Genomic DNA, 144,179 nt, shown 5'->3' with positions numbered 1-144,179 from the left:
TGTGAAAACAATATGGCAGCTCCTCAAAAAGTTAAACACAGAGTTAACATATGATCTGTCAATTCCACTTCAGGGTATTTACTCAAAATATTTGAAAGCAGGGACTGGAACAGATATTTGTACACTCATATTCATAGCAGCATCATTCACAATAACAAAAGGTGGAAGCAACCCAAGTGTCCATTGATGGATAAATGGGTAAATGGAATGTGGTATATTCATAAGGAAATATTATTCAAGGAAATATTATTTCCTTGAAAACTAAGGAAATTCTGACACATGCTACAACATGGATGAACCTTGAAGTTACTATGCTAATTGAAATAAGTTAGTTACAGAAGGACAAATTATTTGATTCCACTTATATAAGGTATCCAGAGGAGTCAAATTCAAAGACAGAAAGAATGTGGTTGCAGGAGCTGAGAAGAGATAGTGTTTAATGGATACAGTTTCACTTGGGGAAAATGAAAAAGTTTGGGAGATGAATGGTGAGGATATTTTTGTAACGATGTAGATGCAATGAATGTCACAGAACTGTATATGTAAAATGGTTTAAATGGTAAATGTTATGTTATGTGTTTTTAATCACAAAGGAAAAAATGAAGTACTGATACATGCTACAACATGGATGATCCTAAGTGAAAGAAGCCATACAGGAAAGGCCACAAGGTCACATACCCATCCTGTACTTTAAATCCATCAAGATTTTGAATATGAGGCAAAGTCTCAGTTAGGGTTCCAGAGGGGAAAAAAAAAGAAAGAAAACTGGATCACAATGAAAAAAAGACATTTTCATAGAGTTGGAGCAGATGGTGAAAGTTGAAGTGGACCTGTGGATTGGATTATTATAAGAAATTGTAATGATTCTCATTTGGTAATTAAGTGCTTGTTCCCTGAGAGTGTATCGTGTTTTGGTAAAACACACTGGAGTGTTTTGTGTGAAGTGCCAAATGTGAGTACTTTGTGCTGCTATTGAAATTTTTCTATACATTTGAAATTACTGGAAAATGAATTATATTTCAAAACAATCATGTCAATAAAAGGACAGAAACGTAGAGAAGACATGAAACTTTGTATAGAGGCCAAGCTTTACCCAGATCCTGCTCACCCAAAGTGATGATGCAATTCGCCCTTATAAGATTTCACATGTTTTTAAGGGGCACTGTGGGAAGATTATAATAGTAGCCACTATGTCTTGGGTGTTGTGGATGACCCGGATGTGGTAGAAATAGTAGGATTTCTAATTCCAGTTTTGTACATCAAATCACCAAGAAACTATTAGAACTAATAAATGAATTCAGTAAAGCTGCAGGATACAAAATCAATACACTAAAATCAGTTGTGTTTCTATACACAAATAATGAACCATCAGAGAGAGAAATTAAGAAAACAATCTCATTTACAATAACGTCAAAAGAACCAAATAACTGGGAATGAATTTAACCCAAGAGTGTGAAAGAGTTGCACACTGAAAACCCTAAGACATCGATGAAGAAACTGAAGACACAAATAAATGGAAAGATATCTTGTGCTTTTGGACGGAAAGAATTAGTAGTGCTAAAATGTCCATTCTACCCAAAACAGTATGCACTTCAATGACATTCCTACCGAAATTCCAAAGGCATTTTTCACAGAAACTGAACAATCCTGACATGTGTATGGAACCACAAAAGACCCTGAACAGCCAAGGGGATCCCGAGAAAGGAGAACAGCAGCTGGAGGAAACTCACTCACTGACTTGAAACCATATTACAGAGCTACAGGAACCAAACAGTGTAGAAATGGCACTAAAAGAGGCACATGGGCCAGAGGAATAGACCAGAGAGCCCAGGAATAAGCCCATACATATGTGGTCAGTTAATTTATGACAAAGCTGCCAAGAACATACACCAGGGAAAGGTTAGTCCCCTCCATAAATTGTGTGTGTTATAAAGAGAAGGGAGAGAATTACTGTGTTGGTGACTTGGGGACATTTGGAGGAGTTTCTGACAGGGGGGATGCAATCTGTCTGTCTTTTCCCTCCTTGGTAGAAATCTCCATATGACCTGAGCCTCTCTAAGAATCCTCTCTGAATTGGGGCCTGAAGACATCAGAGCTGAGATTCAAGTTGTCTTCACAGACAGTATCTCAAGGTTGAGTATAAGTATCATTTCAACAGGTAATGTAAAATGCTATTTTTGCCCTTTGTTCCAAACGGGTAACAGGGGAAGTGTTGGTAGGGGCCTAGTGTTTAGAGCTATCTGATTTGACTGGACCTGTTCATTCATCCCAACTGGCCTCACACGCATTTGTGTTACTGGCAATGACCAAGCCGAATCCAGAGACTCGCTAGCGGGAAGGACACTGATGGCAACTTTCCTATTACCTGTCCTGTTGGTTTCTCTGCACTTTCTGTTCACTAGGCTGTGTCACTTCCTATGGTACCTGGGTATCAGGTTTTTAATATGGTTTTCACCAATTATGAGACTAGAAAGAACAGAAATCAGGCCATTCCATGAAAACTCTCTGAAACTGGAGGACAGAGTCACTTTCTTTATTCTCCTGGTTTAACAGGTCAATTAGTTGCTGCTCATTACCACCTAGCCCTGTTTTACCATCACACCAGTCAGTCAACTGAGATTTACCCATATTTATATTTACACTGGTTTGACCTCAAAGAGCCTTCTTGATCAAACATGTGAACGACTTCACCTCAATCTGGAAATACTGGAAAGGTAGAATAAATCCAGTTTAATGTAATTTATGTAAATAATTTATTAAAGGGAATTCCCTTAGTGGTAAAGGTCAATATTTACCATCAAGTAAAAATAAATATAATACCGATACGTGTGTTCACATGTCCAATCACGTAAGTTAATTCATGTGTCTGGCGTACATTGTCACGTGCATGCAGCCTCTACAAGTGGCTGTGCTTTTGTGTATGTTACTGTACAGAATACAGTACAGTATCTTTATTTCAAGCCCAGGATGTCCAGAAGTGAGCATAAAAGCAGTGGTGACGTAGCTGGTACTAGTGTACTTTTCAAGGTACTCTACTGCAAGATTAAAAATGTTTTCTTTATTTTCTGTGCTTGTTAGGTATTATTTGTGTGAAAGTATTATAAACCTATTACAGTGCAGTACTATATAGCTGATTGTGTTAGTTGGGTACCTAGGCTAACTTTGCTGGACTTACAAACACACTCTTGGAACAGAACTCGTTCTTATGTAGGGGACTTACTCTATATGCACATACAAACACACACACAATGACGTGGGCACACACACACATGCACACGGGCAGACACACACCCTCTGCTAAAGTTACCAATAGCTTTTGACGTCAGTGAAACCCCACAATTTTACAAGTTTACTCTGTGGAATGATCTGGCTCTGGGTTTAAATCCTGCCTCTGGCTGTAGGACAGGGCACAGACCACTGCACCTCCTTGCACAGTTTTCCTCTTCTATTAAACAACACTCACTACAGAAGGGTTAATGTGAGGATCAGACAGAATAGTGCCTAATAAACCAGTGCTTCTCAAACTCCCAAGTGCACATGAACCATCTGGAAATCTTGTTACAATGCAGATGCTGATTCAGATTCTCAAGTGGGGCTTGACGTTCTAAGTTCCTAGGTGATGTTATGCTTCTGGTCCACGGACCAAACTTTGCGTAGAGAGGCACATACTCAAATTTTACAAAAGGGAAACCAAAATCACTATCCGGTGGTCCTGCCAGCCAAGTAAGAGAAGAAAGCTAAGAAAGGATTTTTTTTGGTGCCCAACGTGAGCTTGGCATGAACTCAGTTTCTCTAGGTGTGGAGAGGATAACACATTTGGGGCCAGGCTTTATTCTGTCCCCTCATGAGCCTCAGCATAACTTCATTTCCATTCTTCTGCCCTGGGCTAGCCAGGGGCCACAGGAACCCACAGAGATGGGGAGTCTCATACCTGTCAGAGTCTTGGCAAATCTCCACCACAGCCGCCAAGGCCTTCAAGTGCACGTTGGGTTGGCAGGAGTGGATGTAGTCAGGGAACAGCTGTTCCTGGAGTCCCCGTTCGAGGCCGTGGAATCTATAGCTACCTGGAAGAGAAGATAGGCGAATGGGTAAATTTAAAGTGAACACATTTCAGGACTTCCCTGGTGGTCCAGTGGTAATGGATCCACCTTCCAATGCAAGGGATGCGAGTTCAATCCCTCGTCAGGGAACGAAGATCCCACATGCCACAGGGCAACTAAGTCCGCACGCCACAACTACTGAGCTCGCGTCTCAAGGAGAGCCTGTGTGCCACAAACTATAGAGTCCACGCGCCCTGGAGCCCGTGTGCCACAACTAGAGAGAAGCCCAAACACCGCAATGAAGAGACCTCGCGCTGCAACGAAAGATCCCGCATGCCTCAACTAAGACCCGATGCGGTCAAGAAAATAAATAAAATAAATAAATATTTTTTTAAAAAAAAAGTGAACACATCTCGTAAGAATCGTGATCAGCCCTGAGAGAGACAAGGCCTGAGGGGGAGGAAAGCACTACGTTACACACCCTGCTGATAAGCAGAGTTAGAGAAAAAAATTCATTAGCTTTAAAAACTAGTTATTAACTTGGTCGAGGCCATTTCTGTAGTCTTCAGTCTCCCTCTCCCCCATGCCCTCTCTTCTCTGTGTCCAAAATGGAATTTGAGATTGATGTACAGGTCAGAAAGCCCAGCCGCTCTAATCCACAACGTCACCAGGCAGCAAGGTCAAGGGTGATTATCATAATTCACTAAGAAAAGTCTTCTGTGCTCTCCGGGCAGGAGGATTCCATGTCTGAGGCCTAGGTAAACTCCCTTAAAACTAAAGATGTCAAAGATGCGGTCTGTATATCAAAGCCATTGTTGTTGTTTTTTTTTTTAACATCCAACTATTACTTTGTTTATGTTACTATGCTTAATTTACATGGAAAAGACAACCAAGCAGTTCTGCCCCATATCAGGAAAAGTTTCCAATCAACACCAATTATGTGGTGACAAATAACTAGGAATGGTGGCATCTTTGGATCAAGACTGACAAGAAAGAATGGGCTCTGATGCTACAGTTCATCTCCAACAAGAATATGGCACAATGGCCAGCACAAACCATACTGACACTGAACCTTTAGCACTGGTCACAAATTTGGATCTCTTTTCTGAAGCTAGCAAATCAACTGAAATACCTGGGTTAAAAAAAAGTTTTAAAATGAAGCCCGAATTAATTTAAGAACCATGCTCTTGACACATTTTCCTTTCAGAATTTACATAAAACACTTTTTCACTCTAATAGCCCAGGGTTTTTTCCTCACATAGCCCACCATGTAGCTGCAGATAGACTGTTCTGCCTCAAGATGTAAACATAGGGGAGAAAAAAATTAACGGCATCTGCGTAATATTCTCTCTACACACTGCTGTTGGATGGGAAATAGATAATTAAAAAAAGAAAGAAAGGAAGGGAGGAAGGAAGGAAGGAAAAGAGAGAAAGAAAGAAAGGAAGGAAGGAAGGAAGGAAGAAAGAAAGAAAGAAAGAAAGAAAGGTTCCATTATAGATTCTCACAACCTCTTGTTCCACAGTTCATGAATCTTACACTGATGCTAAGGTGACAATGTATGTAAGTGGACTTTTGTTTTCAGTGAAGAAGACCTGGGAAAAAGATGGATTTATCTCTTTTTCTTCAAGAGTTATCAGATGGTGCATGCTCCCCAAAGCCCTCACTTTCTCGAACTAGAGCACTTTCTAGGAACACACGGCCTTCCTTATAACGCTGGGTGTCTTCAGTGGCAAACTCATAGATCCATCCCAGTTTGCTATTGTAGTTTTTGCAGCTCACATCTCGAACCATGTGGCAGCCAGTGAGCATGACCCGGTCTTGAACTTCACTGTACTGCAGGTTAACTACCTTGTTAAAAGGTAGTTAAAAAGAAATGCTCTGCCAGTGGCGCCTGTGAATTGAGTGGAGATGAGTTCTGAGTGGTTGGTCGGGATTGTATCGCAGTTTGCACAGGAAAACAGATGGGTACCACCGATATGATCAAGGAAAATCCTGCCCATTTTTATAGTTGAAGTTCTAAAAACCCCGAGCAGCTGAGATCCAAGGCCACCAGCGGCTCTTCGGTCTTCGGCTGAGATGAAGCCTCAAAGCCATTGTTACTTTCATGAGTGGCAAGTTGCAAAGAGATGCGTTGAATTGGTTATAATAAAATTTCTGCCAGAAGAAGCTCTGTGTAAGGCTCCATTCATGTAAAAACTCCTGCCCACGCCAGAGAAGATGCCTGAATGCTATGTCATTGTCAGCGGCAAGTGGAGAAGAGAAACCTCTGCAGGCAGAGGTCACCAAGTTGTCATTATCTTTGAAATTCCTAAATTTTTTCTGACCGCCAACATCATCATCATCTAAATAAAAGTTGACTCACCCAACACTTCTTTTTTTTAACATATATATATTCTTTTTCATATTCTTTTCCATTATGATTTGTCACGGAATATTGAATATAGTTCCCTGTGCTATAAGTAGGATCTTGTTGTTTATCCATTCTGCACACAATAGTTTGTCTCTGTTAATCCCAAACTCCCATTCTTTTCCTCCCCTCCCCCCTACCTTGGCAACCACAAGTCTGTTCTCTATGTCTGTGAGTCTGTTTTTTTCCATAGATACATTGATTTGCATTGTATTTTAGATTCCACATATACGTGCTATCATATGGTATTTGTCTTTCTCTCTCTGAATTACTTCACTTAGTATGAAAATCTCTAGGTCCATCCATGTTGCTGCAAATGGCATTATTTCATTCTTTTTTTATGGCTGAGTAGTATTCCATTGTACATATGTACCCCATCTTCTTTATCCATTCATCTGTCAATGGACATTTAGGTTGTTTCCATGTCTTGGCTATTGTGAATTGTGCTGCTGTGAACATAGAGGTACATGTATCTTTTCAAATTATAGTTTTGTCTGGGTAAATGCCTAAGAGTGGGATTGCTGGATCGTGTGGCAACTCTATTTTTAGTTTTTTGAGGAACCTCCATATTGTTTTCCATAGTTCACCCAACACTTCTTAGCAACAACAACGACAAAATGATTAAGCCTGGGGAGTGGGGCTAAACCGGGAAGGCTCATTTCTTCTGATTTCTAACATCATCACCATTTCAGTGAAAGTTAGCCCAGCAAACACCTCTCCAAAGAAATGCATAAGCTTGGGGGTGGAGAGTGGGGAGAGAGGGATTAAAATGAAAGGGGTTGTAGAGAAAGAAAGGAGTGTTCGTGGTGCATCCAGCCCAGCGGAGTCCATTCACTGGCTGACAGATGACAGAACAGCTCTATTTTCTCTTAAGATCTTTTGAATGCGAAACATTATTTTGTATAATTTTTGGCAAAATTCCATTATAACAAATAACTGGCATATCCCATTGGACTTAAGGTGGGATGTTAGCTCTGGAAGGACAGTGGAAAGGGGCTACGTGCTCTGTGTCTGCTTCTGAGGGACCCGATGCTAAGAGCAACGTTGATGGAAAAAAAATGCCACCATGTCTTATACTGTAAGCCTGCAATCAAACCAAAGTAACTAAAAGAGAAAAAACAATAGGCTAACAGTAATTCACTTACAACCTCTCTTTTTTTCTTTCGTAAAGTTTTTTTTTTTTCTCATCACTGAGTTTTCCCCCTTTTCATCCTTACCGCTCCACAGGACTATGTTGAAAATAAATTTAGGCAGGATTCACATTCTATTTTCAGAATCTCCAGATGTTTTCAACAAGGTAGTACAAAGTGATAAAATGCTAGTACTAAGTGTTTCAAAAGGAAAGGTCGTGTGAAGAAAAATTGTACAGTATTTCCCCAACCCTTAGACGCTCTTACTTTGGACAACAAAGGGAAGAAGGGAGGGGTAACCTCTGTTAAAATCCTACTGTGTGTCAGACACCTGTGCTGACTGCTTTATAAGCACTGTGTTATCTCATTTTCATGAAAACTCTGCAAGGTAGAGATTGTTATTCCTTTTCATTAATGAAGAGCCTGATACCCAAAGGTGATGAAAATCACAAGGTCACAGGGGATGGAGCTGGGTTTAAACCCAAGTCTACATGGTTTCAAAGACTTTACTTCTCCATGGTATCATTATACACCCAAGAGAATGAGGAAGTCTGTGACCAGCATATCCAGACATCTCATGGGTATGTTTTATTTCTATAAAGAATGAGGGGATTTGGCCTGGAGGCAGGGAGACTAACCAGGAGACAACGACAGTAATTTAAGAGAGAAGAAATGTCTTGAATAAACAGCTCTTTATAACAAGTGAGACACAGTATCTTCTGAGACAGATTTTTATCCTGAAAGTGAAAGCCAATCCACTGGAAAAAAGAGAGGAAGACAACAGGCGAAGGGCCTTTTTGTCATGAACTGTGTGAAAAGCTAGTGGTGGCGGGAGCCTACATGCATTTTGTGAACAAGAAGAAGGCGTAAAGCACTCCAGGACCCACCCACGGGGCCCCAGCCAGATAGAGGTCTGGATACATGCAGACAATCCCTGGAAAACTCCAAGAAGAACACTCAAGAGGTACCTGAGAGACAGTGTTTGGAGAAATCAAACATCTCAGGGCCTCCTGGATTTACTAAGCTCCAACACAAACCCACCATTCTCTGCCTTTTTGTCCTGAGGAGGCACACTTAAGAGATCATGTCACCTCACGTATGTGTACATAGTGTTTAAAAGGTAAAAATAGTGCTGGGAAGGCTAGAAGTAAAGCCACCTCTTTCTCTCCTACTAAGGAAAGCAGCTTAAAACTCCAGAGAATTCTAGAGAATGCAAGGATGTTATTATGAAGATAACCTTGACTCTGCTCTGATTTATTAATATCACTGCAAGTATTGCAAATCATTGGCAGGTGTTGATACTTTATTATTAATAACAAGTACCTGTGACTCCTGTCACTTCTGTTTATGATGCCCCTCATTGTTAGGCATCTCACTCTATTTATGTTTCTTTCTTCCTTTCTTTCTTCCTTCCTTCCTTCCTTCCTTCCTTCCTCCCTCCCTCCCTCCCTCCCTCCCTCTCTCTCTCTCTCTCTCTTTCTTTCTTTCTTTGCCATGACATATGGCATGTTAGTTCTCAGACCAGGGATTGAACCTGTGCCCCCTGCAGTGGAAATGAATATACACAATATTAACTACTCACCTCCAACATGTTTACTTCCAAATGGAAAAATCCTTTCTTTATGTGAATAAAGGTGACCATGGAGGCCCAGAGTGTTCTCTTTCAGGGAACTTGTGAAGAGAAGACAGAGAAATGCATGGTGCAAACCATACATTCAGTTTGATTCCAAAAGATTCAGATGCAGATGAGAATAAATATTCCACCATTAACCTATTTTTTTCTCTGCAATTATTCCTTATAGTCAGTGTAATCTGAAGGTTTTCACTCATTATGGTGGACTCCAATCATCTGATGATGGGAAGAATCAAAGCCTCTATTTCCTGGAATACTACATAAAACTTCTCTGGAAACATAATATCTCTGCTTCCTACTAACTGGAATGTGGTATTTTAAAGTCAGAAGTCCACATGCGTATCAAGAAACCCTATGATACAAGACACTTTTTAATCCAAACCTGTAAAAGCAGGATCTCCTTAAGACAAACCAAGGGTTCAAGCAAAATACCATGTTGCTACCAGAGACCTGGAGAGAAACAGGAAGTCTTTTAAGTACAATGAAAAAACAACTCACAAACCTCAGAGCAACTATTTTAAAGAAATATTTAGAAGCTCTAGGAAAGCGCTTGTCTCCTGCTGGGAAGCTCACTGGACCCCATCAGCTCCTGCTTCCAATAAATAATGCTGGGATTGTGTCTGGAAGAATAAACATGAGACTGAGCACGCACAGGAACGGTATAGGTTTGATGTCTGAGTGTTTTCACACAGTAACACGTGAGTGAGCAGACATTTGGTTCCATTCTAGGCAAGCTCTTCTCATCAGACCATTGAAAACTGCCCAGGATTCAACAGCCACTCCTACCATGGACAGATGCTTCCTTTTATGGAATGCTCAGAGGAAATCACCTGGTTTTGATGTGGTTTGAGTTTGATCCTGTGAAACCATCAGAACTTCCCACCAGAGATAAATGAGGAGATTCTGGCCTTTATCAGTATGTGTGATGAACACAGGTGTCCTGGCTGTACTTGCCAACCCTCCTTCTATTTTTATCCATCTCCCTACATGTGACTACCTTTGACCTACTCTGAGCTCAGACCCCTGATCTGTTAGAGTGACTCTGTCAGTCTTTCTTTAAAAATGGACAGGCAACAAAATGAATTTAACCTAGAAGCAGCAGATCAGCAAGGGAAATGAAAACATCAGAAGTTATCTAATCACAGCCACAGCCATTCAGGGCTCTGTCTTATCTGTTGGGTAATAAAAATGGGAATGTTCCTAAACTTGGAGGGCATCCAATCAAATAAGTAAAGTTGTTGCTTACCTCTGGCTCTTGGGGGGATTTCTGTGTAGTTTAACCCGTGTATACTAACTACAAAACATTGGCATGGGTTTGAAACACCTATGTTCTAGGAAAGGTTTTTTTGGCAGGGGGCAGGGGTGGGCAGGGGGAAGTTTGTCTTGACAGAAAGCAAAAAATAAAACACAAACGTCTTTGAGAACAAGGATTGTTAAGAAGGCAGTAGAAAAAAAGGAATGGGGAGAAAAGAATATCTCCTCTGAAGTCAAGGTAGCTTTTCCAGAAAAGTAGGGTTTAGTCTCAGCTTAAGAACACTTTTAAAAAGCTTGACAGCTCAGAAGTGCTGTTTAGGGAACTGAAAACCAAGTGAGCCAAGAACAACATTTCTTTAAAAAATCCTGGCAAAGGAGAAAGAGGATAAAGAGCTGGTTCTGCATAGTTTTGGAGACACGATAACGAAGCAGAGGCATCTTCTCCCCAAAGGCACTGAAATCCTAAGGCATCAATGGGTCAGTTGCAGGGAGACAGGGTAGGGGCAGGGGTGAGGGGTATTTCTCTCTCAAAGTCTCCCAGGGCACTCACCTCTCTCTGCTCCACCCCACTACACCATTCACCCTTCCTCCCTCCTGGAACCCCAGGGGGCAGCACTTCTTAAGAGCCCCCAGGGACCATCTCTGCAGCCCAGATTCTTCCCAGAGCCTGGCAAGTTCTGGGAGCAGACGCTGGGCTTGCAAGGCCATGGCAGGTGCGGTGGGACCTGGAAGGATTAGTAAGTATATATCTGGTTCTGCCGAAGGGAGAGTCATTCCTCCCCCTGGAAGCCTGAGCTTCCTGGTCCTGGACAAGGACCCTCCCCCATGTGGCAGAAACTGGTAGCTCTTCCCCAAACCAGTTTTCTAGTCATCCTGGGCACAACCAGATGACATTTTCCAGCGTAATTAGGCCATGTGACTACTTTCTGGAAAGTGGGCACGAGAAGGGCACCATACCCAGGTATGTCCCTGTAGTGGAATGCAGTGTCCCCCAGAATTCATGTCCACCCAGAACCTCAGAATGTAATTAAAAGAAAACTTTTTCTATGCCCACAGAATACTTTTGATACCAAATATGTGTGGGATGGTGGTTCCCAAACCAACAAATTCTCCAGTTCTCAGTGGACACCAACTGGGTGTCCTCTAAGTTAACTCAATTCTAATACTAACTACCTGGAATGAGCACAGACGCCACAGCTTAAGGGCTCAGTCCCCCAAGACTGTCCCCCACTTCAGATACCAATTGCAAGTCCCAGGTTGTCACCTGTACTTCTGACCAATCAGCTATAAATTGGGAGTTTCCGTGACCCCCCTCCTCAGGTTTGAGAATTTGTTAGAACTGCTCACAGAACTTACTTATATCTACTGGTTTACTGTAAAGGATATAATAAAGGATACAGGTGAACAGCCAGATGAAGTGGTACATAGGTTGAGGTCTGGACGGTCCCAAGTGCAGGAGCTTTTGCCCCCATGGAGTTGGAGTGCAACACCCTCCCAGCACATGGATCTGCTCACCAACCCAGAAGATCTTTTATGGAGACTACATCATGTAGGCATGATGCATTATCACCTCATCTCCAGTCCCTCTCCCCTGCCCAGAGGAATGGGGATGGGACTGAAAACTCCAAGCTTCTAATCATGACTTGGACTTTCTGGTGACCAGCCCCCATTCGGAATCATCCAGTTGCCCAACAAGAGTCACCTCATTAGAACAAACGATGCTCCTGTCACCCAGGAAATTCCTAGAGATTTAGGAGCTCTGTGTCAGGAACTGGGGGCAGAGACCAAATATATAGTTCTTATGTCACAGTGACCTTATTTGGAAGAAACATCTTTACAGATGTAATTAAGGCAAGGATCTTGAGATGAGATCCTCCTGGATTAGAGCGAGTCCTAAATCTAATGACAAGTACCCTTGTAAGACAGCACAGGAGAAGACAGACAGACACACAGGGGAGAAGGGCGTGTAAACACAGGCAGAGATTGAAGTGATGCCTCTGTAAGTCAAGGAATGCTAAGGATTGGTAGACACCCCCCAAAACTAGGAGAGGGGCATGGAAAAGATTTTTCTGCAGAGCTTCCGGAAGGAATCAACTCTGCTGACACCCTGATTTTGGATTTCAGGTCTCCAGAACTGTGAGAGAACACATTTTTCTTTTAAGCTGCCCAGGTTGTAGTAATTTGTTACAGCAGCTCTAGGATAAGCTCCTCCCACGTACAACTTTCCTGCTCTTTCCCTGTCAGGCTGGCTGGCGTGAAGACAATTGCTCGGGTCATCTTGCTGAGGCCAAAGGAGCCTCAAGATGGAATGAGCCTAGATTCCTGAATCACTGCTAAGAAGGGGCAGGAACACCTGTGGGGCAGAGGTCACGTTAACTGTGGTAAACCTCTGTTTTCTGGATTTAACTGTTACAGCGGCTGGCCAAAGTGATCTTCAATACCCTCCGTCCATTGCCACCATCACCACCACGCATAAAGCAATAAATTGACATGCTAGTTTGCACGGTGGTCCTGCAGAATTTATCATTCTAGTCACTCACTGAACACGCTGATGAGTTCTGTTGTCAGAACTGGGAAGCTGAGAATCAGACCCTTTCCCTCCAGATAAACAAAACAAAACAAAACAAAACTGGGGGCCAGGGGCCCAGCCTGCACTCTGCCAGCACCTTGCGGGTACCCCCATCAGCGCTGTCTCTCCTGGTTGCACCAGTAGAGGCCTGAAGCAGGAAGGATACGTAAACCCAGGGCGAGTTCCCCATTTCTGCCCCTCCTGGGTGGAAGCACACAACATGTGGCTGAGAGGCGTCCTCCACTCCAAGAGGAAATCCCTTGCCCGCTGTGGGGCTGGGCAGGGAAAGTGGCAGCAGCCTGGTCCGGAGGACAGGAGAGGAAGCATGAAGCCAGGGAGGATGGGCCCGGAGCTGGAGTATCCGAGAGGCAGGCTGGGCTCCACTGCCCAGGGCTCCAGCTGCCTCAGCTCTTGTCACCATGCACAGTATAAGTGGCCCTCTCCAGGGAGCCTGGCCAGGTAGACTTGATCTGTGGTGGTGTGACAAGGCCCCTGCCCATCCCAGCACTGAGCTCCTTGGAGGCAGGAATGCATTCTGTGGACACTCTGCCCCTGGCCTCTGTAGATCGTGGGAGCTGTGGTGATGGATGATTCTGGAACAGGAGGCTAAGGTCAGATTGTGAAATGCCCTGGATGCCGTGAGACGTTTGGGCCCCGCCCTGTGGACAGTGGGGTGACTCTCAGTAGTGGGTTTCAAGATCTGCGTTTTAGAATATTATCCCTGGGGACGGTGCCTGCACAGAGTAAGACCACAATAAACACTTGTGTGTAGCCAAAGGAAAGCAAAATTCAATATTAATGCTCATCACGTAACATGTTTCAGTCTCTCTCTCTTACACACACACGTGTCCCCGCCCCTGTCCGACCCTAAAAGCCAGGACATTATATGGATGTCTGGTTTCCAATGGGCTCCCTAGACAGCGGGCTGGATGCAGCGTTCTGCTGCCATAGAATTCGCCAGTGAAGACAGAGCTCACAGGTAAGGATTGAAGTGCCCCCTCTGCTGTCAGAAAAAGGTTACTGCAACCACAAGGCCACGTCATCCTCAGTTTGTGCTCCATGAATGTAGGCACCCACCTGCGGGCAGGGGTGCCAGCCAGGGGCACTGCCTACCAGCTAATGTGGAGGAGGTTTCAGCCCAGTGACGTTTCCCTGGAATCCAGGTGTGGGGCTCCCCCCACCCCAAGCCCACTGTCCATTTTACTTCCTTTCCTTCCTTCTTTTTTCTGGCTCTGAGAATGTTCTTGGGAGCCTGCGGTCCAGAGAAGTCTTGGAGGGTCATTTGTGCCAGCAATAAATCCCTCCGTTCCTGCAGGGAAGTCGAGGGAGAGTCCTGGGTAGTTCACTGGGTTGAGTCCATTCCTGTTGGCCCAGCCCAAAGATCTGCCCAGGGAGTGAGACAAAAATAGCAGCAGATACTGTCCCTGCCCAGAGAGGTGACAGTTCCCAGAGAAGGTGACAATGGGTTATGGGTCAACGTGACAACAGGTCAGGACAGGATTTAGCTAGGGCCTGAGAAACTTAGGACAGTGGACCATGAGGAAATAGAGAGACTGGCCGGGAGGGCAGAGAAGCCTGAGAAAATGTAACGGAAAGGATGGGGCTCCAGGTAAGCATCTTAAGAACGGGTGGTGGGGCTTCCCTGGTGGGGCAGTGGTTGAGAATCTGCCTGCTAATGCAGGGGACACCGGTTCGAGCCCTGGGCTGGGAGGATCCCACATGCCGCGGAGCAACTAGGCCCGTGAGCCACAACTACTGAGCCTGCGCGTCTGGAGCCTGTGCTCCGCAACAAGAGAGGCTGCGATAGTGAGAGGCCCGCGCACCGCGATGAAGAGCGGCCCCCGCTTGCCACAACTAGAGAAAGCCCTAGCACAGAAACGAAGACCCAACACAGCAAAAATAAATATATAAAGTAATAAACTCCTACCCCCAACATCTTAAAAAATAAAAAGAACGGGTGACATCCAAGCTGCCCATGGTCCAACTAGAGGAGGGGTCAGAATGAACCAAATGGGGACAAAAATCCACCCAACAGAAACCCAGAATTCCTCAAATTCCAACTCCTTCCCCTAGCTGAGACTCAGACTCTGGCCCCATCAACCCTTCCCGACCTTCTGCCGCCCTCTCTGCAGGCCTTACAGGCCTCATTCCTACCTCTGCTCTGCCTCGGTTGCTCCGCTGGCTCCCCTCCATCCTCTGACACCCTCTGGGAGGAACCCTCTCCCACCGCCTGGCTGGGCCTTCAGACAGTGTGTGCCAGCAGCGTCCACACCTCAACTTCTGCTCCTAAGGCAGTCCATCCCCAGGGGAGCAGGTCTTCAGGGCCTTTTCTCCATGCAGATCAAAAGCAGAAGGGGACTTTGATGAGCCCAGTTCCTGGAAATAAACAAGGAGGACAGGGGTTCAAACGGCCCCCAGGGACTACCCTGGGAGTGGACACGGGGCTGGAGTCAGGAGCATGGGACAGGAAACCCAGTAACGGATCTCACTGGTAACTGCCACAAACCACTCCAGGATACTAAGCATGCCAGGAGGTCTTTTTTTTTTTTTTTAAAGACTTTTTGATGTGCACCATTTTTAAAGTTTTTATTGAATTTGTTGCAATATTGCTTCTGTTTTATGTTCTGGTTTTTTGGCCACGAGGCATGTGGGATCTTAGCTCCCTGACCAGGGATCGAACTCACTCCCCCTGTACTGGAAGGCGAAGTCTTAACCACTGGACCACCAGGGAAGTCCCAGGAGGTCACGTTTTATCAATCAAATCCAATCTATCCAGCTTCTTACTGAGGTGGGGAAAAGCCTGAAGTCAATGCTTCTGGAGGCTCCCTTCACTCATTCTGTGCAAGAAACCTTGGCACGCACGTAGTTCAGACGAAAACAGATGAGCTGTCTATGTGATGCCTATGCTGAGTGCTGGTCAGCGAACTCGGCAGTTGCTCCTGGAGGGTCCCAGTTCCTCCAAGGGGACATCCCCCCAACACCCTAGAAACTTTGGCCCATTGGCCTCAAGCATCAAAACTCCAGTTTGGGGGCCTGTCTTTGCCAGCAATCCCACAACCTCGACCATCCCAAGACAAAATAGCACATCATCACTTAATGGGCTTAGAAGTTCCAAACTGGCAACCAGCCAACATAAAGGGTTTATGGTCCTGTGGATTAGATGCCAAAAGTTAAAAATCAGGACATTGGATACAGAAATCTAGATTTCCATGGAGAGTGATGATATTATATCACATTGTGAGTGTACTTAATGCCACTGAATTGTATACTTAAAATGGTTAAATGGTAAAATTTTATGTATATTTTACCACAATAAAAAAATGTATAAAAGGTCTAGATTTCCTGCTTCTTTGAAAAATTAGAATACTGGGCAAAGTACATGAGGAATCTCTTTGTATTATTTCCTATAATTGTATGTGAATCTATAATTATCTCAAGAAACATTTCAATTAAAAAATGTAAAAAAAAAAAACCCCAAAAACTATTCCACAAAATTGTCTTCCCACACAGCAACATTAGCACCTTGGCCATCTCTGCTCATTTCCTATACATGAGACTTGTTTCCTTTATAGGATCTGCCCAACTCTTCGTGTAGACATTTGGGTTTGAGACCCTGGACTCACTCTTCCAAAAGAATCTTAAGGTTAAAGAAAGTATGGTTTCCAGGGTGGCCGGCACACCCTCCCTATATGTTACCTCCTCCCCGGGGAAGAGAGCCTGGATGTCAGGAATGCAGGGATCCAGCAGCCTTCCTTGGATCCCTGACCTCTCCATGGGCTCAGGTCTTTCCTTATGTGGGCATCCATCTGCTGCTCACTAGTCAATTGCATGGAAAGCCTGTCCTTTGAGTCTGTCTCAGGAGACAGCAAAGACCAGGAGTCCCAGGCAGTGGTCAGACCAAAACAAGCAGGGAGAGAGGGGTGCAGGACGTGCAGGAGAGGAAAGAAGGTGGGGTCCCCAGCGCCCAGAGGCTGGCACTGGGAATCCTGGGGAGGAAACCCAGGTTTAGTAATTGGACCCTGTTCTGGGTTGAATTGTAACCCTCTCCCACACAAACCCAGTTCACATGTCCTAACCCCTAGGACTTGTGAACGTGACCTTATTGGAAATAGGGTTGTCGGGGAGGTAATAGTTAAGATAGGTCATTCCGGTAGGCCCTATTCCACTATGACTGATGTACTTATAAAAGGGGGAAATTTGGACACAGAGACACACACACAGGGAGAATGCCATGTGATGATGAAGGCAGAAATGGGGAGATGCTTCTATAACCCAAGGAACGGCAAAGATGGCCAGCAAACCACCAGAAGCGAGGGGAGAGGCCTGGAACGGATTCTCCTTCACAGCCTTCGTTAGGAACCAATCCTGCCAACACCTTGACCTCAGACATCTGGTCTCCAGAACTGTGAGACAATACATTTCTGTTGTTTCAGCCACCCAGTCTATGGTACTTTGTTACAGCAGCCCTGGCAAACAAATACAGACTAATCCCAAGTAGTTCTGGGATGGGCCCTCCCCCTTGCCTGCCCTGAAATGACCTTTAAAAGTGAACAAGATGGTCTATGTTCAGTGGAGAGGAAAGAGATATTTCTAGACAAGAGAAGTAATGAGAGCAGAAACAGGCATTGACAGGAGGCTATTGCGATGGGGAGGGAGGTGGGAGTTAAGATAATAATGCTAACTAACTTTTCTCCAGCACCTCCTGTGTCAAACATCCTTAAAACAAGTTGGTTTGAGGTAAGTATTAGTATCATGCTCATTTTACACGTGAGAAAATTGTGGCTCAGAGAAGTTAAACAGTATGCCCAAGATCTGGTAAGGGGGGAAAGCCATGATTTGAACCTAGAATCAGAATAGCTTGTTTGTAACTTTTCCAAGCAGAGGCAAAAGGAATTGATACCTTAAGGCTCACCCTGATCTTCTAGTTGGCCTGGGATCCCTCTGGTAGTTTAGCCGGGGTCGGGGGTGGGGCGCTGGGCTGAGCCTCCTAGGACCAGTCTGACCTGAAGCAGTTCCTGCCTGTTAAACCTATCCCACACATGGCCACTGGGCAGATTCCGTGTTAAACCAGCCAAACCGGAAGAGAGGATCCAGGGCCAGGGCCAAGTTCTTACACCATGTCTCTCCTGCAGTGACTGGTGGTTGCTGCAGAGGCCACCCAGAGTGCCTACAACACTGGCCAAGAAACGCAGGGTGGTTTGAGCATGGCCACACTGACACCCGTTGAAAAGGATTTACTTCACAGTTGCCAAAGAAAGCCTGAAAACAAACAAACAATCCAAAACATTCATGTTCAGAAAAAATGGTCAAAGACCTCTTTACCCAACCCACAGGCCTAGGGAGAAGAAGTCGGCTAGGTTTAGCTCATCGTATGCGATAGTCAGGGACTCAGCTGTCTTGTCAAACCTTGAAGTCTTTATGATCAAACAGCACAGGTGTCACTCCAAAAACTGCCTACGACATCCTTCATTAGAACCCCCTTTTTGGTCCCTTAAGGCAGAATTCCCAAATAGGTTAATCTTATACCCAGACAGGATCCTTGTGGCTGGGGCATTTGAAATGCAGATATCATCACTCTCATAAACACTTAAATGTCATGTTCACGATGTGCCAGGCATTCCTAGTGCTTCATATATGCCAGTTCATTTCATCCCCATACTTAATCCTAACTTTCTTTAAACCACATAGCCAGTAAATGGTGGAATTAGGATCTGAAAACTAACAGTCCAGAGCTTATGCTTTTAACCACCATACCACACTGCCTTCTGAAAATATTTAGGGAAGGAGATCAACATTTTACTCTTTGAGCATTTGTGATATCCTCACCATCAAAACCAGGCATAAGGCAGCTGTTGCCAGCCCCATGCTCTTTCTTTCCTAGTCCTTAGAGCCGTTAAGGACAAAATGCTGGGAGATACCTGCCCACCCTTCTCTGATTCCTTCAGCATCTCGCAGAGGATTCTAGCCTCAGCCTTCCTTCCTACACACATGATGCTTCAGGTGAAAGGAGTAGTTTACCCCCATTAAACACTTGTGAATCTCAAGATTAAGGAATTACTTCCAGAAGGTCTAGTGAGTTATCTAAAACAGCATCATCACAGTGGCTCATCACCTTTGCCTGTTTTCCACCAGTGCAACCAGGATGATGGTGGTATGTGAAGGGAGAGGGCTGAGGGGCTTGCTACTCTGTCCAGGTAGACAACGTAGACACCACCAAGCACCGTGCAGCAATGCCTCCTTGTTCAGGATCCAGGACCTGGGACTTGGCTGCTCTTAGTTCTGCAAATATAAGACACTCATTGTTATGGGGGAAGAAGTGTCTCAGGTCTTTTGGTCCTTTAAGGTCATCCCCCTTAACATGATATATAGAAGTGGCCCCTGGAGGGAGGTGAACCAATTCACTTGGAGCAAAGCAGTCTCAGGAAACAAAAGTGATAGTATCAGCCAGTATACCTTTATAAGTCAAGGTTATGCCGCAGCAACAAACAATCCCCCAATTCACAATGTCTTAAAACTACAGAGGTTTAGTTCTTACTCATGCTCCTTGTCATACTCTTTCCAGAGCTAAGGTTGACTAGCTGAAATATTGCTGGTCCCCACAGTAGAGGGAAAGAGAGCTCTAGAGGGCTGAACACTGTCAGTTAAATACTCTGGACCAGAAGTGACACATGTCATTTCCATTCCAAGCCATTGAGCAGGCTGGACCCCACCCTGCCACAAGGGAGAAGTCCAATGCTACCGTGTGTCTGAAAAGCAGAGAGCCTGAACTATTGGATGAACTACAGGGATGGGGACCAGGTTCCCTTTCTGTTTGAAAACCATTGTGATTTGAACCACACTGACAACGAATAGAATGGAGGTGATGAATAGCATAGGAGGCCTCATGGCTAGGTTATATCCACAACCAGCAAGGCTGACTACAGCCTTGACTAAATTTTCCTGGTTGAACTAAATTTAAATTGGAGATGAGAATATATAATCCCTTAGAAAAAATCAAATTGAACAAATCTAAACATGGATAACAAAAGACCATCATGATGACTATTCTGTTCACATTATTGTTGGGATCAGAGAGAGGATTCTGAATCTGATCTATGTCCATTGTCACAAATAATGCTTACAGGTATGTAATGAAGGAAAACTTTCTTTAGGATAAAGGGTATTCCATGACTAAGAAATACCTGAGTGCACAATTGAAAAATATGTCTCCTGAATGGCTAGGAATCACACACTGCACTGGGCATGATGTCACTGCACTGTGTGACATGCGGTAGGCCTTAAAAGTATTTAGCTCTCATAGGAAATTTACCAGATACTGGAAATAGAAACTTAAGACTAGTTTAGAAAATACTGCTATAAGTGTATTAAGATGGACCAATATAGACTGACATATGTTGACCAATATTATGGGCAAATACTATTTGTATATATATATAATACATAGGCAATATTATTGTGTCGCTTCAGAATTCATACATTGAAGTCCTAATTCCCAGTACCTCCTCAGAATGTGACTGTACTTGAAAACAGAAACTTTAAAGAGTTAATTAAGGTTAAATGAGGTCATTGGAGTGGGCCCTAATCTGACTGGTGTCTTTAAAAGGAGAGGAGATTAGGACACAGACAGACATAGAGGGAAGACCATGTGAAGACACAAGGAGAAGGGGGCCATCTACCAGCCAAGGAGCGGGACCTCAGAAGAAATCAACCCTGCCAACACGTTGATCTCGGACCTCTAGCCTCCAGAACTGTAAACAATTTTGTGAACGTTTGCAATTTGACCTTCGTCCCGAACAGGAAACACATTATGACCATTTCTAACTGACATCAGATTGCTAGCCCCACCTCTAGGGGCCTTTTCTGTTAATGACTGATCTGAGCGTGATAGTGCAATCCCCATCACTGGTATTGCAGTGGTCCACCTAGCATTTGTTTGCTTGTTTTTCTCAGTTTTCAGATCTAATTCTACCTTGGGAAGCAAGTCAGATAAGCATTATAATCCCCAATTTATAGATAATAAAACTGAACCATGAAATAGTCAAATTGTTTAGCTCATAATTAGTCAGTTCAGTGCACAAGCTCCTTGACCCCAGAAGTTTCCTTTCCCAAGGCCACACTGTTTTACTTTGTCCCTGGGTAATAAACACTCAATACTTTATTTTGTGTGTGTGTGGCCGCACTGCCAGGCATGCGGGATCTTAGTTGCCCGACCAGGGGTTGAACCCGGGCCCCCTGCAGTGGAAGCTCAGAATCCTAACCACTGAATCACCAGGGAATTCCCCAGTAAACAATACTGGGACTTTCCTGGTGGTCCAGTGGGTAAGACTCCACTCTCCCAATGCAGGGGGCCCGGGTTTGATCCCTGGTCGGGGAACTAGATCCCGCATGCACGCCACACCTAGGAGTCCACATGCAGCAACTAAGACCTGGCGCAGCATGCATGCATGCATAAATAAATAAATAAAATGTATATATATACATATACATATATATATATATATATATATATACTTAAAACAGAACAAAACAAAAAACACTCAATACTTATCTGTTCAAACTAAAAGGATGCCTTTTGGAAACTGATATTCAAGGTCCAGATAATCTAATCATAGAAATAGAAAACTGCTTCTACCCCAGCCTACCCTACACTTCATGTTATTTCTTAGCTTTTCATTTTCTTCCTTGAATCTCATTCAGATTTTTCCCAACCCAAGCAGTGCCTCCACTGACTAGTGGCTAAACTTAGAATTAAAAATTAAATTATTTCAAGGAAATCAAAGAAAGATAAGGTGTCACTTTCTTATATTTGGGGGTACTCCCCCCCTTTAGCATCCCACTGCCAAGCTGGTCAATCAAGTTCAAACTGGGATAGTTGGCATCCATTGAGTAGAGCATCATGAATTTCTAAATCTCTGTCAAGATTAGGATGCCAACTGGCAGGGGAAGCTTAAAACAACCTCATTTATCTGGCCCTATTTAGTTTTATTCCTTCCACTGGGGGGGAAAAAGTCAGTTGGACATCTCCAGAAGATACAGCAGCGAGCAAGATCCACAGGGTGCTTATCCTTGGGGAGTTTTACAGACATTAAGCAATTTCAGTAAAGGGTAATGATTATTATGATAGCAGAAATGTCAAGGTAAAAGGGCAGGGAAACATTTCCAGCAGACAAAACAGCATATGTGACAGCTCAGAGCTTGGACAGGATGTAGAGAATAAGGTGGGGGTGGGTTGGGAGATTGGGAGCAGCTGAATGGTGCAGGGTCTTCTAGGTCTGCTTGGGACACTTCAGCAGCCACTGGCCACACCTGAAATGTGGTGAGTCCCAATTGAGAGGTGCTATAAGCATAGGATATATACTGGATTTCAAAGATTAGTACAAAAAAAAGATGTGATATATCTCATTAACAGTTTTATATTGATTATATGCTGAAATGATAATATTATGGGTTAAATAAAAACATTTAAATTGCTTTTTTCTGTTTTTATTTTCTGACGTAGCTCCTAGAAAATTTCAAATTCCCCATGTGGCTCACATTCTATTTCTCTCCGACAGCCTTGAGAGCATTGGGAAGGGTCTGAAGCATTTTAAACAGGGAAGTGACATTGTCAGATGTGCATTTTCAAAAGACTCTGTGGTAAGGAGAGAGGATGGTGGGGAGACAAGACCTGAGGCAGAGAGACTAGTTTAGGGGCTGCTGCAGTTGTCCAAGCAGGAGAGGGTGGATTAGACAGGGTAGTAGCAATGCAGGTAGAGACAACGTTTTAAAAGTCTGCTTACTAATACCAAACAGCTCTCATTCCAGGGAGAAATGATAGGTTGAACTGTATGAAATTTCCATCTTTGTCAGTCAAAAATGGTTGAATATTGAAGGAGTTAATAAGGGCTAAAGTTGGAATAGTTGAGTCACGAAATAAGAATAGTATTGTATTATAACCCAAATAATGACATAAATGTCCATGAGTCCATACTGACATAAAAAACGGAACAAATAAATAAATGGGAGAGAAGTAACAACTCTTTCTTATAGAAAATTCCAATGAATAAATAATGGAGGAAATAGGAAATCACCATTAGTATATCACAGTAGTAACTGTCTCAGGCAAGATCCACTTAAGGATACTAAAATGAGTGGGAAAAAGTTGACATAGGTTATTTGTGTAGTCTTAAAGTACCTCCATCCAAATATTTAATAAAGCAAGAAAGAGTCAATTTACAGTGGAAAATTCCAGCAGATATCACCACCTTAGCCATGTGATGCAAGCTAACATCTCCCATAATACAGAATGACATCCCATATTCCTTGATATCATGCACTGAGGACATTACCACTCTGTGGTATCTTCCCAATTAATGCATAACCTCAATCTAATCATGAAAAAACATCAGACAAACCCAAACTGAGGGGCAGAAATAACTGACAAGTACTCTTCCAAAGAGATGAGAGAAGACTGCCGCATAACCACAGATTGGAGGAGACTGCGGAGATTGACAACTAAATGCAATTTGAGACCCTGGATTAGGTCCCGTAATAGCAAGAAGACATGAGTAGAAAAACCAGTGAAACCCAAATAAGGTCTGTACTTTAGCTAGTAATATTGTACTGAAGTTAATTTCTTCATTTTCTTAAATGTTCTATGGCTATGGAAGATGTTATCTAAAGGGGAAGCTAGATGAAGGGTACATGGTAACTATTTTTGCAACTTTCTCTAAGTCTACAATTATCTAAGAAGAATTAACTGTTAAGAGAGCTGAATATCAGCAATTTCATATAGTTCAACTTAATATATAAATCAGACAAGAAACAACCAAAACTGACATGCTAAAGCTACACTAAAACCACATTATCATAACATGCTACAAATGTACTTGTTTGGGGGACAACTTTTGCATCAAGATCAGAGTCTGCATCAACATTCAACTCTTATATAATACTCTATTCAAATGATTTACAATATTTCTAAGGAAAAGCGTCAGGCGTCAACTAGGACTGGGAAGAACACAGCAATGGGTGGCACAGTTCCACTGGCTTTGTCATTACAAGGGACTGGGCTTTGGAACAGGCAGAGATTACTTCAGCCACCTTCCTTCATTCCCACTTCTGAAGACCTGCCACCATGAGGAACTCTAGCGGTTAGGATGGTCCAGGTCCCAACACAGAAACTACAGAACGGCAAGGTCCCCTCCAGCAGCTGTGCGGTGCTTAGGTGGTGTAAGTTTCCAAGAAAAGGATCAGCAGGTACATGGATGGCTCAGGATGCCTGTCCTACAGCTGGTGCCAAGCGAGCACACTGTCCCTTACCATGGCACTCAACAGCTGGGCACCGTTGAAGATGTTCTCTCATGACAAGGTAATCTCAGAGCAAATTAAAATACTAATCTCCAAAATTATATGCCATACACTAAGTAGCATTTACAGCTCCTAGTTCCACTGGCAAGTGACTGGCAAGTATTTCTCTTCAGAGGTGGATTAGCTTTCAGGCGGCTGAAGTACTAGCATGTTTATTGCATTTAACGTATCACTGAATGGTCTGAGTTAATCTAACTTCTAGAAGTAATTTACTCTTTAATAGGTCAGGCTTCTTTTCATTTCACAGCAGTCATTACTGTAATTACTCATGTGGTGTTCCCTTTAACTCAGTGCTACTTAAGGTTTTGCTGAGAGACAATATATTTCAACCCCACATCATCAAAACATACAAAAATGTTTTAAAATGGTAGATATCTGGCCTTGCTTTGTGTGTGTATTTTAATTAGATTTTATTTTGTTATTATTTTTTTTGGCTGTGCCACATGGCTTGCAGGATATTAGTTCCTGGACCAGGGATCGAACCTGGGCCCCTGGCAATGAGAGTGCCAAGTCCTAACCACTGGACCATCAAGGAATTCCCTGGCCTTGCTTTGCATACTGTCTAAATTGATTACTCATGTTAAATATATACTCCTACAATTCTAAATTTGAATGAGGCCCTTAGAGAAATTCAGACCATAAGTCTTTGCAGAGCACCACAGTGATCAATGTCAAGGTCAGAGTGAAAATGGTTTTCAACAAATACAATCAACCAATTATATATATACCAAAGGAAATTCTTTATTGTAAACAAGATATAAAGTACAACAAAAGAAATATTGTGCAAATTGTAAATCACAAGGATTTTTTTTATTAAAAGAAAATTCTTTTTTTGTTTTCCAAGAGTCCAAAGTTTTGATGGCAGAAATCTACACCCAATATAGAGAAAAATGTTAAATGGAAAGACATAATGACATTTTTCACTATATATTTTAAACAATTGACTTTTGTTTTACCACTGTATATATCATCCACTATACAAAACAGAATATAACAGAAATACTGTTAACAAAAGTGAATGTCCTAATTATTTTTCTACCTATCTACTTCCACATTCCCCCCCCCAAAAAAACTTCTATAAATTAACAGGACATTTGTCCACTTGTGAATAATGTTCACTCACTTTCTAATTCAATAAAGCACATGTTATATCCTCATAACATAAGGATACTTTACTGATGTCCTAAGCCATCTTTTTGAAGGAGTTATCTAAAATTCTTAATATCCCTTCTTTACAATATGTGTTTTCATCTTCAATTTCTTTTCGAAACAAAGTGCAGTGTATTTTAGAGTCTACGGAAAACACATTGGTATACAATTTTCAAATCTACACAGGGAACTGCAGCCAACTAAGGTTCAAAGCATAATAAAATGCCTAGTTATAGTCATTTGTTAAACTTTTAAAACAAAAACGCAAAAAAAACCCTGAAGCAACACTTCAAAGCAATTAAATTAATGAGGATTCCAATTCTTTGGGACCTCTTCAGCAATATACAGTTGCTCAATTCCAAACGTCAGCAACTAGTGTAAAAATGCTAGTTCTAGATATATTTAACAACTATGTCCACGAAGTTGAATGGAAAGACTAAGAATAGTAAACAAGATAACTCTAGGAAAGGATAATATTCGCGATAATACAAATCAATTTTACATCTCCATTTCTGTACCGTAATGTTTACTTCCAGTCTCTACACTCTTGAAACCAGTGCTTTTGAAGAATCACATTGAAAAGTTGGTCTCAAGTATAAATGGTGAAAGTAAAGTAACAAATTGTGCACACAAATTCAAAATCTGTGCTACCTGTGGTTGGGCTGACCTCACCTGAAACCTTCAAAAAATATTGAAAGGAATAAACTTTCTCATCTCTCTTACGTGGTAAGAAATGAGTCCTGCCACTCTTTGAGCTGCCTGTGGCCGTAGCACTTCTTACCATCTAACCCAGGCTGGGCCTTCTCCCCAGGCCGTGGGGCTTCTGCTTGCAGCCCGCACTGGAGGGCCACAGACTTGCAGTGGAAGCATTTTTATATCACCACTGGCTTCTGGCTGTGACCAAAGTTAGTCTGATTCTTTACCATCCGTCTGTCACTGTGTGGGAGCAGGGGTTGGAGGTAGGGTAATGTCATTTAACTTGCTCACTTCCATCTGCCAGTTTGGTAGCTTCTTGGCTGACAGATGGCGCCGGGCATGTTTGGTCAAATGGTCGCTCCTCATGAACCGCCGGTCACACATGGGACAGGCGAATTTCTTCTCACCTGTGTGGGTTCGTCGGTGTCTGGACAGTTCATCTGAACGAGCAAACCTCCTTTCACAACCTTTCCAGCTACAGCTAAAAGGTTTTTCTCCTGAAACAAAATAAGTCATATTATTATTATTATGCATTTATTAAGCCGCTGTAAGTTACATATTAAATCATATTTAAGATACTTTATTAGACATTTAAAGAATCATCATTTGAGAAATTAAAACAAAAACACCTTGATGAAATCTTTTAGAAGACCTTGCACTGGTAAATACCATCCACTAGAGTGGCTAATAAGGCAAGTTCTTCCTTAACATGCCTGGTTTACATTTGCGATCATTGCCAAAAAACCTTCATCCAAATTTCTAAGACTTAAATATGAAATAAGAAATGGTTGGTACCTGTATGCGTTCTCATGTGGGCCTTCAGATGAGAACTTTTAAAGTACGTCTTGCCACATCCTGGATGGCTACAGATGTGACTTCTTATCCTTGATGAGTCAATCTGAGGAGTGACTTTTGCTGCTGAAGGAGAAAACCCTGGAGCAGGGGCAATGGGAGAGAGTCTGGTGCCATTTGGGCTCACCACTGGAGGCTTGGGGTTCTGAACAACGGGCTGGGGTACAACAAACATGACGGCGCCTTTGGGCACCTGAGTGCCCATAAATACAACAGGTGGGCAGACGGCTGGCGGCTGACTGGGTGGAGTGCTGGGGACGACTGTTGTCACAACTGGGTTGTTTGCAGGGAGGGGAACCATCTGGCAGATGACGGGCATAGGTGGCACTCCCCCTGTTGATACTGCAGGTGGAGAGACTAAGACCGACTTTTGTTGTGGGCACATGGGGACCGGCTGAGATCTACAGATTACTGTCTCTGAGGAAGGCACAGAAAAGTCATAAAGTGCAGCACTTGCTTTCTCTTCAACACCTGCCACTGTGTCTCTCTCACGTTTGGATCTGTTTGGTGACACAGCTGCACAAGGTATGTTTTTTCTTGCAGTCTCAGCATTTAGGTGGGTTCTTCTTCGAAAAGAATTGTCCTGATAGTTAAGGATGCTGGCTGCTTTCACTGGGCAAGATCGGTGGTTACACAGCTGGGCATCAGCTGTATGACGAATCACACTTGTTGCCTGAGCCTTGGGGAGTTTGGGGGCAGGTACTGGGCTCTTCTCCTCTTTGAAAGGTGCAGCAGCAATGTGAGGCTTGGCAGTATCTGACAATGATTTGAAGTGTCCAGTAGATGGCGCTGGTGCCATCAGATTTGACACTTGAGAGGGTTCAAAGTCAGAGGGACTGTAAGGTGGAGTCAAACACTAGAGCAGAGAAATACAGGCAACAGCGTGAAGAACAGTAGAGTTCATTATATAAATTATAAGAAATTCTCATTTACACTCATCTTTAAAGCAACAATACTTACAAATGCTGGGACTGTATGAAAATCAGGTGTACCAGGAAGCAGATTCTCTTCCTCTGACATATCAGACACTGGAGTAACGGGTCTGCTTTCAATGTATTTCTTAAAATCAGACTTCCAACTGCAGCTCATTGACATAAGTGCTTCTACGGCTTCAAAGTCACTTTTCTCTGCAGTTTTGTTCCAGGAATACACACTCTCTTTTGATCTTTCAGAAATCATTTCCATTCTTTCCTCCTATAAATACAAAAAATTAAATGCTATAAGCATATTGTCATCCACATGACACGCACAGCAATGTGCAATTTTTTTTTACTATCTGCACAACTTTTCAAAATAAAACTTGAAATAATTTTTCTCATCCCCACTCTGATAGTAATACTGATAAAAGTCTTCCTCATTCTTCCTCTCACACTTAGGCCTGAACACTGATACCCTTGCAAGGTAAAGAGGAACTTATTACCATTATGAGGACCAAGGCCAAAGGTACCAATGCACTTGTAATCCAAAAAAGAACTGCTTGGCTTAGGAAAAAAAAAACATTTTATATTCTTTCCAGAGTAGTCAACTGCAACAGGAGTCAGACAAAATAACTGAGGGAAGGCTCTACAAAAAAGTCATCTTTTTTCAATACTACAGGTATGGGGACCTGGTGGTCCAGTGGCTAAGACAACAGGCTCCCAGTGCAGGGGGCCCGGTTTGATCTCTGGTCAGGGAACTAGATCCCACATGCATGCCTCAAATAAAGATCCTGCGTGCGGCAACTAAGACCGGGGCAGCCAAATAAATATTTTTTTAAAATCATTAAAAGAAACACTACAGGTATGGTATGAGATCTTTTCAGGTATGACTTCCAACTAGAAAAAAATAAACGGCCAAAATTTTCTTTTAAAAAGGCAAAGTATAGTGGACAGAGCTGTGGTCTGTTGATTTGGGTGTGACCTTTGGAAAGAATAATTTCAACTTCTTCATGTTTGTGTTCTCATTCACTGGATCTTACACTTAACACAATGGTTTGCTATGTGTAACTATGACCAGCTAATGCAATAGCACAAAAGAGAGAGAATCGGAAAATTTAATATGCGACTTAAATTTGCAAGAACTCTGATTGTAAGAAATCTTCAATAGTCAAAATAGAATCTTACTTTAATTTTTTTAAAGAACTGCTCCTTGACAAAAATAACAGCACATGCCTTATATTTGAACAACTCCTTCTATTAGGTATTTAATGCTTCATATTAAAGTTCCTTAAACTGCACTAAAAGTTACTACCCTCCATCTCTCCAATTTTCCACCAATGTGATCCCATTCATTGGTCAAAGCAGAGATTGTGTAAAAACACAGAACAATTGTCTTTACGTGGCAAGGTATTAATCTCAACACTTGCTGGAAAAAACGCATAAACCCTTAGTACTGAAGCCTTAAGAAGCCATCGCTCTTGAAACATCGCTAACAATGCAATTGCATAATCGCGGGCCCTTTATGTAAGCTGCAACGGACAACGCATGTTGTGTAAAAGCCTCAAGACGCCAGTGCAAAGGAAAAAAGAGAAAAGGCAGGCAGCAGGGAAGAACAGTGTGAGCTGGGAAGGGCAGGGAGAAGTCGGGAGGGGAGGAAAGGGAGTGGGCCGCGAGAGAGGCAGGAAAGGGAAGCGCGGGCGGAGGCGCGGGAGGGGAAGGCAGACGAGGGGCGGGGGCGGACGGCGGGGGAGATCCTCGCTGACTGGGACAGACGGATGGGGCCGCCCTAGCCTCAATGAGGCTCGCGGGTGAGTCACTGGGAACATTCCTCGCCGCTCGCACGTCCCCGCGTCCCTGCCCCCGCCATTGGCCAGCAGGCCGGGCGGCCCGGGCTGGGATTGGCTGGGCCGCGAAGGGCGGGGGCGCGGAGGAGGAGAAGGAGGGGGCGAGGCATGTGAACAAAGCGTGATCAGCGGCTGCTCCGGGCGGCGCAGGAAACCTGAACTGGGAATTGCCGCGCCGTCACCTTTCACCTACTTCCTGAGCCCGCGGGCCCCCGCCCTCGCGACGGCCCGGGGGAGGGGCCGCGGGCGCCGCCGCCAACCGCCCGGCAGTGCGCGCCCGAGCCCGCGGGGAGGGGCGGAGCCGCGGGCGCCGGGCTCCAGGAGCGCCCGCCCCTTCCAGCTCCCCGCGAGCCGCCGTTCCCTTAGGAACCGACAGCGGGGCCGGGCCTCACTCCCGCCTCTGGCGGAGGCCGGGACTGGGTCACTCAGGGACGAGAAGCTCCCCGGGCGCATCCGCTCCTGGCCCACCCCCAGCCTCCGCCTCAGCTGCCGGAGGAGGAGCCGGGTCCCCGCGGAAACCCGGCCCCCGCCCTCCTCCGGCTGCAGCCCCCGGGGACCCGGCCGAGCCCTCGGCGCTTCCCGCCCACGCCTCCCGCGGGACCTCAGACCACCCTGACTGTCCCCGAAGATGCGCGTCCCCTCCCCGCGGTTTCCGGCAGCACCGGCCCCCGCCAGCCGCGTGTCTCCACGAGTTCCCAGACGTGCAGCCCCAACAGGCCCCGCTCCAGACGCTCGGCTCCACGGCCTGCGGCTCCCGCCCCGACACGCTGCCCCCGCGTCTCGCAGCCCGGTTCCCCCCGCCCACCTTCCCCGCCCCGCTGCTGGGTCCCGCTTCCCACCCTCCCATCTCCAGTCGCCGAGGCGGCTCCCTCCCCCCTCCAAGGCGTCCTCAGAAGGCGGCCACCTGCCCGCTCCCGAGATGGGGAGTCTCCTCCAGCCGTATTTGGGGGGCAACTCCCCGGTCCCCCTCGGCGGTCCCGGGCCCACGTGCCATCCCCCGCACCCACGCCGGGCGCCCCTCCCCCAGCCCCCGCTATCTGCTGAGCAGCCCCGTCCTGCAAGCCTCCTTTCAGAGCCCCGAGTTGGGGAGCCCCCTCTCCTCTCCAGCGGACACCCCGCCCCTCAAAAGCTTCTGGGCAGCCCCCTCCCACCCTGGGTCGCATTCCTTATCCAGACGGAGGCATCTCTCTCCGGCGCCAGGTGCAGGGTGGCCCCTTGTCCCCCTTCCCCTTCCACACCTCTTATTCTCACTGACAGGGCAGCAGCCCCCTCCTCACTCTTCCCGCCCCTCCAGTCATCCTCCCCCTCACCTGCTTCAAGTCTCCCAGCGGAGCAGCCCCTTCCCCTCATTACACCTTGAGCAAGACCCTCTCTCCTTTCGTCTCTAGCTACCCGCCTGCTTCTCCTGAGCCCCTCCGCGACGCACACGCCCTCACTAATGCCCAGTCTGCAGGCGGGAAGCCCCTTCCTCTCCCACGACTCCGCTGCAGCCTCAGTCCTCAGGCGAGGCTAATGTCAGGGGCTCGGGGTTCGCGCCCCCGGGGGCCCCTCAGACTCAGCGAGGCAGAGTAGGGCCGGGGCATCCCCAGGTCACTTACTGCAGGCTGCTGGAGAGAAGCGCCGAAGTTCAGCATGGTTGGCTGCCTGGCCGCCGACGGCGAGCTGACTGGCTGCTTGGCTGCCTGGCCACAGACGGACGCCCGGAGACACTCGACGCCGCTCCCGCCACCGCCGCGCTCCGCGCCGTCTGCCCCCTCCCCATTCAGGTAGCCGCTCCGCCTGCCCCGCGCCGCGGGCGGGGGTGGGGGCGGAGCCTTCCGCCGGCCAATCAGTGACAAAGGTGTGTGAGGCGCCGGCCAATGGGCTCGCGGGGCCACGCGTGATCAGCGGCTGCCCGGCAGCGTGAAGCTTGTGTCAGTGGAGCGTGTACACAATCTCCGGCAGCGTGTTCCCTCGGCCCAGCCCGAGGGAACTCCCGCCGCCACCTGACTCAGTGACACCGCCCCTACCCCTCACCCACCCCCGCCTGCGGTCCCCTTCCCTGGCCTGGGGGGGCGGCGCGGAGGACCTAGACCGGAGGCGCGGCAGCGGCGGCGCGCCCAGGCACTGCGGAGGGCCGGCCCCACGTGGGAGGTGGGGTGGGATGCCCGCTCCGCCCAGTCCCCTCGGCGCGAGGTCCCATCTCGGGCCGCTGCGGGATAGGCGGGACGCGGGGTAGCCAAGCGGGGGAGGCGGCGGCTGCAAGCCAAGGGTCCGGAGCCAAGAGATTTGCATTTGGAAGCGCCGATCTCTTGCGCGTCTGGCGAGAAAGCGGAGCCCGGTGACCGACTGAGCTGCATTTCTGGAGCATATGCTGGGTTTTGCCTCGCTGAGCCGTGGGTAGCACGAGGGAGGGGCGGAGAGGGAAGGGTATCCTGTCATTGAGCGGACACCTGCTCCGGCGCCCCCCGCCCACGCCCGGGCCGCGGGAGCTGGCTCGCCCTCCTCAGCTGCACCGCCGGCAGCACTGCCCGCCCCCGTCCGCCCCGCCCATCCTTCCTCCCAGGCTGTGGAGAGAATGGTGTGGGGACTGCAGGAAGCCCCGAGAACTAGACCAATGGGATGATGGGGGGCCGTAGACCAGAGTTTTTATCTTTACCGGGAGCCGAAGCTCGGCTGCAGAATCGAGTTTTGAGCTCGGTGTGAAGTTTAAAGTGCACTCTACAAGCTGTCTCAAAGGCAGACCCTACCCCTCCCCACGCCCCCACCCCGGGCCAGGGCCTCCGGAAACGCCCTGCCAGGAAACTGCTGGTGGGGATGGGGCGGGGCGGGGTCTCCCGGGGTCACCAGGCGCCAGCCGGGGCCCGCCTGCGAGTGGGTAGCAGTGGGAATGCCCACCACGCCCGACACGGAACGCCCCGCCCCCGGGCCAGCGAAAGCACCAGCCCCCCCCCCCCCCGCCCCCGCCGCGCTGCAACCCCGACCTCCGACCCCGCTCAGAAGCGGTCTGCGGCCTCCGGATTGCGAGCCTATGGGTCTGTTATGGCTCCCTATTGGCCCCCTTTTGGCCATTTGGTGCCCGTTCGCAGCTGCTGTTGTTGGAGAGGAGGGTGGTGATAACGCGGCTTAAAGCAAACTGGAGATTTTATCTCCTGTGGACAGGCTGAACACGGGGCAGAAACCACTGCCCCTCCCTCGAGCTTTCTCACTGCTCTGTGTAACTGAAAGGCTAATGGAAGTGTCCTTTCTTTCCCAATAATCACAAAATTGAGTATAGACAAGGAATTAGCTAGGGAATTCCCTGAAGGTCCAGTGGTTAGTACTGGGCGCTTTCACTGCCATGGCCAGGGTTCAACCCCTCCTTGGGGAACTAAGACCCCAAAAGCTGTGCGGCACAGCCAAAAAAAAAAAAAAAAAACAAGAAACAAAGGAAAGAAAGAAAGAGAAAGAAAGGGAAAAAAGGCAATTAACTATTTTAGAAATAGGCCCAGGCTGGCCAACAACAGTAGTAGTAATAATAATACAATCAACCAGGGCCAGAGATGCTCATCACAGAGGGAAAGAGGACTCAGTGGCCCCCTGTCACTGCCGCTCCTGAATCTGCTGGCGGGGCGCCAGCCAACAGCTCAGGCAGCTCTTCCTGTCTCCTCTCCATCCCCTGCCCCGGCTTCTGTCTGCATCGGTGTCCCTCCCTGCAGGCTTCCTTCCGCCTGGGCTGTCCCATCCTGTTGATGTGAGCCTGAGGGTACTGGAGCAGCTGGCCCTGGGCACCTGCTGCAGCAAAGCAAGCTCCTGTCTGTGCCCAGCCGGCAAGCCAGCCTTCCTTCCTGTCAGGGAGCTGCCATCCTCAGAGGCCACAGTCGGCCCTCCAGGTCTGAACTGAATGTGGGCCCTGCTGGCATGGTGCCCCAGCACGCCGAGAAGCAGGGAGCATTTATGGCTTGTGGGAGTGATTCAAAACAGGAAAGAAAAGAGAAAAGGGGTAGGAGGAACAGTGTGGTGGTGGCACAATTCCTAGAGATTCAGAGAAAGATGTTACCCAGGCATCTCAGACTCAAAGTAACCAAAACTAAAGTCCTTGTTTTTACTTCTTCCCGTATGGGCTTCTCGTCTCCCATCCAGCCTTCACCATCTCCCCCAAAGCCCTGGATCCAGTTGGTCCCCAGGTCTGAGCAGTTTTGCCTCAGAAATGTCTCTCTTCCCTCACTTTCCATTTGTACCCCTCAACTGTCACTCTAGGTCAGTCTGTCATCAATTCTTGCTTGGGTTAAACAATTTACACTCTCCCCACCCAACCCCCCACCCCAGCCCAGCTGGCACCCCAGTGGCAAACTCTCCACACTGAAACCAGAGTGGGTTTTTTGAAAGTCATGATCCAATCCCTACTTAAGAAATGATCCTTTGCTCCTGTTGCCTAGGAGATAAACCTCATCTCCCACCCAGATATACCCTTGCCTATGGCTACATCCTCATTCAATAAACATTGTGTTGCTCGTTTATCCACTCATTCAACAAACATTTGTTGAGCACCTACTATGTGTTGTAGGCACTGGGACAACAGCAATGAATAAGACAGGCCAGGTCCCTGCTCTCAAAAGGCTTGGACGGCAAGACAAAGACAAGTAGACTATATGTATAAATAAAAGCTCCTTCAAGATGGTAGCCATGTCATAATCATCTTTGTGGTCCAGTGCAGACATTTTAGGCAGTCAAAACTCTTTAATGGAGGAAATAAAATTGTAGGTTGTCTGTGAAGATTCACTGAGGTTATAGACAGAATGTGGACAAGTGCCTAGGCAGAAGTATGGATCCTTCTAAGCCTTTCCCTTAGCTTACATCATTACATGACCAGGCACGGAAAACTGTCATCTTAAACATGAGTAAAAGAAAGTCCTAGGCAATAGTAAGCATTACTTCAATTAAGTGCTGACCCCTTCCTGCTAATGGTGCTGGTTTCTCCTTCAATCAGAACAGTGAAGGAAGGGGAAGGGGGGGGCGGGGGTGACATGTAAAGATTCCTCAGTTCAGTTATATGGATATTAAAACACATTGTACCCACCAGCCATCTTCTCTTTGCTCCTTACAGCCAGTGGGTATTATCACCATTCATTCATTCATTCATTGCCCCACCATATGCCAGGCACTAGCTGAACACTGAGGAACAACCGTAAAAAAAGACACAGCTCTTGTGTTTCAGGAGCTTCCAGTACAGTGGAAGAAGTAAATAAGTGAGCCAGCCATTACTGTGGTGTGGTAAATGCTAAGAAAAGAGTATGCACAGTGTCCTAGGTAGGCGAGGAAGGAAGGGGTAAGGGAAGGTTCCTCTGGTTGACTTCTAAGCTGGAGGAGAGGAGAGGTGGAGGTGAAGAGTAGAGAGAGTGGTGGGGATTCAGGATGCTCTGAATTGTCTGGATCACAAATTTGAGAGTTAGGATGAGGCACTTAGGATATTAAGGGAAGCAGCCCCAAACATAAAGGGCCTTTGTGTGCCCTGCTAAGAAATATAGATGTGGGACTTTTATCTTGGGGACAGGGGGGACCTACTGACAGGTTTTAGCAATGATAGTATAGAAAATTCATTCTGGCCCAGTTTGATAATGGACCACAGAGGCTGGGGCCTAACACCAGTGAGAAGGTTTCGTAGCAATGTAAGCAACAAAGATGATGGTAGCTTAAACTATGGAAATGGTGGCAGGCATGGAAAAGCTGGAATAGAGACACCAAGAATCAGGAGGATTTGGTAATTGATTGGATGTGGCGTGAGGAAGAGGGAGGTGTGGAGGAGGATTGCTGAGTTTTTGGCTTGATTCACTGGATGAAACAGGACAAAAACAGGACACTATTGCCCAAGAAAGGGACTGTAGGGAGGTAGTAAGTTAGGGTGGAGAGGAAGAAAATGCCAAATTTGATTTAGGACATATAAACGTGAGGTTACCTGTGGGACATCCAAATAGAGATGTCCAGGAGGCAGCTGGAATTTCAGGTCTGGAGCCCAGAAGAGAAGGATCTGGGCTGGAGATTAAAATTTGTTGTCATCAGGGTGTTGGTGGCATTGGAAACCAGGGGGTGAATGAAATCCTCTAGGAAGAGTAAGGAATGAGAGGTAAGAGAACTGAGGGTGGTCTTCTGGTGAACTACAAGCACAGGACGGAGACTAAGAGGAAACAGCCACATGGTGAAATACTGGCGAAGAGTGACACAGTGAGGACTTCTTTCATACATGCAGCACTTAGGATTTCTTGGCCTAATGTGACACAAAGTGGAGATGAAAGGCAAACGGGATGATTCAGAAATTGAAAGGGTCAAACAAATTAGAAAAAATAATTATCCCCTCTGATTGGTGAATATCATTCGTTATTTTCATTATACTAGTTACCATAGTTATTAAGCTCTTTAAAATTTTTTTTTAAATATTGATATGTTGAGTAGATTGTTTCTAAAGATGGTCACAAAACCCCTCCCATTCTGCATAATCTTTTCCAATGTGACTTTGCCATTCCTGCATCAAGAGGTGAAGTTTAATTCCCCCAACCCTTGATTCTGGGCTGGCTTTGACCAGTAGGGACCTGGGTGGTACTATGGGACTTCATGCCTAGGTTTTAAGAAGGGTTTGAATTTCCTATTTTTACCCTCTTGGAAATCAGCCACTAGGCAGAGGAGCTTATTAGGCTAGGCTAACTTACTGAATAAAGAGAGAACATTTGAAGGGAGAATGGCCACGTGGAGACCAAGGCATCCCAACCACCAGCCAGGAACAAGACTCCAGATGCCTGACAGGGCGACTGGATGTCCTCCAGCCCCAGTCAAGCAGGCCTAGCTGACACAGCCTAGAGAAGAGATAAGCTCTACTTGAATTTCTGACCCACAGAATCATGAACAATAAATGGAAGAGTAACCCAGGCAGCATTTCCTGCCTCCTCTCCACCCAGTAGCCCCTTACCCCCACTTCTGTCTGCAGGGATGTCCCTAGGTTTTGGGGTGGTTTGATATGCCGCAAGGGATAACTGAAATAGTGGCTGTGTGTTTGTTTCAGCTCTGGAGAGACAGCCACCGTTTTCAAAATACTCATTTTATAAGAATACTTTTTTGTTTTTCAAAGAATCTAAAATGGCTGGAAGAAGGTTCCAGGAAGGAGAACTAAAAAAACTGATGAATTAGAAAAGGAAGAAAAATTGGAGCAAGAAATTTTTTTTTTTTTAACTTGGAGAAGGGGGAAGTATGTAGATCTGTAAGAACCCTACCCCCAGCAGCCCCACTCCCGCTCCCCCCATCCCAGCACTCTACTGAGGCTCAGAAATGGAAATAAACGTGTAATAGGAAGGAAGGGAGTTCACCTTGATCCAGCGCCTGCTATGCACCAGTTGCTGCCTGGTTCACTAGGAATATGGGGGACCTAATTTGACCCATTATATAAAGTCCATGGTTTATTATAACACTTTAGGATTTTTTTGGTAAAGAATTCAATTTTTCCACTCTCCATTCCACTCTTTTTTATCTACCCAGGGAGTGTGAAGCTAGTTAACTGGTTAAGTGGTACTGCAAGGTTACAAAATGAAAACAGCCTTATTGCCTTGGGGTTTTTTTTTTTTAAACAAAATAATATATGCTGATCATAAAAAAATACAAAAAGGAATAAAAAGATGAAAATCTCCTGTAATCCTGCTACCCAGAATTAACCACTATTAACATTTTGATATACATTTTTCACTCTTTTTCTCTGCCCTGCCTTCTCACTACCCCCCACCCCACCCTATAATAAGGTATGCTACTTTGTAACCTGCTTTTTGTTTATTAACTTAATCTATCACTCTGCACATCAATAATTATAGAGTTCTTACAGCCTATTTAAAAGTATGAGTTTCCATTTTCTCTGGAGAGTCTTAGTTACTACCTTTTTCCTATTGAGACTTCAGAATCCTGGAAATCTTCTCTAGTATCATGGGTATGAAAGGAGGGATGTTCCTTCACAGAGTCATCGCAGCGTCTAAGCTGAGGCACTGGCACAGTCATTTAGCACTAGAAACTCTCGTCTGAAGTGCCCGGTGCAGAACCTCCACATGTGGTACCCTACGACCAAGTGAAACTAGACTAAGTACAAAGGAAGAAAAAAGTCTGGTTTCTGGTTTGGATGCGCTCAGATGACCGCGGTCTCCTGGCTCACTGACAACCCACAGGAGCCATGTGGCTGACAGGGTCTTGGTGCTCCAGCTGGGTGTCAGGCCAGTGCCTCTGAGGTGGGAGAGCTGAGTTCAGGACATTGGTCCACCAGAGACCTCCCGGCTCCACGTGATATCAAATAGCGAAAGCTCTCCCATAGATCTCCATCTCAACGCTAAGACCCAGCTCCACGTAACGACCAGCAAGCTACAGTGCTGGACACCCTATGCCAAACAACTAGCAAGACAGGAACACAATGCCACCCATTAGCAGCAAGACTGCCTAAAATCATAATAAGGTCACAGACACCCCAAACCACACTACCGGACATGGTACTGCCCACCAGAAAGACAAGATCCAGCCTCATCCTCCAGAATACAGGCACCAGTCCCCCTCCACCAGGAAGCCTACACAACCCACTGAACCAAACTTAGCCACTGGGGGCAGACACCAAAAACAACAGGAACTATAAACCTGTAGCCTACAAAAAGGAGACCCCAAACACAGTAAGTTAAGGAAAATGAGAAGAAATAGAAACACACAGCAGATGAAGGAGCAAGGTAAAAACCTACCAGACCAAACAAATGAAGAGGAAATAGGCAGTCTACCTGAAAAAGAATTCACAGTAATGATAGTAAATATATGCCAAAATCTTGGAAATAGAATGGAGAAAATACAAGAAGTGTTTAACAAGGACTTAGAAGAAATAAAGAGCAAACAGTGATGTACAACACAATAAATGAAATTAAAAATTCTCTAGAAGTAATCAATAGCAGAATAACTGAGGCAGAAGAATGGATATGTGACCTGGAAGATAAAATAGTGGAAATAACTACTGCAGAGCAGAATAAAGAAAAAAGAATGAAAAGAATTGAGGGCAGTCTCAGAGACCTCTGGGACAACATTAAACAAACCAACTCTCGAATTATAGGGGTCCCAGAAGAAGAAGAGAAAAATAAAGGGACTGAGAAAATATTTGAAGAGATTATAGTTGAAAACTTCCCTAATATGGGAAAGGAAATAGTCAAGTCCAGGAAGCACAGAGAGTCCCATATCGGATAAATCCAAGGAGAAACACTCCAAGACACATATTAATCAAACTATCAAAAATTAAATACAAAGAAAACATATTAAAAGCAGCAAGGGAAAAACAAAAAATAACATACAAGGGAATCCCCATATGGTTAACAGCTGATTTTTCAGCAGAAACTCTGCAAGCCAGAAGGGAGTGGCGGGACATATTTAAAGTGATGAAAGGGAAAAACCTACAACCAAGATTACTCTACCCAGCTAGGATCTCATTCAGATTCGATGGAGAAATTAAAACCTTTACGGACAAGCAAAAGCTAAGAGAATTCAGCACCACCAAACCAGCTTTACAACAAATGCTAAAGGAACTTCTCTAGGCAGGAAACACAGAGAAGGAAAAGACCTACAACAACGAACCCAAAACAATTAAGAAAATGGTAATAGGAACATACATATTGATAACCACCTTAAATGGAAATAGATTAAGTGCTTCAACCAAAAGACATAGACTGGCTGAATGGATACAAAAACAAGACTCATATATATGCTGTCCACAATAGACCCACTTCAGACCTAGGGACACATACAGACTGAAAGTGAGGGGATGGAAAAAGATATTCCATGCAAATGGAAATCTGAAGAAAGCTGGAGTAGCAATCTTCATATCAGACAAAATAGACTTTAAAACAAAGACTATTACAAGAAACAAAGAAGGATACTACATAATGCTCAAGGGATCAATCCAAGAAGAAGATATAACAATTGTAAATATTTATGCACCCAACATAGGAGCACCTCAATACATAAGGCAAATACTAACAGCCATAAGAGGGGAAATCGACAGTAACACAACCATAGTATAGGGGACTTTAACACCCTACTTTCACCAACGGACAGATCATCCAAAATGAAAATAAATAGGGAAACACAAGCTTTAAATGATACATTAAACAAGATGGACTTAATTGATATTTATAGGACATTCCATCCAAAAACAACAGAATACACTTTCTTCTCAAGTGCTCATGGAACATTCTCCAGGATAGATCATATCTTGGGTCACAAATCAAGCCTTGGTAAATTTAAGAAAATTGAAATCGTATCAAGTATCTTTTCTGACCACAATGCTATGAGACTAGATACCAATTACAGGAAAAAATCTGTAAAAAATACAAACACATGGAGGCTAAACAATATACTACTTAATAACCAAGAGATGACTGAAGAAATCAAAGAGGAAATCAAAAAATACCTAGAAATAAATGACAGTGAAAACAGGACAACCCAAAACCTATGGGACACAGCAAAAGCAGTTCTAAGAGGGAAGTTTATAGCAATACAATCCTACCTCAAGAAACAAGAAACAACTCAAATAAACAACCTAACCTTACACCTAACTCAATTAGAGAAAGAAGAACAAAAAAACCCCAAAGTTAGCAGCAGGGAAGAAATCATAAAGATCAGAACAGAAATAAATGAAAAAGAAATGAAGGAAACAATAGCAAAGATCAATAAAACTAAAAGTTGGTTCTTTGAGAAGATAAACAAAATTGATAAACCATTACCCAGACTCATCAAGAAAAAAAGGGGGAAGACTTGAATCAATAGAATTAGAAATGAAAAAGGAGAAGTAACAACAGACACTGCAGAAATACAAAGGATATTGAGAGATTACTACAAGCAACCATATGCCAATAAAATGGACAACCTGGAAGAAATGGACAATTTTTAGAAAAGCACAGCTTTCTGAGAGTGAACCAGGAAGAAACAGAAAATATAAACAGACCAATCACAAGCACTGAAATTGAAACTGTGATTAAAAATCTTCCAACAAACAAAAGCCCAGGACCAGATGGCTTCACAGGTGAATTCTATCAAACATTTAGAGAAGAGCTAACACCTATCCTTCTCAAACTCTTCCAAAATATAGCAGAGGGAGGAACACTCCCAAACTCATTCTACAAGGCCACCATCACCCTGATACCAAAACCAGACAAAGATGTCACAAAGACAGAAAACTACAGGCCACTATCACTGATGAACATAGATGCAAAAATCCTCAACAAAATACTAGCAAACAGAATCCAACAGCACATTAAAAGGATCATACACCATGATCAAGTGGGGTTTATCCCAGGAATGAAAGCATTCTTCAATATATGCCAATCAATCAATGTGATACACCATATTAACAGATTGAAGGATAAAAGCCATATGGTCATCTCAATAGATGCAGAAAAAGCTTTCGACAAAATTCAACACCCATTTATGATAACCGCCCCCCACAGAAAGTAGGCAAAGAGGTAACTTACTTCAACATAATAAAGGCCATATATGACAAACCGACAGCCAACATCGTTCTCAATGGTGAAAAACTGAAACCATTACCACTAAGATCAGGAACAATACAAGGTTGCCCACTCTCACCACTATTATTCAACATACTTTTGGAACTTTTAGCCACAGCAATTAGAGAAGAAAAAGAAAATAAAAGGAATCCAAATTGGAAAAGAAGAAGTAAAGCTGTCACTGTTTGCAGATGACATGATACTATACATAGAGAAACCTAAAGACTTTACCAGAAAACTACTAGAGCTAATCAATGAATTTGGTAAAGTAGCAGGATACAAAATTAATGCACAGAAATCTCTTGCATTCCTATACACTAATGATGAAAAATCTGAAAGAGAAATTAAGGAAACACTCCCATTTACCACTGCAACAAAAAGAATAAAATACCTAGGAATAAACCTACCTAAGGAGACAAAAGACTTGTATGCAGAAAACTATAAGACACTGATGAAAAAAATTAAAGATGATACAAATAGATGGAGAGATATATCATGTTCTTGGATTGGAAGAATCAACATTGTGAAAATGACTCTACTACCCAAAGCAATCTGCAGATTCAGTGCAATGCCTATCAAACTACCACTGGCATTTTTCATAGAACTAGAACAAAAAATTTCACAATTTATATGCAAACATAAATGACCCCGAATAGCCAAAGCAATCTTGAGAAAGAAAAACGGAACTGGAGGAATCGGGCTCCCTGACTTCAGACTATACTACAAAGCTAGAGTAATCAAGACAGTATGGTACTGGCACAAAGACAGAAATATAGATCAATGGAACAGGATAGAAAGCCCAGAGATAAACCCACACACATATGGTCACCTTATCTTTGATAAAGGAGGCAAGAATATACAGTGGGGAAAAAACAGCCTCTTCAAGAAGTGATGCTGGGAAAACTGGACAGGTACATGTAAAAGTATGAGATCAGAACACTCCCTAACACCATACACAAAAATAAGCTCAAAATGGATTAAAGACCTAAATGTAAGGCCAGAAACTATCAAACTCTTAGAGCTAAATATAGGCAGAACACTCTATGACATAAATCACAGCAAGATCCTTTTTGACCCACCTCTTAGAGAAATGGAAATAAAAACAAAAATAAACAAATGGGACCTAATGAAACTTCAAAGCTTTTGCAAAGCAAAGGAAACCATAAACAAGACGAAAAGACAACCCTCAGAATGGGAGAAAATATTTGCAAATGAAGCAACTGACAAAGGATTAATCTCCAAACTTTACAAGCAGCTTATGCAGCTCAATATTAAACAAACAACCCAATCCAAAAATGGGCAGAAGACCTAAATAGACATTTCTCCAAAGAAGATATACAGATTGCCAAGAACACAGGAAAGAATGCTCAACATCATTAATCATTAGAGAAATGCAAATCAAAACTACAATGAGATATCATCTCACACCGGTCAGAATGGCCATCATCAAAAAATCTAGAAACAATAAATGCTGGAGAGGGTGTGGAGAAAAGGGAACAATTTGCACTGCTGGTGGGAATGTAAATTGATACAGCCACTATGGAGAACAGTATGGAGGTTCCTTAAAAAACTACAAATAGAACTACCATACAACCCAGCAATCCCACTACTGGGCATATACCCTAAGAAAACCATAATTCAAAAAGAGTCATGTACCAAAATGTTCATTGCAGCTCTATTTACAATAGCCAGGAGATGGAAGCAACCTAAGTGTCCATCATCGGATTAATGGATAAAGAAGATGTGGCACATATATACAATGAAATATTACTCAGCCATAAAAAGAAACGAAATTGAGTTATTTGTAGTGAGGTGGATGGACCTAGAGTCTGTCATACAGAGTGAAGTAAGTCAGAAAGAGAAAAACAAATACCGTATGCTAACAGATATATATGGAATCTAAGAAAGAAAAAAAAAAAGGTCATGAAGAACCTCGGGGTAAGACCGGAATAAAGACACAGATCTACTAGAAAATGGACTTGAGGATGTGGGGAGGGGGAAGGGTAAGCTGTGACAAAGTGAGAGAGTGGCATGGACATATATACACTACCAAATGTAAAATAGATAGCTAGTGGGAAGCAGCCGCATAGCACAGAGAAATCAGCTTGGTGCTTTGTGACCACCTAGAGGGGTGGGATAGGGAGGGTGGGAGGCAGGGAGACGCAAGAGGGAAGAGATATGGGAACATGTGTATATGTATAACTGATTCACTTTGTTATAAAGCAGAAACTAACACACCATTGTAAGCAATTATACTCCAATAAAGATGTTAAAAAAAAACCAAACAGTATGGTACTGGCACAAAAACAGAAATATAGATCAATGGAATAGGATAGAAAGCCCAGAGATAAACCCACGCACATATGGTCACCTTATTTTTGACAAAGGAGGCAAGAATATACAATGGAGAAAAGACAGCCTTTTCAATAAGTGGTGCTGGGAAAACTGAACAGCTACATGTAAAAGAATGAAATTAGAACACTCCCTAACACCATACACAAAAATAAACTCAAAATGGATTAGAGACCTAAATGTAAGACAGGACACTATAAAACTCTTAGAGGAAAACATAGCAGAACACTATGACATAAATCACAGCAAGATCCTTTGTGACCCACCTCCTAGAGAAATGGAAATAAAAACAAAAATAAACAAATGGGACCTAATGAATCTTAAAAGCTTTTGCAAAGCAAAGGAAACCATAAACAAGACAAAAAGACAACCCTCAGAATGGGAGAAAATATTTGCAAATGAAGCAACTGACAAAGGATTAATCTCCAAAATTTACAAGTAGCTCATGTAGCTCAATAGCAAAAAGCAAACAACCCAATCCAAAAACGGTCAGAAGACCTAAATAGACATTTCTCCAAAGAAGATATACAGATTCCCAACAAGCACATGAAAAAATGCTCAACATCATTAATCATTAGAGAAATGCAAATCAAAACTTCAGTGAGGTATCACCTCACACCAGTCAGAATGGCCATCATCAAAAAATCTACAAACAATAAATGCTGGAGGACTTCCCTGGTGGCGCACTGGTTAAGAATCCGCCTGCCAATGCAGGGCACACGGGTTCAAGCCCTAGTCCGGGAAGATCCCACATGCCGTGGAGCAACTAAGCCCGTGCACCACAACTATTGAGCCTGAGCTCTAGAGCCCATGAGCCACAACTACTGAGACCACGCTCCACAACCACTGAAGCCCACGTGCCCAGAACCTGTGCTCTGCAACGAGAAGCCACTGCAATGAGAAGCCCGCACACCGCAAAGAAGAGTAGCCCCTACTCCCCACAACTAGAGAAAGCCTGTGCACAGCAACGAAGGCTCAACACTGCCAAAAACAAACAAACAAATAAATATAAAAATTAAAAAGAATAATAAATAAATTCTGGAGAGGGTGTGGAGAAAAGGGAACCCTCTTGTACTGTTGGTGGGAATGTAAATTGATACTATGGAGAACAGTACGCAGGCTCCTTAAAAAACTAAAAATAGAACTACCGTATGACCCAACAATCCCACTACTGGGCATATAACCTGAGAAAACCATAATTCAAAAAGAGTCATATACCACAATGTTCACTGCAGCTCTATTTACAATAGCCAAGACATGGAAGCAACCTAAATGTCCATTGACAGATGAATGGATAAAGAAGATGTGGCACATATATACAATGGAATATTACTCAGCCATAAAAAGAAATGGAATAGAGTTATTTGTAGTGAGGTGGATGGACCTAGAGTCTGTCATACAGAGTGAAGTAATTCAGAAAGAGAAAAACAAGTACCGTATGCTAACACATATATATGGAATCTAAGGAAAAAAAAAAAGGTCATGAAGAACATAGGGGTAAGATGGGAATAAAGACACAGACCTACTAGAGAATGGACTTGAGGATATGGGGAGGGGGAAGGGTAAGCCGTGACAAAGTGAGAGAGTGGCATGGACATATATACACTACCAAACGTAAAACAGATAGCTAGTAGGAAGCAGGGAGATCAGCTTGGTGCTTTGTGACCACCTAGAGGGGTGGGATAGGGAGGGTGGGAGGCAGGGAGACGCAAGAGGGAAGAGATATGGGAACATGTGTATATGTATAACTGATTCACTTTGTTATAAAGCAGAAACTAACACACCGTTGTAAAGCAATTATACTCCAATAAAGATGTTTTAAAAAATTAAAAAATTTTAAAAATTAAAAAATAAATGGTTCTGAAGAACCTAGGGGCAGGACAGGAATAAAGACGCAGACATAGAGAATGGACTTGAGGACACGGGGAGGGGGAAGGGTAAACTGGGACGAAGTGAGAGAGTGGCATGGACATATACACACTACCAAATGTAAAATAGATAGCTAGTGGGAAGCAGCCACATAGCACAGGGAGATCAGCTCAGTGATTTGTGACCACCTAGAGGGGTGGGATAGGGAGGGTGTGAGGCAGACACAAGAGGGAGGGGATTTGGAGATATATGTATACGTATAGCTGATTCACTTTGTCATAAGCAGAAACTAACACACCATTGTAAAGCAATTATACTCCAATAAAGATGCAAAAAATAAAAAGAAGGGATGTTCCTTTTCAAAGGCCGAACATCTTCCAGCTTCTTTGTGGATTATAATCGAGATTATAACACACACCTGCAGCAGGGTAAATAATAGAAAAAGCTATGGTTAATGGTCTCTGTCCAGCATGTGGCACCAGCAATTTTTTCTTTCTCTCTTTTTTTTTTTTTTTTTTTTTTTTTTTTTGCGGTACGCGGGCCTCTCACCGCTGTGGCCTCTCCCGTTGCCGAGCACAGGCTCCGGACGCGCAGGCTCAGCGGCCATGGCTCACGGGCCCAGCCGCTCCGCGGCATGTGGGATCTTCCCGGACCGGGGCACGAACCCTTGTCCCCTGCATCGGCAGGCGGACCCTCAACCACTGCGCCACCAGGGAAGCCCCATGCACCAGCAATTTTAATTGAAATCTTCTGACTGTTGAGAAGATCTTCTAGAAGAAGGGCAAGGGTCATAAATGTTCTCCCTTGGGGTTCTTCAACCTCCAATCCCACCAAGCCTGACTGCAATGGTGTGCAGTCTTCTCAGAAAATCCTTCATTTCACCCCTGAAGACAAGCACATAAGCCCTTTTGGTTTTAAGTGCTATGTTGCTACCGGTAACAGATATAAAACAAATATAGGGATGACCTAACTGACCAAAAACAGACTGGAAGATGTGATAAAGCTTCCAGAATCTGACATGGTCTTTCTACAGTTTAATGAAGCCTATGAGCTCCTTCTCAGAATAATGTTTTGAAGCTCATAAAATGCAATTTGTCAGATTACAAAGGAAACCATTATACTGATATAGTTATCAAAATATTTAAAAAATTGTAATTTAGAAATATAGTGCACGTTCATGAACACATTCAAAAACAAGATCTAGTGTGGGTCTAATAACTGAAGTAATATTGAAGTTGTGATGAACATAAACATGATTTTGAAATGTGCAATAGTTGCAACTCGGTATAGAAATACCTGTGATTTCTATTAGTGACAAAGTCACAGGTCCTGCTGATGCTACTGTGGTTTGTTTTCTATATGTAGTTATGTTTAAGAAAATGCTAAGGTTGAAGACTCCTGAACTCTATTCACAAATGTCTTGGGGGCCTGAGGAACCCCAGATTAAGCACCCCTGCTTAACCTGCTTTTAAGAAGGAAAAATGGACCCTGGTACTCTTCAATCAAGGGAGGGACCCACTAGTATCTCCACCCACCTCACATTCAGTGAAGATCTGACTGCCCCTCTTAACTAAGTTGCACTGAAGCAGGACGATTGAGTCTGAGTAGCAGTGAATGCAATTTGCATCCCAGAGGACCACCAGACTGGGCAGCCTCACCACCAATCCATTTTTGTTTGGCTCTGAAATGAGCTCTTCCTGGGTGTCTTTCTTTTGGAATGAAGAAACGTGGGGCATGGGGAGAAGGGGATGTAAGTAAAGCACGACCTTGAGAGGCAGTTGCAGAGTCTGAAAATCTGGCTGCACTGGCTCTTCTGGGTATTCTTGGAATAGTCACTTTAACCTGCCCAGCCTTGGTTTTCTCACCTGTAACATGGGAGTTAAATAACTGATACCCAAGGATATCAGGGTGTTGGGAAGAGTGGAAATATGACAGTCTATGTAAAAAATGTTTGGCAAAGACTGAAGCAGTGCTTGTCAAACTCTAATGTGCATAGAATCCCTTGGCGACCTTGCTAAAGGCAGATTCTGATTCTGCAGGTCTGGGGTGGGCACCAAGATTCTGCATTTCTAACAAGCAGCATCCCAGGTGTTACCTAAGCTGTTGGTCTGAGGACCACACTTTGAGTAGCAAGTACTCCACGAATGTTCCTTGTTATCACTTAGTGTCACTTTAATATTCCATCTAATTCTCTCACACAAGGAGGATGACAGCTGAAGATAGGGAGGGAGGCACAGCCCATCAAGTGAGGCCGGGCTTCTGCTCAGCAAGATACTCTGGTCTTGCAGCCCCACCTCCCCTCCCTGCCTTCCACTACCAGCCATAGTGAACAATGGCCATAACCAAGTCAAATCATGTTTCAGGCCAGATCAGCACAAACTAACCAATCATGGGAGTGGGAACAAACACCGAATGGGATATTTGTGCAAAGAAGTATATGTAGAAAACGTTTTGCACTTGTAATGCTAAACATCTCCCAAACTTCCCAGAGAATACATGTTGCATCTTTTGGTTTTGCAAGTCAGATCATTCATCCCTGCACAATGCTTCTAAAGCATCCCCTTTCCCGTGGTACTCACAGGTGAAGAGCTTTAGATAGCTCCCTATGACCTGTTGTATCTACTCTAAGCTTCTGTCTTAGAATGCCTAAGAATGACCAATATCAGAAGGGTGATAACGGTGCAGCTGAGAATGTGGAAGATGGAACACTAGGGCACTGTTGGAGGGAGTGTCAACTGGTACCATCATTCAGAAGAGCAATCTGGCAGCTGTTGAGATTAAGCATGCACATGCCCTATGACCTGTGGAAAAAATCTGGAATATATACTCCAAGGAAATTCCCCCACGGGTCCATAAGGATGTTCATCATGGGATTTCTTGGGGTAGCTGGATGTTGGAGACAGCCTAGGTGCTTATCATTAGAGAAAGGGATTATTAGTAAATCTGGCAGATGTACACTTAAAAACTAAATAGCAGTTAAGAAATGTCAACCAGATGTACATAGCAACACTGATGGATCTTAGAAACCTAGTGTTGAGGGGAAAACATAGGAAACAGAACAGGATTTATAGCACATTATCATTTCTGTAAAGACACATTCACATAAAAGTAATATGCCTTTTGAAGAAGGTATGCATGCACATCTAAAGATACAGTAAACATGAAAGTAGGTACCATGGGGGCAAAGGGAATATAATTAGGGTTTGGAGGTAAAAAGTAAAAGTAAAGTAAGAGAACCTTACATGGATTAATGATGAAGTGCTTAAAAAACTGAGTTTTTAATTCAAATTTCTTCACCTGGGGTGAAAAAAAGATAAAAGCAAAACAAGCCCCCTAAAACTTTCCTCTATAACAGCCTTCACAATCCAGTCCCACGTGACCTATCCCACATGTAACTCCCCATTTCGGGTGCCATCTTCCTCGCTGTTGCCTCACCACAGATCATGGACTTTCTCTCTTTGACGTCTTTTTGGCTGCAGTCAGAGTTTTCTCATCTTGGTTTCTTGCTACACTCACTTTCAATAGGTCCCTAGCAGACAGAACCTGGGCTCTAAGGTAATGTGGACATCATTGTCCAAAGATGCATCAGAATATGTTAGATCAGGGGTTTGCTTCCCCAGCTTTGGTGACACTACTGATTTGATAGAGAATCTAAGGAAGTCACTTAATTGTGCATCTCTCTCCTGTAGGACATACAACCCAGGATGGTCATCTTTAATTCAAGTATTTCTGTTCTTCATTAGACTGTGAGGTCGTAGAGTGTGGGAACCTTATTTGCCTGTGTCCACTGCCCAGAATTAATCACATAAGAAGCCCTTCTCTAATAATGTTTTAGAAATGGATTCCCCAGCCCCCTAAGCCAAACGGTGGAGCAACCTGGCCTCTAACTATTTTATATCTAATTCAAAACTTTAACTGGTAGTAGTTTCAAAGTGCCTTGTGTTATGGTCCTAGAATATGCCACAAAATTAATACATGATAACAAGGAGAGAGGTGCTCCAGTTCTTGTGTCCAAAGGTATAAAGTACCATCTCTATTTTCCTTCCCTTCAAGAAACGGTGTAATGTATGTCCCAGAAATGACTGGATAAAACTAAAAAGAGAGTTTGGACATAGTTAAAGTGAACTCTTGGGTTCCCATGGTTTGAAAAGGAAAGCAGAATCGTATGAAACACTGGGGTGAAAGCCTTTACGAGAAAGGAGTGGGTATTCATCACTGCAGCCTCGTATCCTTCAGAAAGATGGAAGCTACCTTCTGTGCAGCCAGATCTGGCATGCACATGACCAGAAGGGTCAGGTATTTGCCGGGTTGGTTGTTTATGGGAAAGCCAGCACTTCCGTTTCCCACGTGGTGAGAACACAAAGCTCCCCTCTGAGGAAGCCTGCAGCATAACACAGCATCAGGGGAATCCTCCAGCCTAGCGGGGACTACAGCCGCCAGTCCTGATTGGTGCATTCTCCAGGAGGCGGGGGCAGAACTTCTTGCGAGATCTGAGGGCCTGAAGTTGGTGGCCCTGAAGGTGGGGCGGAGAACTTCTGTGTCATTTTGATCACTGTGGCCACAAGCCCAGCACAAGGGCACGGGCTTCTGGAACAGGTTTTTCTCCTTGTACTGATCACTTTTCTCAAAAGGAAAGAGTAATTTCTAAATTTAAATTTTCACCACTGCCCATCTAGGACAGCGTCCAACACTCATTGTTACACACCCAACTAAATGCAATGAAAAGACCCTCTCACAGCTGAGGGACAAGCAAGCAGGTGGTGAAATGGATTGGTCCAGGGCCTGGCTTCATGCTCCCATCACCAGAGCAGTTGGCAGTTTTCAGCTCCAAGAGACATTTGCTGTCTGCTAGGACTCGGGGTGGTTAGCTTCTGCTGCCTGCTGCTCCAGGAGAGAATTCAAAACCCGAACATATGGAGAATATTTAAACTTAAATTTGGGTGTATGGCATTGGTTCCCTCGTACATTCGGCTTTGAAATTCACCATCTGTTTAGTATAAGAAGGCCGGGCGGACTAGGTGCCCGCTGTTCTGTGGTTTCGTACACCTTCTGAATCACCCCCGCACTGTCCCCAGCCCTCCCACCCCCTTCCGCCCATTGGAGGTCACACAGCCTCACCTTTCCAGGCAGTGGGCTTTAATAATTGCTGGGATATGGCAACACTAGGATTAACTGTGAGGAAAAAGTGGAAGGATAGGAAGAAGGACTGTAGTGGAAAGTGATATAGGTTCCTTCATAAGAGCAAAAATTAGGAAAGATCAGTGAATCTCTTGCATGCTAGAATCACCTGGGGAGCTCTTCAAAATGCCCAGTTCAGCTGCACCCAGGACCAATTAAGTCAGCAACTCTGGAGGTGGGACCGAGACATCAGTAGGATCAGGGAGTATCAGTTTTTGTAGATCCTCAGGTGATTCCGGGAGACTTGGGTCATGGTTCCAATCAAGCCATTAATCTCCTGTTGTCTAGGGAAAATCACTTACCCACTTTCTCTTCAGTTTTCTTACCTATTAAATGAGAGGATTGCCTCCAAATGTATTTGACCAAAAGCAACACAAGTTTGACCCCCAGGGACCATTTTCTAGAATGGTTTTCTAGCTCTGAAATTCTAAGAATGCATTCAAATGGCAATCAAAAGTCATGGTGAGGGCTTCCCTGGTGGCGCAGTGGTTGAGAGTCCGCCTGCCGATGCAGGGGACACGGGTTCGTGTCCCGGTCCGGGAAGATCCCACATGCCGCGGAGCGGCTGGGCCCGTGAGCCATGGCCGCTGAGCCTGCGCGTCCGGAGCCTGTGCTCCGCAACGGGAGAGGCCACAATAGTGAGAGGCCCGTGTACCGAAAAAAAAAAAAAGTCACGGTGAGGTTTGAACTCTGAAGTGTCTTGAAGTATCTGATCTGAATGTTGCTGTCTACTTAAAACTAATCGCACAAACTCTTCCAGCAAAATTCTGGTAAAAGAACCCGGGTAACTTTTTAGGGCCTCCTCTAGTAAAGGAAATGTCATTCTGCTTCTATTTCACAAGACTTTGAAGAAAGGACAGTGGATCTGTTTGTCTCGCATTGCTACTTAGCTAGAGAATTAGGCAACAGTTGAGAAAGGTCGCTGGTGCTTGCTCACACTCCCTCTCTTTCTCTTCCCACATCTGAGGATAATTGCTACCAGGCAAGAGCATTTAATATGAATTCACTTAGAGAATCACAGTTTTGTAATCAGTGGGGGAAAAAGTTTGATTGGAACTTCATATTGAAAAATGAAACTAAATGATATTAAAATATGTTTTCTTAGGTTTAATAAGTCTAGGTTATCACTGCAAATGTGCACTAATTCTCTTGTTTTACAAGCATCATTCTTTTTTTTAATTAATTAATTAATTCGGTTGCGCCGGGTCTTAGTTGCGGCAGGCAGGCTCCTTAGTTGTGGCATGCATGTGGGATCTAGTTCCCTGACCAGGGATCGAACCCGGGCCCCCTGCATTGGGAGTGCGGATTAACCACTTAACCACTGCGCCACCAGGGAAGTCCCAAACATGCACTAATTCTTAGAGAATGAATTATATGTTATTTTTCTCAGCATACATTTTCTGACAAAATTATAAATCATAACATTTTTCACTTTACTTGGACTTTTAAAGCCCTATCACAGAAGAAGTAGGGGGTAGTAGTATTACCTGAGAAGTGATGTTTTAGTAGGGACCAATTTTATAACTTTATAAGAATATTTTCACTGCTTAACTTCCTAACTTCAAGGAATTAGAGTAATTATAAATATGCATGTAAATACTTATGTCATATGTCCCCATCTATATGCAAAAGAGGTAAATGTACACTGTAAACTGTATGCTAGGTAACGCAAGTTACTGTATTCTGTATTTGAATATGGCATTACAGATAGTTACTATCTCCTGTGATTGGAGAAGTGGGTATATTAACCAAGTTTTAGTTTCTAAACCCCAAAACCTATCTCCTCCTACTCTACCATGGGCAATATACCACAGTCAATTTTTATAGATTCCTAGTTATTTCAGTAGCCATCTAATGACTATGTCCTCAGAAAGAAATTGACCAGCTAACTTTTACGCATTGTAAATAATCTATTAATAATCTCGAACACTTACTGAGCTAAGGCTCTGTTCCAAGCACATCCCCATATTGTCTCAGTATTTACAGCAGCCCTGTGACCAACGTGAATAACACCATCTCCATTCTGTAAATAAGTTCACATGCATGCTCTATTTTGTTAACTACCCATTGAAATAATGTTTTCTGTAACAAGTCTTCCCATGTGGAAACCCTTTCTCCTTAGTCCTGTCTGAAAAGCATTTCCCTGGCCCTGGACAGGGAGTAACTCTGTGTATATAACTTTCTAGCCCCAACATTCATCACAGAATCCTAGACCTGAGTTGGATCTCCTTTGACATCAGCTCAAACCCTTCCCAGCATCCTGACAGGTGACCCCTCCACCCCCTGATTCAATGGTTCCAGTGCTCAGCTGCTCACCACCTCCTGGGGCACTTCATTTTTATTTTAAAATAATTATAATTGTTCAAAAGTTTTTTCCTCGTACCAAGTGGATACTTCTTCCTATAGCTTCCATCCCACTAATCCCAGTTCTGCCATTGTGGAGTTCCACCCCAACGAAATCTAATTCCTTTTCTGTGTGGATGCCATTCATGTATTTGAAGCCCCTTATCACCTGAACAGTGAAGAGAATCTTCCTGCTGTGTGTTGACACATCTTAATCACTTTTTCGGCAGGCTGTAAACCTTGAACCAGAGCTTTTCCCGGAATTGAGCATCAATTAGTAAAGTAAATCAGGACCAACTAAATAAAGGTTAAACACAGGCCAGTAAATCACTTATAAAATGTTTGCATAATCCTCCAAAACAAAGGGTATTTTTTCCCCCAGACAACTGTGTAAAGGAGGCCTAAACCCACTAACAAGAATGTGATAAAGAAAGGTCACAAGGGGGAATTCCCTGGCGGTCCAGCAGGTTCGAGGGCGCAGGTTCAATCCTTGGTCGGGGAACTAAGATCCCGCAAACCACAAGGCCGAGGGGGGAGAAAAAAAAGGTCACAAGGTTGTTAATCCACTTCCTGGGCCTGACCCAAGCATCCTTCCTACCACTGCTTACAGCTTGAGATCCTCCAGGGGCTATGCTTCTGAATTGGTTCATTTTGACAACTGACCTCTTTTTAAAGCAGAGGTTCTCTATGAGATGGCCCTTGCGTTTCAGTAGCCACCTTCTGGCCAACTCCTGCCTTTTAGGAGTATAAGAAGCTGGATGCAGTTGAAGAAGCAGCCTCATTTCATCTCCTTGGGCAAAGATGAGGGAGGCAGGTGGACAGTGTTAGAAGGGAGGAGGTAATCTTTCAGTTACCTTGTTTTTTTGTTGTTGTTTTTTTGGCCACACCACATGGCTTGCAGGATCCTAGTTCCCCGACCAGGATTGAATGCGCACACTCGGCAGTAAAACTGCGGAGTCCTAACCACTGGACCACCAGGGAATTCCCATCAATTCCCTTGTTTTTTAAGTTGAGGGATGCTTCTGAGTTTGGGAGTTCCAGGGTTTTCTTTGCCCAGCTGATTCCTCATCATTATCTGGGGGAAGGAATCGGCCTGAAAGAGCAACATGAAGCACGGCGCCCTCTTCTAGTGAAGGGAATCAAGGCCTGCTGAGGTTGCCCCCGTGGGCCCACACCTTCAGACCTTCCCACAGTCACATGTCCCATCCCCCTGTGGGACACATCTAAACTTCCCAGGTACGCCAGCTGTGGAAGTAGAGTGGGAATTTCAGTTCTGCAAGCTGAAAAGAGTTCTGGAGTCGGATGGTGATGATGGTTGTACAATGTTATGAATGTACTAATACCACTGACATGGTCAAGATGGTAAATTTTATGTCATGTGTATGTTACCACAGTACAGACTTGGGGGTATGCGGGAGGGCTGTGGCCACTCCTGGAGGCTGAGCCCACCAAGTGCACTCGAGAAGCTGGGGTCTGGTCTCCTGATTAGAGCGATGGTCCCCAGGCCGGGTGCTCATGAACTGCACTGGGGAGTTTCAGATACAGATTCCTGAGCCCCGCCATAAAGACCCTGATTTGGCGCCTCTAGGGTAGGGCCTGGGAGTCAGTATTTTCCAAACACGCCTCAGATGGTTTTGATAATCAGCCAAGTGTGGGATCTGCTGGGCTGGGTCGTCAGGGAGCCTTTGTTATTAACCTCAGCGAATTCCAGGCGCTTGCTTCTTTTGGACTTAGATTCAACTACAGAGGTGCACAGCACAGTGGGGCATGTCTCTGGACCTTTCAGGCTGTTGCTTGCCATTCAGTCATTTGACGAATGTATATTAAGTGCCCACCCTGTGCCGGGAACGGGGCTATGTCAGAAGAGGCAGGGTCTCAGCTCTCACAGAGCACGTCATCCAGCAGAGATGGATTAGACCCCCTCACCCCTGCCCCTGACCCTTCCCTTTCCAGCAGCCTTCACTCCCTTGCATTTTTTATTTCCCAGCCTGCTCACCTTACTAGATCAAGTTTTAAAAATTCTTTCAGAGCTCAATCTGTGTCCAATTCATTTCTAGGCTGTCATTTTCTCCTGGACCCACCCCTTCCCCCATTGCCCACACCTAGTGTTATGGTTTGCACCCAGTAAATGTTTGTTAAAGAGATTCATTCATTCACCCAACCAATATTTACAGAGTGCCTACTATGCGCTAGGCATAATTGTAGGTTTCAGGGCAATGAGGAGGGCGAGATATCTAGGATGCAGAATTTAAGCAGCAGCTCCCTCTAGCAGCAGCAAGAGCAGGGCTGTCACCTGAGAGTGAGCGCCTCCTTAAATTTTGTGCCCTAGGTGCCTCGCTTGTCTCACCCTAGTCCCAGCCCTGCTGGGGACACAGCCATGAACAAAACAGACAGAGATCAATGCACCTAAGTAAATTCTCCCTTCTCCCAGCGTCTTTGTGGGGCTCTGCATGTTGCCTGTCCTTAAGTCTCTTTCATTTGTGTGCCATCTGCCTTCCCACCTAGACTGTGAAGTCTTATTCTGGTCTGCCCCTTCCTCTTCCCACCCCACCTCCACAAGCATCCTGCCTAGACAATGTTTTCCAGAATCTTGTCCTTGACCATCTGCATGGGACTTCCTCGTGGCACCGTTTAAAATGCAGCGTCCTGGTCTCACCTTTTGAGTCAGGTCCTTTGAGGGTGAAACTCAGGATTCCTCATCAAGGTCCCTGGGTTGTCAAGGCAGGTTTAACGTGTGAGGGTCCCCAGCCCGCCGATTTGTTCAGTCAGTACTGCTGACTAATACTAGGAGAAGACAGGGGAAAGGGGCATCTTGAATGTGCTTCAGTTTCTTTGTGATTCTGGTCACAAAGTCAGAAGACACAGGTGTGGGAAAGGGATGGTCTGGAGAGCTACATGCTGGCCTTGACTCTGACCCTATGGGGCTCTGCAGGGAGATCTCTCAGCTCAGCCTTGCACCTTAGCTGGGCCACTCCAGGCCCTGCCCCATCACCCCTGGAGATTTATCGGGTTGCCTGCCTTACCTCCCCAGGCAGCTAGAGGCTGGCATTTCCCGTAGCTTTGGGTCAAAAGTTTCCATGGAGCCAGTGGAAGTGGTGTGTACGTAGGTGGCTGAGGGGAGAGTCTGAGAGCCCCAGGGCAAATAAGGAACGTGGGAGGGTCTGTGAATCTGGTCCTCCCTGACCTCTAAGGCAGGTACCCACCATTTTCACTTGCTTCACATAGTGCCCTGCACAGATGCCCACACACTTTGGACTGTCAGGTGCATACTGTTTAATGGTAATCATCTGAATGAAATAAATCCATTGTGTGAGTTCCCAGTAAACCCAGTTTGCAGGGTGGAGCATATGTCAGCTTTCCCAATCCATCGACACCTTGGCAGTATCAGGTGAGATTCCTCTGCCGATCCACCACACCGAGCTCCCTCAGAGAAGAGCTCAGGAGAGTAGGTCTCATCTGCTTTTGAAAGGGTGCAGGCATGCAGATGGAGGACCAATCAAAGTCCAGCTGAGGAGGGAATTTGGGGTAGTGTCAACATCTGGACACGGTCCCAGGGTCCCTAAATGGCAGGTTATTGAGGGCTTTCAACAGCAGGCCATGAGGGTTGAATTGATTAATAACCTATTTATTTGCTTGTAAGGTTGGTGACAGTGGTTTTCAAGGTTTATGTGCATCAGTATCACCTATAGAGCTTGTTAAAACAGGTGCCCAGATGCGACCTCGGAATCTTGAGAGTTGGAGCTTGGGAATTTGTCTTTCAACATCTCCCCAAGCAATTCTGCTACACACACATCTCAGAACCTCAGGTGCTTTGAACTAAGGACTCTGCAGTGTTTGTGTCTTTATTCTGCACACCCCTCCCCCGCTTTCCTTCAAGCATGGTGGTTTGTACCCTGAACTTGGCTAAAATGAAACTACCTCTCCCAGCTCCCCTTCCCCGTAACGCTGAGTTAGAGATGGACAAAGGAGGAACTCGTAAAAGATCTGGAAGATGAATGTGGGGTGGCGGCCATTACTCTCAGAAGGTGGTCAGGGTTAAGTTCGGTGACAGGCAGACACAGAGGCGCCAGGTCCCACTTGTCCTCACTCTCCTCCACTCCACATCCAGCTCCTCCTAACAGCAGCCCCAGACCCTCCCTCAGATGCTTGGTGGCAGAGCCCTGGAGGAGGGACCCACACAGGGCAGAGTCCCCCTGCAAAACCTCCCTGAAGGCTTTTTTGCGGTCCCTCCGCAGTGGTGGGACCTACTTAACTTATCCGACTGGATGTTTGGTGGCTCCTTCTCTGACCCTCCAGTCCCTTCCAGGTCTTCACCTCCCCAGCTCCTCCCACAGGGAAGTCAGGTCTCCCTCCTATAACAAATCCCTTACCTCAGAACTCACAGGGGCTTCTGCTTCCCCTAGGTGAACCCTGACTGACCAGTCAAGAAACACTTCCCGTGTCCAAAATAAAGCAAGACTTGGGAATTGGCCTTCCATTTAGATCCAAGAAATGTTCGTGGGCTATTAAGATGTGTTGACATCAGTTACAAGGTAACTCAGTTAGTCCTACCATCCATGATCACAGGGTAATTGAAAAAGATGATTCCCCAGATTCTCTGCTGGCAAATAACAGCACCTTGGGCAAATTAGAAAAAGGTGCCTCCTTTGGGAAGCATTAGTAAAAATCACCCCTTCCTTCCTCCCGCTTTCCCTTTTAATCTGGGTGCCCTTGTGCAGGCCACAACCTGCATAACCGGATATATATAGCTGCCCTGGGTACCTATTCTGTCCATTAATGCCAAGGGGCCCTGAGTCCAGCCTCTAATTGCTTTCCTAGTATCATCAAGCATAGACAGGTCACAAAACAGTCTCACCAAAATGTTTCAGGGGAGAATAGAACTTCCTTGGTCCTTGTACAATTTTTCTGTCCCCAGTGCCATGGGCAGCCATCCTTCCCTGATCCTTCATGTCAACAAGCTCTAGCAAGATTACCGCAGCCCGCACTACACTGTAGTGTTACTATTTGTTTGATATCTGTCTCACCCACTAGACAGTGAGCTCCCTGAGGACAGGGGCTCTGATGTGGTTGCCTTTGGATCCCCAGTGACCAGTATAGTACCTGGCACAGAAAAGCATGCAATAAATGTTTGTGGAATGAATGAATGGATCAAGCAGAACTACAGGAAAACCCCTGTTTTCCTCAACTCCTCAGACTTCTGATATCAGACAGGTAGGTTTTTCTATACCCGACAACTCTCCAATCATCAGTGCACACCAACTGGGTACCTTATAGTTTAACTCAATTCTAACACTAACTGCCTGGAGCTAGCACAGACCCCACAGGTGAAGGGCTCAGTCCCATAAGACTGTCCCCCACTTCAGATGCCAGCCCCAAGTCCCAAGTTGTCACCTGTACTGCTGACCAACCAGCTATGAATCAGGGGTTCCCACGACCCTCTCCTCAGCTTCAAGTATTCGTTAGAATGGCTCATAGGACTTCCTTATATTTATTGTTTTACTGTAAAGGATATAATAAAGGATACAGGTGAACAGCCAGATGAAGTGGTACGTAGGTTGAGGTCTGGACGGTCCCAAGTGCAGGAGCTTTTGCCCCCATGGAGTTGGAGTGCAACACCCTCCCAGCACATGGATGTGTTCACCAACCCGGAAGATCTTTTATGGAGACTACATCATGTAGGCATGATCCATTATTAACTCATCTCCAGTCCCTCTCCCCTCCCCAGAGGAATGGTGGGGATGGGACTGAAAACTCCAAGCTTCTAATCGTGACTTGGTCTTTCTAGTGACCAGCCCCCATCCTGAGCCATCCAGAAGCCCACCAAGAGTCACCTCATTAGAACAAACGATGCTCCTGTCACCCAAGAAATTCCTAGGGATTTAGGAGCTCTGTGTCAGGAACTGGGGGCAGAGACCAAATATATAGTTCTTTTTAGATCACTAGAGGTCACATCTGGTTCTGGAGCTGAGTCTTTCCTATCAGGCTATGTCCTTGATTGAAAGGGTCAGGAACCAGGGACCAGATCTTTGCCTCCCTTATAGAGTATGTGATTCACACACCAAGAGGCCAGATACTGGGCACCATGGACCCTTCTGGTCTGAGGTCTTCACTGGTGCTTGGTCAATCTTGGCTGATCACAAGCTATATCCAGGTTAGTAAATATGTGACATGAGGGTCCCCAATCCATTCTCCAGTGCCCATGATCACTACTCTATTTCGGCCCTCAAGTCTTCTCAAGACAACACCCTGGATAGTTACTACCAACTGCTCAGAGTTGCTACACTAGATGGAAGCCATGTCTTGCCTTGAGCAGCCTCTGAGAGCTGTCTTACTGCCATCTGGGCCATCAGAGGCATCCATATTTTTGTTTGCAGGAAGGCCTTTGCCAAAGAATACCAACAAGTAAAGTAGAAATTGAGTCCTAAATAAATGGCCCCAACTTTATCCAACATAAGTAACCATTAAACCAACCACAAATAACCTTTTTTGTTCAATCAAATGTAAAAGGCAAAAAGATGGCTTTGTTTGTCTGATATGGTGCAACTTTAAAATGGAGGTTAGAAACTAAAAATAAAGTTACTGTATGATCCAGCGATCCCACTCCTGGGCATATATCTGGAGAAAACTCTAATTTGAAAAGATACATGCATCACAATGTTCTTAGCAGCACTATTTACAATAGCTAAGACTTGGAAGCAACCTAAATGTCCATCAACAAAGGAATGGATACAGAAGATGTGGTATATATATACACAATGGAATGTTACTCAGCCATAAAAAAGAATGAAATAATGCCATTTGCAGCAACATGGATGGACCTAGAGATTATCATACTAAGTGAAGTAATTCAGAGAAAGGCAAATATCATATGATGTCACTTATGTGTGGAATCGTTAAAAGTGATACAAATGAACATATTTACCGAACAGAAATAGACTCACAGACATAGAAAACAAACTTATGGTTGGTTACGAAAGGGGAAAGGGTGGGGAGGGAAAAATTAGTAGTATGGGATTAAAATATACACACTACGGGACTTCCCTGGTGGTCCCGTGGTAAAGAGTCTGCCTTACAATGCAGGGGACGCGGGTTCGATCCCTGATCAGGGAACTAAGATCCCACATGCCATGGGGCAACTAAGCCCGCGCACCACAGCTAAAGAGAGAAGCCCGCGTGCCGCAACGAAAGATCCTGCGTGCCTCAACAAAGATCCCGCGTGCCGCAACTAAGACCCGATGCAGCCAAAAATAAATAAATTAAATAAATAGTAAAATAAATCTTATAAAAAATATATACACACTACTATATATAAGAAAGATAAACAAGGACCTACTGTATAGTACAGGACACTATACTCGATATTTTGTAATAACCTATAATGGAAAAGAACCACTTTGCTGTATACCTGAAATTCACAACATCGTAAACCAACTATATTCCAATTAAAATTTAAGAAAAATTAAAAAACAAAATGGGGGTTTGATATGGACCCAAATGCCTGGGGACAAGTCTGCCCCCACTGGGATCTGTCTCACTGCAGAGACTTCTCTCCCTGCCCCAACACACAGTCTGGTTCATCTTGAATCCAGCAGGGCCATTAGGGGTCTCTGAATCCTGCGCATCTCCTGGCTCTGCAGTTGCCTCGCTTAAGTTGCAGAGCTTGGCATTTGGTAGGAGTGAATCTGCTGTCAGGCGTGCAGGGGAGGGGAGGGGAGGGGAGGAGCAGGCTCTGTGGAGTAATGGAAGGAGGATGGGAAGGAGACAACCATTTGGCTTCCTGCTCCAGTTCTGCCACTTAGTAACCATGTGACCTGGGACAAGTCAACAGTCTGAGCCTCTATTTCCTCATGTGTGAAGGACGTGGCGGAAAGAGTAATTATTCATTGCTTATAGGTATCTCATTGGGATATTGAGAACATCAAATTAAATTGAATGGTTGATGTGAAAGTGCTTTAAGTAAGGGAGGAGAAGGTTTTGTTCTGTTCACTGCTCTATAGCACAGAGCCTGGCCCATAGCCTAGTGAGGTATTCAGTAAAATGTCTGTTGAATAAATAACTGTAAACACAAAAATCTTTCCCCTCTGTGGGGTAGAGAGGGGAATGATATCAGAAGCACACAGTGAGCTTCAGAGATGGTTGTGATAGTCTATGTCTATGGCTGCATGGAGGTTACATGCTGCATTGGTACTCTGTGTGCTTGCATGTTAAATATTCTTCTGTATGTGTTCAACATCTCATTAAAGCACTTAAAAAATATAATGCAAAAAAGAAAAAAGTAGAGAGGAAAACATGCGGTAAAGTACCTTTGCCAGAAGAAGACAGTATTGTAACTCCTGACGTTGCTTCCACACAAGCAGTGAAACTTCTGAGTGACCTCACTTAATTCATCAAGGTCCCATGTTTGGGCCAAGCATTCCTGAAAGCAGAGGAATTTATAGAAAGAAAGTTATATCAGAAACCAAGACTTGATGGGATCTACTTTTTAATGAGAGAGTACGTAGGCTGCTTTTTTTTGTTTGAAGTCACTGCCTTTCACTTACATGCGGGTCATACTTGAGCCTAGTCAAGGTAAAGTACGGGTAAGCTGTCGTGTCTTGGCTTGTACAGTGGCCTCTGCCTTGCTTCACCTTGCTGGTTCATACTTGTCATTCAAGACTTACCCCAGGTACTTCCTCTGAGCTGCTACACTGGCATCCTGCCACCTTAGCTCATCTGTGGCAGTGGTTCTCCATAGGGCTGATTTTGTTCCTCAGGGGACATTTGGCCCTGTTTAGAGATATGTTATTGTCAAGGCTGGATGGGGGCGGGGTGGAGGGTATACCACTGGCATATCGTGGGTAGAGGCTAAGGATGCTGCCGTGCATCCTACAACACACAGAACAGTCACCCTCACGACAAAGGGTTCCCTGATCCCAAATGTCCATAATGCCGCTGTTGAGAAACCCTGCTTGATGGAGTGAAATTTTCCTTCTGTCTCACTGAGACCTGAGCTCATCCTGGGCAGGGCCCTTGCTGATTCAGCCTTTTATCCCCAACACCAGCACACTGCTTAGAAACACACACACACACACACACACACACACACACATGAATACTTTCCTATTCATTTGTTCCCCTACTCTGTGTAAGGTGCAGTACTAGCTGGAGATGCTCTCAAGGAGTTTTGTAGCCAAGTGGAGGACAAGGTCATGTAAATACCTAATCATTCCCAAGACAGATCGAAAACAGGGTCATAATAGAGGAACACGTAAAGTGCTTTGGGAGAACTGATTATTAGGTTGAACCAAATGAAGTTGCTGACATTCTACCTTTTTGACTAGAAAACAGCAATGTTATACGGCTCACTCACAAGTGTGGTTTACCGTAAATACTTTTGACAGAGTTGGGGGCGATGAGCAGACTTCACAGGGAAGGAGAGACGCAGGAAGCACGTGTTTCACAGCCTGCCTCCTCTGCTGCATGAGAAAGGGACCGTATTTTTTTTTTTTTTTTTTTTTTTTTTTTGGCGGTACGCGGGCCTCTCCCAACAGCCATGGCTCACGGGCCCAGCCGCTCCGCAGTATGTGGGATCTTCCCGGACCGGGGCACGAACCCATGTCCCCTGCATCGGCAGGCGGACTCTCAACCACTGCGCCACCAGGGAAGCTCAGGACCGTATTTTTTACTTCGTATTTGTACCCACTTTTACTTCTTTGTATCACCCCCCCGCCCCCTGCCACGTCACACTTCCTGGAAGAATGCCTTACAATTAGAAGGCACTGGTAATTTTTTTGTTGACTAGAGTTCAGGAAAACTATTTGGACTTCAAGTTTGTTTTATCCTTGTCCTTGCACTTTAGTCCCAGGGAACTGAAGTAGAGTGTTTTAGAGGCACGAAATACGTAGTGCTTTCCTGGTGGCAACAGGTACAAGAAGACACAGTCCCCCGGTACCAACCGAAGTCACAGCCTGTCAGAAGAGCCATAAAGGAAACTGCCCGGAGCTAAAAGCCCAGAAGCATGGCTGGTGGCCATCTGTGCTATCATGTGACCCTGTGTGTCAGGCAGCCCCACACGCACCTGGCCCACGAGCCTAGGCCACTTACTCACCTCGTGTTCTGGAGCAGGTAGCGGAGGATAAACATTTCAAAGTTGGACTCAGAACTTGGCAGGGTGCAGCTGTCAACCACACGCAAGCCAGAGAACTCTGGAAAACTGAACTGTTTATAAGGTCAAACTTTGGTAAGTCTGATAAAGTCTGGCTGCAGGTATCCATCTAGTCTCTTGAAAGAATTGCCCGGAAGCTCATTGCTGAATGGTTGGATGTTACCAGTGGTGAGCAGTCTCTGCTTGTGGATGGAATCTGGCAACTCAGACAACATCCCACAGCTCCTGATGCGAGTCTGGGCAGGAGCTCGGAGGCTTGCAGCCAAGAAGATAAACCCAGGACAGCCCTGTAGGCTATCCAACCATCTGGCAGGTGGACTTACTCAGGGCCACTGGTGACCCCTACCACGACCAGACACCAGTAGCAAGACAGCCTGGGATTCTGTGCTTGTCCTTTCCTTTCCATGGGGCTCCTACAGAGAGAAGTGGCTCCTACCCTTCTAGATGCAACAGTGACCCTGAGTTCATTTGTCCATGTGGATCTCAGTCGATGCTTGAATTCTGTCCTAACTAGACCTTGTTGTCAGAGCCGTGGATTAAATACTGATTCAGGCCCAAATAAAGCAACCTCTAGGGACTTCCCTGGTGGCACAGTGGCTAAGAATCCGCCTGCCAAAGCAAGGGACATGGGTTCAAGCCCTGGTCCGGGAAGATCTCACATGCCACGGAGCAACTAAGCCCATGCACCACAACTACTGAGCCTACGCTCTAGAGCCTGTGAGCCACAACTGCTGAGCCCACGTGCCACAACTACTGAAGCCCGTGCGCCTAGAGCCTGTGCTCTGCAACAAGAGAAGCCACCGCAGTGAAAAACCTGCCTGCCGCCATGAAGAGTAGCCCCCGCTCACAACTAGAGAAAGCCTGTGCGCAGCAACGAAGACCCAACACAGCCAAAAATAAATAAATAAAATAAATAAAAACAAATAAATAAATAAAGCAACCTCTAGGTGTGGAGGATTGTTTTAAGTAAAAGAAGAATTCCGGGGCAGGGGAGGGATAAATTGGGAGATTGGTATTGACATATACACACTACTATATATAAAATAGACAACTAAAAAGGACCTACTGTATAGCACAGGGAACTCTACTCAATACTCTGTAATGACCTATATAGGAAAAGAATCTAAAAAGGAGTGAATATATGTATATGTGTAACTGATTCACTTTGCTGTACAGTAGAAACTAACACAACATTGTAAATCAACTATACTCCAATAAAAATTAGTGTTAAACAAAGAGAAGAATTCAGACCATGGATATAGCACTTCTTTTTCTTTTTTCTTTTTTTTGCAATACACCGGCCTCTCACTGTTGTGGCCTCTCCCGATGCGGAGCCCAGGCTCCGGACGCACAGGCTCAGCAGCCATGGCCCACGGGCCTAGCCGCTCCACGGCATGTGGGATCTTCCCTCTGTCCTACAGTTTCTCCATGTATAATATGGAGATAATAATAGTACCTACCTCTCTGGGTTCTTGTGAGAACCAAACATGATCATATAGTTGGTGCTTTGATCAGTTCTTGGCACAGAGTATGAACTAAGATACAGCTGTTGCTATAATTCTATTTGCATCAATTTAATAACATGGAATGTTTATTTATTTTAAAATAACAGCATTGATTTTGTTCCTCTCAATATTATGGTCTCCTTGGCACTTTTGCTCAATAGAGAAGATTGGATGGGATCTGGAGTTAGAAGACCTGCATTTGAACCCCAGATCTATTGGGTCTGATTAGTATTTGAATTAATCATTTAAACTCTCCAAGCCTGAATTTTCTAATTTTTAAAATAGGAAAAATAATATGTACCTCCTGGGGTTGCTATGAGGATCAAATACGACCCTGTATGTGGAAGCGGGTCATAACTATTAAACACTGCATAGGTGTCACTGTTGTTCCATATCGGGTGTGAGAATCATCCAGTTGGGAAGGGTTCAGAGGTCATTTGGTCCGTTAGCTGTATGGTCAAGATGGTAGGACGGTCCTCTCAGAGCACCTGCTCAGCTCACCCACAGAGGCAGGTTGCCAGCACTATTTGCACAGATGCCTCAACAATACCTATTGAATTGGTTCTTTTCTGTGTCCCTCCACTGCCACCTCCCCAGGCCAGACCAAGTGGACACTGCTTCTCACCAGGACCACTGCGATGGCCTCTCAAATGGTCTCCTGTCTCTAGATTCCGCCCCTTAATTAGACCATTCTACAGACAACTGTCAGGGCCATCCTTTAAAAAACAAATCAAAAGGTCTGATAGTGAGCGACTCCTCTGCTTGAGAACATTGAATGGACTTCCATTTTCATAATATGGTGGGAGAGGCTCTGGAATTACCCTCCGTGTACAAGACATACTCTAAAAATCTTAAAGACCCGGCAGGATACTAAATTGTCAGAAAAGCCCAAATCCAAGTAAAACTGGAAACCCAGAGAGATAAATGGAGCATGGGAGCCACTTTTTTCTGAGGAGGTGTTCCATAACTGGTAAAATCTGTAACACACATTATTATCTAGGAATGATATTCAAAACGACATCCACAAAATCAAGCCTAGGCCAGATCTGGCCTGCAGACTGCAGGGAGGTTGGGGGGAAGATGTGATGTGGTTGGCGTTCCCTAAAGGCCCTAAGTTTGTGTGTTGATAGTGACTCTCAGAGACAGGCCCAAACCCCTGGCCCTATGCCTACTTCTTAAGGAGGCTTCTGCTGAACAGGTGAGAGAATTACAGAGTTATTTGCCTTCTAAGTGTTTTTGAACTCTCAGGCTTCCTTTTCCCTTCCACAGTTTCTGAGTCACTTCTCTGTTTTTAGGTCAGGTGCCCAATACCTAACACTCATAATTCCTCTTCACTTTTCAGAAAGTGCAAATCTAGTAGAGCACATTTTTCGGCACCCTGGGCTCACCTGGGGCTGGATGGTAGCAGAGACTCAGGATATCCAGGTAGGCAGCACTCATGTTGACTGAAAGGCTCTGGGCTCTTAAAGTGGAAGTATCAGTGTTTCAGTCTCTCTGTATCTCAGCTTAATAGAGGTGTTCCTGGATGAAATGGAAGGACAAAAATCCAAGAAGGAAACAGGGAAGGTCTCGGAGGCACATGGTACATTTTAGACATTAAGAGCATGGACTTCAGGATAAGAACGGTCTGAGACTGAATCCTGGCTCTGCCACTTTATAACTGTGTGACCTTTGCCAAACTATTTAAGCTCCAATTCCTACATCTGTAAAGTAAGGATTATACCAGGTTGAACAATATGAAATTGCTTTCGTGTGAGTCAAGCAGTCAAATATTGTCAGTTTCAACCTAATGTGGTACCTACCTCCTAGGGTTGCTGAGGATAAAATGAGATCATTTGTGAAAAGGGCACAGCACAATTTTTAAGGAATATTCGACTGAAGGAAGTGGGTAAGCAAGCTAGGAATGATAAGTGCAAAGTCTCTGAAGGAGGAACGTGCTTGAGAGTATTCTTGGAAGAACAGAGCAACCAGTAGTGCTAGAGCCCGTGAGGGAGAGGAAAGGGGTTGGAGGTGGTCCAGGGATATGGCCTGGGGTTGGCTCACACAGGGCCCTGGGAGCCATCATGAGGGGTTTTGTGTGTGTGTGTGTGAATCTTTTTTTTTTTTTTAACATCTTTATTGGAGTATAATTGCTTTACAATAGTGTGTTAGTTTCTGCTTAGTGTGTGTGTGAATCTTAATGATGGAATCAAGAGCTAATACTTATTGTGAATTAGGTTCTGGACATTTTTGTGGTATAAAGTAAGTGCTCAATAAACAGAAGTCAAAGAAGCTGAAGGTGTAGATGGCATGTAGGTGAATGAGACGAGGAAAAGAAGGAGCAGTAACTCTTAGGTTGGCAGCACAAATGGGGTCTTTCTGGGGGAAAGAGCAGCATATTGTGCCCCCAGGAGCTGTAAGTTAGGACCCTCGGGCCCATAGATACAGAGATCTTTGCTATGGACCCAGGATGAAGAGGTGCATCCTGATGCTTGGCTCATCACACACTGAGAACAGGCCAGGAAGTTTACCGTAGGTGATGTAAAGGCAGTAAATTAGCAGAGTAATTTAGCATAGTTAACAGTTAAGCAGGGCTCTGAACTCAGCTCTACCAGTTACTAGTTATGTGACACTGGCAGGTTACTTAACTACTCTCAGCCTTAGTTTCCTCTTCTGTAAAATGGGGGTGATGGTATTACCTACCTCACAGAGTTGCATGAAGATTAAATGAGATAATGCAAGCAAAGCACAGAGTAAGCCCTCAGTAAATTATTATTATTCCTGGGCCAAATGTACGGGATAATGGTAAAGCATTTCCAAAGATGTTTCAAGCCCATTAACCACTACGTATTGTTAGGGACTTGTGTGAGGACACTAATTCTATGTCAGAAGAAACCTGTCAAGCACGTCTAAGGCTCAGGAAATCCTGGTTAGGAAACAGAAAGCCTTGAGGACATGCTTCAAATCAAGTGTTGGCATCTGGGGAGAGAAAAGCGATGTGAGAAGTGCGCGTATAGAGATATAGACTGTTTTACAAAATAGGATTTAGTTTTTTGGACCATGAGTTAATAAAGAAGAACCAATATCTTCTGGCTTGAGACAGAACATAAGGAGCAGGGCGTGTGGGGTGTACAGAAACATCCTGTGTGCCATGCCCCGTGCATGCCCTCATTTAAACCCCAAAGTAGCCCTGCAGCTGAGTGTTAAGTGTCCACTTACCCCATAAGGAAACTCAGGCTCAAAGAGGCAGAGGTGAGACTTGAAATAAGTCTGACTGAAGCCAACATTCCCGCTTTTAAGATGCAACCACGGCAGACGGTACGTGAGATTTTCAGGACATTATCACTGGGAAGAGAATCAGAATAATACTTATGGCTTAATATTTATATGAATAATAAAGAGATCTCAAATATAATCTCTAGGAGTTAAGATTCTTTTAGTTATAAGAAAGAAAAATCGGGGCTTCCCTGGTGGCGCAGTGGTTGAGAGTCCACCTGCCGATGCAGGGGACATGGGTTTGTGCCCTGGTCCGGGAAGATCCCACATGCCGCGGAGCGGCTGGGCCCGTGAGCCATGGCTCCTAAGCCTGCACGCATCCGGAGCCTGTGCTCCACAACGGGAGAGGCCACGACAGTGAGAGGCCCGTGTACCACAAAAAAAAAAAAAGAAAGAAAGAAAAATCAATTAGAGCCAGCTTATAAATAAATAGATAAATAGATAGATAAAATAATATTATTATTTTTGGAGGGGGAGGATCCCAGGGAAAGTTGACCAACCAAATCTCAGAAGGAACAGAAATTGGGGATCCAAGTAGCAGGAGTTTATTATGGACTTTCTAGAGAACTGCCCCCTACATAACTCAGCTACAGCAACCCCTAGGACCTGGGTCTCTTCATTCAAAATTCTGAATTTCTAAGAAAGAGAACCTGACTTGCCCAGCTCAGGCCAGGTTCCCATGCCCCCAGCTGGGTCTAGGGGCAGGACCTAAAATACAAACATGGCTGCTGAGGGCCCACCCCATGCATCAGGGCTGCCTCAGAAGAATGGGGTTCAAGGGGTGGGGGGTGGAGCAGGGACCCACACCTCCCCCAGAGGGATCCAAGGTACTGTAGGTTTCAGCAGGATTCAAAAATGGGATCAGGCAATGGAAGAATAAATCTTAATTTTTTATCAAAAATAACTTAGTTATTTTTGAGTTATAATAAATTTCATTATATGAACTCAGTAATTCAGATATAGAACAGGTCATCCAGGTGATGTCATCTAAGATCAAACTGTGGATCTAGGTGGTAATTCAGGGAGTCCAGGTAGTAGTTGTGTGGTGTGGGGTTAACTGTTCTGGTGACTCTACCTGTAGTTGGTGGGAGGAAACCCATGTCTGGGGACACCACCTGAAATTTCACTTTCTAATTTTGAAAGGTATTATGGAAGTTACATTACAGGAAACTTAGAAAGAGGAGGAAAATACTGCCCATAATCCCAGTACCTTAGTTCCATCATTCTCTTGTCACTTTAGTTGCCATCACAATGTTCATACAACCTTTTAATCTGCTTTTTTCATTGTCACGAGCATTTTTAAGTGCTCAGAGTCTTCACAAGCATGATCTTTAATAGCAACATAACAAGACAGTACTTTGTATAAGATAAACAGACTTGGCGTGAAGGGAGGTAAAGTAGACAGTTTTGCAAGAAAATACTGACCTATATGAAAAAATTCCTAAATCTGATGCCAGCTGCCAACCAACCTGCCAAGGATCACCTATTCCTGAATTCTTTATGGCCATGATCTTGCTGTCTGTCCTACTGTGGAATTTCAGATCTGTTGCTTCCAGGCAGGAGTCTGCAAAGCAGAGAATGCAAAGTTAGTGGGGCAGGTACGAGATGTTTAGTGCGTGCTGATGGTCTGGACATCTAGAGGGGTGGTCCTCAACTGAGGGCAGTTTCCTCCACCCACCTGCCCACCCAGCGGAAATTTGGCAATGTTTGGCGACATTTTTGTTGCCACAACTGGGGACAGAGGAGAAACGTTGCTAGCATCTAGTAGGTAGAGGCCAGAGACGCTACTAAGCATCCTACAATGCACAGGACAGTTCCCACAACAAAGAATTATCCCAGCCAAACACGAGTAGTTATCAAGGTTGAGAAACTCTGATCTAGACTGCACTGCAATTTCTTTTAAAATGTTAATGAACTCCATATTTACATTATCTGCCCTTGTTTGATTTGGGAAGGATTCTGGGATTTTTGCTGAAGGTGATGGGAATGAATGGATTGAATGGGTTTGCGAGATACTTGAAATAAAGCATGGGGCAGGAGAATGCAGAGGCTAAGCGTAAAGACTGGAGTTTGGAAGAATCAAGTTGAAATCCTGGCTCACCAAGTAAGCCCTCTAGGGAGGGCCTGCAAATGGGGTGATAATATTTGCCTCCTGGTGCTGAAATGGGGAGGAAATTAATGTGTCTGAAGCACTTAGCACAGGGCCTCGCATGCAGTGAGTACACGAGAAATGGGGGGAGGGGCGGTGGTGAGGATTACTGTGCTGAAGCTCAGGTTCACGGTGTTTACCACTTCTCCAGCATCGACATTGCAGCTGCATTTCGTACATTCTTATTGTAGGAAAAATAGATTTTAAACACATTTTTATGATCTCGTCTGTGGAGACCCAGGCAATGTATACAAGATACATGATCTACACGCATTTTACAGGAAGAACAGCTTAGGTGAGGGTTGTCCAATTGAAATCTCTAATATATTTCCCCTGGTGTTTTGGTTTTTTTCTTTCGAATAATTTATTAATTTTCTTGTTAATTTGGAAAATACTTGTTTTCTGACATTCTTTATTAAGCTCTTTTGATCTACTGAGAATTTAAGAGTGGGCCAAGCTGAGATAAAGTTATTGGGTAGCTAAACAAAATTATTGTCCACAGGCTTCCCTGGTGGCACAGTGGTTGAGAGTCCACCTGCCAATGCAAGGGATGCAGGTTCGTGCCCCGGTCCAGGAAGATCCCACGTGCCACGGAGCGGCTAGGCCCGTGAGCCATGGCCGCTGAGCCTGCACGTCCAGAGCCTGTGCTCCGCAACGGGAGAGGCCACAGCAGCGAGAGGCCCGTGTACCGCAAAAAAAAAAAAAAATTATTGTCCACAGAGGCAATTCAAGTCCCCCGTGCAGTGTAAGAATCTCTCTCATCTCCATCCTGAGCTAAGTGTCTGGTTATCAGAAAGCAGCCATAGGAGACCCCAGTGTGCACTGGGGATCTGTGACCACTCTATCATCTACAGCTTGTTTTTGTGTGTCTGAGAACATCAGAGGGGCATTAAACACCGTGAGGAGCATGAAAGGCATCCTGGGCTTCCTGGGGTGGCCACAGAGTGAGTCCCAGTACAGGCAGCAGTGAGGAGGAGAAGGAAGGAAGAGCGGGGAGGGCCTGCCGGGGACAGCCCAGGACAGGGGCCGGTGCTGGAGGCTGAAATGGGCCCAGTGAATAGGCAGGGGTGGAGCCTCAGGAGAAGAAAAAGGAGAAGGGATCCACAGTGTGAGAAATGCTCCAGACGAAGAACGGCCCCCCGGTTCTGATCAGCAGGGCGATTGTGGGGAAGCCACGTGTGGGCAGATGGTCCTGGGTGGGCCTGGATTGAGATGGCTTCTGATAAACAAATATGAGGCCTGAGAGAAAGAGGATCCGGAAAGAGCCATTAAGGTGGGGAATAAAACCAGAAAGAGTGTTTGATAGTAACCAAGAGGAATAGGAGTTTCATGAAGAGGGAGTGAAGAACAGATCCAGTCACATTAAGACAGAGCCTAGGGCTTCCCTGGTGGCGCAGTGGTTGAGAATCTGCCTGCTAATGCAGGGGACACGGGTTCGAGCCCTGGTCTGGGAGGATCGCACATGCCGCGGAGCAACTAGGCCCGTGAGCCACAACTACTGAGCCTGCGCGTCTGGAGCCTGTGCTCCGCAACAAGAGAGGCCGCGATAGTGAGAGGCCCGCGCACCGCGATGAAGAGTGGCCCCCGCTTGCCACAACTAGAGAAAGCCCTCGCACAGAAATGAAGACTCAACACAGCAAAAAATAAAAATAAAATAAATTAATAAACTCCCCCCCAACATCTTAAAAAAAAAAAAAAAAAAGACAGAGCCTAACCGTGTCCTGGGGATGTTGGAAACGGCGGTAATGTCCGTGGTAGGAGCCGTTCCCGCGCTGGTGTGGTTGGGAACCAGGTGGAGTGGGCTGAGGCCAGACGCAGGGAGTAGTCAGGAGAGCATGTCAACTGCTCTTTCAGACGTTTGGCTCTGAAAGGGGGTCAAGGCCACCTGCGGGGAGCTGGATGTGGGATCAAGTGGGTTACGTTTCCTGTGTTGTTGAGTGTGGTGATGCACTGGTGGAAAGAAGCCAGGACATGACCGGGAATAAAGGTTCAGAAAAGAGAGTGGAGAGAGATGGAACAGTTCTAGGTGCCCAGTTCTGGAGATGAGGAGGGAGGGAGTGAAGATGCTGCAGCCTGTTCATCACACAGAGGCTGACAGCCCAGTGACCTCTGCTTCCCCCAGGAAGTAGCGAGAGTGGTCATCTGCTAAGAGAGATGGGGCCAGGATAGGCTGCATTGTGGAGGGAAGTGGGGCAGGACCGACAGGGGTGACGAAGCAGTGGGGAGGCCCACACATGTGCAGCAGCACCAGTTGCCCCATTTGGGGGGGGGTCTCTCCAGCAGTGAGACTGCTGTGGATACCCCACTTGACTCGACGAGTCAGATGTCTCCTTCCCAGCATCACCAGGTCCCGGCCCTTCCTATCTACCTGCTGCCCTTCAGGAACCGGCACCAGACTGAGCAGGGTGTGTGTGTGTGTGTCTCTTATAAAAGCCCTGTCAACACTTCATTGCCTGAAATGAGTTCAGTCTCATGTGAAAGTTCTCCCCTGCTTCGCAGATAGCCTATGTCTTGGGGTCTCAGTAACTTCTACAAACTCTTCTATGTTCCAAAGTCAGACCAATCTAGGTTTGAATCCTGTTTCTGCCCTCACTAATTATATCCTTGAGCAGAGTTTTACCTAACTGTTCTCTACCTCAATTTTTTCAACTATACAATCAGAATAATAATACCGTCTTAGGGGGTTGTTGAAGGATTGAATGAGAAGGCGTGTAAAGCATTTGGCACAGTGTCTGGTATATGGTGTGAGCTGAATAAATGATCACCATAATAAAAAAATATTAGTGACAGTGCTTAATGTTAATCTTATCAATGTTAATAATAATTATAATTACGGTTCATCAAATGTATAAGGCAGCTATGTTTCCACTAAACTTTTTCTCCAGCTTAAAGATCCTCAGTTCTTTTAACATTTTCTCCTGGGGCAAGGTTCAAACAGCAGCTCTGTCGGGGGTAGTGAGTCCCGTGTCCCTGGAGGAATTCAAGCAGAACGTGAAGCGTCACTCCGTGGTGATGTTGTAGAGGGCCTTGAACTTCTGACCGAGGCTTAAGCTGAAAAACCCTAGGGGTCCATTCCACCCTATGTCCTTCCAACCTTCTGACTTAAAAAACAAGATCAGAAAGTGTACAATAAATGCTTCTCTGTGTCATAATCATTGTCATGTATGTTTGTCATTGCTATCGTATTTTAAAATTTATCACTTTTAATAGTTGTCATTGTTATCATTGTCAAGGCCAGGGTTTTAATAAAAATGCCCATCTTCTAAAGTCTAAAATTATTGGAGAGGGTCTGATTAATTCAGAAAACATCAACAGCATCGTGCTAGATTCCTAAGGCTGTGAAAATGTGTAAAGTGTTACCTTTCTCGATAAAAATAATAGCAACACTTACATGGTGCTTATTCTTTAAGTTCTGCCCATTTCACATGCATTCATTACCTTGATCCTCATAAAACGTTATGAGGAAGGTATTGCTGTTATCCTCATTTGACAGAGGGGAAACTGACACTCAAGAGGTTAAGTGACATGCCCAAGGCCACAGGCTGGTGAGGGTGGGAGCTGCACTAGAGCCAGGGTGAACTGGTTTCAGATCCTTTCTTGACCACTAAGCCATACAGCCTCTCTGCTGAGGACGGAAACCACAAACATTTCACCTTGAGTTTTTGCACCATTTCCCAGAAGAACTCCAGCCCCTTAAACTCATTTCTTAGTTGAAAAGGAGTCTTTGAAATCACTTTGGCCCCCATTTTACAGATGAGGACCCTGAGACCCCAGCAAATCTGGGGACTTCGCCTGAGTCCAGGTCTTTATTCCCAGCACAGGAGCTTTTCTGCCCAACATGCTTTTTGTCTCTGTCACTTCTCTTCAAGGGGGTGAGGCCCGGGCCCCGAGTGGTACTCAGGGCCCTTCTCTGGCCTTGATGGATGCTGGCAGAGAAGATCAAGGGCACAGTTGCCTCGTCACAGAGACTGGCGTTTCCGGGCCACAGTCAACAGTCCTTGCCTGCGCCTTTAAAGAGGAATCGACCCAGTCAGTCCCTGTTAGTCCAATAGAAGCCCCACTAACTGGACACCTTAACTCAAAAAGTAGGCCTTTCCAGGTCAGACCCACGGGGTTTCCTCCTGGTCTGCCCCACCTCCATCTGTTTGTGCCGAGATCAAATAAATAACTTCACCACCAGGGAGGTGTTAGGAGCCAATTGGGAATTCTTTATCTGAGATAGGACTTGATTGGGAACAACTCGGGATGACTAATTATGGCTTTGAGGGGAATTCGCTTAGTGGCTGCCGCATTGCGTGAAGGATTCTTCCCACGTAAACTGGGCCATCTCACAGCTCTGAGGCTGATCATTTAATTAGCTCCATAGATAGTCAGATGTTATGGAAGCCAGTGCAGCACGTCAAATAGACAGTTTTACAATGGTCGTGCAGGGAGGCTTCACAGTCCGTGTTCATGGGTAGCTGACGTCTTGTGCTGTTGAGACGCTGGCTCCCCAGGGCTGCCACCAGAAAATCCTCTTAGAATCTCACCAGGTACCTGTTTTCCCTTTGATTGAAATTTGGAAAACTCTTTGTTAAGCTCTCAAGATTTTAAAAATTAAAATTTTATTCATTTGATACTTTTTCTGGAATTTTAAAAACAGACACAAATGTAGAAAGAAGGGTATGAACCCCATTGACTCAACATTCAGCTTGAACAATTGTCCCACTGTCTTTTCATTGAGCCTTCCCCAATCAAACAGTTCTATTTATTTGTTTGTTCATTTTTGCTGGAATATTTGAAAGTGAATTCTAGACGACATATCATTTCACTTGTAAATACTTCAGGATTTATGTCTAAGCAATAAGTACTTTAATAAAAACATTATTTGATGCTGTTATCATACCTATCATTACCAAGAACTCCTTAATATCATTTAATATCCTGCTGATAAGATATAACAACATATTTGGATTCAATTGTTGTCTAATTGGTTCAATTTTCCCCAACTGTCTTTAAAAATGCCTTTTTACAGTTGGTTTATTTGAAGAGAATCCAAACAAGTTCCACACTCTGCATTTTTTAAATCTCTATAAATCTCTAACAATTCCCCTCCCAACCCCACTCCCTTTTTCATGCCATTTATTTGTTCAAAACCCGAGCCATTTGTCCTATAGAGTTTCCCTTGCTCTGAGTTTGGATGATTGCATCTTTTTTTTAAAAAAAATATTTATTTATTTATTTATTTATTTACTTGGCTGTGCCGGGTCTTAGTTGCGGCAGGCTCTTACTTGTGGCATGTGGGATCTAGTTCCCTGACCAGGGATCGAACCCAGGCCCCCTGCAATGGTAGTGAGGAGTCTTAACCACTGGACCACCAGGGAAATCCCTGGATGATTGCATCTTTATGCTGTCATCTAACATCTTCTGTTTCCTTATGAAATGAAATCTAGAGACGTGATTGGAGTCAGGTTCAATTTTTTATTTTCATTTTTTTGCAAGAATTCTTCATAGGTAGTTCTGGGCTCTCCCTATTGTGTCACCCCTGGAGGCACCTAGGGACTGGTAGACTCAGTCTTAGTGAAATTCACATTGATCAGGGGCTTCTGGTGATATTGGCCTGATCCATCCATTATAAAGTTTCCATCATCGCCTAAGTCTGTTCTTGTATTAGGTGTGGCTCAGTCAACCAGACTTACTAACCTTTAAAGAATAAACTCAGTTTCCGTTAGTTGTGATTTTCCAACTGTAGCACCAGATTTCTTTTCTTTATAATTCTGTGTATCATTCTGAATGCTCTGTGATCCTGTCCAGAACAGTTTTCCCTCAGGAGAGCAGCTCTGACCTCCCGAGTTCTCTGGCCCTGGTGAGCTGGGATCGCCATGTGGGGAGTCTCACTCTACATCGAAAGAAACTCCAGGGCCCCACCACGAACCCTAAAGTAATTCAACTAGAAAATCAGCAGTTTGATTGTTTGATTTCCTTTTCCCTTCCCTTCTTCCCCCTCTTGGTGGTTTTAGATAGATGAGGCAAAGTATTCTCACGGAAATCCGAATACTTCAGTTTCTCACGTCTTGACCCCATAGGTCGTGTTGACATTTGTTAAGCACGTCCAATGCCTGCTTCGTGTAAAACATGTTCTGTGATCTTGCTCGATCCCCATGACATCCTTGTGATGTCAGGTATTCTCTCTAGCCCCACTTTTCAGATGGAAAGCTGAGATTCTGAGAGATTCAGACAGAGCCCCTGCTCCTAGCCACCATGTCACAATGTCTCCTAAAGATATGCAGGGAGCTCTGTCAGGTTTTGTTCACCTGTTTTCCAAGAATATCCACTCTTGGTCATAGGTCCAATCTGGAGGTCAGCAGGGCCGTGGAGCCAATGAGTCAGGCAGAGTGGCCAGTACTTAGCATGCTCTTAATAATGAAAATTTGTTGAATGAATTACTTAGTCGTTCTGATGGACATATATACACTACCAAACGTAAAATAGATAGCTAGTGGGAAGCAGCCGCATAGCACTGGGAGATCAGCTCGGTGCTTTATGACCACCTAGAGGGGTGGGATAGGGAGGGTGGGAGGGAGGGAGACGCGAGGGGGAAGGGATATGGGAACATATGTATATGTGTGACTGATTCACCTTGTTATGAAGCAGAAAGTAGCACACCATTGTAAAGCAATTATACTCCAATAAAGATGTAAAAAAAAATGGAGATTAAAAAAAGACTTCTGCAGGGCCGTTATAAGAGTCAATAAGATGGTAGTACAGTAGCTGGTGCAAAGTAGGTACTTGGTAAGTAAAAACTGTCATCATACAAATAATCAAAAAAACCAGATAATCCCAAATATCCTTATATTTAGCTTTGGGAGTGCCTTATCTGACTTAGGCAAAGTAGGCAAAGTTTTACTCTCCTAATTATATTTTGTCTAGGCTAGTGACGCTGAAAGCCAAGTCAGTCCATGGAACACTAGTCCCTTGAGATGGTTAATCATGGTTCTGGCCAAAGAGCCTCATAAATAAATCATGGAGCCCCTTTTCCAAGTAATACTCTTTGAAGTCCAACAAAATTATTTTCTGTAGACCACCTTTGGGGAATGCTGGTGTAGGCAAGTTTTAAAGCTAGTTTGTATCACCTCATTTCTCCTCTGAGGAATGTGATATGCTCAGTCACAAACAGGGGAGGCCCTAGGAAATAGCCCTGATGAAAGTTTGCCATCCGCAACCTATAAAGTAGGTAAGAGAGACAGCCAAGTGTTTATAGCAAAGGATGAAAAAAGATGAGTATGTTTATAGCACATGGATCAAGGCTAGACCTCCTAATGTTCTAGGGCTGTCTGGTTTTAATTATTTCAATTTATCTATTTGGAATTCACTTTTTCTCTGTTGGGTGCCTGAGTTTCTGGCTTCCATCCATGAGATATGAGCTAAAAACATTCGAGAATAGCATAAAGGCAAACAATGATCTGCTCCTGAAGAAGGCTGCTTCGGCAGAGTTGCTGCTTTGCCACTTTTTTCCCTCTCTCTTAAGGATCTTCTTGCTGACATGATTCTTTGTTATGTAAAAAAACATCAACAAGGGCTTCCCTGGTGGCGCAGTGGTTGAGAGTCCACCTGCCGATGTAGGGGACACGGGTTCGTGCCCCGGTCCGGGAAGATCCCAAATGCCACGGAGCGGTTGGGCCCGTGAGCCATGGCCACTGAGCCTGCGCATCCGGAGCCTGTGCTCCGCAGCGGGAGAGGCCACAGCAGTGAGAGGCCCGCGTACCGCAAAAAAAAAAAAAAGATTACTGATCACAGGTCACCATAACAAATATAAGAAGAAGAAGAAGTTTGAAATATCATGAGAATTACCAAAATGTGACACAGAGACTTGAAATGAGCAAATACTGTTGAAAAAATGGTGCCAAGAGGCTTGCTCAACCCAGGGTTACCACAAACCTTCAATTTGTAAAAAATGCAATATCTGCAAAGCACATAAAGGGAAATACAATAATGCAAGGCGTTCCTATATAGCATAATGGTTGAAAGTTTGGCCTTGTGTGCCAGAATTGTCTGGACTTTAATCCTGGCTTTCCTAGCTGTGGAAACTTTGGACAAGATGCTTAACCTTTTGTGCCTAAGCTGCATCATTTATAAAATAAAGACGATAACATTTACTTCTTTGTGGGGTAACACCTACCTCATAGCATCAATGAGAGGATGAAATGAGTTAATATGTGCACTTCCAATAGTGCCTTACACAAAGAAAGTGCTAGTAACTGTTCACTCCTGCTGTGATTAACTGTCTGCTCTGATTGGGTCAGATGCTGAGAAATAATTCCCACTTAAAATGATGTAAGTGGAAAAAAATGATGTGAATTGTATTCAAAACAAAAAATCAAACAAACAAATAAAAACTTGTATTTTAAGAAACCGTCTGAAGGTTATCTCCAGAATCTGTTCTTCTTAAGAAGGTCTAAAGTTATTAGGTGATGCCCTAAAGTGGTGGAGTAAAGGTTTCCTTGTCTGCTAAGCCACTTGCAGTGTGGGGAAAATAAATAAATAAAGCCTTCTTATTAAGTCTTTTAAGTGTCCCTTCCTAAAATATTTTCAGATGAGTTAATACTAAGTCTTTTAGGCAATAGAAAAAATTAGAGTCTTGGCCCTGTGGTGCCAGATTTGCCTTCACTGCAACTCCTTGGTCTGGACTGTGGAACTCACACATCTGCCTCGTAACAGTATATATAGGTGTTTAGATGAGCACATAGATTAATTTATAAAGTCAGGCCCATCCAGGTATAATATCTCACAAAGGGAAAGTGAAAAACTGAAGTTCCTCTTATAACTTAAATGAATAAGCAAAAACTTTTCTAATCAAAAGACAACGAGCTTTCATTTAAAACAGTAGCTCTTTGTAGTAATTGCCCATTTCTTCACAAGCCAAGAAAAAAGGTCGGGTATTCAATTGCCTGCTTGTGACATGATTGACAATTTTATCGGCTTTATTAAGTACTTGTCTTAAATTTTCATACATATTCTGGAAGGTAATGGTATCCTTGTATCAGTGAGGAGCTATAGCTTTGGTGCATCTGCTTGACTACGTAGACAGGTCTTCTGATACTACCAGCCAGAGCTCCAGCCCATTCCCCATCCATCCCAAATCCTCTCTTCTGGTCTATGCCATGAGGGTCAGTGAGTTGTCCATACCAGTTGGCCAAGATTAGCAGCATAAAATATCTTCATAGACTTCTTTACTCAGCTCATAGGTTGTCATACTGACAACCCTAAAATAACACCAGCATTCAGAATCTCACTGGGTTCACCAATTTGCATTGACTCATTTCACTTCATTGTGCTAACAAAAATGGCTGCTTTATATCAGCTGCCATTTCTGTCATTTATGTTACTGGACAGAGGTACCCTGTCAATCACTATGCTTACTTTGCTCTGATCATTATTTGTTACTTTTTTTTTTTTTTTGGCATCAGGACTGACAATTTGTCAATAAACTTAGCAGTTCCAGGTTTTGTAATTAAATACAATTATATACATTTGGTTTCCACAGATTTCACATTTTAATCCCCTGATACACTGTGTTCTGCTCCTAACGTTAGACTATTTTGATAGCTTTTATATAGTGTTCTGTGTACATTTCAAAATGATGCTTGATGTTGGATAAATTTATGCCAGAATTTAGGAGCATCTCTAAAATATGTGACATGTGATAGCATCGATTCATTTTCATTGCCAGTCCGGTGGCAGTCCATATTGCAAATTATTGCCTCTGTGTATGTGTTTGTGTTTTATTCTGTTTTGTCGTCATTTGCCTGGTTTGCATCTGATACCTTTGCAACACTAACAGGCAGTTCATGAGATTTATTCACGTGGTTATTACACTTGTCCAAAGACAAATACCTTTTAAAATCACAATCCCCAGGAAAGCTCCCATTTCCAAGACAATTTTCACCTCTTTGCAACCACTGATCCACAATGGGTTCAAATGAACTTTTTAAAAAATCAGATCAGAATCTCAACTCCAGCACACAATTATACATTCTTATACAATGCAAACTAAAAGATTGTCAACTTCCAAAAGAGATGTTTTGATTTATTACTGAAAAGAACACATTACAATACATACAGGGATTCAGTGTTTGAGAATCCACTGTAACAAATGGCTCTACTTTTTTCCATAGCACTTATAACTTTCTAACATATTATTTTCTTGTTTATTATAGATTTTTTTTGTGGTCTGTCACTCATCTCTTCCCCCACAGGAATAAAAGCTCCATGAGGTAGGGATTTTTGTCTGTTTAGATTTACAGCTATATCCCCAGCCTGCAAAACACTGTCTGGCACATAGCAGGAGCTTAATCAGTACTTGTAGAATGAGGGCATGAATGAACCAGCAGTGCAAGCATAAGGTGGGTTCCTGAAGGAACCCTGTGACCAGCAGCACAGAGACAGCATCAAGGACCCAGACTCTTTTTACCTCTCAGCTCTGCCATCCTCAGTGAGAGCTTTCTCCTGGGTTGGTTCCTTTGGGGTCACAGAGACAGCTGGAATTATCTTGTTCACAGCTATGAGGAGAGAGAAAGCATTTGATTGGGTCAACTTGGGTCTGTGCCCTTAGTCAGGGCTGGGAGGGTGTTGACATATATATGGAGAATGGTTAAAACTCATCTGGACCCACTCTTTCTCTGACAGCCAAGTTGAAGGGTTAGAGTCAGCATCTCCTGAACATGTAGTGGGCCAGGCAGAGGCTGCTGAACACCTGAAGTGAAGAAGCCAGGGTGGAGAATGGGAGATAGATAGGAAACCAATGCTGTCTATTACAGCACTATTGATTTTTACAATATCTAATAGTTCAGAGGGTTAAAAGGAAATAGGAATTTTTGTCTTTTTCCTCCATCCCAAGGTAGCCAGAAGCAACCTTGCAATGGTGTTTTACTGAGCACCTATTAAGGGCAGGGTATCAGTGAGAGACAAAACCCAAGAACTGCCAAGCCTTGAGAACTTGGTGGCTGAGACCCAAGAAACGGGGAGGAAAGATGATGCTGATTTTTTTAAACCTGGTATTGGCGTAAAGAGGTGTCAGAATTGTTTCTAGACAGGGTGAGTCTAAGGTGGGAGCCAAGGGTAGGTATCCAATAAGCCAATCATTCACCATTCAATAAATAATTAGTAAAGACCTACTCTGTGCCAGGCAATGCTCTAGGCACTGGGATGCAGTGATGAGCAAACCTTGACCTTTTACTGGCGAGAGATAGATAATTAACAGAACATTAATAAAATATGAGTATAGCAGACAGTGATATGTGCTATGGAGAAAAATAAAGCAGGGAAGAGGTTGGATGTATTGACTGGGGAGGAGAGGGCTGCAAGTTTCAATAGTGTGACTAAGAAAGGCCTCCCTGAAGAGGTAACATGTGGACAAAATTTGGAGATGAGGGAGCAAGCCCACAGATACTGGGGAAGGGGCTCAGTTTAAAAAATGTTAAATGTCAGATACTTGCAGAACATCTAAGAGCTTATTCCTATAATGAAGTAGAAATTATAATACATATATAAAATAGACTTGGGACTTCCCTGGTGGCGCAGTGGTTAAGAATCCGCCTGCCAGTGCAGGAGACATGGGTTCAAGCTCTGGTCTGGGAAGATCCCACATGCCGCGGAGCAACTAAGCCCATGCGCCACAACTACTGAAGCCCACACGCCACAACTACTGAAGCCCACACGCCTAGAGCCCGTGCCCTACAACAAGAGAAGCCACCGCGATGAGAAGCCCACACACCATGACGAAGAGTAGCCCCTGCTCACCACAACTAGAGAAAGCCTGCACACAGCAACAAAGACTCAATGCAGCCAAAAATAAATTTAATTCATTAATTAATTAAAAAAATAAAATAGACTCACATTCAATCCAGAGTAGGAAACAGTGGATTACCCTTCTAAAACCTGGATCCAACCAGAGGAGCTGACCCCTGAAGGGCGGGAGAAAGAAAAAAAAAAAAAAACTAACAAGGATTGGAGAATTCTTGAACAAAATCTTCCCTCATTACTCCATTAAATTTGAGTTTTGAAATAAACTTCTGTAAGAGAGTGTTACTATGTTCTACAAATTTGGGGCCCTGAAAGTACACTTTTCCTACCAGCCCAGTTTTGGTGGGGGAGAGGAGACGGTGAAGATATAAAATGAAAAATATTGGGACTTTCCCGGTGGTCCAGTGGTTAAGACTCCGCACTTCCAATGCAAGGGGCCCGGGCTCCATCCCTGGTCAGGGAACTAGATCTCACATACCACAACTAAAAGATCCTGCATGCCCCAACAAAGATCCACATGCCGTAACTAAGACCTGGCGCCGTCAAATAAATAAGTAAATGTTAAAAAAAAAAAAAAAAAAAAAAGGAGTGAAAAAATTTTTGGAAAGCACTGCCACCCAAGATACTGCTTCATTAGTATCAGTCTTGTTTTACTGTTTTCAAACTTTATAGGGACTTGATCTTTGATTTCTAAAACTCAGTGCAATATTGGCATCCTAATAACGTTTATTAATCAGGGCTCAACATATCTATAGCATTTCATTTCTTAACGAAAAAGTGTACAAGAAAATGCACACATTGAGCATGGCCGTGTCTTGGTCTACCCTGCTGCTTCTTGAAAACCACCCCCGCCCCCCATCTACCCAGGAAAGAGGAGCCCCTGCCCCCTTCACCCCCCTGGAGTTTGCAGGGGTCAAAGCTATTCAGTCCACGCCTTCTCCCTAGATGCCAGCACTCCCTGCCCAGATGGCCCCAAACCAACTCCAGGGCCCGTGCAGGGCCTCTTCTCTGGGCCGGTCCTCTGGAAGCCCTTGGTGGAGCTCAGGCCCCAGGCAGGCTGAGCAGCGCTGTTTGCGGGGGTGTGCATGCAGCTGGGGCTGGGCCCCGGGCCCTGGGTGTCTGTCTGCATCCGGAGAGCCTCTCTGGGTGTGCTGCGGAGCAGGTGGTGGGGGCCAGGTGTGAGGAGGGAGCCCCGCTCACACCCCACGTTCCAGGGCAGAACTCCAAGAAGTCTGAGAGTTCTGAATTTGATCCTGACCTCCCAGGGCATTAAGCAGTCGTTTGTCAAGGTAGGTAGACAAACCCTATTCTATTTAACATGTTGTGGGTTTAATCATTTGTAAAGCCTTGACATGCAGAACAAGGGCCTCTACTTGTACTCTTGCCCTGGACCCTGCAAACGTTCGAGGCCCACCTGACGCTAAGAGAGGAAAGTCACTTTTGCGATACCAGTGAGTAGACACCTTAGAGAGAAGAGATAAAAAGGAGGAGGTACAAACACAGTTTGTGTAATGGCAGCGCTTCCGCAGCCCATCAGAAGCATCGGGAGGAATTTTTGCGAGGCGACACCATCAACTAGGAAATACCGTTTCCGGCACTTCCTCCACTGCAGCCTTTCTCTCCTATGTTCTCAGTGGTGTCCGATGTAAAACGGGCTGGCCTCACATCAGATTCCAAGAAGTTCAAGGAAGTACAAGCCTTCTTGACTTAAGAAAATAATCTGACAAAATGGTTCTTTATTAGAAGATATTAAAATGTTTATAAACATATCCTTTGAATGAACATTATATTTCATTGATATATAGTGTGGGTGTTTGGTTACAACAGTGAGTGAAATCTGTTCCAAAAAATCTGGAAGCTTTTTGTTTTGTACTTCCGCGAAAGAGCTTCTGGGACCGTGTTCCAGGTTCTGTGTTGACATGGGTTTAAACCGTCATCTGTAAGCTCAACCGGCTTTCAAAGCTTTACCTCCAGCCCTGGCCTCTCTCCTGAGGGGAGCTCCATGTACCCACCCGCCCAGTCAACTTCTCCATCTCCCTCCCCACACTCAACATGGAGAGGCCCGTGTTCATTTCCCGTGGCTGACATAACAAATTACCGCATACCTGGTGGCTTAGAACAGCAGAAATTTTGTCTCTCACAGCTGTGGAGGCCAGAAATCTGAAGTCAGTGTGTCAGCAAGGCCACGCTCCCTCTGAAGGCTCTAGGGGAGAATCCTTCCTCGCCTCTTCCAGCTTCTGGTAGCCCCAGGTGTTCCTTGGCTTGTGGCTACAATGAATCCAATCTGGGTATCCATCTTCACTGAGCCTTCTTCCCTCCCTTCAGTGTCTCTGCATCTCAAATCTCTTTCTGCCTTTCTCCTAGAATGCCTGTCATAGGACTTAGTGCCCGCCCTAAATCCAGGATGGTCTCTTCTCAAGATCCTTGACTTAATTACATCTACAAAGACCCTTCTTCCAAATAAGATCACCTTCACAGTTCCAGGGATTAGAACTTGGACATAAAATTCGTCCAAGTGGACAAACCACTGATCAGCTCACTACAGCGTTTCATCAAAACCAGTTCCTGGGACTTCCCTGGCGGTCCAGTGGTTAAGAACCTGCCTTCCAATACAGGGGACGCGGGTTCAATCCCTGGTTGGGGAACTAAGATCCCACATGTTGCGGGGCAACTACTGAGCCCACATGCTCTGGTGCCCACACGCCACAAATAGAGAGAAGCCCGCATGCCGCAAAAAAGAGCCCATGTGCAGCAGCTAAGACCCGACACAGCCAAATTAATTAATTAATTAATTTAAAAACAAAAAACCCCAGTTCCTTCTGCCGTCTCTGTCTGGGGGAGGGGTGGTACCCACGTTCCCAAAGTGGACATGGGAAGTCATCCCTGACCCATTCCCTCCTTTTCCCTCCCATCCAGACCGTCACCAAGGGCTGTCAATCAACTCCTCATAGCTCTGGAATCCATCCCCTTTGGTTTCCACTGGTTTCCACTGCCACCCTCGCTGGCCTTCTCTCTGTGTTTCAAACTCCCACCTCAGGGACTTTGCTTGAACTCTTGCCTCTCTGGAAGGCTCTGTCCCTCAAGCTTCACAGACAGGTTGGCTCTTTTCACAGAGCATTGAGCTCAAGTATCATCACTTCTGAGAGGGCTTCCCCTCCTGATCTGCCTCAAATAGGCTCCCAGTGACTCCGTCACATCTCACGGCTTTATTCTTCCCAAACTCCTTTGAACCATATTTGTAGATTTGTTCCTTTCTGTCTCCCTCACCACACACACACACACACACACACACACACACACACACACACACCCTACTTGAGGCCAGAGAGCCTTGTCTATGTGTTCAGGTCTGTATCCCTAGTCTTGAGACTAGTGCCTGACATGGAGTGTTTAATAAAAAGCTACTGAATAATAAAAAGCTACTGGATAAATGATTGATGCTTCAGTGCTTGCCTTTATCTCCTTTGTCTGTTCAAACAACCACGTGACCTTTTAACTGTCTCAGGTCAAATCTGATCACACTTCTCCTGGGCTTAAAGATCATTCACCATTTCCCACAGGATTGTTCTGGGTCCTTGGCTTAGCATTCAAGGCCCCCAGTGAGCTTGCCAGTGTACCCCAAACACTTCCTCAGACTTGCCCTCCAGTCACACTTAAGGACCGTTTCATGGCTCTGGTGCTGTGTCTTTGCACCCGATGTCCCCTCTCTGGTGTCATCCTCTTCTTTCAGCTTGGGGTCTGACTCTGATTCTTCACTCAAAACCCAGCTCCTGTGTCACCGACTCCACAAAGGCTTTTCTGACTTTTCCCCTCTGCCATCCTGGTACCATGTTTTTACTGTTGCATTTTCATACGATTGTCTCACTTGTTTTCTTTGCTGCTCCTCTGTTTGGTCTGACTTCCTGAGGATAACGGCCAGTGCTCATGTCCAGCACTAGCACTGTGACTGCTCTGGACCAGCATCCCTTTCTACTTCCTCCGACCCTGCAGCCCTCCTGCTGCCGTCTCAGCTCTGGGACCTCAGGCTGCATGCTCCTGGGAGCTTCATCAGGCTGCTGTTTGCCTCCTGGCATTGCCCTTGGGGCACCTTGTTTTCTAGAACTGCTTGTCTGGCTTCTAACTCACCCAGATGGCCTTATTCCCCTGCATTTACGTGGGCTCAGGTTCCATGGATTCCAGGTCCTTGCCAGCTCCCCTTGACCTGCTGCCAGTGACTAGTCTTCACTTAGTTGGAGCAATAGATGCTGAACCAGGGTTACAGGGTGTCCCAAAGCCAGGAAGATGAGTTTCAAAGAATGCAGAGAAGTGCAGCAAAGTAAGTTCCAAGAAGTGTCAATTTAGCAATCATGACTTCACTAGTGATCTCCGGAGGAAAGATATTCAGAGTCGTGATGAGAGAGGCCAGATCACAGGTGGCCAGCAGGAGACCGGGTGTGAGGACGTGGGAGCAGAGGGGTGGGTGCTCTTCAGCTGTGTGAGAGTAGAAGGAGAGAGAGGGGTGGTGTCTGAATCCGTTCAGGCTGCTCTAACAAAACACCACAGACTGGGTGGCTTATAGACAACAGAAATTTATTTCTTAGCGTTCTGGAGGTTGGAAGGCCGAGATCAGGGTGCCAGTATCATCTGGTTCTGATGAGAACTCTCTTCTGGGTTGTAGACTGCTGACTTCTCATTGTGTCCTCGCGTGGCAGAGAGCAGAGAGAGGAGGCAAGTGCTCCTATGACTCTTACAAGGTCACTAATCCCATTCAGGAGGGCGCTACCCTCATGACCTCATCTAATGCTAATTAGCTCTCAAAGACACACCTCCTAATGCCATCACATCTGGGGACAGTGAATCTTGGGGGGACAACATTCAGTCCACAACAGATGGAATGGCTGCTTAAGGGTAGCAAGGTTGAGACAATTTTGTGGTTGATGTTAGACTAGAGTGCCTCGAGCACCATAGAAGACCCTACTCATGTTCTCAAGGATCCCCTTACCATTTCTGGCATGCCCTCTGCCAGTACCTGTGTCACTGTTAAAGGTGAGGGTTTCTCAACCGCAGCTCTATTGACATTTTGGGCCAGAAAATTCTTTGTTAGGCTTGGGGTGGGGGGCTGGAGAGGAGGGTATCTGTTCTGTGTATTGTGATGTTTGGCAGTATCCCTGGTTTCTATCCACTGGATGCTATTAGCACCTCCACAACCAGTGTGACAATCAAAAATGTCTCCAGACATTGCCAAGTGTCCCCTGGGGGAACAATATCACCCCCAGTTGAGAACCACTGGTTTAAAGGTGTGGGAACCCACTTTGGCAAACACACGGCTGAGGGGGAGTGTCTGGGAAATAACAACCCCTCATCCTGTGTAGCCCTTGACCGATGCCTGACATACGGGGTATGAATGCCCCAGCTCCCTCACCCCTTCGCAGGAATACTTCGGAGGCACGTGTTCTGTAACGTTTTCCAGTTTGCCCTGCAGGATTCAGCTCCAGTGCTCACTGTGGTACTTGGCTTGCCATTGCTTTTGGTGACTTTCTTTTGCCGTATCACTCCTTCCCCACCCCACCCCCTTCACCTACCCAGTCCCTCCCACCTCAGGGTCTGCTTCTAGGGTGATCCACACTAAGACAAGAATGACTGAAAGTGGAGAAGTGATATCAGGAAAGAGAAAGAGATGAATAAGGAGACAAATAGAGCAAGGGAATGTACTGCATCGAGAATATAAGGAAAGAATAAGGAAAGAATGATTCTCTGAGTTCTATGGAAAGGAAGAGAAAATATGAAGGAGAGAGAGTTTGTGTCAGGGAGGAAGCTGTATCAGGGAGCAGTTTCTGTATGGCTTCAAATTCTCCAGTAAAACAAAAGATCAGGTCAGTCGCTAATGGTGAGGAAAAGGAGTGTAGCACTTTCCACTCTGTTTCAAAAAAAGTTACTGTTCTTGGGACTTCCCTGGTGGCACAGTGGATAAGAATCTGCCGGCCAATGCAGGGGACACGGATTCAGTCCCTGGTCCAGGAAGATCCCACATGCCGCGGAGCAACTAAGCCCGTGCGCCACAACTACTGAGCCCACATGCCACAACTACTGAAGCCTGCACACCTAGAGCCCATGCTCCCCAATAAGAGAAGCCACTGCAAGGAGAAGGCCATGCACCACAACGAAGAGTAGCCCCCGCTCGCCACAACTAGAGAAAGCCCACGCAGCAATGAAGACCCAATGCAGCCAAAAATAAGTAAAATTAAATCTTTAAAAAAAAAAAAGGAAGAAGAAGAAAACGTTACTGTTCTTCACGATGTAATAGGGCATGGTTAACTAAAAGGTTCCAAGTTCAAGTACTCTGGGGAAATTTGCATACTATTTGGTGCTTCATAATGTTTATCAGTGATTAAAAGTTCTGATAAACTGTTTTTTTAAATTGATTAATTAATTTATTTGACTGCATCGGGTCTTAGTTGCGGCATGCAGGATCTTTCATTGCGGCACGTGGGCTCTTCACTGAGGCACGCAGGCTCTCTAGTTGTGGCACGCAGGCTCTCTAGTTGTGGCACGCGGGCTTAGTTGCCCCATGGTGTGTGGCATCTTAGTTCACCAATCAGGGATCAAACCCACGTCTCCTGCATTGGAAAGCAGATTCTTAATCATTGGGCCACCAGGGCAGTCCCCTGATAAACTGTTCAACATGAGACCAGTTTAACACTTTTTGGAAATTTCAGCTTTACTGCAGTACAATAGACATATAAAATTGTAAGATGTTTGAAGTGTACATCGTGGTGATTTGATATAACTTTTTGTTCAACCTAGCATTTCCCAAATTTATGGGGGAACACTTTCCTTCCTTAACTTCTTCCAAAACAAAACACAGAAAACCCCATTCATATCTCAAAGAACACATGTAATCTCTGGGACACATTCTGGGAACCACTGTGTGAGGGCCCCAAGAGGAGGCTATTTGTGAGCCAGCCTAAAGGAGGTGGGGGTCAGCTAAGGACAGATGAGTTTGTTCATGTGCAGAATTAACACAATTTCCTGTTTTTGTTTTATCTATCGATATTAACGGACCTAGAGCAAAGAGCCCCTAGAAATGCAGCCAGCTTCCAAGAGGGTGAAGGTGACAGGGACAAGGGAGTTGGGTGTTAGTGACACAGTGTTGAAATTGCTGGCCTGGGCAGCTGAGACCTGACCCGGCTTCTCTTTTCACTCACCATCTTCTCCAGAGGACGGTGCCAAGGCCTCTGGGGACAGGGGGAAGGGGTGGACGATTCTGTGTGAGGCGTCACAAAGGAAGGGACCACAAAGTTGAGTCTTAAAGAGTAAACAGGTAGGTAGTTTGCTAGGTAGGTAAGAAGGGAAAGGACATTCCAGGCAAATGGCATAAAGGTGCAAAGGTGTGGAGGGGTAAAAGAAGGTGGCAGCTTCTAGAGCTGTTGAGAAATTCAGTGGCAAGAGCCACGGAAATATGGAGAGAACAGAGAAAGGTGGGCAGGGTGTCACAGGGCACAAACTATAGAGGGGGCTTTCAAATGCGGCAGGGAAAAAAGAGCATGGATAAAAGTTTTGTGCATTCATCATTTTTGATGTTTCCAAAGAGTTTATCATTACTTTCTAGATAATCTTCCTTTCTTGATTTGTATTTCCTCTTTAACTCAAGTTGTTTAGGATAAATTTTAAAAACATATTTCCAGGTGGTAGTGACTTTTTATCTTCTGTTGGTTACTAAATTCTAGTCTTACTGTATTACAATCAGAAGATTGTACTCTGCTTTTTGAAATCTATTAAGGTTTTCTTTATTTCCTAAAATATGGTCAATTTTGGTGAATTTTCCTCAGGCTCTTCTATTATCTATCTTTAGAGGAAAAAACTCCATATAAATTAGTTCTACCTTATTATTTATGTTATTTCGTTCTTTTACATGCTGTGTGTGCGTGTGTGTGTGTGTGTGTGTGTGTGTGTGTGTGTGCATCCACATCTACTTATTCTCTTATGGACCAAGAGTCCTGAATTAAATTCTATCTCCAATGACTTTCTATTTCTCTTTGAAGTTCCTGTAAAGAAGTTCTTAATCTTGGGAATACTGTGATCACATTAGTAATTTAGAAAAGGAAACTTGGGGGCTTCCCTGGCGGTGCAGTGGTTGAGAGTCCGCCTGCCGATGCAGGGGACATGGGTTCGTGCCCTGGTCCGGGAAGACCCCACATGCCGCGGAGCGGCTGGGCCCGTGAGCCATGGCCGCTGAGCCTGCGCGTCCGGAGCCTGTGCTCCGCAACGGGAGAGGCCACAACAGTGAGAGGCCCGCGTACCGCAAAAAAAAAGAAAAGGAAACTTGGGCAGCAATGTGGAGGAGGGTTTTGGGTGGAGATTGGAGGTGGCAGACTAGGAGTCTAGGCAGAGGTCATGGAGAAAGAAAAGGAGGTGACATACTGGCACAGAGAATCACCTGGACATGCGGGCATGCAGGAGGTGGAAAAGCCCGGAGGACCCAGGAGGCTCCAGCTGCTGCTTGATGATGATGCTAGTATCCAGGCTTGAAGGTGGGATAGGGTGAGTAGGGTGTCCTCACAAAGTATTGTAACAAGCTGTTGCTCATTTGACTTATCTCTATCTTCCCAGTAAGGGCAGGCCAGTGTCTGCTTGCTGTCTATTGTCTCCTCTGAGCCTGGCACAAGTGGCTCCTGGCACACAATGCAGGTTGCAAGATGGAATTTAATAAATGAATGAAACATTGTCACTGAGGTGGGTGTGAGGCCACCAGGGGAGGTGTCCAGCGGGTGGCAGGGCATGCAGGTCAGAGAGGGGTCATGGCAGCAAGTCCTGGGTGAGAGAGCATGCTCGCTGAAACAGGGGCTGGTGCAGGGTGGTGACAAAAGAAAGGGGTCAGGGTGGAATTGTGGTGGGATCAGGGGGCTGCCCTTTCTGCAAGGGACTCAAGTCTGCCTGAGGCCACGGCGCCCATGCACCGGGAATTAAGAGATCTGGGAATTTCTCCTTCTGTCAGAGGATTTTAGTTGTCTGTCCTTTCAAAGATTCGACCCACCTCTGTTTGTTGTCTGTTCTATCCACGTCACTTCATTGACTATTTCCCCACTTCTTCACCAACTCTTCTCCAGGTTATTTTTTTCTCTCCCTGTATTCTCCTGTCTCCTCTTGGATTCTTCATCCTCCAGTTCAGAAGACAGAGGGCCTGGGCTGTCCGCTGGCCCCTCACTGATCACCTGCAGGGTTTCAAGGCACTGCTCACCTCTCTGTGTCTCCAATCCGTCATCTGCAGTGTGTAATAAGACCTACCTTCCCCTGTCATACTACCTTTACACAGGCCTCTCTTTCTATAGAAATAAACTACTGTTTAATAGCAGTAAAGACTTTCGCCATCTTAAGCCAAAATTCTGTGGCGATTCATAGGACACTGCTCCTAAATGCTGTCAACTCTTCAGAATTCTTTGGGTGGCTGGGTGGGCTCTTCTAGGACAAAGCAGGCGTGGCCTCAGAAGGACGCCTCTAGCGCTAGGAGCACGCACTAACCCCCTCTGCCTTCCCAGCACTCCACCTGGAATGCCAAGGAGCTTGACAAACATTTGCTGAATAAATGAAAGGCGCTGTTCTCTATCGCATTAATATTCATTAAATGATAAAGTGTAAGAGATGAAGAGAATTCTTACAGACATAGTCTTTCCATGGGTTGGGAGGGAAGGGAGCATCCTCAATGAGAGGCTCAGCACCCAGAAGGCTACGCGGCCTGGGGTCTGGAGGGGGCAGCTGGAAAGGGCGCTCCTCTCTGGTCAAGGAAGGGAGCCCAGACTCCAGGAATGGGCCTATGGGTTTCCAGGAGGGACCCTCAGGAGAACCCTCCCTAGGAAGAGACTTCCAGTAACCACACCGATGGGATTAAGGAACCTCTCCCCTTGAGGTACCTGGACGCAGCTGGGCTTGACTGTAACTGGCGAAAAGTAACCTACAAACTTGGGAGTTGTGGCGTGTTATGAAAATCTTTTAAAATGAAGAAGGAGCTGCCTTCATGGCTGTTGAGAGCATTTACGGATCAGTTGGGGGAGATGGAAAGAACAGATTTTTGGGGTGAGGACACCCAAGCCCTGGGAAAGTGCTCTAGGGAGCAGAGCTTCCTCACTGTGGTCTGGGCTCCCCTGTGGGCATCAGTTTGCTGTGAGCCTCCTGACTCATCTGTAGAAATCATGCATGTGTAGCTATGTGTATTTGGGGTGGGGGGCTGAAGAGTCTATGGCCAAGGAAAGACCCAGGCGTCACTGACCACGCTCTGCCACAGCCGAACGAGTCTGCGAGATGATGCTGTCCCCGTCATCAGTTCCGCGCCCAGAAACCCACCTTCTTGGGACAATTTTCCCCACCATTTCTTAAATCTCCCACTTTATTTCTTCAAGGCTCTTTCCTGGGAATTTCCTGGCGGTCCAGTAGTTAGGACTCTGCACTTCCACTGCAGAGGGGGCTCGGGTTTGATCCCTGGTCGGAGAACTAAGATCCCAAATGTCATGCAGTGCAGCCTGAGAAAAAGGCTCTTTCTCATTTTTCTGGACTCTAGTACTTTCTGGCTCCCCAGGGACCTCGATCCATCAGCAATCTTCTTGATTGCCCGTCAGTTTCTCTATCCATTGGCTTCCTCCCTGTTGGGCCTGACATGCTCAAATCCCTTCCCCATGGAGTGTGGCTGGGAGGGGGATTCCTTCTCTTCCGTTCCCTATAGCTGTCTCTTTCTTCCCTTCCCAGACAAGCTCTGGAAAGACTTGTGAACATTTGTTATCTCTACTTGTCTCTTATTCAGATTTCAGCCTGATCCTGTTTTCCATCTTTTTCCTCAGAAACCTCTCTCCAAGGTCATCAGTTTGCCAAATCCAATTCCAACGGAACCCACTTTCCAAACTTACCTTACTTGTCCTCTTTGCAGTATTTCACATCTACATTTCCTCCTCCTTGACGTTCTAAGGAGGGTGAATATATAATTCATCTTCCAAACTGGGCCACTGTTCAAAGTGAAAAAGGGCGCTCATTAATTATTATGCCAGGCTGTCCTAAACCGAGACTCCCCCAGGCAAACTCAGACTTATGGTCTTCCTTCCTCCAAAACCTCCCTCTCCCTTCTCTGGATGCTCATCCTCAAGCTCCTTTAGGGGATCCTTTTCCTCCATCCTCTCCTTAAATGTGCCCCGGACACTCCTCCGTTCTCATGCTACCATCTCCCTGTATGATGTTATCCGCCCGTGGCTCAATCCCTATCTGTCTACAATATCTTGATTTCTATACTCCACATACAAACCCAACTGCTGAATAGAAGTCTCTACCTGGTTGTCCTAGAGGCAACTCCACATCTATATCTAAAACCATACTCATTATCTTTAAGCCCAAACATGCTCCCTTCCTGTGGATGAATGGTAGAGGGAGGAATATGAAGGAAGCGGTGATTAAGAACATAGCTTCTGCAATCCAAGTGTCCATTGACAGATGAATGGATAGAGAAGATGGAGTATATATACACAGTGGAATATTACTCAACCATAAAGAAGAATGAAATAATGCCATTTGCAGTAACATGGATGGAACCAGAGATTATCATACTAAGTGAAGTCAGAGAAAGACAAATATCATATGATATCACTTATTTGTGGAATCTAAAAAAGGATACAAATGAACTTATTTATAAAACAGAAACAGACTCACAGACATAGAAAACAATCCTATGGTTACCAAAGGGGAAGGGGAGGGAGGGATAAATTAGTTTGGGATTAGCAGATACATACTACTATATATAAAACAGATAAACAACAAGAACCTACTATATAGCACAAGGAACTGTATTCAATAACTTATAATAACCTATAAAGGAAAAGAATCTGAAAAAGTATATATATATTTATGCATATGTATAAATGAATCACTTTGCTGTACACCTGAAACTAACACAACATTGTAAATCAACTATACTTCAATAAAAAAAAAGAACATAGCTTCTGGAGTTATGACCACCTGGGTCCAAAGCCACATCCTAACCTTGCATATTACGGTATTTATTTAACCTCTCCAAGCCTCAGTTTCTTCACCTGTAAAATAGAGACAAAATCGCCAACGTCATGGGTTGAGACAAATAATGACAATGAGACAATAATGACAATGACAGATATTAAGAGGGCACCATATGAGCCAGGCACTTCTATGTGGCTCACAGGTATCACTTCATTTCATCCTCATGACAGCTCAGTGAGGCAAGTGCCATTATTATGCCTATTTTACGGATGAGGAACCAGGGGCCCGGAAAGTTTAAGTGACTTTCTCTGTGTCAGTGGCTGAATTGGAGTTCAAATTCAGGCAAGTCTGGTTCTAGAGACATTTTCTCAATCACCTCGGTGTTCTGTGTGTACCAAGTGCTTGGAACAGTATCCAACAAGTAATAAGTGTTTGGAAAATTATTTCCACCCTCCATCCAGTCCAGCAAGCTGTCTACTCAGGAGGAGGCCTGTTTTCCTCATCCATCCTCACTCTACATCTGCAAGTCCGGTCAACTATACCTTAAAATGCTATGTGTTTTCCCAGACTTTACTTATTTGTAATTCTTTTTTTAAATTTATTTTATTGAAGTATAGTTGGTTTACAATGTTTTGTTACTTTCCGCTGTATAGCAAAGTGATTCAGATATATATATATATATATATATTCTTTTTCTTATTTAATTATTATTCTATATTCTTAGTTCATTGTTCAAGACATCTTGATATTTGAGAAGTCAACTACCAGAGTACCAGGTATGAATGGAAAGGCCCAGATGTCTGCATAGTTTGAGGTTTTCCTTCCAAACCTCCATTCTGTTTGCTTTCTTAGAACCTTGCTGCATTGCTACGAAAACAAGCCTGGGCCTGCCTGCTGGAGGATGAGAGATGCTATGGAGCAGAGATGAGCCATCCCAGCTGAGGCCACCCTGACCAACCAGTGCCCAGCCAAACCAGGAGCTGACCACAGACCCAAGACCAGAGGAGCTGCCTAGCTGAGCCCAGACCAAACTGCTGACCTGAAGAAAGGTAAGCTAAATAAATGGCTTTTGTTTTTGACCACTAAATTTTGGAATAGTCTGTTATGCAGGAAAAGCTAACTGGTATACTTAGATACTGTATTAGTTGGCACAGGCTGCCATAACAAGATGCTGCAGGGGCTTCCCTGGTGGCGCAGTGGTTGAGGGTCCGCCTGCCGATGCAGGGGACGCAGGTTCATGACCCGGTCTGGGAGGATCCCACATGCCGCGGAGTGGCTGGGCCTGTGGAGCCATGGCCACTGAGCCCGCGCGTCCGGAGCCTGTGCTCTGCAACGGGAGAGGCCACAACAGTGAGAGGCCCGTGTACCACAAAAAAAAAAAAAAAAAAAAAGATGCTGCAGACCAGGTGACTTGAATAACAGAAATTTATTTTCTCATAGTTCTAGAGGCTAGAGGTCCAACATCAAGGTGCCAGCAGAGTTAGTTTCTGGTGAGACCTCTCTTTCTGGCTTACAGATGGCCCTTTCTCGCTGTGTCCTCACGTGACCTTTTCTCTGTGTGAGCCTAGAGAGAGAGATCTCTGGCGTCTCTTCCTCTTTGTATAAGGATATCAGTCCTATCAGATTAGGGCCCCAAACTTATAACCTCATTTGATCTTAATTACCTCCGTAGTGTCCCTGTCTCCATATACGATAGCATTGGGGGTTAGGGCTTCAACATATGAATTTGGGGGCACACAATTCAGCTCATAGCAGGTATCAACCATCAAGTGGAAGTAGAAGCCATGAGAGCTGCTAAGATCACCTGACAGGAATGTGAGGGCAGAGGAGATCCATGAACCAAGGACAGACTCAGGGTCCCCACAGCCTTCCTGGGGCCAGTGGCGGATGAGAAGCCCGGAGACAGAGAGGGGAAGGCAGAGGAAGTACAAGGAGAACAAAGGGACTGATAAGGAAGCACAGAAGCCAAGCCATCCACAGTTTCACAAAGCAGGATGTGATTAACAAAGTCAAGGGCAGGAGGCAGAGGTCAGGGACTGAGACATGCCCACTGGTCTTAGCCAGGTCCTTGGTGACCCCGACAAATGTCAGAACTATGGTAGAGCCAGAAGCCACATCCCTGAGGAACAGAAGGGAGATAAGGAAAGGAACAAGCTGATAAAGGATGCTTCTGAGAAGTTTGGATGAGAAGGGACAAGAGAAATCAAGAACATAGAATCAAGAAGAGATTTTTTTAGGACAGGAGAAACAGGAGTCTCTTTATAGGCTGAGAGGAATGAGCTAGAAACAGGGAGAGGTTCATAATGATGGAACAAAGTTTGGAGGAGGCAGAGAGGGCAATGACAATAACTAGCCTTTGTTAGCATTTGCCTGTGCCAAGCTCTCTGTGTGGCCTATCTCGTTTAATCCTTCATTAACTCTGTGAGGTAAAGGCAAGCGAGTGTCATCCCATTTCACTGATGAGGAACTGAGGCACTGAGGAGATTAAGAAATCTGCTCAAGATCACATAGCCAGTAAGGGATATATATGGGATTGGAACCCTGGCAGCCTGACTCCATAGGCTGGGGGATTTGACCTAGATTTTGGCCTGCTTCTAAAATTAACAGGAAAGCAGTGGGGTGGCAGTAGCAGAATTGGTAGGGAGCGAGAATTTGATGGAAATCATGTGATCCCAGTGGCTTCAATTTTTTTTCCAGTAGTAGGAGACAAGAGGCTAAGCATTAGACTTGGGGTCGGAAGGGAGCATGGAGAGAGTGACGAAGACCCAGAATAGTAAGTGGTTTAGACCCAGGACTGCTACATGTGCTGGCAGGTGGCACCGAGATGGGAGTCTGAGTCCATAGCAGTGCCAGTGCTGTGGTGGGGGCCTTTTCCCAGCAGTGCTCAGGAGCCAGGAGCAGGCAGCTGGGGCACCCTGGCACCTGCTCTGGGCTGGGAGGCTTGCCAAGGGGTGTGTCACCAAAGGACGGGAAAAAGGGCAATGGGTGCTGGCGAGCATCCGTCCTTCCTGACCTCGCTGTATTTGAAGGTACGGATGGTCTGAGCCCCATCCCACAGCAGTTACACCTGAATCTCTGAGCAGGGGTCTGGCCTGCTGTGTGTTCATGGTCCCCAGTGAGGATCTGATTCCAGTCTAGCCTGGAGTTCAAGCGAGTCCGAGAAGGTAGGAAGCAAGAGGGGCTGATATGGTATAAAAAGTAGAGGGAGGGAGCGAGGGGTTTCGGGGCAGGGTGCCAAGGAAGGTGAAAACGGAGGTGTGAGTGCTGACAGGGGTGGAAGGATGCCTCAGGGTCTGCACTGTACTGCTGGGAGGGCTTGAGGGGCTGGGGGAGGATGAATGGTGGGAGGTTTTCACACCCTCATCCACGCCCATATTCCTGCTGGCCAAAACTGAACGGAAGTGTCTCAGAACTTTCCCTTTGTCCTTAGAATAGAGACCTCTGAGGGGCTAAAATAGGGGAGGCCTCAGAAGCTGCCTAAATGGAATTTTCTCTCCATGTGACCCCAGCACAGCCAAGAAGACCCACACAGGGGTGCCATCAGGAGTGGGTCATCTGTTGGATGTGAAGTATCTTCCACGGCTGAGGGACTCTTCAGGGAAAGGGCTAGGATGACCAGAAATGGGGGAAATGTGTGTTAATTTTATCCAGCCCGTGTTTATTGAGCTCCTAATATGTGCCAGGCGCTATCTGAACAAGACAGGTAATGTGATCTTGTGTGGCATCTCCCACAGCACATTCTCCAGGATGGTAACAGTGTCGCGTTTGTAAAAAGCGGTGGGGTTCCCAGGTGCAAATAAGTTTGGGAAACACTGGGTTAGAGAGAGTTAAACAGATTTAACTCACTGCAGGACTTCTCAGAGCCTTTAATCTGTCAATATGCTCCAAGACATTCCACAAAGTGGAGCTGAATCTAGAGTACTTCCCTGGCATGCTTAACCACAGGTTTCTCTCATTCCTGGCAGATCTACGGGAACAAATGATCCACGGAATATGCTTTGAGAAGTGTAACGTGGTAGCAAAGTTCAGCTTTGAAGTCACAAGACCTGGCTTGCTCCACCATGTGGCCTTAGGCAAGTTGCTTAAGTCCATTTTCGTTGCGTCCATTTTCCCATCTGCAAACAAGAGCTCAATCATAACATCTCCCTTGTGCAGTTGTCAGGGTTAACTAATGCCTGTGAAGCCTTGAGTGCTGTGCCTGGCACCCAGAAGCCACTCACTGAAGGACACCAGCCTGGTTTGAGAGATCCTTATGTCTGCTCTAAAATTCTATAACTCGGGCTTCCCTGGTGGCGCAGTGGTTGAGAGTCCGCCTGCCAATGCAGGGGACTCGGGTTCAGGCCCCGGTACGGGAAGATCCCACCTGCCGCGGAGCGGCTGGGCCCGTGAGCCATGGCCGCTGAGCCTGCGCGTCCGGAGCCTGTGCTCCGCAATGGGAGAGGCCACATCGGTGAGAGGCCCGCGTACAGCAAAAATAAATAAAATAAAATAAAATTCTATAACTCATTGGCCTAAAAATCCCTAACGGGGGGCCAGGGGTCAGAGCTTCCTTGGACACAAGACTCAAATGCCTGTCGAAGCCTGTGACTGGACCAGGAAAAGGGCAGTCATGGGGGATGGGGGGAGGGGGGAGGGAAGGAGTGGAGGACAGGGGAGGGGAGGTACTTCTGCTTCCATTCCCATCAGCAAGAGGAGGCACTAGGAATCTGCGGTTGGCTTCCTGGAGAGGGTGGCGACAGGGAGGGGAATGGCCCACCAGCCACCTCTGCCCCTCAAGGCCCCAGGATTTCGAGATGGTCCGAGTAGGCCGGGCAGGTGTGGAGCAGCTGCAGGATTTGGCCTGGGGCCCAACCTTGTCCTTCCCGGAGGTGGCCCGCTGGCAGGAAGAGGTTACCAGAAAAGCTCAGCAGCCGCCGTCTCAGGCTGACGTCAGCGCCTTGGGAGGACTTCGGGTTTGGGGGATTTTTAGCCCCAAGGGTGTCTGGGAAAAGGATGCTTCCTCTCCCAAGGGCTCTGTACCATTTCTTTAGGGCCTGAGAGAAGTGGGAAAAGGTGGTGGTGCCTAGGAGGAAGGGAGTTTGAACTGGGAGACAGTGACTAAGAACCAGGTCCCCACCCTGGGACCAGGGGCACCGCTCTGGCACTGCACTCTCCCATCTGGCCCCTAGAAACCAGCCCCCATGGCTTTCCCCACACAGGAAATATCCTTCTGTACGCTTGACTGTCTACCTTCACAGTTAGTATGTTTCCTTTCATTCTCTGAACCCAGGGCTTGGGGGAGGGGAGAAGATGGCTGCCCACAGACACCTGCGAGGTACTGTGATCCCCATTTTACAAGACTCAGAGGTCAAGCATCCTGCCCAAGGTCAGCTGCTGCCCTGGAACTTGAACCCACATTCATTCACTGCCAAGGCTCTCTCTAATTAGGAGGGAAGTGCAGGATCCCCAGTTTAAACTTCTGGTTTATTGGGGGAAAAACCGCCATATGTATAAATCAGTAGAACATCTCTGATGGAAGGAATGCTAATCCTGCTTTTTGTCTTCCTTAAGGGAAAAGAATCGCAGAGCCCCAGTGTGCGAAGCTTTGTTGGCTGCCTCTGATGAGGACCTAATTGTTTTTCCAGAAGGGCATCCCACCACCACCATACAACTCAGACAGCTCCGCCCTCCCCCAGCTTCTGGGCTGCCCCCCAGCTCTCCCCTAGTCTCCTTTTCTAGCCAGGGTGGGACCTCCAGGGCTCATGGCCTCAGGCCCAAGGCTCGCCTTGCCTCGCCTCCTTTCCTGGCAGCTGCTAGAGATCGCTGCAGTTTTGGCCTAGTAAAACCTTTTTTTGCCTCCCCAAGGGAGAGTTTTGATTGGCTTCAGCTGGGATGACCTAATCCTCTCTAGAATTGGGGGATGTTCCCATTTTCCATGGCTCCACCTTCATCCAAGGAGTTCCCTTCTGGCCATCTTTTCTCTGAAGGCCACCCCACCCCAACCTGTCTGAGCTTTGGAATCCCGCAGACTCCCTTGGGAAGGCCAGTGTGTGCCCAAGAGTCTTGTTCTCTTTCCACAGCAGTGTTCCTGGGCAATCTTGGCTGCCCCCCCAGCTTTGGCCAACCCCTCCTGCATGTTCCCTCCACCCTCAGATTCTGCCCCTCCCCTCCACGGGCCTCTGCACCAAGATTCACAGGACACTGCATTATTTAAAATAATCACATCACTCTTTATCAGTTCTTCTTTTACCTTATCTCACTTAATCTTCATAATAATCCCATGATATAAAGACTGTTATCCCCAGTTGACAGATGAAGAAACAAGAGTCTTAGAGAGTTGATGTAACCTGCTCACGATGAGCAGCTCCTATGGATGGAGTCTGGATCCAGACCCAGGTGTGTCTGGCTCCAAAGCCACCACAGGGTATTTGCTGCATTGAGAAATGCTGCTGGCTGCACCCACGTGTGTGATCCTGCCAGCCACAGTGCTGGCTCTCCCGGAAGGATCAACAACAAATCCCATTAGCTCTACCTTCCAAATATCTCCGGAATCTGACCACTTCTGCTGCAGCCCCTTGACTGAGCCAGCACTGTCTTCCAACTGGATTTACTGAAAGAGTCTAGGAGGTCTCCTGCTTCTGCCCTCTCTCCACACAGCAGCTCGAGTGATCCTTTAAAACAGCTCATCTGATCCTCGCTCTACTGTGCTCAGAGCCCTCTGTGGCTCCCATCTCACCCAGAGTTAAAGCCAAAGTCCCTACATTGGCCCAAGAGGCCCTCCACACCCGCAATCCTATTGTCCTCCCTCCCACCTCCCACTGTGATCTCTGATTTCACTTCTTACTGTTCTCCCACTCTGACCCAGTTACACTGGTCTCCTTGCTAGTCCCTGAAAACACACAGCAAGCTGCTGCCTCAGGGTCTTTGCACTTGCTGTCCCTGCTGTCTGAAAGGCTCTTCCCCCAATAGCTTCATGACTCATTCCCTTATCTCCTTCAGGTTTTGCTCAAATGTCACCTTTTCAGTGAGTCTTCCCCTGTTCCCTTTATTCCTTCCATCCTGCTCCCAAACCCTCTCCACTCCCTGTTTAGCCTCCCCAGAGTACTGTCACCGAGTGATAGTATTTTACTGTTTTATTAGGTAATCGTCTCCTCCCCCTGGTAGAATGCAAGCTTCATGAGGATAAAGATTTTTCTGTGTGTTTTTGGGGTTTTTTTTTTGGTCTTTTTCACTGCTGTATTTCTAGAGTCTAGAATAGTACTTTGCACACAGCAGATGCTCAATAAATCTTTGTGGGAGGGAGGGAGGAAGATGTTGGTCAGCTAATTTCAGATGGTGCCAAACAGAAGGGAGTGAGTGTGTGGGCAGGCCTGTGAGCATCCTGGCCAGGCCTTGGGAAAGCTGAAGTTTGGGGCTCCTTCCAGACAGAAGTGGCCTTTGACCTCTGATGCCTCTTCTGTGGCTTCAGGACCAAGTGTTGACTTGAGTCTCTGGAGAAGCCAGTCAGGGTGGGTTCCTGGGAGGCAGACTCTGAGCTGAGTGGAGAGTGGAGGAGGGCTGTGCGAGGTCTCTTAGGAGCAACACTGAGGAAAGGAGGGCAGGGGCAGGGGTGGACGTCAAGCTGCAGTTTACGCCCAAGGACAACCTCGGCTGAGCCCACGGAGCGCTTTGGAGCTGAAGCGGCCCCTCAGAACTGCCCACACGAGGCTGAACTGCGGGCCTTGACATCCCGGCCTCAAGCCTCACTGGCTGGGGGCCGGCCCTTGGGTGGGGTGCAGTGAGGCACCCTCCCACAGCTGGGGTAGCAAGTCCTTTTTCAGGGGTTCTCGGCCACACTACCACAAGACCCTCGGTGGGTCTCCCTTATCCAGTGACAGCCTGATCCACCCATGGGGTCCCTGAGACCCAGGAAGGGAGGAACTGGATCCTGGGGTTACCCAGGTCAGGTTCAACACACTCGTTCAGAGATGACCAGCTCCCAGTGAGAGAACCAAGACAAAGCCTGACTAATTTAGAGTCATACAAACGGCGCTTTTTAAATTTAAAAAAAAGGGGTGGGGGGACCATGAAGGTGCAGGACTCAAATCACGATGAATTGTTGAGCATTTGCTGACCTTCCCTCCTCCAGCATCTCCTCCCACGTCTCTGTGGCATCTGCAGGTCTCTCCCCCTTGGCACACGGAACGACGGGTGTCCGATGTCACTGTGAGAACCAGAAAGTAAGGGATCTCACGCTCATTAGCACGAAAACAGAGGTGCCCTTTTTCTTCTCTGGAGAAAAGGTTGTACGGGTCGGCGGGGCACTGGCCCAGGAACTTGTGGTTCCTGCAAAAGCGGTCAATGAAGATGGGAACATTCCCTTATCAGAGCAAATGTCTGTCAACATCTGCATGGAGAAAAGACTTGAACTATTAGTATATCCCTCCAGAGGAAAGCATAGAAAATAAGAGATTATATTTAGGAAGTCTTCTGACGTGGTAGGTGGGCTCCAGCCTCTGTGGTCGCCAATCTCCTTGCCACAGATATGTTCTACAGGAGAGAGCCAGGTGGCCAGGAGGAGCCAGATAGGAGACAGGATAGGGTTTGGTTAAGAGCTGGTATCAGATTGTCTAGGTTTTGAATATTGGCTCCATCACTTACCAGAAGTGATATCTTTATAGTATAGACTGAATTGCTGAAGTCCCCAAAGTTCCTCCCAAAATATTTGAAGTCCTGACCCCCAGTACCTCAGAATGTGGCCTTATTTGTAAATAAGAGTCTTCATAGAGATAATCAAGTTAAAATGAACTCGTTAGAGTGGGCCCTACTCTGACTGCTGTCCTTAAAAAAGGGAAAATTTGGAGACACAGACACACACATGGAGAATGGCATGTAAAGATGAAGGGAGAGATTGGGGCGAGGTATATCTACAAGCTGAAGAATGCCAAAGGTTGCTGGCAACCACAAGACGCAAGGAGAAAGGCATGCATGGAATAGATTCTTCCTCCTGGTCCCTAGAACCAACCCTTCTGATGCTGTGACTTTGGACTTCTAGCCTCCAGAACTGTGAGGCAATAAATTTCTGTTGTTTTAGGCACCCAGTTTGCAGCACTTTGTTACTGCAGCCCTAGCAAACTAATACACTGCTAAGGTTCTTAAGTTCACTGAGCCTCTGTTTTCTCATCTGTAAAATGGGGGCGATATTATTTACTTCACAGAATTGTGTCAGTTACATGAAATTAAACCATCTCTGTAGTAATTTCAGGCACAGAGTATGTGCCTTCTCAGGTCAGTGGTGGTGGCTCTTAGAGTTTGGAGAAGCACATAGCAGAGGTCTTTTCCATCCTGCACGCACTTTAATTCTGTGATCCACAGATGGAGTTTGACGAGTTCCTGCACCTCAATCCCCACCCATCTGTTTCTCACCACTGTTGTCCCAGATGAAGAGAACCATCCAACAGCAGTTTTGTATTCTGAGGGCTGTCAGTTAAAGTTACAGCTGTTCAGTGGTCCATGCAGAGGGAAGGATGGGGAGGGCTATCTTCAGAGCCTGCAGCAGCCTTCCTGGAGCCTGTGTTAACCCTGACCCTGAATCTCTGCCTAGTAGCTTTTTTTTTTTTTTTTTTTTCGGTACGCGGGCCTCACACTGCTGCGGCCCCTCCCGTCGAGGAGCACAGGCTCCGGGTGCGCAGGCTCAGCGGCCATGGCTCACGGGCCCAGCCGCTCCGCGGCACGTGGGATCCTCCCGGACCGGGGCACAAACCCGCGTCCCCTGCATCGGCAGGCGGACTCTCAACCACTCCGCCACCAGGGAAGCCCCCTGCCTAGTAGCTTTTAAACACAGATGTGGAGGAAGAAGAGGATGCTGCGTCAGCCCTTCCGGATATTTAAAACAATTTGCAGTCAAAGACACAGCGTCATTATCATCAGCAACAGACACCTAAATCCTATGCCTCATCCTCAACTACCCCAGCATGGAGCTCCAAGGAGTGATTCTGAACATCCTGGTGTGCTTCAGAGAAAAGGAAGGCATAAAGATCAAGCATCGTGCACTTCTGAAGTCAAAGGTGAACAATACTGTTGTCAATTAGATGTGTAGTATTTACTGTAGCCAACCTACTACGCCTTGGTATGTTATAAAAGTTGTGTGTGCGTTTTAATATGCGATACGTACACTTAAAAGTTCATTGCAGTCCCTTATATAATCAATGTGATATGTATATTTTGTAGGGCTTGGAAATTAATTTTACTTCTTTGAATGACTGGGGAGACTTACAGTTACTATGGCATTGGTCTTATGGTATATGCTTCGCTGTATCTATGATTCATTTGTTTAAGAACTTCCAATTGTAACAGTATTCCTTTGGGAAGATTTTCTACTTCCCCTTGACACCCTAGAGTTCATCTTTTTTTTCCTCTTTGCTTCTACAGTTTGTCTTGTTAATTTTGTATTTTAACAAAAACATCCACCATAATAAAAGCTTTTATTGGCGAGTGTGGTGGGGTGAGGAGATTGTAAGAGGGAGGCATGCTTATTTTCTAAATTTTGGAAAAGACAGCAGAGTATGAAAAAGAAAATAAAACCTCCCAGCATCAACACCTCTTAGAGTATTTCTTTCTTGTCTTTTTTCTACATCTGAGCATGAGTAAGTAGCACACATGTAAGAGAAACAGGTGGGACTAGAGTGCTGTGCTGTGGCAAAACTGGGACATGCCTAGGCTTGTGTAGGGAAATGGTGAGGCAGCCTGCCAGGAGCTGATGCTGCAGAGGGAGTGAGGAACCTTCTGCAGGAGAGTAAATCCCAGGGGGAAGCCCATCAGGCAGTGAGAGAGCTTTGTTATTGGAAAGGGGATGCACCTGAGCTCAGAACCTGTGGAATCCAGTCTGAGCCGTGTGTGTGTGTGTGTGTGTGTGTGTGTGTGTGTGTGTGTGTGTGTGTGTGTGTGTGTGTGTGTGTGTGTGTGTGTGTGTGTGTGTGTGTGTGTGTGTGTGTGTGTGTGTGTGTGTGTGTGTGTGTGCGCGCGCGCAGACAGATCGTCCTAGGCAGCCACGTCAGACACTGCAGAGCCATTTCACTAAAAGCGCTGTAAGACAGGGGCTCAGCCAGCCCAGGTTTACGACTCCCTGGCAGAGTGTGACGCTGACGGGGAGAGGAGTGTCCTGCGACGTCACCCCGGTCCACGACCTGCTTCACCATCTGCCATGGGTGCCCTGCGTGCCCTGCAGGGGTGTAGTCCACAGGGCACGGACCGGAGCAGGGAAGAGGAGGAAAACCACCATGGAAATCACGTGTTAGGGGCAATGCCTGGACTTAGGCATGAGCCCACGTGAGACACCATGGGAAACTTCTAGAAACACCTGGGGAGACCTTGCAGAGGCAGATGGGAGCCAGAACATGTGAAACTCAGGGGCCTTTTACTGTGATGAGTTGTTTCATGACTCTAGCAAGACAGTGAGACCCCTGAGAGCAGAACCCTGTCACATTTAAGTTTAGCCCCCTTCACCTAGCTCATGGCCTGGCATATTCGTAAGTGCTCAGTACACTATATTTGTGCTGACTAAATACAATCTCTTTTTTGATAATCTGATTTATGACATAGTTTCCAGAAACATATTATGATAAAAAAATGGGACTCCCTGGACAGAAAAATGAAGTCAGAGATGCAGATCACAGATTTGGCCTCAAGGAATCTTGGCACTCCCTTCCCCTGAATTCCATGGGTCTCTGCAATTCATAATGTCCCAAAACATCAGGGATTAGAAAGTAGCCAGAGTTCTCCATCAACACTTCATTATTTAACCGGAATCATGGAGAGAAGAAGAGAGCACAGACCGTCCCGAGCCACCTCCTCAGATGCATGCAGCCTGAGGACACGGCCTTTGTTTTACTGATGAATTGGAGGATAGTCACTGGGTGCCCACCACTGGGCTGGGTATCCTGGGGCCTCCTAGAAAACAGAGATCATAGTCCTCGACCTCGGGGAGCTTCTCACTAGTTAGAGAGATGAACTGGTTAAATACCTCTGTGCTAGAGAGCCGTTGAAGGCAGCACGCAGTCAGGAAGCTACAGGTATAGATGATGTGGTGGGGAGGATCTGGGAAGGCAGAGACCCTGAGGGGTCAGAGGAAGAAGAGGGCTTTGTGGAGAAGGTGGGAGAACAAGTGGGTACATCGGCAGTGTCGAGAAGGAAGACTCGAGAAGTCAGCAAGCTGGGTGCCAATCCAGCCCTACCCCTTTCTAGCTGTGTGACCTTAGGCTAGTTAGTTTGCCTCTCTAAGCCTGGGCTTCTGTAAAATAGTTCCTACCTCACAAGGTTGTTGAAGAGTAAACAGAGGCGATATGCATGAGTGCCAGGCTCATAACAAGCACTCAAAAAATGTCAGCTAGGGGCTTCCCTGGTGGCGCAGTGGTTGAGAGTCTGCCTGCCTATGCAGGGGACGCGGGTTCGTGCCCTGGTCTGGGAAGATCCCACATGCCGCGGAGCGGCTGGGCCCGTGAGTCATGGCCGCTGAGCCTGCGTGTCCGGAGACTGTGCTCCGCAACGGGAGAGGCCACAACAGTGAGAGGCCCGCATACCGCAAAAAAAAAAAAAAAAATGTCAGCTGTTGTTGTTGTTATCTGAAGGGGCCGGTAGGATTTGGAGAGATGGGAAGGTTGAGGAGCCTAGTCGAGCTTTGGGAGTAGTTCAGTTCAATTGAACTAGTGTTTATTAAGTACCTACTATGTGCCAGGCACTGTGCTTGGCTCAAGGCGGTGGAGACAGGGGCCCTGCCCTCAAGAGTGCAGACAGGCAAGTGGGGCTATGAGCAATAAACAGGCAATTACAAGAAAGCAGGGAATGTGTACCATGCTCTAGGCTCACGGAAGAGGCCAAGGCTGCAGGTAGCCCGAGAGCCCTTTCCTGGGAGGTGCATCTCAGCTGAGATCTGGGTGTGAGCAGGAATTAGCCAATGGGTAGAAGGAGTGGAGGGGAGAGGAAGGGGAGTGTCTCAGGCAGAAGGAAGAACCTTTCACCACCTGGAGAACCCAGTCCATTCAAGCCTTCATTCAAGCCACTGTAAGTCAATTCTGCTTGTCTGAATCCAGTGAGATGGGGAGGGAGCAGGAACTGGTCTTAAGAGCTCCTCTGAGGACAACGGGGAGCCCCAAAAGAGAGTGCCGTAAACTCATTTGTGCTTTCAAAGGTCACCCCAATGCCCAATGGGAGGGGGCAAGGCCAGAGGAGACAGACCATGACATTCTGTGATCATCCAGGTGAGAGACTGGGGTGGCCTCAACTAGGTGGTGGGAATGGTGTCAAAGGCACAGATTCCAGAATTCCTGAAGAGGAATCTCAGGACCCTCAGGGATCTTACATGTTCACCGCGTTTCCATTAGATATGTGAAAAACACCTGTAGATCATGCGAGACGGGTAGCAATGGAGCAAGGGGTGCTGCAGGAGTGCAGAGGAGGGGGCTCAGCAAAGGCTGTCGGGGGGGCCAGGCCACAGGTAGAGGCTCCTGCTGGGGGTATTAGTGGTGGCCTGGGAGCCATGGGGCAAGGCATGGATTTACACTGTCCTCAGGATCCCAGGAGGGTCATTTTTGATGATACAGGTTGTATGGATCTTCTTGGGGCCCTGAGAGAGAAGGAAGCAGCAGAGCAGAGTGTAGGAGAAAGCAGCCGCCTGCAGAGTTGATTGCAATGGGAGGGAGCTGGAGCCCAGAAAGGCAGATGTGCTGGTCTGGGCCCAGAGGAGGAAGAGGAGGAGTGAGTAAGAGAAACTTTTCAGGAAGTGACTTGTCCGATGGACGGAAGCAATCCTTTGCAGCTCAGGGGACCAGATTGCAGCAGTGACCCTATCAAGACTGGGTGGCTGGAACCAGAGCAATCTGGCACCCAGTGCAATGAGGTCATTTTAATGGCTACCCTTCCTGAGTGGCTGTGCAGCCAGGCCCCAAGCCAGGCGACAGGCAGACGTCATGAAGTCGCTTCATCCTCACCATCACCACTGTCCATGTTGTTGACCCCCATTTTACAGATGAGGCTAAGAGACTCACCCAGGTGCACAAGTGATGTGAAACATTAAGCCAACACGTCTTGAGAGCTGACTGTGTGAGTTAGGGGTAACTATGAACCATGAATGTGTGTAGACGACATGGGACAGTGCTTGGGACACTTTCCAAGTGTTTCCTGTCATTATCACATGTCAGACACAGCGTCAGGCCCTGGAGATACTGTGGTTAACAGAACCTGCCCCCATGGACTCTAGCGTCCTTTGAGGAAGGCTGACATGAAACAAAGAAGATGCAAGTAAACATAGAATGCAGACCACAGGAAGGGCCAGGAAGGAAAACGGACTCCAAGTAACAAAGCCCCCGGTCTGACCCCACGGCCCAGAACCCTGGACCACAAAGGGTTGATCAAGGCATCAGAGATTGGGGGCTGGGTTCTCCAGCTGGCTCCAAGGCAGCACAAGCCGTGGTGGCACCTCCAGGCCAGGGTTTCCTCACTGGAAGAAGCAGAGGCAGGCTAGAGCAGTGGCGTTCAAACTGTGTCTTGGCTGAGGAACCTCTTATTCAAACATCATCTTAAGAACTTCCCTGGTGGCGCAGTGGTTAAGAATCCACCTGCCGATGCAGGGGGCACAGGTTCAAGCCCTGGTCCGGGAAGATCCCACGTGCCACGGAGCAACTAAACCTGTGCGCCACAACTACTGAGCCTGCACTCTAGAGCCCGCGAGCCACGACTACTGAGCCCGTGTGCCGCAACTACTGAAGCCTGCACACCTAGGGCCCATGCTCCACAACAAGAGAAGCCACTGCAAGAAGCCCACGCACCACAATGAAGAGCAGCCGCCGCAACTAGAGAAAGCCCACGCGCGGCAACGAAGACCCAACAAAGCCAAAAATAAATAATTTTAAAAAATAAGCAAACATCATCTTAAGCAGGAGCCAAGTCTAACGTGCAAACAAATACAAGGTCAGCTGCTCTGACTGCAGGCAGAACTGCCCTGCCCCACCTTGGCCCTCTTTCCCTCCCGATCCTCAGCAGCCCCAGGAGTCTCACAGAATTCCCAGGGCTCCATGGAGCCCAGCTGGAAAACCACAGGACCATAATCATGCTTGACAGTAAACAGGCGCTTACTAAGTAAAAGGTACACTCAACACGTACGCAATCTCATGTAATCCTCTCAACAGACCTGTGAAGTCGTCATTTTACCAGTGAGGACTCTGAGGCTTAGAGGGGTTAACAGTGTGAACCAATCAATCAGGAGCTGCTTGAAATGGCTGCTTGTTGATCATGGTCTGGCTCTTGCCCAGATGTCCAGCCTCATGGCTCCCGGCCCTGAACCCCCATACACGCCCACACATACACATTTTCGTTTTTTAGATCATAGGTACCCACTTCTCATCCCTGGCCTTCACACACGCTTTTCCATTCTTCTCCTATGGTGTTAGTTCCCTAGTGCTGTCCTATCAAATTATCACAAACTAGTGACTTAAAGCAACACAAAGTTATTATCTTACGGTTCTGGGGTTAGAAGTCCAAAATGGGTCGGCCAGGCTTCCTTCCTTCTAGAGGCTCTAGGGTAGAATCCATTGCCTTTCCTTTTCCAGCTTCTAGAGGCTTCCTTGGCTCATGGCCCCCCTTCCAGCAATGCCATCCCTCCCACCTCTGCTTTTATTATCATATCTTCTCTGACCCTCTGCCTCTTTCTTATAAGGACACCTGTGATTACACTGGGTCCACTCAGATAATCCAGGAGACTCTCCCATCTCAAGATCCTTAACTGGGCGGAATTCCCTGGTGGTCCAGTGGTTAGGACTGTGGGCTTTCACTGCCGGGGCCTGGGTTCAACCCCTGGTAGGGGAACTAAGATCCCACAAGCCATGCAGCACGGCCAAAAAAAAAAAAAAAAAATCCTTAACTGAATCACATCTTTTTTGCCATGTAAGGTAACATATTCATAGATTCTGGGGATCAGAATGTGGACATCTTCAGGGCCATTATTCAGCCTGTCACACCTCATAACCCCACTCATCCTTCTGATCTGAGCTTAAAGGTCATGTGCTCGAGGAAGCTGTCGCTGACCTCCCTGATAAGACCATCTTGTGCTGGGTTCTCAGCACCCTGGACCTCTCCCTCACATTGTCACAGTCACAGCTGAGCATCTGTTTGGGTATTATTTGATTAATGCCGTGACTCTTCCTAAACATCACAAGTGTGGGGAGTCACTTTGCGTTTCCGTTTGTATTTTCAGCAGTCTGGCACACAGACTGGGGCTCAATTAACATTTGTTACATAAATCGATGAACAAATAAATGAACTTGCCTGAGATAGAAGCAGCAAGTAGCAGAGGCAGGGTTTGAACTTGGGCAGTCGGCTCACAGAGTCCTATACCCTTAGCCTTACACTGGCTTGCCTCTCACAGACCTGTAGTAGCCCAGGCTCAGGGGGTATTGTTAAGTCTCCCCAGCAACATCCCACCAGGTGCGTGGTGGGCTTCCCAGCCCACACAGGAACCTCTCCAGGCCCTGCCAGGCTGACAGTCTGATTTAGGACTTGTTTTTTATGGGGTGGGGCAAGAAGCTCTGTATAACTTGGCCACGTAGGATTAGGGAACGTGGGTGGTCAAGGGCGGAGGAGCAGCAGTGGAGGGAGGTGGTGAGGTGGTGGGCACCCGCTGGGGGAAGAGCCGAGGGCAGCGCCTCTGTCATGCCCATGGGGAGAAGCCAGGAGGAGGCAACGCCAGCCAGCGAGGAAACGAGCTGTCAGAAATCCGGAGGAGACGTGGGAAAGTGCAGTGTCATGGAAACCGGGGTGGGGGGTGGGGGGGGGAGCGAGCGTGTCCGTTGGTTCTGGAAGAGGCGGCTGTCGAAGCATCAGGTGCCGCCACAGGGTGGGAGCGGGAGTGGGAGGCCCAGGGCCACCTGTCCTCCAGCTCTTGACGCCCTTCAGCAGGGTGACTTCAGCAAACTGCATGGATGCTGGAGCACCGGGCGGAGGCTGAGTGGGCGCTTCAAGGATTCAGGAGGAAACGGCCGAGACCACACATTTCCGGATCTGGCAGAGAGAGCGGAGGGTGGTTGCTAGGAGCGGCGATGCGGACAAGGCGAGCCCGCGTGGGTTTGCAGACACCTGGGCAGAGCCTGGGAGTTAGCGTGGCGAAGCCAGGGGGAGGGCACGTCGTGGGCGTGCACCCCTGGACAGGGAGAGACCGAGGATGAGTCAGCTCCTACGTAGCTCCTGGCTCTGGGCCTTCCTCACGCTGGCATGGCCACTAGGGCCTGGGAGCTAAGCTTTCTCCCTCCAAGTTCCCTCCCGGGATTGTTCTGGAGGGGACCCTGGAGACCCGGGGCTCAGGCCACTGAATGCAGAACCACAGCACAGCCTCCTGCCTGGAGGCCAAGTGCTCCAGGAACTCTGGGAGACCTCAGAGGGCCCCCTGCCCTGGGTGGGGGAGTCCAGTGTGAAGCCACCCTGGAGGGACTGGATGGAAGAGCTTACTCCCCCTCCTGCCCCACTTCTCCAAATGGTTGTAGGACTGCCTTCCCAACCCCAAGGGACCTGACAATCATCTTTTTAAGATGTGAGTCCAATTTTGTGCTTTGGAGCCCTTTGGTAAGCTGGTGAAGCCTATGGACCTTTTCTCAGAATAAATGCATAAAATAAAATACCAGTGAAACCAATTATATTGAAAAGAAGTTACCAAAATATATATTTAAAACCAAACCTCTAATATCATAATATATATGCTTCTTTACCAAATGTGGTAAAGAAAAACATCTGGCAATAAGTCATGATTTTAGAGTAGTGATGAGCATAAATGACATTTGGAGATATCTATGAAACTCTAATGGGATATGAAAATGTCTGTGATTTCTTCTGGTGACAAAGTCACAGATCCCAATACTACCATGGTCTCTGCCTACAGTTATAATGGAAGGAAATGCTCAGCATTAGGCAGGGGTTAGTGAAAATCAAGATGTTATTTTTACCCATCCAAGTCCTTGGGTCCCCTGAATTATATCCATGACCTTCAAAATGTTTAGAGCTTCAGTTCTGTAGCAAGAGTCAAAACACCCTGCAGTCCGGCATCACGGAGGTGAGAAGCAGGGCATGGCTGCAGGCCTGGTGCCCTGGAGAGCACACACCTCTTCTAGGGGTGGCAGCACTGCCTGGGACAGTAAGCCTAATACTGCCTAATCTTCACCTTTTTAAGAGATGCCAGAAACACCAATTCATATGTGAATTCTCCTAATTTTAAATGTTAGCCCAAATTTTACATTTTAAAGGGTACTCTGGGGCCAAACATTACACACATGCTGGCCAGATGCAGCCTGGAAACACCAGACTTGGGATTCCTGCTGGATTGGGTCCTCAGTGGGGTGTGGGCATCACCCTTCAGGTCTCCAGTCTTTCCACAGAGAGGCCTGTTGGATCACACGTAACCCACAGCTCCAGGCTAAAAATGTACTAGGCAATAATCCCAATCCACAGTAAATTACCACATCAAACCTAGCAATTGTCAACTATGCCACCTCACGCGCCGCTCTGCTTCCTTACCCCGCAACTACCCGCTGCCCGGTGGGGGGGGGGGGCGGTGGGATAAGGGCTATTCTCACGTGCATTATTCAGTGAAGGGAGCTGGATCTGGAGCCAGAAGCCCTGAGTTTCAGTCTTAGCTATGCCACTTATCAGCCCAGTGACCTTGAGAAGTCATGACTCTCTCTCACCCCCTATAGGGGCTGTCTACAAAAATGGTTTAATGGGATAATGGGACTTGTAAGTTACAGGATGCCGTCCACATGCAAGGAGTTCTGATTATTTCCACCTGGTTTCTTTTTGTCCTCTGGTCTGGTCAGCTGGGTCCCTGTGGGGTGAGGGTTTAAGACACAAGGGAAACCATGTTTGTCCCCAGATGCCACATCCTGGACAATATCTGTAAAATGCAAGAGGGTGTACAGGGCAACCGTGACTCATTCAAATGATCACCTTGGAAGGGTCCAGGGACTGGACAGTGACCTCCGTTTTTTTTTTTCAGGCGGCAATGAAATCCGGTGTTTTGCAGATTTTAGAGGGGAAGAGAGGAACGCTGCAGGCCTCCCGGGCGGTTGCTTTCATTTTGCACACACCGTGGTTAGGCCGCCCCGCCCCTCCCCCCCCCCCGGGGGGGGTTCACTCTCATCTTCACATGGTGCAAACCGTGCTCTCAGCTGCCCGGCAGCAGGTTCTCAGGGGTGGGTTGTTATGGGAGCTGGGAAATGAGACTGGATAAGATTCCTGCCACCACACTGTCACATCAGAGCTCTTTTTTTTTTTTTAACTCCCCGTGGCTCCGTGGGAGTTTTGCCTGCGTTTTCCGGGTAATTGCCTCGCCCCCGCCCTCTGTGAGCCGGGCTGTGGCAGGCGCTGCGACTGGGGGGTGGTGACCGCCTCCTTCCCTGCAATCAGCTGAGTGGGCGGGCTGCCGGGGACACGGGTGCGGGAGCTCCAACCTCCCTCCTCAGGCGGCCTGAGAATGAATTAGGGCCACGGGGAAGTGGGAGCCCCAGGGGAAAAATTCATCCTGGGTGCACAGAGGAAAACCAGGATCTGTGTTGGCAAATGAAACTTCCAAGAGTCATACACAGAGGCAGATCCAGTAGAGGCTGAGGGCCCACGTTCAGAAGCAGGGCTGCTGGGTTGGAGTCCCAGCTGTGTCCTTTCAGCTGATACTGAGATCTCTCTGTACCTCTGAGTATCTATCTGCCTTGTGCTTTATTGAGAAGTTGACACGGGGAAAGCTTTTAGAACAGCTCAAAGGAAAAAACAATGTTTCTTCTACACAGAATGTTTCTTCCATCACAGAATACTTCTGACACCAACGCCTGGGGGTTTTCCAAAGGTCTGGCGATTCTCCAACTGTCCGGACGCCAACTGTGTATCCTACAATCCTGTCCCGACACTTACTGCCCGGCGTTAGCACAGACGACACAGGTTGTGGCCTCAGGCCCACGAGACTGCCCCCCACTTCAGATGCCAGTCCCAAGACCCAAGTTGTCACCTGTACTTCTGACCAACTGCCTATAAAGTGGGGACTCCTACAACCCCCTCCTCGGGTTCGATAACTTGCTATACTGGCTCAGAGAACGCAGGGAAACACTTATTGACATTTCCCAGTTTATTATATAACAAAGGATACAGCTGAACAGTCAGATGAAGACGTATGAGCATAGCACAGGGTGAGGTATGGGGAAAGGGGTGTGTTCACCAACCCAGAAACTCTCCAAATCCCATACTTTAGGGATTTTTATGGAGCCTTCATCACACAGGCATGATCAGTTAACTCAGTCTCCAGCCCCTGCCCTACCCCCAGAGCATGGGCAGTGGGGCTGAAAGTTCCAAGCTTTTATTCATGCTTGATCTTCTGGTAACCAGCCCTCACCCAGGAGCCCACGAGGGCCGACTGAACCCGTGCCCTCAGCAGTGAAAGCTCGGAGTCCTAACCACTGAACCGCCAGGGAATTCCCCAAAAGACACTTCTTTTTTTTCCTTTTTTTAAATTTAATTTTATTTTTTATACAGCAAGTTCTTATTAGTTACCCATTTTATACTTATTAGTGTATATATGTCAATCCCAATCTCTCAATTCATCCCACCACCACCACCCCTCCCCACCAAAAGACACTCTTATCACCCAGGCAATTCCAAGGGACTTAGAAGCTCTTTGTAAGAGACTCCTATCACCCCATCACTTGGGAAACTACGAGGATTTGAGGAATTTTGTGCCAGACACCAGGGACAAAGACCAAATAGATTTGTTATTATACCACAGCAGTACATCACAAGTGCGTGAAAAATGGCCGTTCTTATTATCCCATCAGGAGCATCCCCTGCAGTCTCTAATGAGGCCCATGGAGACGTACCTGCAATATCTGATGTCTGTTTGGAACCTAGTGAACTTCTACTTCTCCATAAAGACCCAGCTCAAACGACAGCTCCCCTGTGAAGTTCTTTTTTCATGTTACTGATGATTAACTGAACGCCTTATGCCAGGATCTGTGCTGAGTCCTTCACGTTTTATCTCGTGCAGGGGCAGATTCAGCTTTTGTGGGGCCTCAGAGACTTTTACAATTTAGGAGGACTTCTTTTAAAAAACAAACAAACAAACTATCCGGTTTTATAACATTTGTAAAACAAAAAATGGCCTTGTGAGCACATAGCTAGAGCCTTGGAAGGAGCCTGGGCAAGTGAGGGGCCGTGATTGGTACTTAAGCTTCATCAACTTCACGGCAAACACATCTCTGGTCTCATGGAATCCCCACGGTCGCCGTCGTAGTTGGTAAATATTGTCCCTGTAAGCGTCTCCATGTACAGACAGGCAGAGTGAGACTCAGAGACAAGAAGTCATTTGCCCAAGATGGTGCCCTTGACCACTGCATTGCACTGGCCTTCCTGCTGTCCCTGATGGATAGAGACCATGTGTGGGCTGAGCCCTGTACTTTGGGGCATCCCCTGTGAAAGCACGGCGCTGTAATCACCAGCCGCCCATCTGTCTCTACTGCAATGTCAGTTTCTCTCAAGCTCAGAGGCTGATTTCATTCATCTCTGCATCTGGGGTGGCCCACAGAAGGCACTGAATAAACCCATGTTGAGGAAATATACACCCTCACCTTCTCTGTTTTGTGCCCTAGGTCTCCACCAACGAATCTATTGATATTTCACGCTCCTGCTCAGGGGTTCCCAGCTGTAGCTTAATGTTTTGGAGAAGGTTTCTAGGGAGCAGAGGAGGGGAAAAAAGAAACCTTCCTATAAGACCTAAACAGGGCTGCAGAAGAGGATAGTCAATTCAGACATCCAACAACTGTTTGTCAGGTACTTCTGTATGAGGAGACAGAAGCGAACAAAACAGACAGATAGCCCTGCCCCCAAGGAGCCTGCATACTACTGAGGGGAAATAGACCGTGACAAAATAAATAATATCATAGCCTGTCAGAGGGTGATAACTGCTGTGGAGAAAAATAAAGCAGGAAAGGGAAATCAGGTTTGCTGGGGGAAGTGCGGTGTGTGGGAGGGCCCCATGGAGAAGGTGACGTTTGAGAAAGCCCAGAAGGAGGTGAGAGAGTGAACCATGTGGCCATCTGCGGAAGGGCCTTCCAGGCAGAAGAAACTGCAAGTGCAAAGGCCCTGGGGTAGAAGAATGCAAAGGCCCTGAGGTGGGAGGGACGGCAACTCTTGCTTACTCCAAGTGAGGAGAGAATGGCAGGAGAGGGGGTCAGCGAAGTGACAGGGGCCAGAGAGACAGGCTCTGGGGGCCGTTGTGAAGAATGTGGACTTTCCTCACAGAGAAAAGGGAGCCAAGCCACTGGAGGGTGGCGAGCAGAGTGATCGGATCTGACTTTCATTTTAGAAGGATCCTGCCATCTGCCAGGTTGAGAATAAACTGTAGAAGGCAAGACCGGAATCAGGGAGACCAGTTAGAGACTATTTCAAGAATCCAGTGGGAGGTGGCTACAATGTGGACTAGGTTGGTGGCTGTGGAGGGGTGAGAAGTGGCCCATTTCCAAGTGATTCTGAAGACAAAGACAATGAGAAGGAGGATGTGAGGGGAAGTCTAGAGTAGGAATGATTCCAAGGTCTCTGGTCTAGGTACCTGGAAAGATGGGAAAGCCTAGGGGAGGAGAAGCTTTGGGGGGTAAGTTCTGGATTTGGGGTTTGGAAATGTTAAGTTTGAGATGTTTCTTGAAGTTGAGTAGGTGGTTGGATGCAGGAGACTGGAGTCAGGGGAAAGATCCAGGCTGGAGGAGAAAAACTGGGAGTCGTCCGTACGTGGCTGGTAGTCAAGGTCATGAGACTGAATGGGCTCACCAAGAGACTGCAGACAGGACGGCCAAGGCATGACCTCAGGGGGCCTGCCCGTGCTTAGGTGGAGGAGATAGAACTAAGTAGGAGCAACCAGGGAGGCCGAGGGGACCCAGGAGAGCTGGTGTTCCCAGGAGGAGGGAGTGATCCTCTGGGTCCGAAGCTGCCGGTGGGTCAGGTAGATGAGAGCAGTGATGACTGGGTTACTGACATGAAGATCTTCGGTGGCCTTGCCCATAACAGTTTCCTGGAAGGCTGCCTGGACTGGTCTAAGAGGGCAGCAGAAGAGAGGAACTGTGGACAGCAAGCACAGACCACTGTCCCGAGGAGCTTGAGGGGGAAACAAGAAAGAGGCAAGGGCTGGTGAGGGAATTTGGGTCAAGACAAGGGTTCTGATGATGGGGAAATACAGCATGTTTCCATGTTGGTGGGAATGATTCAACAGAGAGGGGGAATCCATGATGCAGGAGGGAAACAAGAGAATCGGGGAAGCGGTGGGTTTGAGTCAGTGAAAGGGGTTAGGATCTGGGGCACACAGCAGCATGAGCCTCAGGCAGGAGCACCCAGAACGGCGGCAAAGAAGGATGAGGTCCTGGGCCTTATACAAAGTGAGAGGAGATAGGGGAGTCGAGGAAGCAGGAAGAAGCTGATGAGGGCTGGTAAGAGGTGGAGCTGTGAGGCGGAAGGAGGGACAGTGGGAAGGCGCTGGGTTCAAGGGTTCTCAGTCCTGGTAGGGAAGAAGAATTGTTGGAGATTGTGGCGGACCACTAATTGACCCCCCAAATCCATCCTCTCCTTCTTCCATAACTATAGAGTCTGGCTGGGTACATCCTTGCCCAGACAACACCCCATGTCTCAGCCCCCCTAGCAGCTAGGGGCAGCCACGTGACTGAGTTCTGGCAGTGGCAGGTGACAGAAGTGAGGTGTGCAAGTTCCACGTCACTGGCCTGGAAGGAATTTGTCTGCCCTGCACCTATACCCTTTCCCCCTTCTGGAATGTCGACATGCAGCAATTCAGCCTCAACCAGCGCAGGGAGCGACACGTGGGACAGGGCTTCTTGGTTTTGTGTGTGCCTTGGACCCCCTTTCACTATCTGGTGAAGCCTGTGGACACTTCTCTGAATAGTGTTCTTAAATTCATGCAATAAAATCAGAGGATTACCAAGGAAAACAACTAGGCTGAACTATTACAAAAATATGAAAATTTTACACTCCAGTAGTATGTATATACTTCTTATTAACGCATTAAAGCACAATCTAACAATGGATCTAATAACTACTGTGCTCTCAAAGTAATTGTCATGATAGTCATGAGCATACACAGTATTTCACAACAGAAATCACAGATATTTTCCTGTCACATTAGTTGTTGCAGATACTATACCTGCCAATACCCCCATTAGGCTTCCTGTCAGAATGGGAGGGAATGCTAATTTTCAAGTAGATCTTGGTGTAAATCAGGCTGTAGTTTTTATCCCATGCAGGTGCAGAGAGCCCCTGAATTCTAACCAGCCCTGTTCAGATCCCAGGTTTAGAACATCTGTTTTTTGGAGATGATAGAACCACAAGATGGAAGAAAACTGCATTCCCCCAATAACCACAAAGGTGGCAAAGCCACCTTGTGGAGCGGCTAAACTGTCCCGTGAGGGAGCATTACAATCCTGCCTTATATATACTATTGTCTTTTAGGGTCTTTTTGTTATAGCAACTTATCCTGTACCCTAACAGAGAGGCAGACAGTGACTAAACAATTTTTAAGATACAACTGCATGAGTCAGCTGATTGCCTTGCCCCACAGCAACCTGAAACCCAGCTGAGGGCCTCGAGATTCCGCAGCCTGGGAACTCAGAAGTGAGCCCTTTTCTTTCCGCCGCCATGCACCTCCTGCTGCCCAGACGTGGGCCTCCTCACGTCCCACCCCCCGTCTGGGCCTCAGCAAAGTCCACCTGTTTCCTGTTCTTGGCCTGGACAGGCTGTGCCCTGGCCTCACCGCGTGGTGGCTGGCTAACAAAAGAGCAGCTGCCGCTCCCCTCCCTCCACCCCCTCCCTCCCAGGCGCAGACACACCCAGACAGACCTTGGGCAGATCCCTGACTACAGTTCACAGGAATGTTAGCAGAGAACTCGGGTTGGCTGGGGCCATGATTGCTGGCAGGATCTCAGGACTCCGAGAGGTCTGAACGGGAGTTGCCTGCACAGCCGGCAGCAGCAGAAATGCCCTTAAAAAGGGAAAGGAGAGATGCCAAGGAGAGAACTAATGCCTGTGCCAGGAGCATGTAACTCTCAAGAGGTAGGCAGAGGAAATGAAGCCAACAATCAGAACGATGAGGGCCGCCATGGATTAAGCACCTACTAACAGCCAGGGCTGTTAGGTGCTATCCACACACAGCCTCTTTTAACCCTCATTAAGAGCCCCGAGTTGCATTTTTACAACTTTACATCTTGACAATTTTACATCTTTACAACTCTGAAAACTGAGGCTCAGAGAGTTTGAGCCACCTGCCTGGGGTCACACAGCCCTCAAACTCATAAGGATTCAAACCTCTTCTTAACAACAAGGACCGGAACTAAACATAAGGGGCCTCCTTCTTTCGTAGGAAAAAGGAGGTCCAGCCCTCAGTTCAGAAATTCCTGCTGTTCTGGGAAAATATGTGGTCTTCACAGAAAAAGGCAAAGCTGGAATCTCTAGGGAAACTGCTCTGTGTCCTGGGGTGGTAGGGACAGCACATGGTAGCCACGTCGAGCTATAGGATAGCCAGTCTGTCCATTCATGCCCTGTACAGGACAGGCTGGACAGGGGCTCTGTCTTGGCAAAAAGCCACAGAGGGTGGGCTGTGGAATTCCAAGGGCCTGAGGAAGGGAACAGGCTGGCCCCAGATTTTGTAGAGGGCCCTGATCTCTGGGGAAGGGTAGAGCTAGAGGAGCAGCCCTAGGCCAGAGAAAGAGCATGCGCTGTGGGGTCAGACCCCACCCGTCCCAGACACGTGGCCTTGGATGAGCACGTTTCTTTACCTACGAAGGACATTCACAGCCTCTGTGGGAGCTCGATGATTGAGATCACACGAACTCTGTTATAAAACACCCAGACGCTGAGGAGATTGCTTGGCACACAGCGTCCACTACGCGGTCGCCCTAATTTCTGTCCTGAAGCTCTGGGTGAAGACAGGTCGCAGTGTGGCAGCCGCGTGTCCTGAGAAGTGGGGGAAGGCTCAGGGGGAAGGCGGGAAGCTGACCGCCAGATGGAGCTGCCTGGCTCCCTGGCACGCAGACCTAAGTGCCTCCACTGAGCTCCAGGGCGGGGCCGCTCCAACCAGGCTGCGGACCCATGTGGCTCCAGGACAAGCAACACAGAGAGGCCTGCTCTGGCCTTGCGCCCACTCCCCAGGGCTTCTTCCCCACCTCTAAGGCTATGCCTTGCGCGTGTGTTCAAGGAATGAAGCCCCCAGGAGCGTGTGAGCTGGACGCCCCCTCTTTACCTCGCTTCCCCTCTACCGGGTCCCCCCAAGCCTGCTCTGAACCTGCCGTCTCCTCCACGAGCTGCAGTGTCCTACTGTCCACTGCTCTCCCCACTGCTGCCCAGGTCTGCCCACAGCCCTCCCCGACCAAGGCCTCTCCCTAAGCAGGGTCCTGCTATCCCGTGGCACAAGCCGGTCCTAAGGTGAGGCAGCCCAGAGCCGTGAAGAAAAGCAGTGAAGGAATCAGGGTGGAGGTCCCCAAATCTCCCCCACCCACAGCACCCTCAGGTGGCCAGGCAGCTTGGGAACCCCAGCAGCAGGGAGATTCATTCATTCAACAGAGTGTTTGTGGAGCACATCTTCTAGGAATTGGACCCTGAGCTAGGAGCAGAACACACCACCAGTGAATAATCCAGCCCTTAAGGAGCCCCCTGTTTAAACTAAGAAGAGATGGACAAGTAAACACACAGTCATCCGCTTCCCACAGTCGCAGGGCAGAGAACACAGTGGGGTGTGCGAGTGGGGGTCTGCCCTCCTCTGGGAGCTCAGGGAAGGCCCAGAGCCAAGCCCCAGAGCTTGGCCAGGCAAACATGGGAGGGATTGGGGTGGCCAAAAAGTTCGTTCAGTTAGCGAGTTCATTGTTCGATAAAGTTCTTCATGAAAATGAAAAATGTCTTTTATTTTTACTTAAAACCGAACAAGCTTCTTTTGGCCAGCCCAATACCCTGGGGCGAAGCACAGAACGACACGAGAAGATTGTTAGAGGGAGCCTGGCATCACTTTATAAAGACCAGCAAGGAGAGATGAAGGTCGACGGGAAAGCAGGAACCAGGCCAAGGGGGAACCGCTGAAGGGTTTCACAAGGGAAGAAACTGGTTGAACCCATGTTTCAGAACCAACATCCACCTGCAGTGTGAAGGACGGATGGGGAGGACAAGACTGGGACCCAGCTGGGGGGCTGCTGCAGGAGTCCAGGAGCTGGCGGTGGTGGCTGGGGCCAAGGTGTTGGTGCTAAGCGTACAGGCTAGGAACTGCGGGTGGGACTGGATGGTTGAGAGGGTGTGGGATTGAGGGAGAGGGAGGAGAGAAAGTGACGCCCAGGCTTCTGCCTCGGGCTGCTGGGTGGATGGATGCGGGGTGGGCAGGGCGTTTAGTCTCAGGGGTCCAGGAGGCGAGCAGGCTTGGGCAGAAGTGATGAGCCCACTTGGGACTTGGATTTAAGGTGCCTGTGGGACCCCCAAGTGGAGACGACCCAGGGGGTAGGTATACACAAGAGCCTGGAGTTTAAGAGCCTGCCTGGGGAAGGGGCCTGACGCAGCACATAGGTGGAGCGAAGCATCCAGGCTGGGAGGCTCAAGAGAAAGGGGAGCCCCTTGGGGGAAAGAGCAGGTGGAAGGGACGGCATGTTCATGTCCACACCTGGGAGACTAAGAGTGGTCCTGTGCAGCTGGGACAGGGAGGCTGGGCTTTAGCTTGCGGGCAGTGGATTTCAGCAGGGCAGTGCCTTGCTGCGATTGGCTTCTATGATGAATGAATTGACAGGGCGGGGGTGGGGGGTGGGGGGGAGGGACCCATGCTTAGCATGATAAGCTCATCAGGAAGTCACAGAGATGGCAGGGACGTGGGAGGAGGAGCAGTAGATGAGGAGTCCTGCTTCGTTTGCTTGGGCCAAGATCTTGGATTCCCTTGGCCTCAGTTTCCCCATCTGTAGTACAGGGGTTATAATACCTGCCTTCTTGGGCACATGGTGAAGATTAGGTGGGGTGTGTTTGAAACTGTTGCCTAAGGGGCTATGCATAAGTATGATGGGTATCCTTGCATGGGTGAACAGTTGGGCTGCAGCCCTCAACACGAAAGCTTTCTGGCATGCATTTGGAGGGGTCCTGGAAGGGAGGAGGGGAGAACTCAGATCTCCAAATCCCACCAGCCTATCGGCTCACCACACGTCCCTTTTCTTGTCAAGGCTTGATGTATAGCCTTGGCTAGGCCAGGAATGAGAAGAAGGACATATGGGGGGCTGGTGTCAGCCTGAAGTTTTTTGGTTGTAAATTACACGAAACCCAACCCCATGGAAGCACAGAAAAGACTATAGGCCACATCTCATTTCATTCTTCCACTCACTTTTTCTCATCCTGGATCTAGGGTTTCAAATGATATCATCAAGGCCTAGCATCCCTTTTTCCTGCTCTTAGCTGCCTTCCTCAGGGTTCCTTACACTCTCAAAGAGCTCCTCGCCTGGGTTGGCAAGCTGGCCACACCAGCTCCAGCGTGACACCCTCCCGGTGTTAAAGGCAGGGGGAAAACCTCAGCTCCACCTTCACTGTGTCTCCCTGGCTTGGACTGGGTCATTTGCTCCTCCCTGAACAAATCATGCAGCGGGGAAACCAAAGCCCGGATCTCACCCCCATAGCAAAATCATTGCACGTGCCAGAAAAAGGGCAATGAGGCCATTGCTTCCCATTGAAGCAACTGCTTCTCGTGAGCCCCCTCGGTGGTCCTGAACTGTGCTTTCCTCTGTTCGGGAAGCCAAGGCCAGAGGCAAGGTGAGGGCTATAGTTCATTGTCCCTTCCCTACCCACATGCAGGTTCCTGCTGGCAATGCCCTCAGCTGCAGCCTGTTCTCTGAGGGGCTCCGTGTGTGCAGATGGGCAGCACTTTATAACATCACACGTGAACCTAGTTCCATGCCTGGCACTGCTGTGTTCCCAGGGCGTGCTCCAGAGAGCACTGGGTCTGGCTGCCACTGCATGGGCAGCCTGGGTCCCAAGTGGCCTGAAAGCCAGTCCCTCAGTCATCAAGAGCTCTGAGGGGCTCCTGGCCTTCAGCCAGCAGGACTGCACAGGCCAGTGCTGCCATCTCTAGCTGTGGGACTAGTCACTAAGCTCTGAGCCTCCATCTTCTCATCTACGAAATGGGGTTAGTAACACCTCCCTCAGAGCTAAATGAAATAATGTGAAAGTTTAACAGAGTTCCTGGGGCTTAAACCAGTGCTTCTCAGACTATCTGTAGTGGACCAGTATTTGTGTAAAATATAATAAAAACGAATTACTAGGAAAGTTAACTTTAAAAAGATATACAACCTCCAATTTTTTTCTATTATATTCAACCAATATGAAATTATTCTGTCACATAGCTATAAAAGTTTCTAAAGTCTCAATCTCTGTACTTCTCTCATGTGCAAACTGGTAACAAACATTTCCCAGACCAGTATGATTCCCTGGACCACACTTTGAGTAGCACTGATTTACGGGGCTCCCCACAAATGGTTGTGGACTTTTCCATAGTCCACTTTTGTTCATGTGATTACAATTTGAAAACTGACTTTCCTCTTCCCCCTCATGCAATTTCAGGTTTCACTGGACCACGAACTGAGCTTGTTGACTGAATGGTGGAAACAGCTGTGTATGAGGCCAGGGAGGTTCAGCATCACCCCTACCCAGGATATCATGAGCAGCTGCAGAAGACACACGGAATCTCTGACTTCACCAGGTTTATAACCTTGCAGTGGCAGAGTCTCCTAGGTGTTCTCCAATATCCATTCTTCCCTCCTTCCGTAATAATAAAGTTTTACATGGGAACATGGTTGCTCAGCTAAAGACTATGTTTTCCCCACTTCCCTTGCAGCTAGGTGTAGTCATGTGGCTGAGTTTTGGGCAATGGGATATATGCAGAAATGACTTCTGTCCTTTTGATGGGGTGAGTGCTCCCCTGTCTCCTTTACTCCTTCCCATCAGCTGGAAGATCGCAAGAACTAAAGCAGCTTAGGAGCCAGAGATGGAATCTGTGCAAGGAGAATGGTAGAGTCTCCCTAAAAGTTCTGGATTGCTGACCTGCAGGTGAATAAACTATTTTGTCTAAGCCATTGTATCTAGAGGTTGTTTTTTTCACAGTAGCCTAGCCTGGATCCTACCACTGAAATGAGCAGTGGCAATAGATCTCAGTGGGTTTCTGACTTCTAAATACAATACAATAAATAAATACAATCTTCCAACATCCTTTAAATACTAATACGCCAGAAACAATCCTCACAATAACCCTCTGAGACGGGGAGGGCCTGTTACCCATTCCCTGAGCTTCTCCCAAGTTCTACCCTTTCTCTGATGGGGAACCAAATCAAAAGCACCTGGAAGCAGGGTGGCTGTGGGGCAGAACATCCATAGAAAACTGGAATTGGGATGCAGAGCAAAGGCCATTCAACTCACTCATTCAGCAGCTAACTATCGTGTGCCGACTGTTTGCCAGGCTCTGAGCTGGGCACTAGAGGCACAGCGGTGAGCAAGTCGACTAGCACCTGCCCTCCTGAAGCTTGCTGCCCCTGTGGGCGAGACCCAGGCTAAACAGAAAATCATGCAAGAGATAAGTAATTACAGTGGGCATGAAGGTGAGGAAGGGAAAGGCTACTGGGCCAAGGTCACCGAGAAGTTTCAGGCAGGGCATAAGGAGCCAGGCATGGAAGACACAGTAACTAGGATGCGGGCTGGACCTCTGGGAGCTTGGATAGATAGCAAATGAATTGATTTCCCCAACATGGGCACTCAGGCGTCCCACCGATACAAGAAGGCCGTCTGCATGTTTATCATGCCAACCTATAAGCATGGAACCTCTGCACAGAACAGTCCTAATAATCTGTTTCCTGGGTCCTAAAAATCTGAGATAAAGGCTCCCTCATACCTCCTTGGTTTTACTCAAGATGATTATTTTCAAAATGTGTCTTAAAAAGAAAGAGCTCTTCAGCTACTAACAACAGCAATAAAAAATTCCAACACCTTCTTACTAAAAAGGTAGCTTTTTGTGGTTGAAGAACTCAGAACCCATTTGACAAGCGGTTAAAAGAGCCAGAACTGTGAGCTGGACCCCTTTCTCTTTGTGCCTGTGCCAAGCTGAGAAGTTTCTGGAAGCATGTCTGCTTTACCATTTAGGGATGGATTTGCCTGGGAGTCTCCCACCAATACACCTAAGTCCCGAGGCCTGGCAAGTTGTCATTTCCTGGGGTTACTCTATGTGTTTTTGCAGTCCTCCAATTTATCAAGGGAGTAGACAAGGTGGCGGGGGGTGTATTTTATGGAAGGATTAGCAGCTTAAAGAGTAAATGAGCACAGATCTGTTCGTCCAGTTAGCAGTTCAGGATTGAGCTGCCAGATGCAGGGGACTTTTTATGTCTAATAATTCTCAGTCCGGCCCTTGGGTTTGAACCTCTATATAGGGATCAGCTTCCACCCAGATTGGATTTATACTGGGGCCTGGGAGGCTGCAGGTAAGGCTCCCCTTATGGTTTCTTGGTGAGTGAGCACTGCTACTTCTCCTCCTCCACAGAAATCTGGGCCTCCAGCGGGGTGGGGCAGGGGGCAGGGGTGTGTGCAGAGCAAGCAGGCCTTTCCGGGCCTGTGTGGGTGGTATCGTAGGGCCAGGAGGGAGCAAAGTCAGGAAGCTGGGAAGGGACAGTGACTGTGGGAACGATGTAGAGTGAGGCCCACTTGGGAGCGTCCCAAGTAACCATCTATACTCCATACAGAGTCACTGGCAAGCGGACTGCAGCCTTCAGCCCCAAGGACAAGCTCCCTTGTGATCAGGGAAAATGGGCTGGTGGGCCCTCAGATGGGAGCCAGCGCCAGGCCTGATGGCCTCACTCCAGGAACAGAGAAGCAGAGGCCTAGAGGGGGGACAGCGAGCTGAGTCAGAGCTCCAAATCCCGCGCCTCTGGCCTTCGCCCTGACCAGCCCCTCTGTCCTCCGTTCTCAGGATGACACCACCCGCCTGGCCTCCCCAGGGGCCCAGCAACCAAGAGACTCATTGGCTCCGACTCCGGATGCCCAGCAGCTGCTCCGCCCCCAGGGGAGAAAACCATGATCTCTCATCAGGCCGCAGCACTAGGAGAGGGCGAACCCCTGTGTGTTTGCATACGCAAGCGCGCAGTCACAGGCGCGCACGCCAGAGACTGAGTTGAGGGTAGTACCTTCTAGTCGTGTGCTTTAAAAAGAGAAAGCAGAGACACAATAGCTATTCAATAAAGGTTTGCCAATTGCACGATACAAGTGTTAGCAGAATAGAGGCGGCGGTCATGTCCCACATAGTTCAAGGAAAGGGAAGAGAGGATTCAAGGGGAGAAAAAGCAAAGAAGAGGGGAAAGACGGGGTGGCAGTGAGATGAGACAAAATCAGAACACGGAGGAAGCCGGCTGGGCTTTGCTCGTACCTGGGGCACCATGCACTGGCCTCCTTTCTTGTAATAATAGAGCACCTACTGTGTGCAGGCTCTTTACTTCCATCACTTATTTTGACTTTCACAACAAACCTGGAAGGGGAGTAAGATTAGCCCGATTTTGTAGATGAAATAGCTAAGGCTCCTAGAGAGGCTTCGTGACGTGGACAAGGCTACACAGTGGATCCAGATTGCATCCTGGTACCTTAAATGGGTACCAGATTGCTTCTGGTACCCAGAAACTCTTAATGCTTCCTACGGCGCCTGAGAGGCAGCAGGTCCTCAAGAAATGTGCAATGAATGAGGGAAGAGAGGATGGGGGGCAGGTGGAGAGGGGAGAGCTACTGCACTGCTGCTAAGATGGGGAGGGAAGGACAGAACAGCAGAGCTGACCCAGGCAGGAGCCCCATTACTACGGGGCTATGCTTGTGCCGCCACCTGGCTGGGTGGGCAAAACTGCGGCCTCCGCTGCAGGTTTTCTCTTGCACTGCTCAGCTCTTCCGCAGAGCCTGGCAGGGACTGCGTGGGAGGGAGGGAGGGAGGCAGAGTTGAGTAGGGGCCAGCCTGGGGCACTAGACCCGGCAATAGCAGTGGGTACATTCTACCCTCCAGCCCACGGGCTCTCCCCACTCGCTGCCCTCAGGAATCACCTGGGGAGCTGTGAAAACAACAGCATCTTGGGCTCCATCCCCAGAGGTCTGTGTTAATTGGTCTGGGTTGGGTCCCAGACAGCAGAATTTATTAAAAGTCCCCCAGGTGGCTCCAGTGTGTAGCCGGAATTGAGAACCATTGCAAGCCCAATGTACCATGTACAACTGCCCCCTACGAGGCGCTGCCCACTGCCCGACAAGGTAGGCATCCTTATGCCCCTACTACAGGTGACAAACCAAGTTTCTGTGAGATTAAGGGCCTCGCAGTTGTCACTGCTAAAGGGCAGAGGTGTGATAGGAATTCAGATCCGACCTCAAAACGCCAGCTTCCCCATCCAGCACACAAAAGCCCATCCATTTGGGATGGGCCCTGACTGGGATTGCCCTGGGTTTCGTTTTAGAAGGCTGCCGCCTTGGCTTCGAGTCCCCCAGCTCACTCTCGGGTCTACGGTGCACCCACCTCCTTAGCCAGGGTGGCTGGCGAGAGTTCGCGCTACTAATGACAAAGCTGTCATTTGTAAGCTCTTCCCATTCACAGCGCTTTTCCCACACATTATCCAGTTTAGTCCTCATACCTACACCACGAGGTGAGCCCAGCAGGAGTGATCATTAAGTCCACTCTAGAGTAGAAGGAACTAAAGTTCTGAGCAGCTAAACGATTTGGCCAAGGTCACAGAGCTTATTAATTGGCCCAGGGGAGACTTGAATCCAGCTCCTCTAAGAGCAGAGTTTTTTTCCCTACCTTATTCCTGAGTCGGGGTTTGGACAAACTGGCTTTGCTAGAGGAAAGCACAATTGGTAACAGAGCAGGCAGCCCAGCTTAGCGCGGTCAGGGGCACAGAGCTGCCCTTGAATGGCCTAGAGAATGGCACTCAGAAAAGTGCTGGCATCTATGTACTTACGAAAAGTGTTAGTTATTATTATTATGTGGCACAAAAGTGTTCTGGGCCGTGTTGACTCAAAAACCAGGAAACACTATCTGGCAAGTTCAAGTTTTAGTCGGAACTTTTTTCTTTTTAATATCAGGATTGAATTGGAGGCCTGTATGTATCTTTGTTGTGAAGCAAGCCTCTCAAAGGTCACCAGGCCACCAAGGGCAGGGCCCGAATGGCTTGATCTCAGAGCCTTCCTGCCTGGTGGAGGATGTGCTTCTCTGACCTCTGGCAAATCCTGTGACCTTGGCAGAGGTGAGTCTGTCCTGTTGGAAGGGGTGGGGTTAGAAACCAGCTTGGGTGTTACAGGTGAGAGCTCTGCGTTTGCGGGTGTCAGCAGCACATGACTCGGAGGATAATTGCTGTTTGCCACAGGTCCTGGGGACTTTTGACTCACCTGTCTTGGCTAAATGGCACTGTTAAGAGGCCTGAGAAGGAGGAAATGTAAAGAGCACAGAGTTTGAAAACCAGGAGACAGATTCCCATGTCCTCAGCTGACCCAGCCAGAGTAGGAGCCTGAATTCTAGAAAAGGGTCCAGTGGCACAGCTGGTTTCTAATGCAGCTTCCCATTCCTAGCCGAAGCTGCTTGGATCCCATGAGGGCAGCAGCAGGGACATGAGGGCAGGTGGAGGGTCTAGGCAGCCAGGGGACCCAGATGCCCAGTCTCGCCCAGTCCTGGAGGGTAGTCCTTGGATGTTGCCTCTGTATGCATCTCTCTGATCTAAACTTGTTGAAGATTTTTTTTTGCTGGCTCACATTTTCCCAGTTTACAAGTGAGTGTGGCCCTGGAGAGGGTTGGATCCAGCCACTGAATTCATTTTCATAAACACCGAGAGATTGATTGAGGGATTATAAGCTTGCTCAGGGTACAGGGTACAGCGTGAGAAAGCCTCCACCTTTGCACTGAGGGAGACCAGGGTCTCTACTTTGCCCCGCCCTCTTTCCATCTTCTTCTCCATGTGTTCCCTACGCCACCCCCTGCCACTGAGGATGCCACACTACTGCCTGCCCTGATGCCTTTGCACATGCTGTTCCAGCTGCTTAGATGTTCTTCCTCCATCCCCACCCCTACCTCCAAAGTACCCAACCTTCAACACTGAACATCATGAATAATTCATATTTATTGAGGACCTACTAAGGACCAGGCACTATTCTAAGCATTTTATGTCCATCATCCTCTGAGTGCTCAAAGCAACCCTGTGAGGTTGGTATTGTTAGCACCCCATTTTAAGGGTGAGGTCATGGAAGCTGGCACAACTAGTTACAGGTAGTTACAGGTGGCAGGGCTAGGTTCAAAACCCAGCCAAACAGCCCCTAATATCACCCAGGGAAGTGAAAGGCTCACTACACCCCAAGATGCAAGTAATGAATGAACTCAAACTCAGAGTTCCCTCTGCCCTTTGCACATACAGTAGTGCTGGTCCATACCTCATTCTGGTGTAACTACTGTTCATGACTGTTGCCCCGTGTAGGAACCTCTGCAGAGTCAGTGTTCTGTTTGATCTTTGAATTTCCAGAGCCTAGCAGAGTGCCTGGTATGCATAACATACTCAAAAAAATGTTGACTAATATTGAATAAATGTTGAGTGAATGAATAAAGATAAATAGGCAAATAACAGTAGACAGATTATGACAAATACTAGAAGAGGGATCTGAACAAAAACATGAAGAGTTTGGAGCAGGAAGTGGTCACATCTGGGTGGGGAATCAGGAAAGCTTTTCTGAGGGAAGGGGAGGTGGTGCTTGATCTGAACCTTAGGCCTGGTTGGGTTTCAGCATAGTGAGAAGAGAGGGAGGGAGTCAGATGAGGGAACAGACAAGCAAAGGCCTAGGGCCCAAGTACAGGGCGTGCTCACAGCTGGGGGTTAAGGGGAACACAGCAGCATGCTGGGCAGCAGTGGGAGAAGAGGGTAAGTGGAATATGCTGGTGTTATGGGTTGAATTGTGTCCCCCCAAAGATGTTGAAGTCCTAACCCCCAGTATCTGTGAATGTGACCTTATTTGGAAACAGGATCTGTGCAGGAGATCAAGTTAAGATGAGGCCTGTCCAATGTGATTGGTGTCCTTACACGAAAAAAAGGGAGATTTGGACAGAGATAGACTGGCACACCGGAAGAGCACCATGTGAAGAGGAAGGCAGAGATTGGAGTGATGCATCCACAAGCCGAGGAACACCGAAGCTTGACTGCAAACTGCCAGAAGCAAGGTGTGAGTCCTGGAACAGATTCTCCCTCACAGCCCCCAGAAGGAACCACCCTGCGCACACCTTGATCTCTGACTTCTAGCCTCTAGAACTGTAAGAGAATACATCTCTGTTAAGCCTCCCAGTTTGTGGTGCTTTGTTGCGGCAGCCCTGGGCGACTAGTACAGCTGGGGAGGGTCTCCCCTGGCCAGCCGGGGGTTTGGTCCTTGGCAGCCAGTGGGAAGTCAGTGAAGGCTTCTGGGAAGGAATGGTCGCCTTTGGATATTTGCCGGTGTGTTCTACCCTGATGAGAGTAGAGGATTCTCTAGGTGGAAAGGTCAGTGGTAGCCAGCATGGAAACAGGCTGAAGGAAGCTATTAATGGATTGCACAGCATGGGCTCAGCTCTCAAGCAGGTGCTGTGAGTAAAAGTTACTGTGTCTGCACTTCACTGCTTACAGTGGAGCTGAGGGGCAGGACAAACATGCAGGGACAGTAGTGAGCAGCACAGCTCAAGTATGGCCTCCCGGTGATCCAGCATTGGGAGAGAGTAGCGCATGACTACGGCTAGAGCAGAGCGGGGTGCATGGCAGCAGCAGCCCTCCTGCTGGCTCGTTTGGGCCTGGGGTGGCTCATCAGCTCAGGGGCTCAGGTCTTTTAGGGTTCCAAGCTACAAAATACAATTCTAACTTGAGCAAAAAGAGGCATTTATTGGGCATATATAATCAGTGTGTGAATAATGGCAAATAAAGGTTGAATGAATGGAGATGAGTTGGCAAATAATTATATGCAAGTCAGTGACAAATACTAAAAGAAAGATCTGAACAAAATGCTACAAGGCAGGATGTGACCACATCTGTTGGAGGTATCCAGAACCGTCTCCGGAGGGACACTCCCGAATGGAAGGAATGGCTGCCCTCACGAAGGACAAGAACGGGCAGCTCTGGGGAGTGGAGTGGGAACTCTGGAAGTCTCTAGAGGGTGGCCATCGATGTGGCATCTCTGATTGTCTCCCTCAGGACGCCAATTCTCAGGAGAGAACTGATTGGCTTAGCTTGGGCCATGGGCTTACCCCCCTGGGGGCGGGGCCTGTGATGGGCAGCTCAGGTCAAAGGCACTAGTTCCCCAAAGGAAAAGAAGAGGGGACAATTCACCAGAACCAGGTGGAAAAGCAAGGGATTCTAGACAGGCAAGACAGCTAACACCCTGTGCAGGAGAGGAGAGGGCTTGAAATTCAGGAGGTTGAATGACGAAGGAAAGAGTTGGAATGAGTCACGGATGAGACTCAGGCAGGGAGGAGACACACCTGGTGGGAGCCCAGTGCCAGTGTAGGAGTAGTGGACACCTATCCTTTCGTTGGCCCAGAAGCCACACCTCACACCCCTCCCCACCTTCTGAGAACTTTCTCTCCCCTTCCCTGCCGCCACGCACATCTCCGTGGTTCCCGTGGAAGGCTATGTGACATCCCATCCTAGTGGATCAGTCGGGGCTGGCAGCAGACCCCGCTTGAGCCAACCACGGTAATCAGCCCTTCACCCCAAATCCTTCCTAGTAGGTCTCTAAGGGAGTTTGAATTAGATTTCTGCCCCTGGTAGTTGACTAGATTTAGGGTCCTATCTTTTGCACAGTTCCTGCTCTCAGGGAGCTCAAAATAAAGCAAGAGAGACAACAATTAGAAACGTAGCTAGAAAACAACGTAAATATGCCTATCCCATAGACTTGCACAGTGAGCACACAGGTAAATACTTACAAGTCATATACATGCATTCGTGTACAAAGGTACTGGAAACATGAAACTTCATAGCAGAAGAAGGGCATTCCAGGAGAGAGAATAGCTTGAGCAAAGAGTGGAAGTAGGAAAGGACTTGTCAGTTTTGGAGGATTTAGTCCAGCGTGACCGGAGTATAGCGTACATGACAGGAAGTGACAGGAAGCAGCCAGAGAGGAGGCGAGTGTCACTCGCATCGTTCAGGTTTGGACTTCATTCTTAGACGTGGGGAGGAATGGAGAGCCAGGTAGGGAGCTGTGCTTTATGAACAGCACGCAGCAGTGATGTGGAGATGCGTACAGTGTTGGGGAGAAACCGTGCTCTGGTGATCAAGCCCCCTCCCCTGTCAGGTGGGCAGGAGGAGAACCCCAGAGCTAATGCGAGCTCGGGGGCCAAGGGGACTCGGCAGCCAGAGGGCTGACGCCATGGGCAGTGTCTGGAGATGTGCTGAGGGTCAGGCCAGCAGCTCCCAAACTGGGTCATCAGTCCAGAGGGCTAGTTGTCAAGGAGTGGAGGCACAAAGGGGAAGTTGGGAAGGGAGTAGAGGTTGGAAAGAAGGAAAAGCCAAAAGCAAGGAGTGGCAGAGCTGGCAAATAGGAAGTGAGAAAAAATTCTGGAGCTAGGGTGGGCTCCCTCTGGCTCTTCATGCCCTCTCAGAGGGAATTGCAGGAGCCCCCAGGTCCACTTAAAGGGGCCTGAACTGGACAGAAGCAGAGTAAACAGCAGGAGGCTCTTTTCCTAGTTTAGGCAAGAGTTGATAAGGATCTAGGACAGTGGTGGTAGGTATAAAGGGGAGGAGATAGCCCAGAAGCATGTTTTAATTTAAATTTTAATAGAAAATACGTTCTCACGGTTAAAAATAAAAAATATTAGAAAGTATTCAGGGGAAAGCCTGGTTCCCACCCTGACAGCTAACCTTTATTATTAGATTTGGCGTGTTTTCCCAGTTTTTTTTTACAACATAAATAAACAAAATGAGTATCTATTATTACTTCTTTTTTTACTCAATTCTATAAACACTGTTTTACACTTTGCTTTTTTTCCCACTTAATATCTTTGAGATCTTTATAATACACAGAAAACAGCATTTGTGTAATATTTCCTTGTGTGAATAAAGCAGAATTTATTTAACCAATCCCCTGTTGATGGACACTTGAGTTTTTCCCAATCTATTTCTATCACAGACACCATCCCAAAGAATAGCCTTCATTATTTCCCATGTGTGCAGAGATTTCTGTAGGATAGACTCTGAAGGTGGGATGGCTGCATCAGAGGACATATGCTTTGATAATTTTGATAAAGTTGCACATTACCCTCTATAGGGGTTGTACAAATGTATACAACCAATAGCAGTATGTGAGAATGCCTGTTTCCCCAGACTTGTTAGTAAAGTATATTATCAGACTTTGGATTTTTGCCAGTCTAATGGGTGAAAATGGTATTTCATAATTTTCAACTGCATTCTCTTATTACGAATGTGATTGAGAAATGTTTTCATATATTTATGAGTCATTTGCATTTCCTTTCTGTGAACTATTTGTTCATATTCTTTGCCTAGTTTTCATTTGGGTTGTGGCCTTTTTCTTCTACAATCAATTTCTAGGAGTTTTTGAACCAGGGTGGCCATAAGATGTGGAAACAAAAGTGAATATACATTATAAATAGTTTATTAATATATTACAATACATATTATATTCAGTGACATTTCGTGATATGTTCCGTGTGTTATCCCTCATTAGCAACTGCTGTGCAAAATGGCAATGGCTGTTGTATATAAATGTCACATCTCTATCAATTCCACATAGGCACATGCCTCTCTGATGCACTACCACAGATTTTTTGCATCTCTTATTTTCACAGAATAAATCTATACCTCTAGCACACTCCAAAGAAACATATCAAGGACTTCCACTTCCAGCTGTGATGGAGTAATGGGCAGATTTATCCTCCTGCCTTAAACAACTAAACACCTGAACAAAACATATGAAACAATGGTATTAAGACACTGGACAACAGCTAGCATAGAGAAAGGAAACAAACAAGATGAGCCCTGTGACTTTCTTAGCTTACTGACTAAAGAGAATTTTCAGTCTACAAAACACAGAGCAGGTACCCAAACAGAGCCTGGGAGTCCTTCTGAGCTTAGAAAACAGAGTTCAGGTTAGGGGAGGCCAATGTGTCTGGAATTTGTGGGGCAGAATACTGGAAAAGAGAGCTTTACACAGAGCTAACACTCTGGAGCTCTGAGGAGGGTTCCCCTCAAGTCTTTAGCTGAGTACTGATCCGTGCAGGCAGGTATGAAAACTAAGGTCAGGGAAAAACCACTAAAATGGATCAGTCAGAACAATTGCAGAGCTCACACAGGACCAGGAATAGTTCATGTTCCCACTAGCCAGCCATTTCCAAACAGCCAGAGTGGAAAGCCTTCCTAATACCAAAGGCATTAAGTAGAGTCCTCAGAAGGGTATTTCCTTAGCAGTGGGCAAAGTCAGCCCTAGACTTAAGGCTCTTCTAGGTCCATCTAACACAGCTTAAAATCAAGCATCAAGAGGATCAAATATTTTCAAGGAACTTGACTACATCCCAAAACAAAATCTAAAATTACTTAAAGGAATATTTAAAAGCTCTAGCACCCAGCAATGTAAAATTTACAATGTCTAGCATCTAAAAGAAAAATCCTATACATGCAAGGAAGCAGGAGAACGTGATCCAAAATATGCAGGGGGAAGAAAATCAACAGACCTGGAAATGACAGAGATGACAGAATCAACAGACAGCATGGTAAAACAGCTATTATACATACATGCCATATGTTCAAGGTAGAAGAAAGCATGAGCATATTAAAGAGAAATAGGGAATCTATAAAAAAGATCCAAATCAAACTCCTAGAGATGAAAAATATAAAATCTAAAATGAAAAATACACGGGATACAGTTAACAGCATTTAGATACTGCAGGAAAATAATCAGTGAACTTGAAAGTATAGCAATAGAAACTAATGAAAATAGAAGGCAGAGAAAAAAACTACAGAAAAAAAAAAATGAACAGGGCATCTCAGTGACCTGTGAGGCAACAACTAGCAAACTAATATATGTATAATTGGAGTCCCAAAAGGAGAGTAGAGAAAAAATTGGGGCAGAAAATATCTGAAGGAATAATGGCCTATATTTTTCTGGATTTGATGAAAACTATAAACCTAAAGATTCAAGAAGCTTCACAAACCCCAATCAGAAGAAGCGTGAAGAAACACCAAGGAACAACATACTTGAAATAAAGAACAAGTCAAGAGCAGCTGAGGATGGGGAAGACAGTGAAAGGGAAAATAACTGTCAACCTATACTCAGAGAAAATCTACTTCAAAAACAAAAATGAAATAGACTTTTTCAGATATACAAGAGCTGAAAGAATTCACTACCAGCAGACCTGCACTGCAAGAAATTAAAAAAAAAAAAAGTCCTTGAGCAGAAGAATAATGATAACCAGATGGAAATTTGGATCTACACAGAATAAAAAGCACAGGAAATAGCAGATATGTGAGCGAATATAAAAGACGCTTATTTAACAAAAAAGTAGTAATCAAAGATGTTCAATCTATAAAAAGTAAAATAATATAATTCATGTTTCCAGAGATCATCACCAGTCTGTATATTAGGGAGACCTGTTCTATGTCTGTGATATAAGTTGTAGTTGGCTTTTCCCAGTTAGTTGTTTGCTAATGATGCTTTATTTGTTTGTTTGCTTGTTTGTTTTGGTTTCATGCCCTAACAGAACTTTTTTATTTTTAGGTAGTTGAATTTATCAATCTTTTCTTTTATGACTTTCAGATTGGGGGATTATAGTTAGAAAGGCTTCTCTACCGCAAAGTTATAAAGGAAATCTCCTAGAAAGGGCTCGATATCTGAGAAAAAGAATCAAGTTGACTGAGGTTTCTGACTTGGGTACTGACCAAATGGTGATGCCATTTACTGAGTCAGGGAACCTGGAGCAAGAGCTGATTTGGGAAGTGAAATAATGAGCCGCATTTGGACAGGTTGAGTTTGAGGTGCTGCAGAACAGTCAAATGGAGATGTCCCGTGGGCATCGGGAAGCATGAGCATGGAACTCACAAGAAAGGCGTGGGGGGGAGGTATAACTGGGTGTCATCAATGCAATTTGATGCAGGATGGCATTATGGATATATCTTGTCCAAGGACAGTAAAGGTAATAAATGGGTAAAAGATCAAGGATGAAAATGTTGGGAGGATAAAAATTTTCAAAATGGGAGGAGGGAGGAAGAGGATCACGGGAAAGAGACAGAGAAAACTTGGTCTGAGAAGGAGGTAGAAGGCCAGGAGAAGCAGAGAGTAAAAAGTAGGGTCATGGAGTGAAGGGAAGAGAGTGAAAGAGAAGAAGGCCAGGTGGAGAAAAGAGGGAAGAGAGAGAGAACAACCAGGGGAGTGTTAAAAATCACCCAGGGTGGGTCCTGGAGCAGAATGAGGGGAGAATGAATGGAAATGAGTGTTTATTATGTTCTATGTGTGTGGCACTGGGCTAGATATTTACAAAATTAGTCCATTAAATACTTATAGAATTAATTTCTTAAAAAAATTAACTGATCAATCTTTGTTTCTCCTTATTACCAAAGAAGTAAACACACTTATTAAAAATAAATTAAACATAGGCAGAACACTCTATGACATAAATCACAGCAAGGTCCTTTTTGACCCACCTCCTAGAGAAATGGAAATAAAAACAAAAGTAAACAAATGGGACCTAATGAAACTTCAAAGCTTTTGCGCAGCAAAGGAAACCATAAAGAAGACCAAAAGACAACCCTCAGAATGGGAGAAAATATTTGCAAATGAAGCAACTGACAAAGGATTAATCTCCAAAATTTATAAGCAGCTCATGCAGCTTAATAACAGAAAAACAAACAACCCAATCCAAAAATGGGCAGAAGACCTAAATAGACATTTCTCCAAAGAAGATATACAGATTGCCAACAAACACATGAAACAATGCTCAACATCATTAATCATTAGAGAAATGCAAATCAAAACTACAATGAGATATCATCTCACACCGGTCAGAATGGCCATCATCAAAAAATCTACAAACAATAAATGCTGGAGAGGGTGTGGAGAAAAGGGAACCCTCTTACACTGTTGGTGGGAATGTAAATTGATACAGCCACTGTGGAGAACAGTATGGAGGTTCTTTAAAAAACTACAAATAGAACTACCATATGACCCGGCAATCCCACTACTGGGCATATACCCTGAGAAAACCATAATTCAAAAAGAGTCATGTACCAAAATGTTCATTGCAGCTCTATTTACAATAGCCCAGAGATGGAAACAACCTAAGTGTCCATCATCGGATGAATGGATAAAGAAGATGTGGCACATATATACAATGGAATATTACTCAGCCATAAAAAGAGACGAAATTGAGCTATTTGTAATGAGGTGGATAGACCTAGAGTCTGTCATACAGAGTGAAGTAAGTCAGAAAGAGAGAGACAAATACCATATGCTAACACATATATATGGAATTAAAAAAAAAAATGTCATGAAAAACCTAGGGGTGAAACAGGAATAAAGACACAGACTTACTAGAGAATGGACTTGAGACTATGGGGAGGGGGAAGGGTAAACGGTGACAAAGCGATAAAGAGGCATGGACATATATACACTACCAAACGTAAGGTAGATAGCTAGTGGGAAGCAGCCGCATAGCACAGGGAGATCAGCTCGGTGCTTTGTGACCGCCTGGAGGGGTGGGATAGGGAGGGTGGGAGGGAGGGAGACGCAAGTGGGAAGAGATATGGGAATATATGTATATATATAACTGATTCATTTTGTTGTGAAGCTGAAACTAACATACCATTGTAAAGCAATTATACTCCAATAAAGATGTTAAAAAAAATAAATAAATAAAGAGAGGATGCTGAGGGAAAAAAATAAAAAAATAAAAATAAATTAAATGATACAGATACATAACACAGAAATTTAAAGTCCCTGGGGGGCTTCCCTGGTGGCACAGTGGTTGACAGTCCACCTGCCGATGCAGGGGACACGGGTTTGTGCCCTGGTTCGGGAAGATCCCACATGCCGCGCAGCGGCTGGGCCCATGAGCCGTGGCCGCTGGGCCTGCGCATCCGGAGCCTGTGCTCCGCAACGGGAGAGGCCACAGCAGTGAGAGGCCTGTGTACCACAAAAAAAAATAAAATAAAATAAAGTAAAGTCCCTGGGAATGCCACCCTTGAGGTATAATCACCAGTATGAGTGTGGTGTATGTGCTTCTGGATGCTTCCATGCATATACTAACATTCATTATTTATTAACCTCTACTTACTGTATTGTAACTGACCTTTTTAAAAACATTTCTTAAATATCTTTTCATTTTTGGTATATATACATTTATTGCATCATTTTTAATAGCTATATAATATTTTCCAATGGATTTTGCCTAATTTATCTAATTATTCCTTGAATTATTTCTAATTTTTCCTATTAAAAATTATGCTTCAATAAGCATTCTGGAACACAGGTACTTGAATATATATGCCAGAACGTATGCAAGTTCTATTCTAGTAATTGTCAAATGGTTTGCACATTTTGGTATAGTAGATATTGCCTAATTCCTCTCCAGAAAGGATGTACTAATTCATAGTCCTAACAACAGTATATGAAAGTGCCTGTTTTCTTACCAACACTGGGTATCAAAAACCATCTAAAATCCTTGTCACTATGCTATTTCTTTGTTCTTTTAATTTTCATTCCTTTAACTATTAGTGAGGTTGACCATCTTTTCATCTGTTTATTGAACATTTACATTTTTTCTTTTGAAAATTGTTGGGACTTCCCTGGAGGTCCAGTGGTTAAGACTCAACACTTCCACTTCAGGGGGCATGGGTTCGATCCCTGGTTTAAAAAAAAAAAAGAAACAAACAAAAGAAAAGAAAAAAAATTGTCCATGCATATTCTTTATCTATTTTTCTAATAGCAGTCTTTTAAAAAAATATTTATTTATTTGGCTGCGTGGGTCTTAGTTGCAGCACGTGGGATCTTTTAGTTGTGGCATGCGGGATCTAGCTCCCTGACCAGGGATCAAATCCAGGCCCCCTGCATTGGGAGCATGGAGTCTTAACCATGGGACCACCAGGGAAGTCCCAGCAGTCTTTTCTGTTATTGAATTCTATAAGCCCTTCACACATTATAGAAACTAGCACCTTTGTCATATATATTGCAAACATTTTTTCCCAAGTTGACTCATTCTCCCTCCCCCACCCCCGTGTGTGTGTGTGTGTGTGTGTGTGTGTGTGTGCGCGCGCGCGCACGCGCATATGTACATTTCTCTTTTTCTTTTATTATTTAGGAACTTAACTCTTCATGTAATAAGATTTATCAATCATTTCCTTTATGGGAGCTGGGTTTCATATGAATATCAGGCTTAGAAAGTCTTTCCCAATTTCCAAATAATAACAATGCTCATCGATATTTTCTTCTAATACTTTAAAAGTTTCACATTTCACATTTAAGCTTTGATCCATCTGTAATTTTATATTTGGACTGAGGTAGGAATAAATGTTTATTTATTCAATTGGCTATCTAGCTGTCCCAATAATATCTAGTGAACTGTCCATTCTCCTCATTTGGTTTTAAATACCAACTTTTTCATACACTAAAATTGGATGTATTTTATCTCCATTTCACAAGTAAGAAAACAGAATCTCAAAGAGATTACGTAACTTGTTTGAAGTTGCATAGGGAGCTAGCAATTGAACCCAGGTTTGGAAACCAAGTCTATACTGTATTCAGCATAACCTGCCTCTCACAGAGGGGGCAAGGAAAGTTTAACAAAATTCAATGACTGGCTGGAGGGAAAAGGGAAGGTCACTTCAGCAGTGAACCCAGCAGTCATGCTGGACTGAAAGTCCGGAAAGTTGATCTTTTAAGCTGGTTTTAAGAGGAAAGATGCTGAATGTGATGATGAGTAGAGTTTGGGATACTGCATATCACAGTGGAGGTGGTACCCAGTGGAGGAGTACCAGATGAAAATTTCCAGAACTGGAGTTCAGGAGAAGAGACAGAGCATGAGTAGTGATGGGTGGTCGTGGGGAGGACGAGAGAACGAGGTGCTAAGGCTGACTCCCAGGTTTCTGGCTTGAGCAACTTGTGGGGTGGAGGTGCTGTCTCCATCTTGACAGGGCAAATCAGGAGAAACACGTTGGCGGGGGGTGAACGACGAGTTCTCTTTGGATTGGAGGAGCTTGTTGAGTTCCCCAGTAAGTAGTTAGATACACAGGCCTGGAGGTCAGCATAAGCTCTTTCCTGAGGAAAGGTGAAGTGGTAAAAAAGGGGCAGGCCAAAAGGGAAGGAGGGAATCAGAAAAATAAATTTGAAAGGAAAAAAAGGACCATTAATTGCTGGGGAATAGAACAGGGAGACTGAATCCTTACAAAGCAGCCAAATATGTATTACCAAGAAGTAAGGATTTTTAGATGAAGTAAGGAAATCCATCAGCTGACTCACCAATGACAATCTATAAAAGGTGAGTACTCGTATGATTGCCAACCTTTGTTGTAAAGCTTTTGTCTCACTGCTGCAGGCTGGCTGAGTTTATTATGCTGTCCTGAGGAAAGGGGGCCAGGAGAGGAAAGAGAGCCACCATGGTACCTGCTCACTCCTCGTACAGGGAGTAGTAACGGGCAGTCCCAGACAGGCCTAAATTGTGGTGGTCCAGACCCAGATTGGAACCAGAGGAGAAAGCTCTCACTGAGGCTTGGAGTAATCATGAGTAGCCTTCTAAAGGCTGAGTAGGATCTGAAGCACTGGGAGCAAGATTAGTGAGGTAGGGCGAGGCCAGCCTGAGGACAACCTGGAAACTCAGGCCTCATTCAGACCTAACAGGGATCAGAAGCAGGGATCCTTGAAGGTTTATGAGCAAAGGAATAGCACTGAGAAGGTGGCATTCTGGGAGGAATTGTCAATGCCAGGTAGGAGAGACAGAAAGCTGGAAAGTACAGAGGTGGCTTTTTGGGGATGTTCATTTAGCAAACATTTCCTGGGAACCAAGTACATACCAGATACTAGGTATAGCCACAGAGATGAAGAGAAGAACAAAGATCTGGGAGAAGAATTAAGAAAGGCTTTCCAGGGAAGCTGGGTTTTGCGGGATAAATGGAATTTGCCACTTAAACTCTTGACTGCTTAAAAATGCCTTTCTTGAGCCTTCTCTGGTGGTGCAGTGGTTAAGAAGCCGCCTGCTAATGCAGGGGACACTGGTTCGATCCCTGGTCCGGCAAGATCCCACATGCCGCGGAGCAACTAAGCCCATGTGCCACAACTACTGAAGCCCGCGTGCCTTAGAACCCACGTGCCACAACTACTGAGCCCGCGTGCCGCCAACTACTGAGCCCGCATGCCGCAACTACTGAAGCCCTCGTGCCTAGAGCCTGTGCTCTGCCACAAGAGAAGCCACCGCAATGAGAAGCCCAAGCACCACAGCGAAGAGTAGCCCCCGCTCACTGCAACTAGAGAAAGCCCACACGCAGCAAGAAAGACCCAACACAGCCAAAAATAAAAAAGCTTTTATTTATCTCTAGAAACACATACAAAAAAGTCAAGCAGTACAAAGGGACATGCACTAATTCTCCAATACAAGTTGGCCCGCAGAGCCCTCCTCCTGAAAAAGCAGCCACAATCATTAGTTTCTAGCACAGAACAGTGATGAAATTCACAGATTCTGGTACCAACCTGCCTGGCTTCAGATCTCAGCTCCACCACTTGCTAGATGGTCACCTTGGGCAAGCAGCTTAACTTGGCTGTACCTTAGTTTCCTCAATCACATGAAGAGGATGATGACAATAGGACCTACTTCCAGGATTGTTGGAAGAGTTAAAATGTATAAAGAGCTCAGAACGATGCCTAGCACATAATGAATACAAAGTACATGTCCTCCTATTAGTGCTCCAAGTGTGAGATGTGTATGTTTATAACCACTCGGTATGGATGGGGATGAAATAAGATAACGCATATAAAATACTTAGTATGGTATTCAGCAAAAAAAGTTTTCAAAAAATGCCAATCGTTGTCCTCATCAGTGCAGCAGTGTAGCCAGTCAAATGGCCAGAGCTTCTGCCCAGGATGTTCGTCTATACATGTGTGTTGAACAAGTGAATGAAGGAGTGAGTGGGTGAATTAATCTTTTATAGTCATAAGATTACCTATATCAGTTCCATGTTTCTGATCCTGATTTTTTTAAGTGCAAAAGTAGGAAGAGAAAGGTTCTCTCTGTACCAGAGCATCTTTGCACCATTTTCCACCTTCTTTGCATCCTCTTCACCATGGAGTCTAAGAGCCTGGGAACTACAGATCCCAGAATCCCTTGCTAGCAGGGATTTGGGTTAGATGGCACTAATGAGAGGTACCTGTGCAAGATCTGGAAGGAGGAAGAGAAAAGCTAACATGAGATTTTGTAGTGGCCTCTAGGAATTTGCCTGAAACTCACCTACTATGGTCTGCAGAGAGCTGTTATTATCACTGCAGTCTCCTATGATTCTTATAGCTTCCTGACTATCTGAAAGCTAACAGCTGATCTTTAGGGCTGGTTTGCCTTTACTTTTGTTCCTCCAGCCCTTTCAGCCCTTATGTTCCATTTAAGTCCCTGTATTAAGCCCCTTCCTGCTTGAAAAACCTGAGTGGTGTCTGTCTCCCTGACTGAACCATAACTAAACATTTCCTTTTTATTAGGAAAGAAAAACTTTTCCAGAAATCCACCATCAGACTTTTACTCATGTCTAATTGGCTGGAAGTGGTCATAAACCCCAGCCAGTTAGCAAAGGATTACCATAACAGGCCTAACCCAGTCATGAGTCACCCCTCCTCCACCCTCCCCAGGGCTGGGCATATTGCTGCCTCACACCTCAACAAAGAAGAGGTACAGGGCTACTGTGCAGGCACCTGTAGTTTCTGCTCCTCGGTGTTTTGGAGACCCCAGTCTTATTTGGAAGGTCCTAATAAGAAAGTTGGACTGGGAGTGGGGTTTATCTTTCAGGTCTGGCTGATGGTAGTAACGAATGTCTAAGGAACTGGGCTTCACGATCAAGCTGAGAACCCATTAAAAAAGAATCAATGTGTTTGTATTGATTTGAGGTGAGCATTTATATTTTCTTCTCTGCAAGGCTAGGCATTCTTGGGACATATTAAAAAATAAAAGTACAGAGAAATAAAACAGAACTGAAAATTATTCATATGTTATTCATTGAAAGACTGAATAATGTCTCTCACAGCTATCCTATGTTTTAATTAAAAAAAATAATAATCACTTTCATAGCATGTATAGTGTGCCAAGCGTTTTTCTAAATGCTTTCTGCACATTAAATCGTTTAATCCTCCCAATAATATAAGGTCAATCCCCCCAATAATATATGTACCCAAGGTCACACAGCTTTATGTGATAGAGCAGAGATCTGAACCCAGGCAGTCTGGGTCAGAGGTCACGTTCAGAACAAATGAATGAGTGAATGAATCCACCCCATGGTATGAGCTGGGTGTGAGCTATACTGCTTCTTGAATGTTTGTAGCTGCTGTGTGGTTAACAAGCTATAAGTGCATTACTGAATTCAAGGTGGCTTTTTGTCATTATATATTTTATTCATCAATAGATGCTAAATAAAAAACAATTACAGGAGGAGCCATGGCATTTTTTTCATGTTTGTATTCGTTTCCAGTTGCTGCTGTAACAAATTACCACAAATTTGGGACCTCCCTGGCGGTCCAGTGGTTAAGACTCCACACTCCCAACACAGAGGGCCCAGGTTCGATCCCTGGTCAGGGAACTAGATCCTATACACATGCTGCAACTAAGAGCCCACATACCGCAACTAAGATCCAGCACAGCCAAATACATAAATAAATATTTTTCTAAAAATTACCACAAATTTAGCAGTTTTAAACAACACAAATGTACTCTTTCACAGCTCTGGAGGTCAGAAATGTAAAATCAACACAGATGCATCTCTCCTGGAACCTCTAGGGGAGAATCTGTTTCTTTGCCTTTTCCAGGTTCCAGAGGTCGCTTGCATTCCTTCGATCATGGCCGTTCTTCCATCTTCAAAGCCAGGAATATAGTGTCTTCTCTGCTCTCTGTCCTCCTGCCTCCCTCTTCTAAGAACCTTTGGGATTACATTGGGCCCACCAGGTAATCCAGGAGAAGCTTCCCATCCCAAGATCCTTGACTAAATCATCTCTGTAAAGTCCTTTTGACCATGTGAGATTACATATTCCCAGGTTCCAGAGATCTGGACATCACTATCTTTGAGGGG

At 46.2% G+C, this 144,179-nt stretch overlaps 2 protein-coding genes across 9 annotated transcripts; both read right to left on the bottom strand.

The window, feature by feature from the left end:
- Positions 1-5,571: 5,571 nt before the first annotated feature.
- Positions 5,572-6,041, bottom strand: LOC307176184 (protein yippee-like 5; the record flags this gene model as incomplete). Its single annotated transcript, XM_079902051.1, is given in 2 exon segments — positions 5,572-5,904; positions 5,910-6,041. Coding segments are annotated over 2 exon segments (372 nt in total). The 3' UTR covers positions 5,572-5,664.
- Positions 6,042-25,793: 19,752 nt separating this feature from the next.
- On the bottom strand, positions 25,794-138,753 carry KLF10 (KLF transcription factor 10). 8 transcript variants are annotated; one of them, XM_079901395.1, is made up of 11 exons: positions 138,686-138,753; positions 92,805-92,900; positions 90,944-91,121; positions 69,426-69,564; positions 67,944-68,069; positions 66,134-66,266; positions 61,757-61,862; positions 61,400-61,512; positions 28,041-28,274; positions 27,024-27,936; positions 25,794-26,725 (listed from the first exon to the last, which is right to left on the bottom strand). In XM_079901395.1, the coding sequence occupies exons 9-11, from the start codon at positions 28,263-28,265 to the stop codon at positions 26,466-26,468; spliced, it is 1,398 nt and encodes a 465-aa protein (XP_079757521.1). In that variant the 5' UTR covers positions 28,266-28,274; positions 61,400-61,512; positions 61,757-61,862; positions 66,134-66,266; positions 67,944-68,069; positions 69,426-69,564; positions 90,944-91,121; positions 92,805-92,900; positions 138,686-138,753; the 3' UTR covers positions 25,794-26,465. The 8 variants fall into 8 exon arrangements, with proteins under 8 accessions (XP_079757521.1, XP_079757522.1, XP_079757523.1 ...); XM_079901396.1 differs by lacking the exon at positions 90,944-91,121; XM_079901397.1 differs by lacking the exons at positions 66,134-66,266; positions 67,944-68,069; positions 69,426-69,564; ... (1 more) ...; positions 92,805-92,900; positions 138,686-138,753 and having other exon boundaries at positions 61,757-63,062.
- Positions 138,754-144,179: the final 5,426 nt, after the last annotated feature.

Source organism: Stenella coeruleoalba, assembly GCF_951394435.1.
Source record: "Stenella coeruleoalba genome assembly, chromosome: 17".
In the NCBI taxonomy this organism is placed as follows: domain Eukaryota; kingdom Metazoa; phylum Chordata; class Mammalia; order Artiodactyla; family Delphinidae; genus Stenella; species Stenella coeruleoalba.
This window is presented reverse-complemented; position numbering and strand designations above follow the sequence as displayed.

Coding starts and splice junctions, on each gene's coding strand:
- KLF10 (XM_079901393.1), bottom strand. CDS start 31,475: ATGCTGAACTTCGGCGCTTCTCTCCAGCAGCCTGCA. Junction 27,937..28,040: donor TTCATACAGTCCCAGCATTT/GTAAGTATTGTT, acceptor TCTCTGCTCTAG/TGTTTGACTCCACCTTACAG. Junction 26,726..27,023: donor CCACATGAGAACGCATACAG/GTACCAACCATT, acceptor ATTTTGTTTCAG/GAGAAAAACCTTTTAGCTGT.